This window comes from Melospiza georgiana, chromosome 28 (assembly GCF_028018845.1).
Source record: "Melospiza georgiana isolate bMelGeo1 chromosome 28, bMelGeo1.pri, whole genome shotgun sequence".
Lineage (NCBI taxonomy): Eukaryota > Metazoa > Chordata > Aves > Passeriformes > Passerellidae > Melospiza > Melospiza georgiana.
The window spans coordinates 4,284,476-4,396,383 of NC_080457.1; the positions used below are offsets into that span (position 1 = coordinate 4,284,476).

Genomic DNA, 111,908 nt, shown 5'->3' on the forward strand with positions numbered 1-111,908 from the left:
AGTACCCCCAGGGCCGGCAGGGGGGCCGGGGGGCTGCGCCCCTCTGCACCCCGACACTCCCGCCTCTGTTTGCAGCGGGGTCTTCTCGGACGGCCGAGCCACGTACCTGATCGAGCCCCAGGCGGGCGCCGAGCGCGGGCAGGTGAGCGCTGCCACCGCCCCAAGGTGGCTCTGCCTGTGGCCTGGGGACAGCCATCGCAGTCCCCTGTCGCACGCACGGCCGTGACACCTCTCCCCATTGCAGGGTCTTCGCCCGCACATCGTGCAGCGCATCCCCAGCTGTCCCCGACTGGGTGAGCGCTCTCACAAAGCTGTCCCCTGGCGGTCACCTCGGTGGCCCCGTGTCCTGCTGTGCCACCAGCTCTGTCCCTTCCCTGCAGGCTGCCTCTTCCCTGCGCTGAGCCAGCGTGTTCCCGGGGGGATCCCAAAGCTGCGGCGGCGGCGGCAGGTCAGTGGGGACAGCGGGGTGCGCAGGGGACACAGGACACGGGCAGGGGACAAGGGTGCTGGAGCCTGGTTGATCTCTGTGGGTGCAGCCGGGCTCCTCCACCACGTCCAAGAAAACGACCAGCCAGCGTGGCAGAGCTCGGAAAATGCAAAAGGCTTCAGTCCTTTAACTCAGAGGTCCAAATCCTCTCCCTAGCTTAACTCAAATCATCTCCCATGACTAACTATCCTCTCATAATCAACCTCATCATAGCACTCACAATCTTAATTGCAGTGGCCTTCCTCACGCTCCTCCGTGGGTGTTTGCAGAGTGCTGTTCCTGTCTGAAACACTGGTGGGGCCGCATCCCAACCATGGGATGGCTCTGCCCTCTCCCTGCACCCCAACCATCCCCGGGGGGCTCTGAGCTCCATCCCGGCTCAGCCGCGGGTTCCCCCTGCAGGTCCGCCGAGCCCAGCACACGGTGCACAGCGAGACCAAGTACATCGAGCTGGCCGTGGTGAACGACCACCAGCTGGTGAGAGGGGGCGTTCCGGGGCTGGCGGGGGCGGGCAGGGGTCGGTCTGGCCCCCTCCCCAATCCCACCCGGCCCTGCTGTGCCCGCAGTTCCTGCAGCTCCGCAAGTCCGTAGTTCTCACCAGCAACTTCGCCAAGTCCGTGGTCAACCTGGCTGACATGGTGAGGGGAGGAATTTGTCCTTGGGGGGGCTGTCCCTGGGAGGATAATCCCCCGGCATCTGAAGGGTTTGTCCCTTGGGGCTTCATTACCCTTCATTCCCATGGGATTTATCCCCATTCCTGGCTTTATCCCCCTGTCCCAGGGGTTTGTCCTTGAGGGGACTGTTCCCAGCAGCTGATGGATCTGTTCCCAGGGAGCTTGTCCCTAATTCCTGCTGGTTTATCCCGGGGTTTGGTCTCAGCACCTGCTGGGTTGGTCCCTTGAGAGTTTGTCCCCAGGGAATTTGTCCCACTCTTGTTTTTCCTTTGGCACCTGCTGGGTTTGTCCCTGGGGAATTGTCCCTGGTGAGGGATGCGTGTGCCCAGCTCCTAGAGCTGTCTGCAGGGATTTGTCCCTGGGAGGTTTCACGTCCCCAGCCCTGTCCCTTTGTCCCCACAGATCTACAAGGAGCAGCTCAACACCCGCATCGTGCTGGTGGCCATGGAGACGTGGGCGGCCGAGGACCGCATCCGGGTGGGACGCGACTCCCTGGAGACCCTGAACGAGTTTGTCAAGTACCGGCGGGAGGGGCTGGCAGAGCACAGCGACACCGTGCACCTCTTCTCGTGAGCGCCGCGCCCACGCGTCCCCTCCCGGGCCCGGGGACAGCGTCCCCCGTCCCCACCATCCTCTTCCTCGCAGGGGTCACACGTTCCAGAGCAGCCGCAGCGGCACCGCCTTTGTCGGGGGCATCTGCTCCGCTGCCCGCGCCTGCGGCGTCAACGAGGTGGGTGCGGGGGGATCCCCTCCAGGAGGGCTGGGGACACGCACGGGGGTCCCCGAGGTGACACCGCGTCCGTCCCGAGCAGTACGGCAACGTGGCGGCCATGGCGGTGACACTGGCACAGACCCTGGGGCAGAACGTGGGCATGATGTGGAACAAGCACCGCACGGCGGCAGGTACCGCGGGGACAGCGGGGACAGCGGGGACAGAGGGGACAGCGGGGACAGAGGGGACACGCCGCCGTGCCACCGGGCTGGCAGGGGGACATTCCGCAGCCTCAGGCCTCTCCTCTCCTCGCAGGGGACTGTCGCTGTCCGGACGTGTGGCTGGGCTGTATCATGGAGGACACAGGGTGGGTGCCCGCTCGGGGTGGCACTGCCACATCCTCTGTCACATCCTCTGCCATATCCCTGCCACACCTCATGTCACATCCCTGCCACATCCTCTGTCACATTCCTGCCACATCCCCTGCCATATCCCTGCCACATCCCTGCCACACCTTGTGTCACATCCCTGTCGCATCTCTGCCACATTCCTGCCACATCCCCTGCCACATCCCTTCCACATCCCTGCCACATCCCCTGCCACATCCTCTGTCACATCCCTTCCACATCCTCTGCCACATCCCTGCCACCACACCTCGTGTCACCGCTGCTGAGCTCCTGCCCGGGTTGTTGTGTCCGGCAGCGCCCCAGGCAGGGTGTGGCAGTGTGACAGGGACAGTGACAGTGACCCCACCCCACAGGTATTACCTCCCGCGGAAGTTCTCCCGCTGCAGCATCGATGAGTACAACCAGTTCCTGCAGGACGGCGGCGGCAGCTGCCTCTTCAACAAACCCCTGAAGGTAACACAGCCCCCCGGCCCTTTGGGGTGACACAGTGGGGACCGATGCTCCGGGGGTCCCTCGAGGTGTCCCCAGCCCCCGCTGAGCTCCCGGAGCGGGGGAACCTCATGGCACACTTTGGGGCTGCTGCCATCCCTGGGGATGTGATGCCCTTTCGGGGGGCTCACGGCTCGGGGTCCCCAGCAGCTCCCCGTGTGTGTCTGTGTGTCCCCTGTCCCCCCCGGTCCCCGCAGCTCCTGGATCCCCCGGAGTGCGGCAATGGCTTCGTGGAGGCGGGCGAGGAGTGCGACTGCGGCTCGCTGGCGGTGAGCGGGGCCGGGGATGCTGCCCCCGCTCTGGGGAGGCTGCAGGGATGCCCAGGGGATGATCCCGGCTGCTGTCCCGGCAGGAGTGCGCGAGGAGCGGCGGAAACTGCTGCAAGAAATGCACCCTGACCCACGACGCCATGTGCAGCGATGGGCTCTGCTGCAAGGGCTGCAAGGTGAGGGGTCTCTGTCCCTCGGGCAGTGGGGGGACACTCTCTGTGCCCCAAGGGTACTGAGGGCACCCAGGCTGGCCACCTTTGCAGCAGAACATTGGTAGAAGATAAAGGGATGACTCTTAGCAGGGGTCAATCCAAGGTTTTATTCCAGGAGTCCCAAAGGAGCCCCTACACTTCAGGAGGCTCCTGCTGAGAGCCCTGGAGATGTGCCAAGGTTCCATTTAAAGGGAGGTGGAAACCCAAAGTAGAGAACATTTACTGACCAATGAGTGACCCTTAGGGATGGGTACTGGGGGATGAACATTTAGGACAGCGTTAATTCTGCTATTTAAATATAGGTTAGCCTGTTAATGGGGAGAGTCATAAAGTTCTTATATTTTTGTAGGGTAGAGCTTTAACACACTCTGTAAGGCTTGGGGGGCTGAGCCCTGGCCTCTGGCTGATCACTCAACATCCTGGACTGAAGCTTCCAGATGGAGGGGATGGGATGCTGAGTGATGGACAGAGAGCCAGGGTGGGGGTTTGGGGGTGATCTCATCCAGGGATTACACAGGTAAAGGGAGGGGGGAACAATCTCAGATAAGCCATTCAGGAAAAATATGGGGATACAAAACAAAACTACTTCAAAGTATTACAAAGTATAAAAACGCACTACAGCAGTGAGGGGCTGGGGGCATCCAGGGGGCTCAGGGGGGGCAGGGACTGGATGTGGATCCAGTGGGGTCCTGTCCCCTTCCTGCTGAGTGGGGTTTGTGCCCCGGGCAGTACGAGCCACGTGGAGTGTCCTGCCGGGAGGCTGTGAACGAGTGTGACATCCCTGAGACCTGCACCGGGGACTCCAGCCAGGTCAGTGGGGCCAGGAGACACCGTGGGACACATTGTGGGGCCTTGTGGCATCACCCAAGCTCTTCTCCATGTCCCCACAGTGTCCCCCCAACCTGCACAAGCTGGATGGATACTTCTGTGAGAACGAGCAGGTGAGTTCAGCCCAGCCTCACATCCCCACAGGCTCCTGCATTGGGGCTTGTGCAGGTTAAAAGTGCATTTGGGACTGTCCAAGGCTGGGAGCAGCCTGGCCTGGTGGGAGCTGTCCCTGCCCATGGCAGGGGATGGAACTGGATGGGCTTTAAGGTCCCTTCCAACCCAAACCAGTTTTGTGACTTTTTGTCAGTCATCGCAGCCACAGCTGAGCCATGCACACACATCTGGGTGTGGGTTTGGGGGTTTTGGGGGTCCTGAGCCCCTGGATGTGGGTTTGGGGGTTTTGGGGGTCCTGAGCCCCTGGGTGTGGGTTCGGGGGTCCTGCTGTCCCCTGGCTGAGCACACATGTGGTTTCTGATGTGGTTTCTGATCCCTGCACTGCATGAGCCAGGGCAGTGCTTCTGGAACCAGCCATGGGGGGGATGTGTGGGGGGCTCATTGTCCCTGCAGCACCTCCCTGCAGGGCGTGTGGGTGAGCCCCTCTGCAGCCCCATCACCCCCCCCCAGTGCCCTGACCCCTGTGCAGCCCCTGGGCCTCCTCCATGACCCTTGACTGCTGTTCTGTCCCCTGAGCCCCCTCCAGGACCCCTGACCCCTCTCCAGCCCCTAAACCTCCCCCAGCCCTGACCCCTCTCCAGCCTCTGATCCCCGTCCAGGACCTCTGATTGCTCTCCTGTCCCCTTAGCCCTGTCCAGGACCCCTGACTCCTCTCTGGCCCCGACCCCTCCCCAGCCCCTGACCCTTCTCCAGCCCCTGAGCCCCATCCAGGACCCCTGACTGCTCTCCTGTCCCCTGAACCTCCTCCAGTCCCCTGATCCCTCTCCAACCCCTGAATCCCTTCCAGGACCCTTGATTGCTCTCCTGTCCCTCAAGCCCCCTCCCAGGACCCCTGACCCTTCTCCAGCCCCTGATCCTCCTCCAGGACCCTTGATTGCTGTCCTGTCCTCTGAGCCCCCTCCAGTCCCCCGATCCTCCTCCAGCCCTGACCCTTCTCCAGTCCCTGATCCTCCTGCAGGACCCCTGATGTCTGTCCTGTCCCCTGAGCCTCCTCCAGGAGCCCCGACCACTCTCCAGCCCCTAATCCTCCCCCAGCCCTGACTCCTCTCCAGCCCCTGACCCCTCTCCAGCCCCAGATCTCCCCCACCCTGACCCCATCCCCTCCCCGCAGGGCCGATGCTACGGCGGGCGCTGCAAGACCCGGGACCGTCAGTGCAACGCGCTCTGGGGCCGCAGTGAGTGCCGGCCTGGGGCGGGGAGGGTATTGGAAAAAGGCTCCCAATATTCCCAGTTAGATTGTGCCTGGGCCGGTCTGACCCTCGCTGCTGGGCCAAAGGCAGCAACTGCGGTGTATCACCCCAGAGATACCTTGGCTTGCTGGTGGTTGCAGCTGGGCACTGAACAAGTCCAGGCTTGTAAGGGACCCCGTTACCTCAGGAGGAATGGCTTCAGGCGATGGTGAAGAGAAAAAGGAGAGGATTCTGCTGGAGGGTTTAATGTCCAGAGGTTCATTCCATGGTTACAGAGGTCTGAACGTGAGCAACTGCTCCAACCGAACTACGGCCGCATGGTCTGATCACCTTTTTAAGCTCAGGGACAGGGGGAGGGGAGGTACAGGTGAGCACCAACCAGGTGAGAGGGGCAGGGTCTCAGGGGAAGATGACACCCAGACAGGCCAATGACCCCTGGGCACAGGGGCATCCTTTGAACTTGACCAACCACACGACGCCTTGCTGGAATGTTCAGCCTGATTGACAGGACTCACTCAGCATGGGGGCAAGGGGGAAGGGAGAGAGGTACAGGCACACCTGGGAAAGTGACCTGGAAGGCCAAAATGGGACAATACAGCACACCACAACAGGAGGGGATGCAGCAGGTGACAAGCGGGTGACACTCGCTGCTCTCTGCCAGGCTCGGCCGAGCGCTTCTGCTACGAGAAGCTGAACGTGGAGGGGACAGAGCGGGGGAACTGCGGCCGCGAGGGGCTGGGCTGGCTGCAGTGCAACAAGCAGTGAGTGTCCCCTGTCCCCATGCCACCACCCCTCCAGCGCCACCTGCCTGCCCTGGTTATTGGAATTAAATCCCAATATTGCTGGATGGGATGTGCCTGGGCTCATCTGGCCCTTGCTGCTTGACCAGAGGCAGCAGGTGTGGTGGTTTCACCTCAGAGACACCTTTAGCTGGCTGGATATTGCAGCAAAAGTGAGGATGCCACCTCAGGGGTCTCTTCCCTGACTGATCCATCCCCAGGATGGAGCTGCCGCACGTTGGGCGCCAGTATATTGGAATTAAATACCAATATATTGGAATTAAATCCCAATATTGCTGGATGGAATGTGCCTGGGCTCGTCTGGCCCTTGCTCCTTGACCAAGGGTGGCAGCTGTGGTGGTTTCACCTCAGAGACACCTTTGGCTGGCCGGATGCTGCAGCTGGCGCTTGGGACAAGTCCAGGCATGCAGGAGATCAGGTTTTACCTCTGGTGGAAAGGCTTTAGGCGGGGTGAAGGAAAAGGACACGGGTCCTGCCAGAGGGTTTGGATCCAGAGCTTTATTCCTGGCACACAGGCCTCTGAATCCAGCAACAGCTCCAACAGAACACCAAACTGCCTGGTTGCTGTGACATTGAAGCCCAGGGAGAGAGGGAGGGAAAGGGTAGGGAGCCACCAACCAGGTAAGGGAGAGGAAGTCACAGGGGACAAATGACACCTGGATGGCTCAATGTCCCCAGGGCTGAAAGGCATCTTTTAAACTCTGCCAATCACATGATGCCCTTGCTGGCATACCGAGATTGATGGACAGCACTCAGCAGGAGGCAATGAGAGGGGAAGGGAGAGGTGATTGGCACACCTGGGAAAAGAGCTGGGATAGCTGAAACAGGCTATGCCATCACACTGCAACACCTGGTGACACCACCGCTGTCCCCCCTTTGAAGGGACGTCCTCTGCGGCTTCCTCCTGTGCGCCAACATCTCGGGCTCGCCGCGGCTGGGGGAGCTCAGCGGGGAGATCGCCACCACCACCTTCTACCACCAGAACCGCTACGTGGACTGCAGGTACCGGCAGCGCCGGCACCGGCCGCGGCTCCTCGGGGTGCCGGTGTCACCCGGTGTCACCCGGTGTCACCTGGGGGGCTGTCCTGCCACAGGGGCGGCCACGTGCAGCTGGTGGACGGCTCGGACCTGAGCTACGTGGAGGACGGGACGCCCTGCGGGCCCGGAATGCTCTGTCTCGACCGCAAATGCCTTCCAGCCACCGCCTTTAACTTCAGCTCCTGCCCCGGCAGCTGGGACGGGAAGATCTGCTTCGATCACGGGGTGAGGGACTTGCTGGGGACAGGGGGACACCTTGGGGGTGTCACAATCCGTCCTTACAAACAGGGTTTGTGATGGCTCGTGCAGTGATCTCGGGGTGCAAAAAACCGACACGGTGCAAGGGGGTTTGCAGTGATAATCAAAACAAATTAACCTTTATTGAATGACCACAGCAAAATGCGATAGAGGGATTAAGGGAGAGGAAAAGATAGAGAAAGAGAGAGAAAAGAGAGAGAGGGATATAGCTACCAAACATAGCTATATCCCCCCACTCATATGGGGATAGTTTTTCTGAGCCAGGGGTTATTTGGGCGAGTGAAAAGTTTAGTGCAGTCAGGAAGATACTTAGGGTTAGTATGAGTAAGGTTATGTTTATTACTCTTCTCTGGATTTAAACCTGATTCTAAAGATTGGAAGTCAATTGTAATTAATATACTAGAAAAGTAAGATCCTCATCAGTAGATGGAAATGTAGAGGAATAGTCCTTTGGTCCAGTCCAGTCGAGGATCTGCCTGTTACGCTGGGGAGATCTCAAAATCTCCAGCTAACTCAGAGGTTTTTATTATGATAATTCTATTGAAAATTGTGAGCAGGGGGAAACAGATACAATAAGGAATAGATGTAACAGGTAGTCCATGTACTCAGCAGTAAATGAGAGCCATTGTCTTCTTGGTCCAGTGGTCACAACCTGCAGGCAAACATCTCGCTTTGGTCAGCTTTGGTCCCCCACACACCTGCCCCGGGCTGGGGGTGTCAGTCCCAGTCCTTGGAAGGAGCAGAGGGGCCTTTTCAGTCCTTGATGTAGAGGCTCCTTACATCTCAGTCTGCCTCTCACAGTGGTTGCAAATGAGTGAGGGTCTTCTGTGGGAGACCACCTGAACTCAGGAGAAGTCCAGCCAGGCCAAGAGGTGGGACAGCTTCCAAAGCTATTGTTGAAAAAAGGGCACGGTGCCCCCTTAGCATACAGCAAACACCCCCTGTGAAAACAATAACTCAGCAATGCTCTCAGATCTCAGGGCCTTGTTGGCGTGTGACTTTCTCCTTCAGAGCCAGAGATTTTAGACAGGGGGGCTTTTCTCTTCAGTGATCCCCAAATGAGGCAGATGAGGGAAAATTCAGATTCTCACAGGGGGTGATGCTGTCCCTTCACAGGTTTGCAGCAACGAGGGGAAGTGCATCTGCCGGGCCGAGTGGACGGGCAAGGACTGCAGCGTCTACGACCCCATCCCGGAGCCGAAGCCCACGGGGGAGACGGAGCGATACAAGGGTCCGTGTGCCCCGGGGACAAGGCTCCCTGCTGTCCCCAGGCCACGCAGGCTGGGCTGTCCCGCGCTGTCCCCAGCCAGAGTGTCCCCACCCCACCCTGGTGCCGCAGCTCAGCCGGGCAGGGCTGGGTTTGTCCCCTCTCCCAGGTCCCCACAGCTCTGGGGCTGTGTCCCTGTGTCCCCATGTCCCCATTGAGGTGGGTCCCCGTGCTGGGTTTGCCACCCTCCCGTGTCCCCACAGCGCTGGGGCTGTGTCCTGGTGTCCCCGTGTCCCTGCATCCTGTCCCCACTGAGGTGGGTCCTTGTGCTGGATTTGCCTCTTTCCCCACAGCGCTGGGGCTGTGTCCCTGTGTCCCCCTGTCCCCTTCCCAGTGACATATTCCCTGTGGCTGGGTTTGTCCCCTTCCCGACTCCCCATGGCCCTGGGGCATCCCTAGGGCTGTGTCCCCATTGTCCCCACGTCCCCTTGCCACTGAGTGTGACCCTGTCCCCTCCTCCCTGTCCCGTCTGTCACAGGTCCCAGTGGCACCAATATCATTATCGGCTCCATCGCGGGGGCCGTGCTGGTGGCTGCCATCGTCCTAGGGGGGACAGGCTGGGGATTTAAGTAAGCAGCCACCACCGCATGGCTCGTCCCCTCCGCTGCTGTCACCGGCCACGTCCCCTGCGCGCAGCGTCACCGCCGGGACACCGCCACCCCCGCGGTGTGGCCTCGGCTCCCTGTCCCTGCCTGGTCCCCTATCCCCGCCTGGTCCCTTGCGCCATCCCTGCCTGTCCCTAACCCTGCCTGCCCTGCCTGCATGTGCCATCGGGGTGTCACTGTCGCTGTCACCCGTGGCTGTGTCCCCAAGCATGAGATGCTGGGTTGGGGTCCCCCCGTGTGTGGCACTGCTGCTGCCTGTGGGGGGATCGGGGACACCGGGGAGGGGACAGCGGGGACGCGGGGGTGGCGGCGGTGGCACTAACGCTGCTCTCCTCTCCCCCTGCCACCCCCCCAAGGAACATCCGCCGAGGAAGGTACGACCCGGCGCAGCAGGGAGTGTAACCGTGTCCCCCCCATCGTCCCGTCACCGTCCCTGTCACCGTCACCGTCACCGTGCGGCGGCCCGACGGCGTGGGAGCCTGTCTGTCCGTGTGCTGTGTGTCCGGCCGTGCTGTCTCCATCTCTGTGCCCCCCCGGCTGAAGGGGAGCAGCGCTGGGGGGGGGTCTGACAGCATCCCCCCCCCTTGGTGCTGGCTCATTTCAGCTCAGTGTCCCCCCGTGTGTCCCCCCGTGTCACAGCCCCCCACTAAACGCTCCCCACTTTGTGTTGCAGGTCCGGGGGGGCCTGAGCGGGGCCGCTCCGCCCCACCCCCCCAGCGCCTCATTAACACCAATTAACGGGGGCGGCGCTGCCGAGGCTCCGGCCCACGAGGAGAGCGGGGAGGGGGGGACACCCGGGAGCGCCCCCCGGCCCCCCCAGCACGGCCACGAATGTCCGGGGACCCCCCGGCCCCCCCGGCAGGCACGGGAATGATGAATGTACCCGCGGGGCCAGGGGACCCCCGCCCACACCCCCACACCCCCACAGCCCCCCAGCAGCATCTTCCAGCCAGGCCCTGGCACCCAAAGGCAGGGCAGTGTCACCAGGACGAGGGCAGTGTCCCCAGGATGAGGTCATTGTCACCAGGACAATGCCAGTGTCCCAGAACAGGGCCAGTGTCCCCAGGATGGGGCCAGTGTCCCCAGGATGAGGCCATTGTCACCAGGGCAATGCCAGTGTCCCCAGAACAGGGCCAGTGTCCCCAGGATGAGGCCAGTGTCCCCAGGAGCAGGCCATTGTCACCAGGACAATGCCAGTGTCCCCAGAACAGGGCCAGTGTCCCCAGGATGGGGCCAGTGTCCCAGGATGAGGCCAGTGTCCCCAGGACCAGGCCATTGTCACCAGGACAATGCCAGTGTCCCCAGGAAAATGCCAGTGTCCCCAGGATGGGGCCACTGTCCCCAGTTCAGGGCCTGGAGTTGTGCCCCCCCTGCCCAGTGGCCAGACTGGGTCCCATGGGGTCCTGCACCCCAAATGTGCCTCCCCGCCCCCCAAAGCAGCTCAGCACCTCCATGTTGGGTTTGTCCCCTCAAACTGTCCCCCCATCCCCAAGCCATGGGACCCCGAAGTCCCCAGTGGTGGCACAGGGGTGTCCCCAAGGCTTCCCCCAGTTCCCCAGCTCAGGCAGGTGACCCCCAAACTGGTGGCACTGGGGTTGGGGGGGACAGAAGGGTACAGGGGACACAGGGCAGCTTGCTGGGTGACACTTGTCACCCCAGCCCCAGGGCAGGCTGGTGGCACCCCAGGCTGGCTGTCCCCCACATCACCCCCATTGTCCTTGTGGCATGTGGCACTTGTCACCCTGCACGGGGTGGCTCTGCAGGGCCACCCAAAGCACAGCACACAGAGCACTGGGGGCCACACGGGTCCCTGAAACCACTGGTGACACTCAGCATGGAGGGGACATCATTCCTGGTGGCACTTGGTGACACAACCCACTGTGGGGACACTCCTGGGGACACCCAGCACGGGGACAATGGGGGATGACACCCACTATCCACAGCAGTGTGGGGTGTCCCCTCTGTGTCCCCTCTTTGCCCCCCACCAGGTCCCTTTGCCATGGAGACAGAGAGTGACCAAAGGTGTCCCCAAGCCCAGCCAGGGCCATGGGGTGGCACCCAGCCTGGTGTGACACCCACGGGTGCTGTGGCTGTGGTGGCACCCCAGGGGACAGCATGGGAGGTGACAGCAGGATGGCGGTGGCTGCACATCCCCTGGCTGGGATCCTGTGGTGGCTTCTTGTTGGGCTGGGACACCTGGGGACCTGGGACCGGGGTGGGCATCAGGGCTCTGGGATCAACCCCAACACTGTCACTGTCACCCGAGTGGCCCCACAGCTGCCACAGCCACAGTGCCGGGCTGCTCCCGGTTCAGAGCAAGAAGCCACCGTTGTCACTGGGTTTGGGGACATCCATATATATATATTTATATATATATATATATATAAATATAAATACCGGGATTTTTCTTAATGATTTTAACGCTGTCAGGGCGGCGGGGGGAGGGCAGGGGGGGGCACCCGGTGCTTCCAGAGCCAAGAGAGCAAAACCCCCCGGCCCCCGCTGCTGCCTCGGGCCCGGCCCGGCCCCCCCGCCCCGAGCCCCGCTCCGTCCCCGGCCCCGAGCCCCGCTTTGCACGCGCTGGGAGCCGCCACCGGAGCCCCGGAGCCGCCCGGCCCTGGCTCCGGCCTCGGCCGACTCCTGCCATGTCGCAGAATTTATTTACAATAAAGATTTGGAAAAGGATGGGGCTGTGCCTGTCACCCGCGAGGGGAGAGGGGGACGGGGACAGGGGTTGGAAGGGTGCCCGGGTTTCATCAGTGGGGATGCTGCGGTCCTCGGAGCCCTAAAGCTCATCCCAGTGATGTTCCCAATGTCCCACACGTCCCTGGTCTGTCCCCCATGATTTCCACACTGAGTCAGGAGCGTGGAGTGTGTAAACTCGACTTAGCCATAGCAAATCTAGGGTTGGTAAATCCTGTGCCAGCCACCGCGGTCATACAGGAGACCCAAATTCACTTTATAACATGTAACAGGTAACATGTAACAGGTAACATGTAACAGGTAACATGTTGCCCAAGTATCCTCCCGGCATGGAGGTGATGGCACATGGTGAGTGTCACCAAGCTCCCTCCAAAATCGCTCCAGGATTTTGCCTGGCTGGGGACCCTGTCCCACCGTGGGGATGTGTGGCTGCTCCTCGTCCCAGCACAGGGATGCTCAGGACCTGTGCAAGGACACGGATCCATCTGTCCCAGCATGGGGACACTGCTACCCCTGTCCCCAGCATGGGGACACCAGTCCATCTGTCCCGTCACAGGGATGCTCAGGACCTGTGCAAGGACACGGATCCACCCTTGTCCCAGCATGGGGACACCTCTCCATCCCTGTCCCAGCATGGGGACACTGACACGGCTCCATCCCTGTCCCAGTAAGGGGACACTGACACAGCTCCATCCCTGTCCCAGTAAGGGGACATTTCTCCATCCCTGTCCCAACACAGGGACACTGCTCCACCCTTGTCCGAGCATGGGGACACTGCTCCATCTGTCCCAGCACAGAGACATTTCTCCAGCCCTGTCCCACCATGGGGACACTGCCACCCCTGTCCCAGCATGGGGACATTGCTCCACCCCTGTCCCAACACAGGGACACTTCTGCATCCCTGTCCCACTATGGGGACAATGCTACACCCCTGTCCAAGCACAGGGACACCGACATGGCTGCATACCCGTCCCAGTGTGGGGACACGGCTCCATCGCTGTCGCACCATGGGGACATTGCTCCACCCCTGTCCCAGCATGGGGACATTGCTGCACCTCTCCAACCATGGGGACACTGCTCCATCCCTGTCCCAGCACGAGGACACGGCTCCATCCCTGTCCGAGCACGGGGACACTTCTGCACCCTTGTTCCACTATGGGGACACTGCCACCCCTGTCCCAGCACGGTGACACTGCTCTAACCCAGGGACAGCACCCTCAGCTGAGCGAGCACCCTGCAGGTCCTGGCAGAAGGGAATAGGGGACAGGTGCTGGCAGGAGGGGATTGGGTGTTGTGGCGTGCTGTGATGTCCCATTTTGGCCTTCCAGGTCACTTCCCCAGGTGTGCCCGTACCTCTCTCCCTTCCCCCTTGCCCCCATGCTGAGTGAGTCCTGTCAATCAGGCTGAACATTCCAGCAAGGGGTCGTGTGGTTGGTCAAGTTCAAAGGATGCCCCTATGCCCAGGGGTCATTGGCCTGTCTGGGTGTCATCTTCCCCTGAGACCCTGCCCCTCTCACCTGGTTGGTGGCTCACCTGTACCTCCCCTCCCCCTGTCCCTGAGCTTACAAAGGCGATCAGACCATGCGGCCGGGATTCTGTCGGAGCAATAATTGGGGACAGACCCCAGCCCCCAGAGAGACCCCGGGGACGGAGCGCGGCACCAGCCCGGGGCAGAGCGGCACGGCCGGGATCCCGGCACACCGGGCTGATCTCCCCGGGCTGATCGCTCCCTTCACTCCGCTCTCCCCGCACTCCCACCAGGAGAGGGCTCTCCCAGCACGGCCCAGGAGCCGCTCCAGGTCCCCAGGAGCCATCCCCGTGTCCCCGCGGTGCCATCCCCGCACATCCCTGCGCTGCTCGGGGGGCACCACACGAGCGTGTGTCCCGCAGGGGGGACAAGGGGCAGCACTCAGGACAATCCTGCTGTGCCACCTCCCGCAGAGCCCCCGGAGTGGGGCTGGCGGTGCCTGGGGGGAGCCCGGTGTCCCCGGGGGTGGCAGGAGAACGCACCGGCCCCAGGTCCCGGCGGGGATGAGCTGAGCTCGACCCGGGCTGCTGGGGGTGCCTGAGCATCTCTGGGTGCTGGGGGTACCTGATCACCTTGGAGTGCTGGGAATGCCTGAGCCCCTCTGGGTGCTTTGGGGGTGCCTGAGTGCCTCGGGGTGCTGGGGATGCCTGAACATTTTGGGGTGCTGGGGATGCCTGAGCCCCTCTGGGTGCTTTGGGGGTGCCTGAGAGCCTCGGGGTGCTGAGGATGCCTGAGCATCTCTGGGTTGTGGGGATGTCTGAACATTTTGGGGTGCTTCGGGTGTCTGAGCCCCTCTGGGTGCTTTGGGGGTGTCTGAGCATCTTGGGCTGCTGCTCCCTCGGGAGAACACCCAGCCCCGGGCAGTGTCTCCCACCTCATTAAACCCAGCACCATCAGCCTCTTCCTCTGCCCCTATGACAGGGTGAGGGGTGGGGAAGGGGCTGGAGGGTCCTCTGGTGACAGTGCCCAGCGGGTGAGGGGGGTCTGCACCAGGACCTGCTGACCCCTGTGTCCCCCTGTGTCCCCCCAGGAGCAGCTCTGCACCCCATGAAGGGTTTGGTGCAGTGTTGCTCCATCCACAGCAGAGCTGTGCCACAGCACAGAGTTATTTTGGGCTGGTGTCGAGATACCAGCGCGATGAGTGAGTCAGAAACGTTCCAGATGCACCGGCTGCTCCTGAATCTTTGAGTTATTCCAAATCTTCGGGGTCAGGAGGGCAAAAAACAAGGAATCCAAGTGGCCCCAGCTGAGCTGCTGCCCTGCAGGGTCACACAACACCCACAGCTCTTGAGCAGGGCAGGGTTTGGGACACAGGGACACCACGACGTGTTGGATGTGCCTGGCACAAGGGAGATGGTGCTTGGCCACCTGCCCAGGGCCACAGGAGCTGCAGGAGGAGCAGGTCTGGTGTCCAGAGACACCCAACAGCCCAGGCTGCCCTTTCTCTGCATCACAAACCCTCCTTTCCAGCTCCTGCCCAGGCACTGTGCATTCCTGCCTGGCCTCAAGCTCCTTCTCCCTCTTAATTCATTGTTCTGTCAGGGATTGTCCCATGATCAGTTCTGATCTCACTCCTCACCCTCTGCTCTTGCTGCACCTCCCACAAGGAGCCCAGGGCAGAAGCCACAGCCTCGTGTTCCTGTGCTGAGATCAGAAAATCAGGGAATTTTTTAGCTGGAAATTCCCTCCAAGATCATTGAGTTCAACCATTGCCAGCACTGCCAGGGCCACCACTGACCCCTGTCCCCAAGTGCCACATCCAGATGGCTTTAAACACCCCAGGGACAGTGACACCCCACTGCCCTGTCACACCTTATATATTACATATTATATATTATATATTATATATTATATATTATATATTATATATTATATATTATATATTATATATTATATATTATATATTATATATTATATATTATATATTATATATTATATATTATATATTATATATTATATATTATATATTATATATTATGTTATATACTATATATTACATATTATATATTATATATCACATATTACATATTATATATTATATAATATATATTATATATTACATATTACATATTATATATTATATATTATATACTATATGTTAGATTATATATATTATATATTATATATTATATATTGTATATGATATATGATATGTTATATGTTATATGTTATATGTTATATGTTATATGTTATATATTATATATTATATATTATATATTATATATTATATATTATATATTATGTATATAATATTCTATATTCTATATTATATATTAGATGTGCCAATGCCTGACACCTTTCCAAAAAGCAATTTTCCCAAGATCCATCCTAAGCTTCCCCTTGAGCTCATTTCCCTTGTCCTGTCCCTGTTCCCTGGAGCACAGCCCGACCCCCGGGCTGTCCCCTTTGCTGTCCCCTCCTGTCAGGAGCTGTGCAGAGCCACAAGGTCCCCCCTGAGCCTCCTTTGCTCCTCAGCTTCTCCTCATCAGACTCCTGCTCAAACTTGAGAAACACAAAAATCCAAGCAAATCCCTCATTATTAGTAAACGCAAAGCAAGAAGGAGCCAACGCCTCCCCCACGCTGTGTCTGTGCCATTGCATAATGGGAAACCCTCAAAACTAAAATATCCCAGTGCTCCTCCGGTGCTTGGAGCTCATGATTGACCATCTGGCAGGAGGCAGGAGCTGCTTTTGGGGTGAGCATGAGGATAAAAGGCCTTGAGGAAGATGTGGGGGGCCAGACTAGGGGTGCTGAGGGGGCTCAGGTTGCTCCCCCAGCCCAGAATTGGGAGATTTGAGGCACATCAGGAGCATCAGATGGTTGGGAAACATCTCTGCAGTGTGATGGGGAAATGTGAGCAATGGGGGACATCCACGGATCCTTGGGTTGCAGCCCAAGGAGCACCCCAAAAAGATTTCACAGCCATGCAAATGAAAGGGAATTCTGAGCACAGAGCAGGACAGAGGGGTTGATTGCAGCTGAGGAACCCTCCCAGGGCTGGCACCTGCCTGGCACAGAGCTGGCACAGCACTCACACCTGGAGTAATGAGAGATTCCAGCTCCAGGAGTGATCCTGGAACACAGCAGGGCTTCATCCAGCTGTGCCAGATGTGCTCCAGGTGAAAAACAGGAGAGGAGAGGTCAGGACAGGACAGGACAGGACAGGACAGGACACTCTGGTTCTCAGTGTGCCCTGTGATGGAGCATCTCCACTGAGCCTCTCTCATTTCAGGCCTTTATCTGACACATGGGAAATTCAGGGGAATTCAGGGATGGGTTTGTCACCATGGAGAAGCTCAGCAGGAGGAGTTTGCACACCTCAGGTGGAAGCAGATCCCAGCTCTGCCTCGCCCACGGTGGGAATTTTGCTTTTTAGGCTCCAGATGGAAACAAGACACAAAGGCGGGCATGGGGAAGAGGCATTTGGGGAAAGGGCTGGGATTGCTCAGGGCACTCAGAAACAGCCATGGGGCAAGGACAGAGGCAGGACACAGCTGCCAAGGCTCTGCCAAGCACAGCACATCCCCAGGGCAGCTCCATCCTCCTGCAGGGATGGGGCAGCCACAGCTTCTCTGGACAAGCTGTGCTATGCCTCAGTCATTAAAATATTATTTTTATTATAATAATAATTATAATAAAATTATAATTTTACTATATATATTATTATAAACATACTCATATTTATTGTAATATAATAATTATTATATAATTATATCATTACATAATTATTATAATTATATTACTATTATAATATATAATTGTATATTATAATAATTCCATATAATATATAATATATAATATATAATATATAATATATAATATATAGTATATATATTATATATAGTTATGTGTTATATATAATATAATTAAAAATTTGTTACAATTATTATAAATCTGATTATTATGTTTATTATGATATTATAACTATAATAATTATAGTCATATATAATTATTATCACTATATCATAATCATTATATATAATATATAATAATATATAATATATAAAATATAGAAAATATATAAATATAATATTATTATAATAGTAAATAATATAGTAATAAAATATTCTGTCTTAAATTTAATCCAAATCCATCCATCTCCAATATAAGGAGGAGGATCCATTTAGATTAAATTTAAGAAAGAAGATTTTTATCTTCCTCATCTCCCCTCGTCCTGTCACAACAGGCACCACTGAAGACTTTGTCCCCATCCTCTTATCCCCTGAAATGCTGAAAATCCTGGGATAACGCACCCAGAGTTCCCCAGTGCTCAAGGAACGTGCAGGGGGATTATTCAGCTTTTAGGCAAAGATCCCTGAGCTGAAACCTTTGCTGACCCCTGACTCGATTTCTACCAGCAGAGGGGACCCCACAGCAGAGAATAAGGACAGGAGCAGAAAGTCGGGTTTCCCACAGAACAGACCCAGGTCCAATCCCAAATCCCTTGTAAGGATTTTTAGAGGCTTGAGGAGCTCAGGGGAGGGATCAGCCAGGGACATCGGGGATGGAGCATTCCCCTCCCAGAGCACTGAACATGGGGGAAAGGGAAAAGAAAGTGCAGGAATGAAGGGGGTAGGATGGTGGGGATGGATGGAGATGAGAGATCTCTGCAGCCAGGTTGTGGAACTTGGGGTTTATTGCAAAGGGCCTGGGGCAGGGCCCTGCTGGGAGCTGCCAAACACAGCTCAGAGCAGGCTGAGAGAAGAGAGGGGGAGAGAGGATGAGAGGGTGAGAGAGTAAAAGGAAAGAGCTAAGAGGTAAGAGCATAGAAAAGTGCTAAGTTCTTGTTACAATGCAATAAATCATCTTCTGTGTTGAGTATTCTGATTCTCACTAACCAACCTAGTGCAATATATAAATCTTACAGCATTTCCATACAGCCTATAAGAATCATTACATTGCCACACTGTGTTACATTTTAAACCCTAAAAACTCCTCTTTGGCCCCTTCTGCCAAGCTGTAGGGTCTGCTCTGACCCTTGGGCCTGTCTGCAAGCAGAGGGTGTTGTTCCATCAAAAGGGGATCACCTTCAGCTGGCCACACCATTGTTTTCCAGATGTTCAGCAACTGAGGGATCTCAAAGCTTGCTTTCATTTCAATCTCAGCTATAGTTTCCATATTCTCAAAATCTTTTGCCAGACAATCATATTGATAAGGCTTTCCTGTTTCATCTTCCCCAACAGTACAAGAGGAGCAGAGCCCGGGGGTGAGCTCAGGGACTGAGGAGCGGGAGCAGCCCCAGGGCACCGGGGATCCCATCGGGAATCCCACTGGACAATGGGGACGGAGCTCGGGGTCAAAGCTCAGTCACACCAGCGCTGCCGGAGCCCAGACGATCGGGGCAGGGGAGGATTCTCACCGGCCAATGGCCCGGAAACAGCACTGAAGGCTTTGGTGTCCTTTAACTTCGCCAGCTCCGGAGGGAGGGCGCAGAATTCCCGGGGAAAACGGGGGAAACCCAAATCCCCGGCTGGAGCGAGCAGCAGCATCTCCCCAATGCCCTTTAAGGAGCGCTGTGCTGCTGCCAGGCATCCCTCGGAGCTCTTTTCCAGCTCACAGCCCGTGTCAGCCCAGCTCGCCTTAACCCCTGCGCTGCCAGGATGAAAGTTTGACAAGGAAGTCTCACAGACGCTTAGCAGAAATATTTTTAAATATAGAATCTGAAGAAGGAATAGAAATTAAAGCAAATTTTGATATGGAAGAATAGAATTTCTGAGCCAGTCTTACTGGATAACCAAGGCAAAGGGTGTGTTGGTTAGAAGGGGATTTTATGAATTAGAGCAAAGGATAAACCCACCCCAAACAAGAAAATGTTTTTAGCAAGCAGAAAGATAGCACAGGCAAACAAGCAAGTAGTAAAAAGGTCTCAGAATTTTCCACTGCAAGAAAACTGAAAAACAACTTCTAGCTTAAACTGTAATGTACTGACTTTGAGTGATTGGAGAACAGTAACATGAATATGGTAATTACAGTAGCTATGATAGGCTATGGATAAAAGTTAAGGTATAGATTGGTTCTACTGTATGAAGATGCTAATCAAAGAAAAGTTTAGAATGCATTGGAACCTAAACTAAGGGTCACTGGAGCTGACAGCTGTAGGCACAGCTCTGTCACCCACCACCCTGGACTGCTATAAAGTCCAGGATGGAATAAACTGCATTTTGTATACAATAAACTGCATTTTGTATACAATAAACTGCATTTTGTACACAATAAACTGCATTTTAGATGTAATAAGCTGCATTTTGTACACAATAAACTGCATTTTGAAGAGCCACCTGCAGTCCCATATCTCTCATTCAGGCTCTTACAGCCAAGCATCCCTTGGAGCTCTTTCCCAGCTCCCAGCCCGTGCCATCCCAGCTTGCTTTAACCCAAAGGGAGGGTTTGTTTTCCCCATTTCCTGAGCTTTTCTTCCTGGTCTTTGGGAATTTAGAATGGGCAGTTTGTTCAGTCAGGTCTCCCAAGGTCCTGGCTCTCCTCTCTGGGATGTCGGTGGTGCCTCAGCCTCCAGGTCAGGGAATTTTATGTAACTCCCTCCTCGCCCTGCTCTGACTCTCCTTTCTTCACAGGGATCCTCCCCTTCCTTCCCTGGACAGCCAAACACCCCAAATGGCCGAATCTGAGCACTGCAGAGCATCCTAATGCGCTGCTTTGTTAAAAACCCAGCAGGCTCCTTGTGCTGCTCCATCCAGGAGGCAAGAGGGGAAAAGAAATCAGATTTCAGAGGCAACAATTAAACCAGGGTTTCATTCCACAGAATCACCGAGGCTGGAAAAGACCTCTGAGAGCATCAACCTTGGACACAGAGTCACACAGAGGGCCCCAGAGTGATTAAATCCCACCCTGCTGAGCCATGGGCTGTCCCCTCCTCTGTGCACAGGGGACAACACCAGGGACAGTGTGGCCTCTTGGAGAAACTGCCAAAGGAAACTCTGGGGCAATCCCAGGTTCTGGGTGAGCCAAGGGGTATCTCTCACCCCAAATCTCCATCTTTCAGGGTGAGGTTGTTGTTTTATTCCTGCAGAGCTGTTCCCAGCCTGCCCAGCAGCACCCACAAGCTCCTGGCAGCACCAGGATCTGCATCCCCTCATGGGCTCATCCTCTGCCTCCCTCTCTGTGCCTCTCTCTCTGCATTCCACTCAATAAATTCACTTTTTCTGAGATGCAGAGAATGCATCTGGGTTGGTTCTCAGCCCTGCCAGGCTCTCCTGACCCTGCCCAGCCCCACTCCCAATTTCCTCTGTTCTTGCCTGTCTGCAGCAGCAGCACCTCTGTCACCACAACTTTTCCTGGCACTGGGAGGGTCCCAAACTTCCCTTTAACTCTCTTTGAAGGCAGCAGCACCCGCAGGAGGGCTGGAGATTATTATATAATGTATATTATATAGATATCAGAGATATAAAACCATCAAAATCAGACTGGTTTGTGTTGAAAAGAACTTTTTAAGGAACATCCAGTGTCACCCCAGTTCAACTGTCACTGTCACATTTTCTGAAAAATCCTCTTTGCCCAGGATTTTTCTCCTGGGAAGCTGAGAAACCTCAGAGAAAAATGAAAACAATATTATCTCATTTGCTTCTCCTGTGTTTTGCTGCTTTGGAATGTGGTTTGAACATTGTTTCCCAACAAATGGCTGTTTTGTTGATTTCATGTGAATTGTTTTGACTCAATGACCAATCAGTGCCAAGCTGTGTCAGACTCTGGAGAGAGTCACAAGTCGTCATTATCATTTGCTGTAGCCTTTTGTCTGTATCCTTCCTCTATTCTTTGGTATAGTTTTATAGTATTTATATAAAATATATAATTATAGAATGCTATATATTATATACATAGTGTATATATTTTTATATTTATTATCATACTATTTTATTAATATTATTAATAATTATATTATAACATATTATATTTATATAGTAGATAATGCAATTAATAATTATTATTAAAATTAATATTAATAAATATTAAATACATTATATTTTATTTATATATTATATTATATTATATTATATTATATTATATTATATTATATTATATTATATTATATTATATATAAAATATATAATAAATTTTATATAAAGTTATATAAATATAATATATATAAATATATAAATATAAAATATAGAATAAATTCTATATAAAATATAGAATAAAATATATTATATTGTATTCTATATAAAATATAGAATATTATACATATAAAATATATATTATATATCTTTTTATATAGAAAATATTCTATATTTTATATAGAATATATAAAATTACATATTATATAGTATTCTATATATTCTACAGAATAAATAAAATTATGTATTATATAGTATTCTATAAATGTAATGTTATGATATGATATGATATGATATGATATAATATAATATAATATAATATAATATAATATAATATAAGCCTTCTAAGAACATGGAGTCAGATTCATCATTTCCTTCCAACGACAGGGACCCCAGAAAATACCACAACTGAATTCCTTGTGTCCTCTGCCCCAGAGTCACCAGAACATCCTGTGCAATAAAAACAACAGGGAGGAGGACAGCAAATCCTGGCCTGCACAGAAATGGCTCCCAAGTCCCCAAAAGCACCGATCAGATGTTTTTAAATCCTCCCTCCAAGGCATTTTGCCCGGCTATCAACATGGAATTTACACAACAGCCATAATGTCACGCTGCAGAAAACAAAATGTCATTTGCCCAGCAATGATGAGCTGGTATTTGGAACCTCCTCTGAAACACAGAAAATGAATGACAATTTCCCTGGGAGCAGAAGCCCTCAGGCTCCTTCCCCTGCTGCTTTGGAAGGTGGATTACAGCGAGTTTTGGATTAACAGAGCATCCTTTAACTCTGCCCTTCAGGAGCTGCTCCGCGTCCCATTCACAGGGATCAGGCTCTGAGCACACCTCAATGAACAGCTCCTTTGGATGGAGCCTCACAGCAGCAAATCGTGTTCCTGGGAGCAGGAATTCCTGAATTATTCACAAATCAAGCTCCAGGAATGGAACACACTTCCACACAAGCGTGGCTGAACTACAGGCAGGAACATTTAACGTTAACAATATTTAACAGCCAACCTATGCCTCCAAAGGGAAAATCACTCTGCAGAGAGGATTTTTACCCTCACCCTCCCTTCCCAGCAGAGGAAGAGCACGTGGAGCTGTCAGCAGGCACCACAAAGGCTCCTCTGGGGCCACGTCTAGACGTGTGGTGCTGGGAGAGCTCCTCAGGCACCCCAGGCATCCTCCCAGGGCTGGCAGATGTGACAGGGACCCCTGGGAGCTGCTTTGCTCCCTCCTGGAGCTGCAGCTGGAGGCCACACAAACACCCAGGGGCACCTCCAGCAGCTCTGCACATCTGCCCACATCTGCAGGGCTGGGTGTGATCCCAGCTTTGACCTCTGCTTCTCTTCCTGACACAGGATCAACCACAACCAACACAGGATGGGATTCTACCCTACCATTGCCCCAAAAATGTGTCACCAGGGCAGGGTGCTGGGGCTGTACCCACATTTTCAGCTGGGGTTAAAATAATTTCAGACCTTTTCTCACTATAAATTTGCTGTTCAACAGAGGCTTCTGACCCTAAACCAAAGAGGCTTCTGATCCTAAAACCAAGAGGTTTCTGACCCTAAAACCAAGAAGCTTCTGACCCAAAACCCAAGAGGATTCTGACCCTAAATCCAAGAGGCTTCTGACCATAAAACAAAGAGGCTTCTGACCCTAAAACAAAGAGGCTTCTGACCGTAAATCCAAGAGGCTTCTGTGGCTAAAACCAAGAGGCTTCTGCTCCTAAACCCAAGAGGATTCTGACCCTAAACCCAAGAGGCTTCTGACCCTAAAACCAAGAGGCTTTTGTACCTACAACCAAGAGGCTTCTGACCCTAAAACCAAGAGCCTTTTGTACCTAAAACCCCGAGACTTCTGACCCTAAATCTCACCAGGGCAAGGCTGAGCTGGAGTTTGTGGCTGCCTGCAGGGACTCACCCAGTGTGTAAAGGGGGGGTCTGGGAGCAGCAGAAGCCCAAATCCCAGTGGTCCCTGCATGGTCCAGCAGCAGCCCTGGCCCCAGTTATCCCTGTACTGGAACGATGCCTCAGGCTGGTGCTGCCCTTCCCAGGCATGGAACTGGTAAAGGCATTCCCTGACCATCTTGGTTTTAGGGTCAGAAGCCTCTTGTTTTTAGGGTCAGAAGCCTCTTGGTTTTAGGGTCAGAAACCTCTTGGATTTAGGTACAGAAGCCTCTCGGTTTTAGGTACAGAAGTCTCTTGGATTTAGATACAGGAACCTCTTTGTTTTAGGGTCAGAAGCCTCTTGGTTTTAGGTTCAGAAACTTCTGGGGTTTAGGGTCAGAAGCCTCTTGGTTTTAGGGTCAGAAGCCTCTTGGTTTTATGGTCAGAATCCTCTTGGTTTTAGGTACAGAAGCCTCTTGGTTTTAGGGTTAGAAGCCTCGTGGTTTTAGGTAGAGAAGCCTCTGTTGAACAGCGAATTCCCAGTGAGAAGGTCTGAAATGATTTTAACCCCAGCTGAAGATGTGGGTACAGCCCCAGCACCCCCTCTCCCAGGCTGTGCAATCTTCGGGCCGCCCTGGCAGTGGAGAAAAGAGAATTTGTCATTGCTGGAGCTGGCCTGGGTGGCCGCCACCCCTCCTGCCCCGCTGCCCTTTCCTCCCTCCGGACAAACAGCCCTTGTTCCAACCTCCGGAATCAAACCCAGCTCGGTGCCAGCTGCAGGCAGGACAAACAGCCCGTGCCTCCTTCCGCAGCCCGGGGTCAGGCTGGCAGCGAGGGGACAGCGGGGACACCGAGCGGAGCCACCCGGTGACAGCCACCAGCGGGGCAGCAAACCCTGCCCGCCTCTCATCCATATGCAGAAATGCAGATTTCCCTCTCTGCCACCTTCTCCCAGCTTGGTGGGTTTTCCCTTTTCTAATGTGGTTGTTCTCATCCTATTCTCATCTCATTCTGAGCTATTTGTTGACCTAAATAAGGTCGCATCTAAAAAATTTCCAAATTGTGGCTCTAAGACAAATTGTTAAATATCCCTCTTCCTCCCATTCCCCATATTCTATTGCTGGAAAAAAGAAGCCATCTCACTCAGACTGGAGTAATCCACTGGATTTAATACAATTTTTTAAAATGTCACCACAAATCCAAATTCCATCCGGCATTTTTTTTGTCCCAAAGTCTCTCCTGGATGTTTATTTCAATTAAGCCAAAGCAAGAGCATTTTAAAGCAAATTATTGGGTTTTTTTTTTCAAAAGGAAAAACAAAGTTTGATATTCCAAAACCAGCCACAGCCAGAACAGAGCTGGGACAGACCCCACAACCAGCAACACACGCTCAGCTCCAACCCAAATGTGCACTTTGTACACAATGGAAGTGAAAATAAAAAGCAGCAACAGAAACAACTCCATTAGTTGGGATTTTCAGAATGAATCCAGCACTGGGATTGGAATATTGTGGACACTCTGCTCATTAACAGGGATTCACTGGGTGGGCAGAAGCCCACAGGACTTCACACAAAATAATACAAAAGCAGGTGGGAGCCTGCTCTAAGTCCTTGACAGAATTTGCTATAGATTGGGAAGAGAGGAGTGAGAACTTTCCCTGCTCTCACTGGGGAAAGGCTGCTCCCAAAGCAGCACATGGGGTTAAATGTCACATTTTTGGGACACTGAAGGGAGCAGTGAGGATTTCCCCTGCTCTCAGTGGGGAAAGGCTGTTCCCAAAACACCACATGGGGTTAAATGTCACCTTTTTGGGACACTGAACAGAATTAGGGACACTGAACTGAGGAACTGGAGTGCTGGGGGTGATGAGTGCCCTGTGGCCACCAGCCCTGCTTCTCTCCAGGCTCCCATGCCTCTCCCTCCTATTTTCAGACCTGGTTTCCACCCAGCTCCCCAGCCACACTCAGAGCCCCTGCCCACCACTGAGACTTTCTCCAGGCCAGTTCAGAGGAACACAAAACACAGCAGCAGAGCTGCCCTGGACCACACAGCTCAGCGGGCCACCCCTGCCCACATCCACTTGCCACACACGTCCTGGGGCACTCTCACTTCCTTGGAGACACCAGCCTGGCTCTCCTCCAGCCCCGGAGCAGCCAGGGGGCAGTGCCAGAGGCCAGGGGGGCAATTCCCTTCTCAGGGTGCCCCCAGCTCCAGAGGGGCTCCCACAGGGGCTGTGCTGGCTCTGGGCACAGCGGGCTTGCTCAGGGATAGTCTGGATCCATGCCTGGCCTGCCTGCTGTCCCAGAGGGAAAACAGAGCAAAACAAGTCAGCACAACACCCATTTACAGGAGCTGTTCGGGCAGAGGGGACAGCAAGGACATGCTGATGTCCCCTTGGAGTGAATTTAATGTGGGGACTGCCCCTGGATGTTCTGTGGGACAGGAATAGGGCAGGGATTATCTGTGTCCTCATCCCTCACTGCTCCCAGGCTGCCCAGAGCAGCTGTGGCTGTTTCTGCATCCCTGGAAGTGTCCAAAGCCAGGCTGGACATTCTTGGAGCACCCTGGGATAATGGAAGGGCTCCTTGCCCATGGCAGGGGTGGAATGAGATGCTCTTTAAGGTCCCTTCCCACCCCAATCCTTCTGGGATCAATCCTGATCCAGATCTGAGGAGGGACAGAGGAAGCCTTGAAAGAGAACAATCCTGCTTGAAACAGGCCCCTAAAAGATATTAAAATGCATGGAAAGCTGAAAAAAGAAAGGGAGCAGAGCAAGGTCCTGAATCCCTTATAAATAGCAGCAGAAAGCAGAGACATTTATCAGTGCCTCTCCCAGCAGAGCCGGCTCCCTGCCAGAAAGACAGAGCCAAAGGCATCAGTCCCTCACTCCCCTTCTGCTAATTGTAAATTCAAGTTGAATGCCAAACCCACAGAATGCCAGGTCGGGCTGGTCTGTCAAGCAGAAAGCTAAATTATACATATTGCTGTGTCTGAACAGAACTTGGACAGAAGGGAAGGAAGAGGGGTCTGGAATAAGGCAGAATCATTGATATTCTGAGGGGGCTGAGACTCCCCAGGCAGCTCGTGTGTGCTGCTGCAGGAGAGGGAGGGGATTCCACCCTCAGAGCTACCAGGGCTCCATCTGACCCCATTAATGTGGAAAGCACAGGAATCCTCCCCAAAAGGTAGCACTGCCTGCCCTTGGGCACAGGGTGTTACACAACAGAAGGCCTCACAAATTTCTCTTCCCATCACTCTCACAGGAACACGCTGAGTTACTGAATCCAGACATTTCCATTCAGTTTTTTTCCTGGATGTTTTGCAGGAATTTTTATTCAGTTTTTTCCTGGATGTTTTGCAGGAATTTGAAGTGTCTCCTCCTTTCTGCTGTGTTTGAGGAACCCTGAGCCCTCTCTGCCCCACAATTGGCACTCCTGCTCCCTACACACACACATACTTTTCATATAATTCATTTTCCATAGAGGAAAGAGCCTGTAGGACACAGGAGCTTATGGGATGACACTTCCAGGTTGCAAGCAACACATTAATTTAGTAAAGAAGCACCACTGACAGAGGTTTCCCAAATCTTTCCCCACCCATGAGCAGCCCAGAGATTCCACTTCACATTCAAGGCACTTTGGAAACGCAGCATAGAAAAGTTTTATAAAAAGTTTTACTTGGAAAACAAGGAAGAACAATGACATAACTGCAGACAACAATAATAAAATTAACAAAATGCTAATGGCTATCCATTGCTTTGTCCTTGTTGATATAAAAAGTGTAACATCAGATCCAGTGTACAAATACAAAAAAAATTGTGCATAATAAATGTACTATAATACTGTACATACAGCATAAACCGTTCAATGAGAATGAATTAAATATACCTATTTGTCTCCTGACTTGGAAGACAAAAGAATAAAGTTCTAAAGTCCTAGAGTCAGTGTATAAACCCTTTCTGGGGCTGAATCACGAGCCAACGGTATCCCTGAAAATCAGCAGAGTCAAATATTCCCTTAATGGAAGCCATTATTCATGGGACTGCTGGTTATGATAAACTAGGGGGGGAAAAAAACCACAGCATATCAACTGAGCCAACATTAAATCCAGACCGAGTTCTTCCCATCTCCTGACTTGCTGCTGGCACTGCTTTTGTTGGAGCCAGCTTTGGATTTCTTCCCTCTGGAGCCGCTGGGGTTGTTTTGGTTGTTGTAAGCCTGGATGGCGAGGTCCAGGCGGTCCTGAGCCACTTTGATTTCCCTCTGCAGGATCTCCAGGTCGCTGGGGATGTTGCCCTCGTTGCTGCCATACTGCTGTTCCTGAGCTATGTTGGCTTTGTTCTGCCTGTAGGCCATCTTGGCGTTGGCCAGCTCCGTGCACTGCATCTGCTCCGGCTTCAGGGAGATGTTGTAGCCCGGGGGAGCCGAGGGTGTGTTCCAAGTGAAGGGGTAGTTAAAGGTCCCAGAGTCAACCATCTCCTTCTTCTTGGCGTTCAAGGTGTCCCGGATGGTGCCAAAGCCCAAGTGCAGCATCTCCCACACGTTCAGGAGCAGGCACATGCAGCTCACGCCGTACATTATCAGCAGGAAAATGGTTTTTTCCGTCGGCCTGGAAATGAAACAATCGACGTTGTGCGGGCAGGGCTTCCTGCTGCACACGAACACGGGGCTCACCTGGAAGCCGTAGAGGAAATACTGCCCCACCAGGAAGCCAACCTCAAACAGGGCCCTGGCCAGGAGCTGCAGGACATAAATCCTCATGAGCCCGTCCTCCCGGATCTGCCGCCGGCTGTCGTGCTTGGCTTTGGCCGGGCTCTGCTTCTCCTTGCTCTCCCTGACGCTCTCCACCTCGATCTCGGGGTACATCATGGGATCTTCCTCGTGGTCACCCTCAGCTTCCTCCAAGCCCCGGTGCTGTTTCCAGCGGATGGGCAAGCTCCTCCTCCTGGCTCTCCTGGTGGCCTCGCTGTGCTCCACCATCCTGGCGATTTTGTGGATGGCATAGCCTAGGTAGAGCACCGAGGGAGTGGCCACGAGGATGATCTGGAACACCCAGAACCTGACGTGGGAGAGAGGAGCGAAGGAGTCGTAGCAGACGTTCTCGCAGCCCGGCTGCTCCGTGTTGCACACAAACTTGCTCTGCTCGTCGTAATAAATGGATTCTCCTCCCACGGCGATCAGGACGATCCGAAACACAATCAACACTGTCAGCCAGATCTTGCCAACAAAGGTTGAGTGGTTCTGGATCTCCTCTAACAGGCGGGTCAGGAAACTCCAACTCATGGTGGTCAAATGAGTTTATCTAAAAAAAACAAAGAGCCCCCACATATTTATGAGTTTACCAGCTCGAGCTTAAATGGTTCAAACTCAACTTTTACACCCAACACCCCTCCATGTTCGTGACCACCACCTGCTATCGGGATCCAACTGCCAGAATTTGCTTGAAGATCCTACGTCTCCACCGCAGGCTTTTGAGGAATCTGCTGGAAGAAAAAGTAGCAGTTTAGAAAAATTTCATTTAAAAAGCGCTCCCAAAGCTACTTCCCAGCCCAAGACAGACACACAGCTGCTCTGAATGTCATAGGTTGATAGAAACATTTAAAGTGGAAGCTGAAGACTCCAAAGCACAGTGGATGGGAAGACAAGTGCTCATGATATTTCTGGGCGCTGTTGGCCACTGAGAAAAGGATTTATTTTAATTTGTTAAAGCCTGGGCTGGTGATCATGGTCTCAGCCACAACCCATGGGACACACTGCTGTCCTAATTCAGGAAGGGATGGCCCAGCCCACCTGTGATGCAAAGGCAGGACAACCTGGTGCCACCCTGAGCAGTGCCACCCTGCAGGGCCAGCCTAAGGACAGGGCTGGGCCAAGGAGCTCCTAACTATGCTCGAACCATCCTGTGGATGGATTTGGGTCCAGCCCCACTGGGAGGCTCAAAACCTTCCTCCAAGGCTCAGAAAAGATTTCAGCATGGATTTTGTAGCGAAAACCTGGTTGGAAAGAGTCACCTATCAAAACTTTCAGAGGAGCAGCGAGTGGAGGGGGCTGAGGGGAGAAGGGAGGGCGCTGGCAGGAGCTGAGTGAGCGCCGGAACTGCCGGGGCTGGCCGCGCTCCCGAGCGGGGCTGGCACAGCCTGCCAGGGGCTGCCCTGCCAAATTCCAGTGCCTGCAGAGCCCAGGTTGCCCAGAGAAGCTGGGGCTACCCCTGCATCCCTGGAAGTGTTCAAGTGTTTAAGGTTGGAGTGAGCTTGGAGCAAGCTGGGGCAGTGGAAGGTGTCCCTGCCATGGCAGGGGTGGCACTGGATGGGCTGCAAGGTCCCTTCCACCCCAAACCATTCCAGGACTAAATTTGCAATCCTAACAGTGAAAATCCCAGCCTTGGAAACTCCAGTCTGGCAAACCCAGCAACACTGCAGGCCCTCCTGGGGCTCCAAGGAGTGAAACTGATAAAACACTGCTGGACACTGTTAGAGCAACAGGGGATGAGGCATCTTTCAGACTTTTGATGATGTCAAAAATATATCAGTTTGACATAAAGATTATTAAAAGAAATTATTACATCAGAAAAACATTTGGTGACAGAACCTGAACCCAGAACTGGACAAATCTCTAGCACTCTGATCTTAACCTGAAGAAATTCTTATTATTAGAATAAAAATTAAGAATTCTTATTCTTAACAATTCTTACTCTTAACCAGAGGAAATTCCAGGAAACTGGAGGAAAACTAATTCTTGGAACTATTCAACTTCTTCCACGTAACTACAGGGTTGTTTATAAGCAAAATAATGAAATGTGAGGAGATGAAAGCAATGCAGAATTAAAGGATACAAATATGATCTCCCTCTGGTGGAATTCAGTATTTCACTGAAAAGCCACGAGCAGGGATATGGTGTGGATGGGTTGTGCAGGACATTTGATTTATCCCTTCATGACGGTGGGAGAAAAAAAAATAGCACAAAAGAGTATTAAAAAAAGCCATATTAAGTGATTAGAAGTAACAAAAGTCTTGACAAACGATTCCCATATTAGGTGCAAGATCAGCTCCATAATTCCAGCAGCTCTGAAAATCCCTGGCAGCCAGGCTGATCTTCCCAAGCTCAGCTGGGAAATGGGCCCATGGGACACAAGTTTGCAGGCTGAGAACTGGAGATGGGAGTTACCAGCAGAGGAAAACACAGATTGCTGGGGAGGCTGGAACAGCCTAAACTGCCTGAACCACACTCAGGGCAGCTCAGGAGCAGTTTTGTAACAGGGGGAGAGGTTGCTGTGGGTGCTCTGTTAACAGGGAAGGGAATGAGGCCCCTGAAGGAGCAGGGTCTCAGGGAGGGCTGTTGATAGAGTGCAGGGGATGGATGGAGCCCTGGCTGTGTCACCTGCAATCAGCAGCCAGGGCAGTGATCTTACCTCCTTGTCAGCGAGACAGCCCCGGGCGCCTGCGGCTGCATCCTTCAGCACTTGCTCCAGCATCAGAGAGTGGGGACAGGAGGCTCAAAACCAGCTGAGGGACAGGGAGGATGCCTAAAAGTGAGTGATTTACAAAGATCAATTTGTTTAGTTGGGAAACATGGGAGGAAAATGAAAGCGAATCCCAACAGCAATGAGTTAGGATGATGATGTGTCATTAAAATTACCAATTAGGACAAAAATCCCCAGCCCTCCCTCAGGTGGACAGGCCACCTGTACTCTGCCCTGAAGAACATGTTTGAGTCATTTGTGTTCCACAGATAACAGCTATCAGAGGTGCATGCAATCCTCCCAAGGCTTCCATCCAAGCTCTCCCTGCTGCCATCACTCCATACAGCACTGGCTGAAATCCCTGCTGCCATCATTCCATAGAGCACTGGCTGAAATAACACATTTTTAACAGGCAAAGGGAACAGAGGTTCCAGTCCCAGATCAGTCCCTTCCTACAGCAATGGCACCCCCATTTCAGAAAGGCACCCAAGAGCACTTGAATTTTGTGTTAGTGGGATGAGACAGTGCTTCACACACCCCACACTCAGCATTTCCCACTCACATTTGGGGTCCAGATGAGGGGAGTGAGTCTGGGGGTGAGAAGGGCAATGGGCAGCAAAGGCAGGTGAACCCCACATCTGGAACAGGAGGTTAACAGAGAGGAGGAACCCCAAAACCCCTGTGCCACCACATCTCATCATCCTGGGCACCAACAGGACAGACATCTCATCATCCTGGGCACCAACAGGACAGGCACATCCTCCCCCTCAAGATTCATCAACTAAAAACAAGACAAAACCCACGGGAGTTTAGGAGGCTAATTCTTATTCTCTGAAAATGTCAGGGCCACACTTTTCACTGAAAGTAAACTACTGAGTAAATTTGAAATTAATTAACCACTGTTGCCAATGTAAATTTGGAGTAACAGCAGGAACCAGCCTTTAAATTTTCATATTCTGTCACATTCCTCAGGAGTTAAGGACAGGGAAGTTTGAAATGAGTGCAGATTTCAGTGAGAGAATCTTTACTTTTAGACAAGCTGCTGCATCCCATCTGAGAAATTTCTTCAAGGTCCATGCCAGCTTTTCACAGTGCATTTTCTACCTGCAGACAGGTACCAAAAACACCACAGGAATCATTCCTGTGATTCCCAACCTGAATTCCAGCAGTTTTATCAATGCAGAGTGCCATGTACAGATACATACAGGGGCTGCCACAGCCCTGGGATGCAGGAAGATTTACCCAATTTAACAACCAATTAGTGGGTCCTGGCTGTGGAGCTCTGAAGCTGCCCAAGAGCTGATTGGCTTTGCCAAGAAAATGTCACTTTGTCCATTTAGTCCTAGCCCTGACTGCTGGGACAAACACAGGAGGACCCATGAGCAGGCAAAGAACTTCCTGAGCTTTAAGGAAATGTTTTGGTTCAAGCAAAATGACAGTCATTAAGTCTTGGAAAGGTTCAGCCCATCCAAATTCAATGCAGAACAAACTCAAGAACTTGCAAGTGGAATTGCTTCCGTTCTGTGGGATCAGCCAAGGTTAGAGGGGCTCATTCTGCCTGATCCTTCTGTATTTGGGATCAGCCAAGGTCAGAGGGGCTCATTCTGCCTCTCCTCTATCTGATCCTTCTGCCCTTGGGATCAGCCAAGGTTAGAGGGGCTCATTCTGCCTGATCCTCCTGCATTTGGGATCAGCCAAGGTTAGAGGGGCTCATTCTGCCTCTCCTCTGCCTGATCCTTCTGCCCTTGGGATCAGCCAAGGTTAGAGGGGCTCATTGTGCCTGATCCTTCTGTGTTTGGGATCAGCCAAGGTTAGAGGGGCTCATTCTGCAGCACCCAGCCACATCACAGTAACCTTCACCCAATGTACACCCCCGCTCCTGCAGCTGCTGTTTCTGGCAACATTTAACTCAATAATTTTCCAATGTTTGAAAGAAAAGTCTATGGACACTGACACGCATCTGAGGAAGGCAGAATGTCAGCAATTTCAGCTCATTTAAGTCATGCCAGAAAGTGCATTTGAGAGAGACTTTCATTTCTTGTATTTGTCATAAGTTCATTTCAGCACTTCCAGCTGAGGAGGCTCCTTGGAGCGGGCAGGATCCATGATGAAATATCAGGAGGTTTATCTGTGACAGTGGGCTGGCTCCTGAATTAAAGCTTTGCAGGCTCTGACATCCAGAGAAAATGAAGAAAAATTTGGAGCAGGTAGATGGGAAAAAAGAAATGAGCTTCAGGTGGAGAATTTCTGGAGTTAACACAGCTGGGAATGGCCCCTCAGGTGTGCCCTCTCCTCTACCCAGCCCATGGGGGGTTGGCCATGAATTTAAACATTTTAACATTCAAATTTTCACCTCCTTTCAGCTTTCTCCTCAAACAGAGATGACCTCCTACCACTCAGGATGGGAAGAACTGCAGTGTGGAGCAGCAGTTATTGTAAAATCCTCCAAATCCAGCCCTTGGATGGGACAGCTGAGGTGTGGCAGGGACAGCAGTGGGGCAGGAGGAAATTAAAATGTACCAGCAGTGTCCCCATTCCCCTGAGATGGAGAGGACCTGGAGGGCAGCACCATGTGGGTGCCAAGGCAGCTTCATTCAGGGCTGTGAAATCCCAAACACCTTTGGAGCCATCTCCTGGCCTTGTCCTGGCACAGACTGGGCCCAGCTCAGCACAAACTGGAGCCCCCTGACTCCATCCCAGTACAAACTGGATCCCCTTGAATCCATCCCAGCACAAACTGGAGCCCCTTGACCCCAGCCCAGCACAAACTGGAGCCCCTTGACTCCATCCCAGCACAAACTGGAGCCCCTTGACTCCATCCCAGCACAAACTGGAGCCCCCTGACTCCAGCCCAGCACAAACTGGATCCCCTTGAATCCATCCCAGTGCAAACTGGAGCCCCTTGACTCCATCCCAGCACAAACTGGAGCCCCCTGACTCCATCCCAGTACAAACTGGATCCCCTTGAATCCATCCCAGCACAAACTGGAGCCCCTTGACCCCAGCCCAGCACAAACTGGAGCCTCTTGACTCCATCCCAGCACAAACTGGAGCCCCTTGACTCCATCCCAGCACAAACTGGAGCCTCTTGACTCCATCCCAGCACAAACTGGAGCCCCTTGAATCCATCCCAGCACAAACTGGAGCCCCTTGAATCCATCCCAGCACAAATTGGAACCCCTTGGATCCATCCCAGCACAAACTGGAGCCCCTTGACTCCAGCCCAGTACAAACTGGAGCCCCTTGGATTGAGTCCAGTACAAACTGGAACCCCTTGACCCCAGCCCAGCACAAACTGGATCCCCTTGAATCCATCCCAGCACAAACTGGAGCCCCTTGAATCCATCCCAGTACAAACTGGAGCCCCTTGGATTGAGCCCAGTCCAAACTGGAGCCCCTTAGCCCCAGCCCAGTACAAACTGGAACCCTCTGACTCCATCCCAGCACAAACTGGAGCCCCCTGACTCCAGCCCAGCACAAACTGGATCCCCTTGAATCCATCCCAGCACAAACTGGAGCCCCTTGAATCCATCCCAGCACAAACTGGAGCCCCTTGGATTGAGCCCAGCACAAACTGGAGCCCCTTAGCCCCAGCCCAGTACAAACTGGTGGAAGGTGTCCCTGCCCTTTGATAGCAGGGAGTGGTGGAGGGTCCCTAAATTTTCATATTTCACCAGCAGCTCCTCAGACAAGGCTTCCCTGAAGGCTTCATAGCCTCAAGGAGAATGAATATATCTACAGAAGACTTTTTTTCCTCCCTAAATTATGTCTTCCCAGGTCATGCTACTGAAATTTGATTAATTTATTAATGATTTATTTGTTTTGTTTTGTTTTTAAGCAGTTCAAAAAGACATGTGCTGAGCAGGGAAAAAAAAGAAGAAATGCATGGCAATTCTGTTGTTAATCAAAAGAGGTTTCATGCTGCATGAAAGTGAAATTGAGCCTACAGGCTAATTAAAATAGTGTTTGAATTAGGATGAATGAATAATTAGCATTATTCATTCAGATCTCATTTACATTGAAAAGTAAGAAATTACATGATTTACAAGTACTTTTGAGGAAGCAGAGGGGTTCCTTTCCTGGAAAATGAGTAAGACTTTACTGCTCAAGAAAGCAGAGAGCTGTGGCCAGACCTGGCATGGGAATGGTGCCTGAATCCTGGTGACACCATTCTGAATCCTGAATCCTGGTAACAGAGGATTCAATGACCATTCTGAGTCCTGAATCCTGATCCTGGTGACAGAGAATTCAGGGACCATTCTGAGTCCTGGTGACACCATTCTGAATCCTGAATCCTGGTGACAGAGGATTCAATGACCATTCTGAGTCCTGAATCCTGGTGACAGAGGATTCAATGACCATTCTGAATCCTGAATCCTGGTGACAGAGGATTCAATGACCATTCTGAATCCTGAATCCTGGTGACAGAGGATTCAGGCACCATTCTGAATCCTGAATCCTGATCCTGGTGACAGAGAATTCAGGGACCATTCTGAATCCTGGTGACACCATTCTGAATCCTGAATCCTGATCCTGGTGACAGAGGACTCAGGGACCATTCTGAATCCTGAATCCTGAATCCTGAATCCTGAATCCTGGTGACAGAGGATTCAAGGACCATTCTGAATCCTGAATCCTGGTGACAGAGAATTCAGGGACCATTCTGAATCCTGAATCCTGAATCCTGGTGACAGAGGATTCAGGGACCATTCTGAATCCTGAATCCTGAATCCTGGTGACAGAGGATTCAGGCACCATTCTGAATCCTGAATCCTGGTGACAGAGGATTATTCAGGGACCATTCTGAATCCTGAATCCTGGTGACAGAGGATTCAGGGACCATTCTGAATCCTGGTGACAGAGGATTCAGGCACCATTCTGAATCCTGAATCCTGGTGATAGAGGATTCAGGGACCATTCTGAGTCCTGAATCCTGGTGACAGAGGATTCAGGCACCATTCTGAACCCTGAATCCTGAATCCTGGTGCCTGAATCCTGGTGACAGAGGACTCAGGCACCATTCTGAATCCTGAATCCTGGTGAGTGTTGTGCTGATGCCACCTGCATTCCCTGAGCAGGAATTCCATTGTCCTGAGTGAACCAGAGCAAGGATGTGAGGATAACACAACTCACAACTACCACTCTTCTCTCCTCTGTGAAGGAAATGGGTTCAAACCCCACCAATTTTACTCCTTTTTTCAGCAATAAAGATGAAAAGGAATAAGAAGAGTGCACTGAATTTTATTTTTAATCTTATAGAATATTTAGGAAGGAAAAAGCTGGGACTTTTTGGAGAGAACACAGTGCTCTTTCAAATAAATCCTCTGTCATCTGGCAGGGCTCACGTGGCAACAGCACAGAATGGTTTGGAAAAAGCCACAATGTCAATGTCAATTTGGAAACCATTTGTGAATGGTGCCTTCCAATCCCAGGCATGCTAACAAGGCTCTGCTGATTCCCAGACCAACCCACCCCACGCTGAATGATGAGACCACAGCTCCTGGGAGGGATATAAATAGAACAGGAAAATATGGGTAAGAGGTAGGGATATAATAAGATTCTTACGCTGTCAAAAAAAATCAAGATGTCAAGTGTGTATCTGTTTGAAAATCAACATATCCCCAGTGCAGCATGGAGCTCACAGATAAACTGGAATTAGCAGCTAAGACATAAAGCTCTGGTCGCCTCGGCGTGCCCTCCAGGTACTGCTGACATGAAGCCAAGTGACAATTTTAGCAACACTCCCCCGCAGTGACAACATTCAGATGAAATCACGACGTGTTTTGTGCTGGCCCAAAGCTGCTTTTGCTGCACCTCCAGCAAGAAGGGCTGCTGCAGGAGGCAGCGTGTGCAGGGCAGGGCAGAACCCAGGAAATCTCAAAAAAAAAAAATCTAGGAAATTCCTCTGGCTGCCCCTGCAGGACTCCAGAGCCTGATTAAGGGGATCACCTGTGCCTTCAATTTTAGCCCTTGGAAAAAATTACCAAGTAGCTCTCCATGGAAGACTCACAATTCTATAGCTCATTTTCCATGGAAAGCTCTCCATTCCTCTCCTCATTTTCCATGGAAAACTCTCCATTCCATAGCTCACTCTCCATGGAAAACTCATCATTCCACAGCTCACTCTCCATGGAAAACTCTTCATTCCATAGCTCATTCTCCATGGAAAATTCACAATTCTATGGCTCATTTTCCATGGAAAGCTCTCCATTCCATGGCTCATTTTCCATGGAAAACTCATCATTCCATAGTTCATTCTCCATGGAAAACTCACCATTCCTCTCCTCATTTTCCATGGAAAACTCTCCATTCCTCTCCTCATTATCCATGGAAAACTCTCCATTCCATAGCTCATTCTCCATGGAAAACTCACCATTCCTCTCCTCATTTTCCATGGAAAACTTTCCATTCCGTGATTCATTTTCCATGGAAAACTCTCCATTCCATAGCTCATTCTCCATGGAAAACTCACCATTCCTCTCCTCATTTTCCATGGAAAACTTTCCATTCCATGATTCATTTTCCATGGAAAACTCTCCATTCCTCTCCTCATTTTCCATGGAAAACTCTCCATTCCATAGTTCATTTTCCATGGAAAACTCTCCATTCCATGATTCATTTTCCATGGAAAACTCTCCATTCCTCTCCTCATTATCCATGGAAAACTCTCCATTCCATAGCTCATTCTCCATGGAAAACTCTCCATTCCTCTCCTCATTATCCATGGAAAGCTCTCCATTCCATAGCTCATTTTCCATGGAAAACTCTCCATTCCTCTCCTCATTATCCATGGAAAACTCTCCATTCCATAGCTCATTCTCCATGCAAAACTCTCCAAATAACAAGTAATGAAATCTTAAGTAGAGTGATAGTCAGTTTGTTACAAGATATAAAAGTAGGATTTTGAGTTTTTAGAAGCCAAGATGGAGGGATTTGGGTGTGTCCTTCTTCCTTCATCTTCTTGGCCTCCATATTCTGGGTGATGGTGACACTTTTGGATTGGTTTAGAGTAGAAGCTCCCTGTCTAACATAGGTGAATATTGGGAAATTATTGTAAATATTGTACATGCAGTTTTTATATAAAAGGTAACACCAGTGTGCCTCAACCCGACCAGCCAGACAGACCTTGGCAGGTCAGAGAAAGAATTTTATAGATAAGAAATAATAAACAACTTTGAGAATCAGAACAGCAGAATCCTGAGTCCTTCTTCAGCTGGGAAAAGAGACATTCTAACACATTTTGGGGTCATCCTGCCCACAGAGACCCCAGAGACTGGCAGGGACAGTGGGACCCTCCCAGCAGCACCAGGACAGGACAAACTGAATCTGACCAGAGTTCATCTGAGAGCAGGAGCCTGCAGTGCCAACAGACTCCAGGTGGCTCTCCAAAATGCAGTTTATTGTACTCAAAATGCAGTTTATTCCATCCAAGATGTTACAGCAGCCCAGGGTCGTGGGTGACAGAGCTGTGCCCACAGGTGTCAGCTCCAGAGACCCTTAGTTTAGGTTACAAATGCATTCTATACTTTGGTTTTGGTTACAATGCATTCTATACTTTTCTTTTGGTTACAAATGCATTCTATACTTTGGTTTTGGTTACAATGCATTCTATACTTTTCTTTTTGTTACAATGCATTCTATACTTTTCTTTGCTGAACATCTTCACACAGTAGAACCAATCTATACCTTAACTTTTATCTACAGCCAATCATAACTACTGTAATTACCATATTCATGTTACTGTTCTCCAACCACTCAAAGTCAGTACATTACAGTTTAAGCTGGAAATTGTATTTCAGTTTTCTTGCAGTGGAAAATTCTGAGACCTTCTTTCTATTAACTTGTTTGCCTATGCTATCTTTCTGCTTGGTAAAAACATTTTGTTTGAGATGGGTTTATCCTTTGCTGTAAGCCATAAAAACCCCTTCTAACTAACACACCCTTTGCCTCCTTGGTTATCCAGTAAGACTGGCTCAGCAATTCTTTTCTTTTATATCAAAACTTGCTTTTATTTCTATTCTTTCTTCAAATTCTATATTCAAGAATATTTCTGCTGAGCATCCATATCTGTGAGACTTTCTTGTCAAACTTTCATCCTTCCCAACACCATGGGAAATGGACACTGGGCTCTGTCACCTCAGGAGATTTTTGGAAGCCATTGTGGGGTTTGTGTCAGCCTGAATCCCTTCACACACACTCAGCAATCAGCAGCCCTTCCAAAGGATGGGAATGACCATCTCTCCTCCAGCCTCAAACATCTCACAGCTCTTCTCCAGCACAGTTTAACCCCATGAGCCCACATGGTTTGAGCAGCTCCTGTAGGAACTGGGCTCCTGCAGCCCTGGGTCATGCTGGAACTGACAGGTCCAGCCTGGAGAAGAGGAGACTCAGGGGTGCCCTCATCACTCTCACAGCCCCTGAAGGGTGCCTGTGCTCAGCTGGGGCTGGGCTCTTTCTCCAGGAACTGACACAACCAGAGGTCACAATCTCAAACTGCACCAAGGGAAATTTAGGTTGGATATTAGGAAAGAGTTGTTTATAGAAAGAGTGATAAAGTTCTGGAATGGAGGTGGTGGAGTCACCAAACCTCAGGCCACGACCCCAGGCCCTGCAGTGAGGCAAGGAGGAACAATTCTCTTTCCCCAGACAGAGTCACAAGGGTCCAAAGGGAAGAAAGAACAGAACACACAGAACTCTGAGGGTTGCACAGAGGGACAGGCTGCACATCCCTGTGCTTACCTGGATCCCTGCAGCAGGACTGGACCCTTTGGACAGGCTGCACATCCCTGTGCTTACCTGGATCCTGCAGCAGGACTGGACCCTTTGGACAGGCTGCACATCCCTGTGCTTACCTGGATCCTGCAGCTCCCTGGCAGTGAGGTCTGGGGAAGGCCAAACTCACTCCACACAGCTCCAGTCAGGCATCAAAGACCTCCCTGCCTTGAAACTTGGGGTGAGCAGAGCCTGGACAATGCAAACCCAGCACCTGAGCCCACCTCAGACCACAACCCTGAGTCTGCAACAAGGCAAGGAGGAACAATCTGCTTCCCCACAAGGGTCCAGAGGGAAGAAGGCATAGAACACACAGAACTCTGAGTGTTACACCCCTGGGAAGCACAGAGGGACAGGCTGCACATCCCTGTGCTCACCTGGATCCCTGCAGTAGGACTGGACCCTTTGGACAGGCTGCACATCCCTGTGCTTACCTGGATCCTGCAGCTCTCTGGCACTGAGGTCTGGGGAAGGCCAAACTCACTCCACACAGCTCCATTCAGGCATCAGAGAGCCCTCCCTGGCTGGATGTGATCAGAGACTCAAATAACCACAACACCCCTTTAACTGCACCCGATTCCATCACAGCCAACAGCTCCACAGCGTTTCCCCAGGGCTCCTCCTCTGTGCTCACAGGGATGAGTGGCAAAAGAAAATGACACACTGGAGGCAGCTGACCCAAATATCACTCTCATGGCCATCTCAGGGAAGGAGAGAGAAGCCAAAAGAGAGCAATTCTGTCAGCTCCTGTACATCAAAATCAAAGGTTCTCACTTGGCTGAGCGGGATGGGGATGAACACCTCACGCTCCCACCACCATCTCATGGCAGTCAAGAGAAACCACGGCAGTGTTTGCTTCATAGATAAGCCTCAAAAGCTCCCATGAACAGCTTGGAAATGAAACAGACACCACAGAGCCCGACACAGTCTGCCACAACCTCCCCAGTCACCCATCCTGCAACATGGCAGCTGCTTCTCTGTGACCTACATTCAAAAAAATAAAAAAAGAGTTTTATTCCCCAGCTCTGTCTGGTCTAGTGGGAGCCACTGCCTCAGCCTGCAACTCCACCAAATCCACAGCACATTTTCTACAAGAGCAGCTCTGCACACAGGCAGAGGAGGAAACTGCAAAGCAAACATCACCACTGCAAACCCTCCCTGCCATGCTGGGGATTTCAGGACACCCAGCACTCAGAACTCTGCTAAACTTGGCCTGGATTGTTCCCATGTTGGGACACAGAGGAGCAGAAAGCCTTGGAGCCCTTTGGCACTTCACCAAACAGGAGGGTAATACATTAAAGGGAAATCTTTGGTATCAGGTGTTTTGGTGAGTCTGAACCTCTCAAGTACCTCAGCCAATGGGGAAAGAGAGAAGGGAAATTGGGATAAAAAGGGAGGCTGAGTCCTCCAAAAATTTGAGAGATGCCCCACGGCCTCTCCCTTTATTGGAATAAAGTCAAAGGACTCCTCTGCCTCCTTTTTGGACATAAACCTCTGGTGTTTGTGGATTAATTTTCCTAACAATGGTGTTGGGACACACAGCCAAGGACAGCACCTTACCACAGAACCACAAGCCAGCATTTCACTCATTTTACTGCTGCTTCAACTTCTCCCAAGTTGCTGCTCAACCACAGAAACAGCTGAAGAGTTTTGTTTCAATAAAGTTGGTTTTACACACAGTTTATTCTGAGACAAGGAGCAGAGTAAGGCAGCAGATTGCCATATTGGCATTAAAATGTTACTCCAGCTTGAGTTCAACAGGAGTCTTAACAGCTTTATTTTGCCAAAGATAAAATTTAGAATATAAATATGCATAGATTCGCTAAGTGACTTATTTGTTGAAAAAAAAAATAATTCCCTGTAATGAAATAAGAAACATAAAACTGTCCATTTCTGAAAGACTTGAATACTTTGAGACTCCCTTGGGAAGAGACCTGAAGCACTGATGAACTCCCTGTGCTCCATCACTCCAGCTGGGAAACACACACACACCAACTGGGGCTTTTCCCCCTGAGAACAGCTGGAAATAACTCCTGTTTGATGAAAGGAGGCCAGGAGCCTTTTCCCAGTGCCAGGCACTCTGCACCAAGCACACAGTGGCAGACGGGTCAGTTTTTCCACCTGACTGCTCTCCCTTGGCCGAGGATTTCATCTGACTTGTTAGGGACACAAATTGGGACAATTAGCAGCAAAGTGAAGGCAGATCAACCTCCCCAGTGCTGAGTCAGGTGTGAGATTTGACAGGGGAACAGCAAAGGGACATGGGGATGGTGTGTGCTGAGTTATGGGGCTGCTGGAGGCAGGAAAATCCCACTGAGACTCTGCAGCCACAGCTATGGTCAGGGCAGCAGTGCCAAGATTCCCTCAGGTTCTCATTTCCAAGATTTTAGGGGCTGGTGACATTTTGTTAAGGAGCCAGCAGATCACCTCTACTGGGTGACTTCCTAACAGAGCCCAGCAGGTCTGCCACAAAAAAACCTAAAAACAAAGGGTAACTGAGCATCTGCCGTGTCACAGTCAGAGCAGCAGTGCCAAGATTCCCCCAGGTTCTTATTTATAAGATTTTAGGAAGCTGGTGACTTTTTGTTAAGGAGCAGATCACCTCTGTTGGGTGACTTCCTAACAGAGCCCAGCAGGTCTGCTCACAAAAAAATCCTAAAAACAAAGAGTAATTGAGCATCTGCTGTGTCACAGTCAGGACAACAGCTCCAAGCTTCTCCCAGCTTCTCATTTCCAAGATTTTAGGGGCTGGTGACATTCTGTTAAGGAGCCAGCAGATCACCTCTACTGGGTGACTTCCTAACAGAGCCCAGCAGGTCTACCACAAAAAAATCCTAAAAACAAAGAGTAATTGAGGATCTGCCATGTCACAGTCAGGGCAGCAGTGCCAAACTTCTCCCAGCTTCTCATTTCCAAGATTTTAGGAAGCTGGTGACATTTTGTTAAGGAGCCAGCAGATCACCTCTACTGGGTGACTTCCTAACCCAGAGCTCAGCAGGTCTGCCACCAAAAAATCCTAAAAACAAAGAGTAATTGAGCATCTGCCGTGTTCACAGTCAGGGCAGCAGTGCCAAGATTCCCCCAGGTTCTTATTTCCAAGATTTTAGGGGCTGGTGACATTTTGTTAAGGAGCCAGCAGATCACCTCTGTTGGGTGACTTCCTAACAGAGCCCAGCAGGTCTGCCACAAAAAAACCCTAAAAACAAAGGGTAATTGAGTATCTGCCAGCAGATCACCTCTACTGGGTGACTTCCTAACAGAGCCCAGCAGGTCTGCCACAAAAAAACCCTAAAAACAAAGGGTAATTGAGCGTCTGCCACAAAAAAACCCTAAAAACAAAGGGTAATTGAGCATCTGCCGTGTTCACAGTCAGGACAGCAGTGCCAAACTTCTCCCAGCTTCTCATTTCCAAGATTTTAGGGGCTGGTGACATTTTGTTAAGGAGCCAGCAGATCACCTCTGTTGGGTGACTTCCTAACAGAGCCCAGCAGGTCTGCCGCAAAAACATCCTAAAAACAAAGGGTAATTGAGCTGCCGTTTCACAGCTCGCTCACTCTCTCAAAGGGGAATTAGCTGCAGATAAGATCGCTCCCGATAAGGAACCGCTGGCTGTTTGGTGGGCTGTCACACAATCACAGCCTGGTTTGGGTTGGAAGGGACTTTAAAGCTCTTGTTCCTCCCCCTGCCATGGCAGGGACACCTTCCACTGTCCCAGGGTTCTCTAACCTCTGTCCTTGGGCACTGCCAAGGATGCAAGGGCAGCCACAGCTTCACCGGGCACCCTGTGCCAGGGCCTGACCACACTCATGGTGGAACACCTCATTTTAATGTCCCCTGTTCCAGGGTGCTCCAAATCCTGCCCAACCCGGCCTTGGGCACTGCCAGGGATCCAGGGCAGCCCCAGCTGCTCTGGGCACCCTGTGCCAGGGCTTTACCACACTCACGGTGAAATATTTCATTTTAATGTCCCATCTAACCTCATCCTCTCTCAGTTTGTGTTGTCTCTTGTCCTGTCACTACAGGACACAGTAGAAAATCCCCATTTTTATTCTAAAGCCACTTTATAAGCTGGAAGGCCACTAAGGTGTCCTCAAAGCCTTCTCTTCTCCAGCTGAACACCTCCAGAACTGTTCCAGCCCTCAGACCACTCCCAATTCAGATTCTCACCTGCACCTCGACAGAAAGCCACCATCAGGAAAGCCACTTTCCCTGCAGAAAGCCACCATCAGGAACAGCTTTATTGTCACTAAAAGAGATGACAAAGAGATGACATTTTCCCATGCAGGGAAAATGATGTGATTCCTTTCCACACAAGTCACAGTTCCAGGCTCTCTGCCAGCCCTTTCCCCTGGGATTCACTGGGAAATTGGTTCCCACTGCTGAAGGGACTGGGGAGAGGTTACAGAGCAAAGAGGAGTCACTGCAGGAAGGGCTGGGTGGATCCACCAAGGGGTTAATGGAGAATGGAGCACAGCCATTCCTGAAATTGTCTTGGGACAGGGAAGCAACTGCAGGTCAACTCTGCAAGAGAGGGGCTTTGAAGAAAATCCTGGCAAAATGAAGTTCTCCAAACCTAACATTCACACAGAGCACAATTAGTGGGCATTGATTCTCTGTATAAATACAATAAACCAGGGGAAAAGTCAGCGTGGCACCTCCAGCCCCACAGAGAGCTCCAGAACTTCTGGGTTTTAACCTCCCTCATCTGAGGATTCCTGCAGGGACCCCAAAAAGCCACTGGAGGGACTGGAGGGGAGGTTACAGAGCAAAGAGGAGTCACTGCAGGAAGGACTGGACAGATCCACCAAGGGGTCAATGGAGAATGCAGTACAGCCACAGCTAAAATTATCTTGGGACAGGGAAGCAACTGCAAGAGAGGGGCTTTGAAGAAAATCCTGACAAAATGAAGTTCTCCAAACCCAACATTCACACAGAGCACAATTAGTGGGCATTGATTCCCTGTATAAATAAAATAAACCAGGGGGAAAATCAGCGTGGCACCTCCAGCCCCACAGAGAGCTCCAGATCTTCTGCATTTTATCCTCCCTCATCTGAGGCTTCCTGCAGGGACTGGAGGGGAGGTTACAGAGCAAAGAGGAGTCACAGCAGGAAGGACTGGACAGATCCACCAAGGGGTTAAAATTATCTTGGGACAGGAAAGCAACTGCAAGAGAGGGGTTGTGAAGAAAATCCTGGCAAAATTAAGTTCTCAAAACCCAACATTCACACAGAGCACAATTAGTGAGCATTATTTCCCTGTATAAATACAACAAACCAGAGGAAAAGTCAGTGTGGACTGCCTTCTGGAAAGGTACCTCCAGCCCCACAGAGAGCTCCAGATCTTCTGGATTTTATCCTCCCTCATCTGAGGCTTCCTGCAGGGACTGGAGGGGAGGTTACAGAGCAAAGAGGAGTCACAGCAGGAAGGACTGGACAGATCCACCAAGGGGTCAATGGAGAATGGAGTACAGTCATAGCTAAAATTGTCTTGGGACAGAGAAGCAACTGCAAGAGAGGGGTTGTGAAGAAAATCCTGGCAAAATGAAGTTCTCCAAACCCAACATTCACACAGAGCACAATTAGTGGGCATTGATTCTCTGTATAAATACAATAAACCAGGGGAAAAGTCAGTGTGGCACCTCCAGCCCCACAGAGAGCTCCAGAACTTCTGGGTTTTAACCTCCCTCATCTGAGGCTTCCTGTAGGGACCCCAAAAAGCCACGGGAGGGACTGGAGGGGAGGTTACAGAGCAAAGAGGAGTCACTGCAGGAAGGACTGGACAGATCCACCAAGGGGTTAAAATTATCTTGGGACAGGGAAGCAACTGCAAGAGAGGGGTTGTGAAGAAAATCCTGGCAAAATGAAGTTCTCCAAACCCAACATTCACACAGAGCACAATTAGTGAGCATTATTTCCCTGTATAAATACAACAAACCAGAGGAAAAGTCAGTGTGGACTGCCTTCTGGAAAGGTACCTCCAGCCCCACAGAGAGCTCCAGATCTTCTGGATTTTATCCTCCCTCATCTGAGGCTTCCTGCAGGGACTGGAGGGGAGGTTACAGAGCAAAGAGGAGTCACAGCAGGAAGGACTGGACAGATCCACCAAGGGGTCAATGGAGAATGGAGTACAGCCATAGCTAAAATTGTCTTGGGACAGAGAAGCAACTGCAAGAGAGGGGTTGTGAAGAAAATCCTGGCAAAATGAAGTTCTCCAAACCCAACATTCACACAGAGCACAATTAGTGGGCATTGATTCTCTGTATAAATACAATAAACCAGGGGAAAATCAGCGTGGCACCTCCAGCCCCACAGAGAGCTCCAGATCTTCTGGGTTTTAACCTCCCTCATCTGAGGCTTCCTGCAGGGACCCCAAAAAGCCACTGGAAAAGGGATTGTCCCTGTATGGAGACAGCTGGGTGGGAGGGAAGGGAATAGGAGTAAACAATGATTTCCTGCAAGGGTCACAGGGAGAGGCTGGCTGTGCCACACCAGGACACTGCCTGGATGTGACCCAGCATCCTGAAGGAAATATTCAAGGGGGGAAGGTGGATAAGCAGCCATGAAAAGCAGCACAGGGACCATATGAGTCGATGCAACCTGGAAATAAATAAAATGGCAGATGGAATTCCACATGGATAAAGTGATGGATGCATACATCGAATAAGAATAATAAATCTCAATTTCACCTAAAAATAGATATGTGCCCTGAGATGGCCTCAGCAAGCAGGAGGTCTTGGGGCTGTCAGGCTGCTCTGTGAATGCTCTGGCACAGCTCAGCACGGCCCCAAAGCAGTGTCAGAGGACAAGCACAGCCAGCTCTGACACTGTGCCACCCTGTGCCTGTGACATGCAACCATGGCATGTGGCTCTGGTCACTTTGTCATGCCCTCCTGAGTGCCCACAGCTCACCCATGGTGTGGCTCTGGTCACTCTGTCATGTCCCCAAGTGCCCACAGCTCACCCATGGTGTGGCTCTGGTCACTCTGCCATGTCCCCAAGTGCCCACAGCTCACCCATGGTGTGGCTCTGGTCACTCTGCTGTGTCCCCAACTACCCATGGCTCAGTCATGGTGTGTGGCTCTGGTCACTCTGTCATGTCCCCAAGTGCCCACAGCTCACCCATGGTGTGTGGCTCTGGTCACTGCTGTGTCCCTCTGAATGGGTGAGTGGCTCTGGTCACTTTGTCACATCCTCCTGAGTGTCCATGGCTCAGTCATGGTGTGTGGCTCTGGTCACTCTGCCATGTCCCCAAGTGCCCACAACTCACCCATGGTGTGGCTCTGGTCACTGCTGTGTCCCCCTGAATGGGTGAGTGGCTCTGGTCACTCTGCTGTGTCCCCAAGTGTCCAGGCTCTGATCACTCTGCCATGTCCCCAAGAGCTCATGGCTCACCCATGGTGTGGCTCTGGTCAGTGTGCCATGTCCCCCTGAGTGCCCACAGCTCACCCAGAGTGTGGCTCTGGTCACTCTGCCACCTCCTATCACGGGAACAGAGAACAGAAGGAACTTGGAGAACAGCTATGGAGAGGCTGGTGGGGGAAGGACAGTGGAAAAAAACCACAAGGATGAGGGGGGGAAACAGAGCTGTGACACCTGGAGCAGCTGGAGAAGGAAAACCCCTCAAAACCAGCCAGAGCAGCGCCTCAGACAAGGGTAAATCACTGATTTGTGTAGGCACAAAGCAGGGAGAGAGTCCAGAGCTCCTCCCCTGCTCTGCTGCAGCCCCACACGGGGCAGGTGAGGAACAGGACCCTGGAGCAGGAAGATTCCACCTGATCCATGTGGTTGCTCCAAAGCAGCCAGGAAGGAGTGAGCAGCTCCAGGTGCTGGGGAAAAGCCCCTCCATGAAGCAGCACACACCAGAGAGAACAGAACTGGTTCAGGGGCTGATAATCACTGCTCAATTCCAGTCCCCTGGAACTCTGCATGTGCAGTGGGAACACCTGAAGGGCAGCCATGGTTTATTTGTGCCCAGCACAGCCCTCCAGGGAATCGGATTCCACCCAGATCGATGGGGTTTGGCCACAGATTGCAAAGAGAGCAAGAGCAGGTGAGGAATACAAACCAAGCTGGGACAGCACTGAGGAGGAGGAGGCTCCAAGGCAGCTCCAGAAGGAGCAAAGACTTCACACAAAGCAGGGAATAAAGATAATTTCCATATGGCTCTGTGGAAGATGGCCATGTGCTTCCTCCCAAACACTTCAGTTTTATTTTGCTTTATAACATCTCAGCAATCACAGTTTCCACCCTGAAAATTCTTCTCATTTCAAAATAGTTGAACTCCATATCTGAGCACAAGCTGAGTAACTGCTGCAAGTAAAATTCAGTCATTTCTCAGCTACTTCAATGTTTACCCTGAGAATCAGGAGATTTTTCGATTTTTAGGAGGACATGCTGCATGCAGGGCAGCACAGCTGCAACACACATTAGGAACTTCAACCATTTTTAATTTTAGGCCATTAAAAAATGCACTGACACCAAGGGCAGCCCCATGTGGGCTACACCCACTCCCTTTCCTGCCTATAAACAGGATTAACCTCAGGATTACACAGTGCTGGGTGTCATTTTTGTCCCTGAATCCACAGCAGAGCCAGGCTTCCAGGAGTTAACAAGGAGCCAAAACTCCCCCTGAAGGGAACATGGGCACACACAAGACACACAATCACCCTTCCAGGCTCTTGACTATTTTAAGCATGAGAGAGAGAGAGAGATACAGAACTTCACAGGCAATGGATTGCTCCCAGTCTGGCAGGGCTGCACCACTCATGCCAGGATGTCACCTCGGGCAGGAGCTTCAGCCCCTGCTGCCACCAGCATCATCCTCATCCTGCAGGAGCTGCACTCCACAGCCAGACCCACAAGTCATTTATCTACATTATTTCATCAGAAAAGCAAAGTGGACAGTATCCCCAGGATGTGGCACTTTTCAGGAAGATTTTGGGGATGTTCAGAGGAGAGGAAATGCTGTGCACAGGCAAACCCTGCTGCCACCAGCATCACCCCTCATCCTGCAGGAGCTGCATTCCCCAGGCACACTGCAGCCAGACCCATGTTTAGACCCACAAGTCATTTTTCTACATTATTTCATCAAAATAATCAAAAACAAAGTAGACAGAAGCATTCTCAAGATGTAGCACTTTTGGGGAAGATTTTGGGGATTTTCAGAGGAGAGGAAATGCTGTGCACAGCCACCTACAGGGCAAACCCTGCTGCCACCAGCATCACCCTCATCCTGCAGGAGCTGCATTCCCCAGCCAGATCCATGTTCAGACCCACAAGTCATTTATCTAAATTATTTCATCAGAAAAACAAAGTGAACATCATTCCCAGGATGTGGCACTTTTGGGGAAGATTTTGAGGAAGATTTTGAGGGTGCTCAGAGGAGAGGAAATGCTGTGCACAGCCACAAACCCTGCTGCCACCAGCATCATCCCTCATCCTGCGGCATTCCCCAGGCACACACCACAGCCAGACCCACAAGTCATTTTTCTTCATTCCTTCATCAGAAAAGCAAAGTGGACAGTATCCCCAAGATGTGGCACTTTTCAGGAAGATTTTGGGGATGTTCAGAGGAGAGGAAATGCTGTGCACAGCCACAAACCCTGCTGCCACCAGCAGCACCCTCATCCTGCAGGAGCTACATTCCCTGAGCACACACCACATCCAGACCCATGTTCAGACCCACAAGTCATTTTTCTACATTCCTTCATCAGAAAAACAAAGTGGACAGCATTCCCAAAATGTGGCACTTTTGGGAATGTTCAGAGGAGAGGAAATGCTGTGCACAGCCACAAACCCTGCTGCCACCAGCATCACTCCTCATTCTGTAGGAGCTGCATTCCCCAGCCAGACCCATGTTCAGACTCACAAGTCATTTATCTACATTATGTCATCAGAAAAGCAAAGTGAACAGCATTCCCAAGATGTGGCAATTTTCAGGAAGATTTTGGGGATGTTTAGAAGAGAGGAAATGCTATGCACAGCCACAAACCCTGCTGCCACCAGCATCATCCCTCATCCTGCAGGAGCTGCATTCCCCAGGCACACAACAGCCAGACCCATGTTCAGACCCACAAGTATTTATCTACATTATTTCATCAGAAAAGCAAAGTGGACAGAAGCATCCCCAAGATGTGGCAGTTTTGGGGAAGATTTTGGGAATGTTTAGATGAGAGGGAATGCTGTGCACAGCCACAATCCCTGCTCCCCAGCACAGCAGATGAAGGGCTGAGAGGGACACCAGGGCAGGGACTGGATGGGAAATAACCCAGTGCAGCTGTCAGCCTCCCCCAGCGCCACCGACTGTGAACTCGACATTGGAACTGCAAAGGACACAATCTGCTGGTCATCCATATGGATGTGCCCTCCCTCCCTCCTTCCCTCCCTCCTTCATCCTCCTCAGTATCTCAATCGAGGTCAGGCACGCACACTCAGGCTTGTTTCCTGACAAATTTGTAACTAAAAAGCTGGAACTAATAACTGCAAGAGCCCAAAGCTGGTTTCATGGATTTGTTTAGGCAAAAAAAAAAAAAAAAAGCTGAATGACTCCACCAATTTCCATCTAGGCAAGGTAATAGAGAAGAAATCCTTCATTCCTGTGTAAAAATGTAAATCCCAGCTCAGTGAGTCATTTAAACACATGCTTAATGCAAAGCTTGAAACAAATCCTGCTAATAATCTGGGCTGCTCACTTATTTACAGCTAAGCATGGCTTAAATGCTTATTTACAGCTAAGCATGGCTTAAGTACCTGGATGATCTGAGGTGCTGATTTAAAACCAGGCATTGTTTAATTACCTGGATGATCTGGGGTGCTAATTTACAGCTAGGCATGGTTTGAGTACCTGGATGATTTCAGGTGCTAATTTACAGCTAGGCAGGGCTTAAGTACCTGGATGATTTGGGGTGATATTTAAAACCAGGCATGGTTTAATTACCTGGATGATTTGGGGTGCTTACTTAAAACCAGGCATGGTTTAAGTACCTGGATTATTTGGGTTGATATTTAAATATTTAAAACCAGGCATGGTTTAAGTACCTGGATGATCTGGGGTGCTGATTTAAAGCTAAGCATGGCTTAAGTACTTGGATGATTTGGGGGGATATTTAAAACCTGGCATGGTTTAAGTACCTGGATTATTTGGGGTGATATTTAAATATTTAAAACCAGGCATGGTTTAAGTACCTGGATGATTTGGGGTGCTAATTTAAAACCAGGCATGGTTTAAGTACCTGGATAATTTGGGGTGCTTATTTAAAACCGGGCATGGTTTAAGTACCTGGATGATTTGGGGTGCTTATTTAAAACCGGGCATGGTTTAAGTACCTGGATTATTTGGGGTGATATTTAAATATTTAAAACCAGGCATGGTTTAAGTATCTGGATGATTTGGGGTGATATTTAAAGCCAGGCATGGTTTATGTACCTGGATGATTTGGGGTGCTTATTTAAAACCGGGCATGGTTTGAGTACCTGGATAATTTGGGGTGCTGACTTAAAGCCAGGCATGGTTTAAGTACCTGGATGATTTGGGGTGCTGATTTACAGCTAGGCATGGTTTGAGTACCTGGATGATTTGGGGTGCTTATTTAAAACCAGGCATGGTTTAATTACCTGGATGATTTGGGGTGATATTTAAAACCAATCTTGGTTTAAGTACCTGGATGATTTGGGGTGATATTTAAAACCAGGCATGGTTTAAATACCTGAATGATTTGGGGTGCTAATTTACAGCCAGGCATGGTTTGAGTATCTGGATGATTTGGGGTGATATTTAAAACCAGGCATGGTTTAAGTACCTGGATGATTTGGGGTGCTTACTTAAAACCAGGCATGGTTTAAGTACCTGGATGATGTGGAAATACCCCTGAAAAGAGCCTAAATCAGGCTGGTCTGGGAATTAATCACAGTGGTATGAGCAGAAGTGCTAATCTGAACTGGGGGAGGTCTGTGTGTGTGTGTGCTGAAGCATCTGTTCAAGTTTAGGCATATAAAACATTTTTCAGCCCAATGACTCCAGAGGGGAATGCTTCATACATCAGCTCATCTGACTCAATTTTTCCATCACATTTCCTTTAATACAGTTTTGTCCATAAATACACTATTTGTTTTTTCCAAATATAGATTTTTTTTATTTATAGCTAGAAAACGTTGTAACTTGTGTTATTGCTTGGGTTCTTCTATGAAACAGAATCACATTCTTCCTTAAAACAGAATCACTGAGGAATTACTGGCCAGCACTGAGGTATGAAACCAAGCTCTCTATGTTTGCAGAAAGAAAAGGGATTTCTTTTTGCCATTCTCAGAATTTCCTTCAGTAAGATCACAACTTCCCAGCCACACATTGAGTATATCAATTATCCCACATCACACGCAGGAACTTTCACCCGAAATCTTAATTTTATGCCAAAATTAATTCAAGTTTTTAAAAATCCCAGCCAGATCTTCCAGACAGTCCTGAATTTGGGAAGAACTGTGTGTCACTACCCAAGCAGCAATAACAATTCATATTTATGGTATGAGGAGGTCAGAGAAGGAAATGCTAACATTGCCCTTTCCCCTCCAAGAAGCATTTTGGAGATAAAATCCCTTTTTTTAGCTTTTAATGGAAAGCTAAACGAGCTTCCCAAAACCAGGACCAAGAATGGAAAATTCGGTGATATTGATATTTTAAAAACACGGGTTTATTTCAAGGGTGGAATTTCCATACTGAGCAATACTGCACACAGCAAGTGCAATGTGATTTCATCATTTTGACCATTATTAATTATAATTTCAGTCAATAAAAATCACAGCCATGGCAGAAGCACGGGGCAGTGGAATTGCACTCCTGCTGCTTGGAGGAAGTGCTGAGAGCAGCTGCAAACACTGATAAATAAATGCCAATGCAATAAATGCAATAAAACCTTCACAGCCTCCCTGCTGGCTGGGCAGGGATGTGCTTCCACGTGCACCCTAAAAATCAGGGAATTGGAATGGAACTTTTAAAATGGCAATCATTTCCTTCCTGTTAAGCAGATTTAAAAATCCATAAATCTGGAGCACAGGTCAGCTTTGTGGAGTGGCAGCACAGAAACAAAGTGTGGAAAACAGGATGGGAGCAAAAAAATCACCTTCCCCCTAATGAGGCAGCAGTGCCCATCCCCCGGGAGCGACAACAAAGGGCTCCATTATCCAGCAGGGCTTCACTCCCAGGGTTTAATGATCACCACCCTTGTCCCAATTCCTGCTGGGATGCAGGGAATCCTGTCCCAGCAGGAAGGGAGAGGCACAAGAGAGGTGCATTGTACAGGGAAACGTTCCTTGTGGTTTCTACCTTTGAAAAAGGGGCTGAAAATGTGAAATGGTTGAAGGAAAAAAACCCCAAGATCAGCCCACTGTGATGGTGAGGCACAAGAGAGGTGCACTGTACAAGGAAATGCTCCTTGTGGGTTTTACCTTTAAAAAAGGGGCTGAAAATGTGAAATGGTTGAAGGAAAAAAACCCCAAGATCAGCCCCCTGTGATGGTGAGGCACAAGAGAGATCCCTTGTACAAGGAAATGTTCATTGTGGGTTCCACCTTTAAAAAACATGTTGAAAATGTGAAATGGTGTAAGGGAAGTGTCCCAAGATCAGCCCCCTGTGATGGTGAGGCACAAGAGAGGTCCTTTGTATGAGGAATCGTTCTTTGTGGTTTCTACCTTTAAAAAAGGGGCTGAAAATGTGAAATGGTTGAAGGAAAAAAACCCCAAGATCAGCCCCCTGTGATGGTGAGGCACAAGAGAGATCCCTTGTACAAGGAAATGCTCCTTGTGGGTTCCACCTTTAAAAAACATGTTGAAAATGTGGAGTGCTGTAAGGAAAGAGCCCCAAGATCAGCCCCCTGCTATGGTGAGGCACAAGAGAGGTCCTTTGTATGAGGAATCGTTCTTTGTGGTTTCTACCTTTTAAAAAGGGGCTGAAAATGTGAAATGGTGTAAGGGAAGTGTCCCAAGATCAGCTCCCTGTGATGGTGAGGCACAAGAGAGGTGCATTGTACAAGGAAATGTTCATTGTGGGTTCCACCTTTAAAAAACATGTTGAAAATGTGAAGTGCTGTAAGGAAAGAGCCCCAAGATCAGCCCCCTGTGATGGTGAGGTACAAGAGAGATCCCTTGTACAAGGAAATGTTCATTGTGGGTTCTACCTTTAAAAAAGGGGCTGAAAATGTGAAATGGTGTAAGGAGAGAGCCCCAAGATCAGCTCCCTGTGATGGTGAGGCACAAGAGAGGTCCTTTGTACAAGGAAATGTTCATTGTGGGTTCCACCTTTAAAAAACATGTTGAAAATGTGAAGTGCTGTAAGGAAAGAGCCCCAAGATCAGCCCCCTGCTATGGTGAGGCACAAGAGAGGTCCTTTGTACAAGGAAATGTTCATTGTGGTTCCATCTTTAAAAAAGGTGCTGAAAATGTGAAATGGTGTAAGGAAAGTGCCCCAAGATCAGCTCCCTGTGATGGTGAGGCTGCAGCCCGATTTCTGACAATCACAAAATATCCTGAGCTGGACAAAAACCCACAAAGATCATCCAACTCCTGGTTCTATCACTTCTTCACTCAACCAGCAGCTCCTTGCAGGTGCCAATGACCACAAATCCCCAAAATTCACCTCAGTGAGCAGGGTCTGCCCAGGCTCCATGGAAAACTCACCATTCTATAAGGACTGGTCACTCTCCATGGAAAACTCTCCATTCCACAGCTCACTCTCCATGGAAAACTCACAATTCCATAGCTCACTCTCCATGGAAATGGAAAGCTCACCATTCCATAGCTCATTTTCCATGGAAAACTCTCCATTCCTCTCCTCATTTTCCATGGAAAACTCTCCATTCCATGATTCATTTTCCATGGAAAACTCTCCATTCCATGATTCATTTTCCATGGAAAACTCTCCATTCCACTCCTCATTTTCCATGGAAAACTCTCCATTCCATAGCTCATTCTCCATGGAAAACTCTCCATTCCACAGCTCATTCTCCATGGAAAACTCTCCATTCCTCTCCTCATTTTCCATGGAAAGCTCTCAATTCCACACCTCATTTTCCATGGAAAACTCACAATTCCACAGCTCATTCTCCATGGAAAGCTCACCATTCCATAGCTCATTTTCCATCGAAAACTCTCCATTCCTCTCCTCATTTTCCATGGAAAACTCTCCATTCCACAGCTCACTCTCCATGGAAAACTCTCCATTCCACAGCTCATTTTCCATGGAAAACTCACAATTCCACAGCTCATTTTCCATGGAAAACTCACAATTCCACAGCTCATTTTCCATGGAAAACTCTCCATTCCACAGCTCATTCTCCACGGAAAACTCTCCATTCCACAGCTCACTCTCCATGGAAAACTCTCCATTCCTCTCCTCACTCTCCATGGAAAACTCTCAATTCCACAGCTCATTTTCCATGGAAACCTCTCCATTCCTCTCATTCTCCATGGAAAGCTCACCATTCCATAGCTCATTTTCCATGGAAAACTCTCCATTCCTCTCCTCATTTTCCATGGAAAACTCTCCATTCCACAGCTCACTCTCCATGGAAAACTCTCCATTCCACAGCTCATTTTCCATGGAAAACTCACAATTCCATAGCTCATTTTCCATGGAAACCTCTCCATTCCTCTCCTCACTCTCCATGGAAAACTCTCCATTCCTCTCCTCACTCTCCATGGAAAGCTCTCAATTCCACACCTCATTTTCCATGGAAAGCTCTCAATTCCACAGCTCATTTTCCATGGAAAACTCTCAATTCCACAGCTCATTTTCCAGCCTCACAGCTGGGTCAGCAATGAAGCATCAGCATCACCACCAAGCCCTTGTAGCTCTGGATTCTCCAGCCCCCCAAATCCCAGGATTTTCAGCGACCCAATCCCAAGGAAGGCATTTTTTTGATTATCCAGCTCCTAACTGGGTGTTCCTAAGTTTCTCTGGTGATCCTCTGGATTAACCCCAAGCACTGGATCTCATCCTTTCCTTGCCAAAAGTGGCGGGTGAGCAAAGTTTGGGGATTTTTTTTTTGACTCACAGAAGTTGCTGGCAGTCAGCAAATTATTAAATCAACAAATTTAGGTGTTAAAATTCATCCCAAACTCTCCATCAGTGATTAAATTTCACAGCTGATAAGAAATTTATTCTTGTAAACTCCAGGACTATCCAAACCCAGGAAAGACTTTTTAAAATAAAGTTTCACCTAAGCACATTAATTTCCACACTAAATACCTTTAGAACCACAGAATTCTTTAGAAAAACTGTGCCTATAATTAAAAATCTCCAGGCCGTACCAAAATATTTCCTAAATTCTTAAAATTTATCACAATTTCCCCAACATCTGGGTTTTAATTCTGCCCCTACCAAGGGCTGGGACCCCAGGAATTCCTCACATTCCCAACCCCCTCTCTGCCTTGTTCAAAGCAAGCTCTGTGCTCTCAGTCCTTGACCCAAATTTTCCAGTTATTTCCCAGTATTTGCATCACTTGCAAGTTATCTGTCATGAGCTGGGTGTTTGCTTTGAAGTGAGGGGCAAAAAAATCCATTAATGAAGGGCTGGGGATGGTACAGATCTAAAAAAAGAGATATTTCATGACAATTCTTCGTCTAGAATCCTGCATTCAGACTTGTGAGTTGTTTTAAAAAACCCAAAAAATTGGTAATTTTGTTCTAAAAACTAAGAAAACATTTAGATTTGTACATGGAAATGTTTTCATGAGCAATATCTCAATAATCTCCTCCATCAATGGAAGGACAAATTTACAGACTCCAGTCTGAAAGCACTAAAGGCAGTCAGACCCTTTGGTAAGGGAACTAAATAAAATGTTTTTAGTAATTTTTCATCACTCCAACTGATCTAAACTTTGATAAATCCATTTCAAAAAAGAGAAGAAGTGCTGGGTGACAAACTCCAAGGAGCAGCTGTGTTTCCAACACAGCCCAAAAAACAGAGACACTCCTGTAAAAAACCCCAAAAACAGTAATTTTGTTGCTTTAAAAAAAACCAAAAAATTGTAATTTTGTTCTAAAACTTAGATTTGTAAATGGAAATGTTTTCATTAGCAATAACTCAATAATCTCCTCCATCAATGGAAGGATAAACTTACAGACTCTAATATGAAAGCACTAAAGGCAGTCAGACCCTTTGGTAAGGAAATTAAGCCTGTCAAAAAAAAAAAAAATTTAATAACTTTTCATCACTCCAAACTGATCTAAACCTTGATAAACCCATTTCAAAAAAGACAAGAGGTGCTGGGTGACAAACTCCAAGGGGCAGCTGTGTTTCCAAAAACCAGAGACACTCCTGTAAAACAAGTTGCTTTAAAAACCTCAAAAAATTGTAATATTGTTCTGTAAGAACAATAAAAAAACCCACAAAATTTGTTTTTAAAACCCCAAAAATTTGTGATTTTGTTCTATAAATTAAGAAAACATTTAGATTTGTGCATGGAAATGCTTCTACTAGCAATAACTCAATAGTCTCCTCCATCAATAAAAGGAAAAACAAACTCTAGTCTGAAAATACTAAAAGCAGTCAGATTTTTTGGTAAGGGAACTAAGCAAAACATTTTTAGTAATTTTTCATCACTCCAACTGATCTAAACCTTGATAAAAAAGACAAGAGGTACTGGGCAACAAACTCCAAGGAGCAGTTGTGTTTCCAACACAGCCCAAAAATCACAGACACTCCTGCAAAAAACCCCAAAAATTGTAATTTTGTTGCTTTAAAAAAGCCAAAAAATTGTAATTTTGTTCTAAAACTTAGATTTGTAAATGGAAATGTTTTCATTAGCAATAACTCAATAATCTCCTCCATCAATGGAAGGACAAACTTACAGACTCGAGTCTGAAAGCACCAAAGTAAGGGAAGTAAGCAAAACGTTTTTAGTAATTTTTCATCACTCAAATTGATCTAAACCTTGATAAAAAAAGACAAGAGGTGCTGCAGCTGGGTTTCCAACACAGCCAAAAACCAGAGCCACTCCTGTAAAACAGCTCCATGTGATGTGACACCTCCTAAGGGACCTCTCCCCGAGCTCCTGCTGGCATTTCCATTTGGAAATTGAAATTAAATTAAATTTTGATTTGGAAACATCAGACAAACTCCTGATTCTGAAGAAACACCCTGCAAAGGCTCTTTTCAGCAGGGAAATGCTCAGAGACCCCACATCCAGCCCCTCAGCTCTTACCTGGTGCTTGCAGACATACTCAGAGCCCCGGCCCTGACATTTCCATTTGGAAATTGAAATTGAATTAAATTTCAATTTGGAAACATCAGACAAGCTCTGGATTGTGAAGAAACACCTTGCAAAGGCTCTTTTCAGCAGGGAAAGGCTCTTTTCAGCAGGGAAAGGCTCAGAGATCCCACATCCAGCCCCTCAGCTGTAACCTGGTGCCTGCTCAGAGCCCCGGCCCTGACATTTCCACTTGGAAACTGAAATTGAATTAAATTTCAATTTGGAAATGTCAGACAAGTTCCTGATTCTGAAGAAACACCCTGCAAAGGCTCTTTTCAGCAGGGAAATGCTCAGAGACCCCTCAGCTCTTACCTGGTGCCTGCAGCCATGCTCAGAGCTCCTGAAGCAGCCACGGGGACAGCCAGCGCGCCACTGCTGCCACCTCAGTGTCACCCAGGGCCAGCCCTCGCTCTCGGAGCTCTGCATTCACCAGTGACAGCTCAGCCCACCCCCAGGAGCCACCAGTGACCACAGAGCTCCAATGCAGGGCTTTCCCTCCCAGTCAAACAGCACAAAAAGGCTCAAATCCCCTCCTAAAACTCCTTACCCATCCTGCTCTCCAGTGAGATGATGTGTTCCCTCAGAAAGCACAAGCAGAACTTTGGAAAGTACCAAAAAAATACAGAGAAAGGCACCTTGAGTTTTGCCAAACACGAGTCTTGACAGAAAGCAACATTTTCCCTTAAATGACCTGAAGAACGGAGGGTTTGGTAACTGCACTGACAGCTGGCTCATTGAACATCCCCAGGACACAGATTTCTAACAGGAAGGGACAGTTTGGGGTTTTTTTTAACCAATTATCCTGACTTAGAGCAGGCAGGAGACATGGAAATAATAACAGCAATCAGCGGTCTGTCAGAGAGAAGGGTTTTGTTCTCCCTCTCATTTCCAAACACCAATCAAACACCCAGTGAAAAATCAGAACCTGGTGGTACCAACTGTTGCTCCAGAATCCATATGGCACATCCATGCCCTAATTAATCCCTATGAACTATCTCCTATTTGTAATTAATTTGACTGTGGAACCAAATCAGCAATTCACTGGGAAGCAAGGTCACACTGACCAGAGAAGTGTCAGGACTAATTCCTACCAACAGAAATGAGAATTGCCTTTAAAAGGCCAGTAAAAATAGCTGCACAAATGTCACTCCTGTGAAATTTTATGACGCTGGGTGAAAGTTGGGCCCAACAGAGGCAAAAACATCTGACACCAGAGCAGGATTCTTCTCATGGCGCTCAGAGAATCACAGAATGTCCTCGGTGAGAAGGGACACACAAGGACATCGAGCCACAGGACACCCCCAACAATCCCCACACGTGTCTCAGAGCTCGGTGCAAACACTCCTGGAGCTGCAGAAGCATTTCCTCAAGCAATGCCAAACCGCAGGGCTGGGGAGGGAATGGGGAGCAGGAGCTGGGGAGGTTTAACCGGGCAGGGAATGGGAGCAGGAGCTGGGGAGGTTTAACCGGGCAGGGAATGGGGAGATTTAACCGGGCAGGGAATGGGAACAGGAGCTGGGGAGGTTTAACTGGGCAGGAGCTGGGGAGGTTTAACCGGGCAGGGAATGGGAACAGGAGCTGCTGCTGCTTCAGGGACTGTGCTGGGGATCCACTGGAGCCCTGAGCTGCCTGGAGCTGGGAGGGGGACAGGGTGACACTGGACGGGAGGTGGGCACGGGGGTGACAATGGAGAGGTGGGCACGGGGTGCCACCGGTGGAGCGGTGGGCACAGGGTGACACTGGAGAGACGGGCACAAGGTGACAGGGGAGCAGATGGACACGGGGGTGACACCGGAGGAGCGGGAGGCACAGGGTGACAATGGAGGTGGGCACAGGGTGACAATGGAGGTGGACACGGCGTGACACGGAAGGTTGGCACAGAGGGTGACACAGGTGGCGTCTCCCGGTGCGCTCGCTCCGTTCCCGCGCTCCATTCATCACCGAGGGGCTCCACACGTGCAGCCGCGGGCGGGCACCGGCCGCTCCGCCCGGGAAAGCCCTTCGGGCATCGCTTCCCCCGGCATAAACACCCCGGGAGGCCCGTCCGGAGCGGGGAAGGACGCGGGGACCCGGGGGGGGACACCGGCCCCTCGCGGCGGCACCGGCGGCGGAGCGCGCCCGGCTCATCCCGGCGTGCTCGGGGATCCCCCGGAGCGCCCGGCTCGGTCCCTCCGAGATCAAGGACCGGGGGCAGCGCCCGGCTCGGACCCTCCGGGCTCCCGCCTCCCTCAGCCCGCCGCGGCTCCGTCCCCTCGGGGCCCGCGGCTGCGCTCCCGCCTCCCGGTGCCCCCCGGAACGGCCGCTCGGTGCCCGGAGCCCCCCTGAGTCCCCCCCGTGGTTCTGGCCCCTCGGGGGGCGCCGCTCGCAGCCCTCAGGTCCCCGGGCGGCCCGGCCCGGTCCCGCCCGCCCTCAGCCCGCACTCACCGGGTCCGGCCCGTGGCGGCGCCGGGGCCCCTCGGCCGCCGAGCCCGGGCGGGGGGCGCGGGGCGCATGCGCGGAGCCCCCTCAGAGCGCGCGGGCCGGGGCGGGCGGGGACGGGGAAGCGGGACGGGGACAGGGACAGACACAGGGACACAGGGACAGGGACAGGGACAGAGACAGACACAGGGACAGGGACAGGAACGGGGGAGCTGGACGGGGACAGAGGGACAGGGACAGACACAGGGACAGACACAGGGATAGGGACACAGGGACAGAGACAGGGACAGGGATGCGGGAGCGGGACAGGGACACAGGGACAGGGACGGGGACAGAGACAGACACAGGGACAGGGATAGGGACACAGGGATAGGGACACAGGGACAGGGATAGGGACAGAGACAGACACAGGGACGGGGGAGCGAGACGGGGACAGGGACAGACACAGGGATAGGGGGATAGGGACACAGGGACAGGGACGGGGGAGCGGGACGGGGACAGGGACAGAGGGACTGGGAAAGGGGTAGGGACAGGGAGAGGGACAGAGACAGGGGGACGGGATAGGGACAGAAGGACAGAGGGACGGGGATAGGGACAGGGCTGGGATAGGGACACAGGGATAGGGACAGGGAAAGGGATAGGGATACAGTGGGGACAGACAGGGACACGGGACAGGGACACACGGGGGACAGGGCTGGGACAGAGGACAGGGACAGAATGGGGACAGGGACAAGGACACGGGACTGGGGTCAGCAGGGCATATAGGGACAAGGACATGGGAAAGGGACACGGCAGAAAACAAGGACAAGGACATGCGACGGGTCAGGAGGTGGTACAGGGACAAGGACACAGGACAGGGACACAGCAGGGGACAGGGACAATGACACGGGCTTAGGGTCAGGAGTGGGGTGTAGGGACAAGGACACGGGACTTGGGTCACCAGGGCGACACAGCAGGGGACAGGAACAAGGACACAAGACTGGGGTCAAGATCAGGTATAGGGACAGTGACACGGGACTGAGGTCAGGATGGGGCACAGGGACAAGGACACAAAGCGGGGTCAGGATGGGGACACAGCAGAGGAACAGGGACAAGGACACAGAGCAGGACAGAACATGGGCAGCAGGACAGGAATAGGGAGGAACACTGGAACAGGGCTGTGGACAAGGACACCATAAAAAAAGGTGGGGACAGGGACATTGGGAGCAGGATAGGGACAGGAGCAGAGTGGAATGGGGACACTGAGAGCAAGGTGGGGATGGGGGAAGCAAGAATAGGATGAGGACAGGGACAGGGGCAGGGTGGGGATATGGAGACCAAAACAGGGTGGGATGGGGACATCGGGAGCAGGACAGTGATGGGGACAGGAGCAGGATGGAGGCAGTGGAAGCAAGAAGGGGACAAAGATGCTGGGATGGGGACATAGCGAGTGGGACCAGTATGGAGGCACTGGCAGCAAAATGGGTGATGGGGACACTGGGAGCAAGATGGGGAGAGCAGCAGGATGAGGACAGGGATGGGACATCAGGAGCAGAAGGGGAATGGGGACACAGGAAGCAGGAATGGGACAGAGACATGGAGAGCAGGACAAGAATGGGGACACTGGGAGCAGGGCTGGGGACAGGGACAGCAGGAGAGGATGGGGACACTGGGACAGGTGTGGGGATGGGGGCATCTGGAGCAGAATGGGAATGAGGGCATCAGGAACAGCATGGGGACAGGGACACAGCACAGGAAAGGGACAGGATGGGGACAAGGGACACCAGAGCAGGGTGAGGTTTGGGACAGGGACCAGGACACTGGGAACAGGGACATGGGCAGCAGGATGGGGACATGGGGCACAGGAAAGGGACAGGATGGGGACAAGGGACACCAAGAGCAGGGTGGAGGTTTGGGACAGGAACCAAGGCACTGGGAGCAGGATGGGAACAGGGCAGGCACACCAGGAGCAGGATGGGGATGGGGACATCAGGAGCAGTGACAAAACCAAGGACGTTGGGAGCAGTAAAGGGACAGGAGAAGGGAGGGATTGGGAAATCAGAAGCAGGACAGGGACACAGGCACTGCAAGCAGGATGAGGTCAAAGACACAGGGAGCAGGACAATGATGGGGACAGTGTAAACAGGATGAACAACAGGGGCAGGATGGGGGCAATGGGATCAAGAAAGGGACAAGGACACTGGGACATGGGGAGTAGGAAAATTATGGAGGCACTGGGAGCAAAATGGGTGATGGGAGCAAGAAATGGAGAGAGCAGGAGCAGGGTGGGGACAGGGACTGGGGCAGGATGGAGACAGGAGCACCAAAGCAGAGTGGGAATCAGGAGCAGGACAAGGACACAGGGAGGAGGGGAGGGGACACAGGGAGGCTGTGGACAGGGACACCAGGACCAGGGTGGAGGCACTGGGGCCAGTGGAAGCAGGACTGCAGCCAGGGTCCCCAGGAGCAGAATGGAGACAGGGACACAGCACAGGGTGGGGTTCATCCCACGAGGCTGCTCAAGGCTCCAGATCCTGTAGGACCTCCCAAATCCCTGGGGATGGGGACAAATGGAACAATTGGGGGGTCAGCACAGGGTCACTCAGTGCTGATGGCCCTGATGAGAGTGGGGGGCACATCCCCGGGGCATGTCCCAAAGCTGAGCCCAACTCGTGTCACAGATGGAGTCCCGGGGCGTGATTCCACATGCCTCAGTTTACCTGCACCACGCCAGGGCAGGCACATCCCAAGCACATCCCTTGGATCATCACAGATCCTTTGTGTGGGGAAATTGCAGCCACAGGGCAGGAGCTGGGCACAGGGCAGAGCATTTTCCATGGAAAATCCCCAGCTCCCATGCTCAGGGCCAGGCTGGGGCTGGCAGCACTCCCGAGGCAGAGCCACCCCCAAGCCTCGGTGCTGGGGAAGATGAAACAGGAAAGCCTTATCAATATGATTGTCTGGCAAAAGATTTTGAGAATATGGAAACTGTAAGTGAGATTGAAATGAAAGCAAGCTTTGAGATCCCTCAGTTACTGAACAACTGGAAAACAATGGTGTGGCCAGCTGAAGGTGATCCCCTTTTGATGGAACAACACCCTCTGCTTGCAGACAGGCCCAAGGGTCAGAGCAGACCCTACAGCTTGCAGAAGGGGCCAAAGAGGAGTTTTTAGGGTTTAAAATGTAACACAGTGTGGCAATGTAATGATTCTTATAGGCTGTATGGAAATGCTGTAGGATTTATATCTTGTACTAGATTGGTTAGTGAGAATCAGAATATTCAACACAGAAGATGATTATTGTATTGGAATAGGAACTTTGCTTGCTTACCCCTTTTACTCTCTCACCCTCTCATCCTCTCTCCCCCTCTCTCCTCTCAGCCTGCTCTGAGCTGTGTTTGGCAGCTCCCAGCAGGGCCCTGCACCCAGGCCCTCTGCAATAAACCCCAAATTCCAAACCTGGCTGCAGAGATCTCTCATCTCCATCCTACCCCTGACACTCCAACACCCCGGGACCAGAGCTCCAGAGGCAGGGCCACCCCCAAGCCCTGGGATGGGCAGGGCAGCACCACCAAGCCCCAGAGGCTGATCCTGCTTCAGCATCCCAGGGTTTGCTCTTGAGGTGCCTGGCCTGGTCTCTGCGGGCCCAGTTTGGTGCTGGGCTGTACTGGGAGGTGACAAGCACCCCCAGCGTGGCCATGTGTCACAGACACCTTTTATGAAAAATCCTTTCCTTAGGATTTTTCTTCCTGAGAAGCTGAGAGGCCTCAGGAACAAAATGCAAACAATGGTTATCTGCTGCTGTGGAATGCAACAGGTGCATCTGGGATTGGCCTCATGTGGTTGTTTCTAATTAATGGGCAATCACAGTCAGCTGGCTCAGACTCTGCCTGAGACACAAACCTTTGTTATCATTCTTTCTTTCTTTTTCTATTCTTAGCCAGCCTTCTGATTAAATCCTTTCTTCTATTCTTTTAGTACAGTTTTAATATAATATATATCATAAAATAATAAATCAGCCTTCTGAAACATGGAGTCAGATCCTCATCTCTTCCCTCATCCTCAGACCCCTGTGAACAGTCACAGCCATGGGGATGCCAGGGTTGAATTCTGCTTGCACCAAGTCAAGATTGAGCCCCACTTTCCCCCAGGACAGAGGTGGGACATGCCATTGGTGAGACCACGGTGCCAGGGCAGATGTGGGAGGTGAGGGGCACTGAGAGCAGGAAAGGCTGAGCCTGGTGACAGGGCTGGAGAAGCAGGATTGCATCCCTGGAACAGCAGGATTGCATCCCTGGAACAGCTGAGCCTGCTGATAAGGCCAGAGCCCTCCTGCTGGCCATGGGGTGGGGCAGCAGCACGGCCTGGGGGGTGATGCTGATGTGGCTGACAGGAAATCCCTCCCCTCCCTGCTTTTGATGCTCCTCTGGCCTGAGTTATCCCCCAAAACATGCATTTTCCAGAAAGCCAGCACCTGCTGGGAGGGCTGGATGTGCTGGCCCGTGGATGTTTCCTATCCCGTGCTTGTGTCAGCCCAGTGCCTCCCAGTCTCCACCAGCAGCTGGCAGATTTTGGGAGGAGGGAGGAGCTTGTCCTCAGGTTGTCCTGCTGTCCCAGGGCCATCTCAAGCCCCTCTGAGCACAGGGATGCTCTGGGACACGTTCCCAGGGGTGCTGCTGTGATGAACGAGGCTGCCAGGGCCAAATTTAGCACAGCAGCACCAGGGCAGGGCCAGGCCAGCCCAAGCTGGGGGCAGCAGGGGACAGGGAGGGCAGGAATGTCCCCAGCAGACATTCATCCCCATAAATCAGCCCTGCTTTCACAGCACACACTTGGGACAGAACTGGGGCAGAGTTCAGAGAGAGAGAGAGCAGGGAAGTGGAGAGGGAGCAGCAAAAACCTCTCAGAGGATGAGCAGCTGAAAAATCCCTGAAAACTCAGCAAGATTGTGGGAGAAAGGGAAAAAATAGGGGTGGCTGGTCCATTCACTGGCACAGGCAGGAGTGGGAGAGCTGGGAGTCCTTGGGAGTGGTACAGTGCTGAGGGTGGGAGAAATCCTGGAAGCACTGGGAAAGCAGAGCCTCCCCCAGCACTGCCATGTCAGGGCACAATCACACCAAGTCCAGCCTGGAAATTTGTACTAAACATTTTAAAGGGTTCCAAAAAAAAGGGTACAGAAAGGTCAAAGCCACATTTCTCCCCCAGCATCCCCCCCTTTTTCTCAGCTGCCTGAAATGCTTGACACAGCTGAGGCCCAGTCCTCAGGAATCCACACTGACACTGCTCAGCTCTGTGAGCTGCAGGAGCACATCCAAAAGGAAAAAAAACCTCCCTGGAGGCAACTGGAGACCAAGAATACAAAATGCTCTGGGCTGCTCCCTGTATGGAAATGCCCACAATTGGTCCATGGAGACTCCTCCAGCCATGAGGAGCAGCTCCCTGCCTGCCCTGAGCCTCCAGGAGCCAGGCTGGGCAAGCAGGGATGGGGAGGGACCAGCAGGTGCCAGCCAGGCCTCGGGTCAGCCCCCATGCCAGGGCAGCAGGGTTACATGGGGTAGTTGAGAACGACGTCCTGCTTGGCCAGCTCCAGCAACATGGGGTCATCAAAGAACTTGCTGATGCTCACATCCTCACTGAGGCCCTGCAGGTAACACAAATCCAGGGTTATTCCCCACACAGCCACTGCCCAGACCTCATAAAATAAAATTTTCAGGCTCCAAAAAAGGCATGAGGTGCAGCTTGAAGGCATCTAACACTCCTCAGGAACCTACAAACATGGTTTCTGCTGCTGAGCACATCTAGCAGCTCACTGCTCCCCACAGGAGAGCTTGATTCCCTCTGCAGCCCCTCAGTCCAGCTAAACCAGTACAGAAACCATCTCACTAAACCAGTACAGAAACCAGCTCACTAAACCAGTACAGAGACCAGCTCACTAAACCAGTACAGAAACCAGCTCACTAAACCAGTACAGAGACCAGCTCACTAAACCAGTACAGAAACCAGTTCTGCTGGACAAGGGGGCTGCACCAGAGCACTGAGGGCTCCCCAGTCAGGCCCTGCAGATGACACAAACCAGGGTTATTCCCCACACAGCCCACTGAAGAGACCTTGCAAGAGAAATTTTCAGGCTCCAAAAAAGGCATGAGGTGTTTGTCTGCAGCTTGAAAGCATCTAACACTCCTCAGGAACCTACAAATGTGGTTTCTGCTGCTGAGCCAGCACCCTGCTCCCCACAGGAGAGCCTGATTCCCTCTGCAGCCCCTCAGTCCAGCTAAAGCAGCAGAGAAAGCAGCTCTGCTGTTTCTGCTGGACAAGGGGGCTACACTGAGGGCTCAGAGGGGCTGGGGAGGGAGCAGGGCTCAGCAGAGACCACAGGATCCTGTTTTGGACTGGAGTCACTGGTTTTGGACTGGCAGGTTCTGATGGGCAGCACAGGGAAGGTCCTGGGGCCATTCTGGGAACACAGAGGGGATGTGGCACAGCCAAGGGACAGCACAGCAACAGCTCAGCTGCTGGGACAGAGGCAAGCACAGGGATTTGTTCTCTGCTAGGACAGAGGCAAGCACAGGGATTTGTTCCCTGCTAGGACAGAGGCAGAGCACAGGGATTTGTTCTCTGCTAGGACAGAGGCAGACACAGGGATTTGTTCCCTGCTGGGACAGAGGCAGAGCACAGGGATTTGTTCCCTGCTGGGACAGAGGCAGAGCACAGGGATTTGTTCTCTGCTGGGACAGAGGCAGAGCACAGGGATTTGGCCCAGACACACCTTCCTACGCCTGGTCTTGATCATGAACTCCCTGGCCAGGTGTGGGGCTGGCTGTGGCTCCAGTGGTCTGATAACGATGCTCTTGTCCAAGGGGTCCCCAGGCACGATCTGAAACACAGGGCCAGGGTGTGAGAGTGATGCTGGGGCTGCTTCAGCCTCCTGGAGAAACATCCCTGGGTCCCACAGACACCCCAGCACCCCACCTGGCACACAAACCCAAGTCACTGCTGAGAAGTGAGAAGTCATAACACAGTGCTGAGAACTCAAGCCAAGGACATGTCTCTCCCCTTGCAGGACCTCACAACACCTCCTAACAGAGCAATCCATGCAAGTCCTGCTCAGCACAACCTCCTCAACAAACCAGGCATGTTTGTTGTTTCAGAGCTGAGCCTTGGGCTTTGACACACCAACCTTTAGGCCAGGGCTCAGCCTGCAGCTGCTGCTCTCGTGGGGCTGCACCCCAAAGCACTGTGCACCTCCCAGGACCTGATCTGCCCCAGACACAGAAGTGGCCAGAGAACAGCATTTTGTCCCAAACTTTGTTTCCTACAGGTTTAAAACACCATCTCTGTGAGACACAAAGTGTGGCACAAATCAAACTTTCTATGGCAGGTCAGTGAGTCTGAGCCTCACTCCAAGATTTCTGCTGCATGAAGTGGACCCAAACATGTTCCCTCCTCCCAAGGGGTTTGTCCTCTCCCCAGGCACTGCAGAATCCCAACACTCAGCCAGCAGCAGCTTCCAGGGCTCCCTCACTGTGACTGGGAGTGATGGGACTTGGAACAAAGCCTGGCAGACATGGAACAGCTGGTGCACAAACCTCCCCAAGATCCTCTGAGGATGCTCTCCAGAGCTTTCCTGCTCTGTTGGAGCCTGATCCTGTCTGTCCCTCTCCCCCACCTCCCCAGGGCATGGACTCACCTGCCAGTGGTGGAAGACAGAGAGGGAGAAGGCTTGGCCCTGTGTGTGGGTCCTCAAGTCTGTCTCAAAGCCAAAGGAATCAATGGCTGGGATGAAGGCTTTGATGGTGTACAGGGGAGAGCCTGGGATTGGAGCATCCTGGGTGACATGGCCTCTGCAAAAGTGTCAAAGGATCAGCATTCCTGTGTCACAGAGTCATGGAAGGGACCTCAAACCCCACACAGCTCCACCCCCTCTATCATAGGCAGGGACACCTTCCACTGTCCCAGGTGGCTCCAAGCCCTGTCCAACCTTGGGTACTTCCAGGGATGGGGCAGCCACAGCTGCTCTGAGCAACCTCTCCATGCTCACAGCCAAGAATTTCTTCCCAATATCCCACCTAACCCTGTTGTTTGGCACTGGGAAGCCATTCCCCCTTGTCCTGGTGTGGCAGCAGAGAAAAACAGAGAAGTTCCCCAGGCATCATTCTGGGAAAAGCTTGAGAAGATCAGAGAAAAGAATCAGAAACAATTCTTAACTTGCTGCACCTGCTACTGTGAATGTGTGGAATGTGTTATGGAGATGTGTTTACCAAAGGGTGGTTTCTTAATTAGCCAATGGTGATGGTGTTTTAAGTACAGGACCAATTTATATTTTTTAAACCTGGCTATAAGAAACTCATTGCTTTTTTACATCCAGGTTCACCTGTAGTGAATTAAGGTATAAAAAAGCAATGGGTTCCTTAATAAAGAAAATGATCAGGCTTTATGGAGTCTGTGTCAATCATTACCCAGCTGGGGACTCACTGTGCTGACACCCTGGCACTCCAGGCCTTTTCCAGCTCTCTTGGAGCTCCTTTAGGCATTAAAAGGGGCTCTAAGGTTTCCCCTGCAGCTTTTTCTTCTCCAGGTTGAACCACCCTAAAATTCCCAACCCGTTTTTAGTTGCTCCAGCCCCCTGAGCATCTTGTTTGGAGCCACTGAAGGAGGTCCAAGTCCTTCCTGTGCCCCAGGGCTGAGCACAGAGCTGTGCACATTCTCCTGACACTCAGCAAGAACCAGGCACAACCCAAAGGCTGTGTGTGATCCTCAACATGCCTCCCCACACTGCTCAGGGCCAGGATCAGTCAGGAAGCTTCCAAATGTCGCATCACAGAGATTTCACCCTCTGCAGCAGTGGCAGGAATTCTCCAAGAGCCCAAATCCCAACAGCTTCACCCTCTGCACCAGCATTAAGGCTGCCAAACATGGTGAGATTTGTCTCAGAATAAAGGAATTCTCCAGCAGCTGCAGGAATTCTCCAAGAGCCCAGATCCCAAAAGCTTCACCCTCTGCACCAATGGCAGGAATTCTCCAGCAGCCCAGATCCCAAAAGCTTCACCCTCTGCACCAGTGCAGGAATTCTCCAGCAGCCCAGATCCCAAAAGCTTCACCCTCTGCAGCAGTGGCAGGAATTTTCCAAGAACCCAGAACCCAACAGCTTCACCCTCTACACCAGTGCAGGAATTCTCCAACAGCCCAGATCCCAATAGCTTCACCCTCTGCACACTTCACCCTTTGCACCAATGGCAGGAATTTTCCAAGAGCCCAGATCCCAAAAGCTTCACCCTCTGCAGCAGTGGCAGGAACTCTGCAACAGCCCAGATCCCAACAGCTTCACCCCGTGCACCAGTGCAGGAATTCTCCAACAGCCCAGATCCCAACAGCTTCACCCCCTGCACACTTCACCCTCTGAAGCAGAGGCAGGAATTCTCCAGCAGCCCAGATCCCAGCTCTGCTGCTCTCAAGCCCCCAGTGCTGGCAGCAGGAGCAGCTCACCTGCGCCGGGCCAGCACGGTGTACACAGCAGACACACAGTCAGCAGGGGCCTGCACCTCCACAAAGTAGTAGGGCTCCATCAGACGAGGGGTGGCCTGTGAGAGGACAAGGACATGAGCCACTGAGTCTCTCACAGCTCAACAGCACAGTCAAACTCAGTGCTTGGTGAGGTTACAGGGGTCCTGCTGCCCCATGGCTGCCCAAAGCAACAGCACAAACACTGCAAGGACCTTTTCTCCCTCTGGCCACGAGTCACACGCCTCCCTCTCCCCCTGCCCACCCTTCCCAGCAAGCCCAGCAGGAGCAGCAAGGGGAGAGTGAGCAGATGCACACCAGGCTGCAATGCAGGCCTGCAGGACTCTGCTGTAAACATTGATGGTGAGTGACTCAGAGTGCACCCAGAGCCCCAGGCAGGGCTGTGGGGATCAGCCCAGCCCAGGCAGGCCCTCACCATGAGGAAGGCAGAGTACACCACCCTGCGGGCCGTGGGGATGATCTGCCCTCCACCCCTGTGCAAGGGCTCCTGAGCAATCACTGCATCCAGGATCTTGAACTTCACGTTGCGGATCACTGCAGAGGGAGAAATGACAGCCAGTGACCTCAGGGGACATCCTCTGCCAGCACCAACCACATCCCCACATGCCCAAACACCCAGCAATTCTCCTAAATTTAATTCCAGCACCACCACATCATAACCCTGCATATCACAGAATCATGGAGTGGAGCCTTAAAGCTGACCCAGCCCAACTCCTTGCCATGGGCAGGGACACCTTCCACCAAAGCCTGCTCAGCCTAGAGCACCTGAATGCTTAAAAAGGGAAGAATTTAACCAATTTCTCATTGTTTCAGTTTCCACACAGGTCTCACTTACATTCATCACAGAGAGGCCCTTCCCTGGTCCCCCACTGGAAGCCCTGCACGATGCTGTCCTTCACTGAACCCAGCAGAGACTTGTCCACCTAGAGACACACAGACAGACAGATGGACAGACAGCTTCAGAGACCACACCTCATCACAGCCACTAACACAGCCAGTTCCCAAACCAGCAGCAATGTTCCCCTGTGTTCCCATGTCCACCTACTCCCTCTCACAGCCCAAGAGCATCAGCACAATGTAATTTCTAGAGCACTAGAAATTAAGAGCTCACATTTTAGGGGATTCTGAAAGGCAAGGTAAAAAAATTAAAAGGGTTTTTTTTGCCTTTTGGCTCAAACAGCAACACCTGAAAAAAACAAGTGACCTGGTAGGATCATTGTGGGGAAAGTGCAGCAGGTCTGAGGCAAACAATGATAACCCCAAAAGCACCAGGGCCTTGCTGAAAGTTCTGAGAGCACTGAGCACCTCCTGGCACCATGGACAAAGGTTTCACTCCTCACCTCTGAGGGCAGTGTGTCATCCACCAGGATGTTTGGGCCAGTGGCATCAGGCCCAAAGGCCCAGATGGAACGGGCAGCCAGCAAATCCCAGTCGTATTTGGTCTGGAAGAATTCACCCAGCTTCTTTCTGATAAAGAGAAAGGGAAGAAGCTTTAGGAAACAAGAATCTGACCTGCACTCATGATGTATTTACAACCTTGTTCCCTTCAGGCACAAAAGTCTCAGCCAGAGATGCTCACAGAGTGGCTGGCAGGAAAACCAAGCCAGGATCTCTGCCTGATCCTGTGCACCTGCAGGTTCCAGCATTCCCTTTTCCCAGTTATTTACTTCCAGCTGCATTCCTGCCCTCCCAGATTGCTCATACCTGTTCCATGTTATCTGCACCACTTCATTCTCAATGTCCTCTGCCAGTCCCTTCTCCAGGGGCTCAGCAATCATTGTGATCTTGTTCCTGAGGAGAGACCACAGTGATGGAAATGGGGCTAACTGGAAGGACTGGCAGCCCTAGAGGGGCTGGGATGTGTCCAGAGAAGGGAACAGAGCTGGGGAAATCAGCCTGGATGGAGAAGATGAGGCTCAGGGGGCACCTTCTGGCTCCCCACAATCCCCTGATAGGAGAGGCAGCCAGGGGTGGGGGTCAGACTCTGCTCCCAGGGAACAAAGGATAGAGTGAGAGGAAGAAGCCTCAAGCTGAGCCAGAGGAGGTTTAGGTGAGATATCAGGGAAAATTTTACACAGAAAAGGTTGTAAAGGCCTGGCACAGCTGCCCAGGGCAGTGATGGAGTCATCATCCCTGGAACTGTGCAAAAAACACATGGATGTGGCACTTGCAGATATGGTTTAGTGGTGAACATGATGGAGGTGCTGTGTTGACAGCTGGACTTCATTTAGGGTCTTTTCCAACCTTAGTAACTCCACAATTCTGTGATTCTCTCACTGCACCCAGCTTGGATGCAGCTGGGCTGATGAAGCCACCTGCATCCTCTGTGTCCCTGTGAACACAGCCCAGGGACAGCTGAGGGACAGAGTGGCTCCAGCCCTCCTGTCCCACACCCAGGGCTGCAGGAGGGAGCCCTTGGGCTGGGGAAGGTGTCTCTGGGAGCTGCATCTGACACACCAAATGCTGCCTCAATGCCTGAAACCTGCCTCCAGCAAAGAAGGTCAAAGCCTGACCTAAGACTGGAACAACCTGGTCTGGTGGAAGCTGTCCCTGTCCACAGGAGGGTTTGGAACTGGATGGTTTTTAAGGTTGTTTCCAAGTCAAACCATCCTGTGATTCTGTGAGGACTGGAACACCTCTGTTCCCAGAATTAAGGCTGCCAAACATGGTGAGATTTATGTCAGAATAAAGGAAGGCAAGAAGAACCAGAAACCACAGGGGAACACAGGAGAGTCCACTTCATCAGATCATGATTCCTCTGAAAATTCAGGTATGGGAACATCCTGGTGCACACAGATCTCCCTTTTCCAATCTCATGCACTGTGAGGGGCTGGAGGAGGGAGATGAGAGCAGCTGCAAGGCTCCAGGGCATCACCAGGAGAACAAATCCAAGATTACATATGGATAAGAGAACACACAGCTCTTCCTCATGAAACTCTTGGGGGAATTACTGAAGGCAGCACTTTGGCACCTGCTCCAGGATCCCAGAACTGCTGAGAAGGTGTGACACTTAGGGAAAAAGGAGGATGTGGATTTGGCTTTGTTCCCTTCATTCTCAGAGCTCCTACACAGCACAGGAACATCCCTGGGACTCTGGTGTGTCCCTGAGGAGCTCATTGCTCACTCAGGAATGCCATTTGCTGGACAACAGCCTTACTTCTTGTTGGGTGTCTCAGCAAAGCACTTCAGGGAGGATGTTTCCACCACTGTCTCACAGAATGTCACCACTGGATCAGCCACCTAAAAGAAGAAAAAGTTTGTCAAGTTTTCAGCACTCTTTTGTTTGTAAAAAAGACTGTCTGAAACCTCTGAACACCTACAAGACAATGTTTTAATCAGGGTCATATATGAAGCACTGAGGCTTTCAAATGAGACAGGAAAATTTAAATACAATTCCAGGTATGAAAAAAATCCTGCTCAATTTATTTATTTGATGCTAGCCAGGCAATAAATAAATTGAGCAGGCAATGCTCTAGGCACAGGGAAGGTTGGAATATGGAAAATTCTTCTCCAAGCCAATGTGCCACTCTCAGTCCCACTGGTGACAGTCAGGCTGGAAGAGGCCCTTTTACACCCTAACAGTTTTATTTTTTTTTTAATTTTACAGGAATGTAACAAAATCCATGTTGTATGTTCAGGCAGGTTCTGAGAGAGGGGATCAAAACCCTGTCCAGTGTTTCCAGTGGGAAAATCCCTCTCTGATTGCCTCACCTTGATGTCAATCTCAGAGTACATCTTCCTCAGGTCGTGCATCACACAGTCCAGGTACAGCTCTCCTGTTCCCAGGATCACATGCTCCCCAGATTCTTCCACCTGGAAGAGAAAAGAGGGATTCAGCTGGCAGCTCACAGCTCCTTCCTGCTCAAGCCTGAGGAAGGATCAGCCTTAAATAGACTTTGTTAGAGTCAGAACACCCCAAGGAAAGCTCTCAGAGCCTTTTCCAGCAGGAAGTGCTGCTGGGCTCTTCCCTGGCACAGCAGGATGCTTTTACATTTTTCTGCTGGATTTACATTTTTCTGTTATTTCTACATAATTGATGAGATCAACTGAAACAGCATGAAAAGACCCACAACAAATATAACAACCTGTGGTAAAAAACCTGATTATTTTGAAGATCAGCCCAGAGGCTGCCCCCAGCACTGGCTGGAAACAGCCACACAAACACACAGAGAAATCACAGAATAGAATGGCTGGAAGGAACCTCTGGAAATGCTCTGGTCCAGGTGCCCCCAGCAGTACCTTGGTTGTAAGTGAGGGGTAGCTCTTGTTGACTTTACGAAGACCATCCAACATTTTGGGCAGCTCTGAGGGGTTCACTGGCTCCACAGCTATTTTGATCACAGATGTGGTGTTGAACTTCAAGGGACGAAAGATCTGAGCCTGAAACCAGAGAGGACAAAGAGCTGAAACTGCATCCCTGCATGTCCTCAGGGTCATACACAGCATGTGAAGCTCTTTTCTTTCCCTCAGTGTGTCACAGACATCTTTTATGAAAAATCTTTTCATAAAATTCTCAGGATTTTTTCTCCCGAGAAGCTGACCAGTGTCACAGACATCTTTTATGAAAAATCCTTTCTTTAGGATTTTTCCTCCTGAGAAGCTGAGAGGCTTCAAGAACAAAATGTAAACAATGGTTATCTGCTGCTGTGGAATGCAACAATTACATCTTTGGTTAGTCTATGTTATTTGTTTGTAATTAATAGCCAATCACAGCCCAGCTGGCTCAGACAGGGAGTCCAAGATGAAGTTTTTGTTATTCTTTCTTTCCTTTTCTGTTCTTAGCCAGCCTTCTGATGAAATCCTTTCTTCTATTATTTTAGTATCGTTTTAATGTAATATATATCATAAAATAATAAATCAAGCCTTCTGAAACATGGAGTCAGATCCTCATCTCTTCCCTCATCCAAAAACCCCTGTGAACACCGTCACAGACCAGAGTTTGTAACTTTATCAGATGATTAAGTACATTTCTCTATTTTGTTTAGCAAATTTCTATAAAATGGTGTTGATTTGCGTCAGTTTTGTTCATATGATTTCCCAGTGAATTTATCCTTTGGATAAATTATTTTTTATTATTTTGCCTAAGATTAGCAAGAGCATGGAGCTCTATAATTACTGAGATCATACTGCTTACCATCCTCAACCATTAGCAGAAACTGCTAGCAGTCTTACTGAATTTCTCTGGTGCTCCAAAATGTATTGAAAATCAGCATCACTGAAATGATCCTCTCACAAACATTTTTAAGAAGGCCTCAGAAACAAAATGTAAACAATGGTTACCTGCTGCTGTGGAATGCAACAGGTGCATCTAGGATTGGTCTCATGTGGTTGTTGCTAATTAATGACAAATCATAGTCAGCTGTCTCAGAATCTCTGGTCAGTCACAAGATTTTATTATCACTCCTTTCAAGCCTTCTGATGAAATCCTTTCTTCTATTCTTTTAGTATAGTTTTAATATAATATATATCATGAAATAATAAATCAGCCTTCTGAAACGTGGAGTCAGATCCTCATCTCTTCCCTCACCCTGGGACCCCAGTGAACACCACCACACTCAGTGGCTCTTGTGCCCTGGCACCACATCACACAGGGATTCTTTAACCCCTGTAGAGGAGTTTTTGGGCTGTACCCCATCACCCTGCAAAGCTGAGCAGTGCCAGCCATGCCTGGTACCTCCTCATTGCCCCGAGGCTCTGTCACAGTTGCTGTCTTCACTATGGGCTGGTCCACGCCCTCAATCAGCACCCAGTTGCCAGCAGGAACTCTGTTCACCTCAATGTGATACCTGAAAGGCAGGAGAGCATCACTGCAGCCTCACACCTTCCAGAACCTTCCTCCTCCCTCCCAGTCCCTCACCAGGTGACTCCTCTCCCAATAAACACATTGCCAGAGCTTTGTGTACCTTGCAACTGAGATCCAGAGGCGTCCAACGGTGCAAATCTGGGAATCCTCCTCATCCTCCAGGGTGTAGTTCTCCCCAAGGACCTTCACAGGCTGCCCAGCATGGATGGTGCCACTGAGCACCCTGCCAAAGGCGTGGAACTGCACACCATCATCAGTGCTGTACATCTTGGTGGTGTGACACATCAAGGGACCCTTCCCGTGACACAGAGAGACAGAAATCAGCTTCTTGCAAAACAGAGCAAAGAAACAGACACAGATCTGGCAGGACTGGACTTTGATGATCCTTGTGAATCTCTTTTAACTCAGAATAGTCTGATTTGTGGACAAAAAATTGGAATTTAGCCAAGTCCTTCAGCTCCTGCCACTGGAAGCCCTGCATTTCCTTGCCCTGCATGGAAAGCTCTGGAATGACCATGGTGGACTTTTCTGGAGCTCCTGTAGAGCAGCAAATGGTGGCTGGGACAAAGCCATGAGGAAAAATGTCACCTGCTCAAGGCAGAGCACCTGAGCTCCCCAAGATCACAGCTCCCAGTGCCACAAGGTCACTCCACACCGGTGATGTGGTGACAGTCACCACTGTGGAGTTTTATGTGGATAATCACAACTCATTAAAATAAATTTCTCTGCAGACATCAGAGCAAAAGTCACAGGCAAATTTCTCACTCAGCTGCCAGCGTTGGTGGCTCCAGACAACTCCAAATGACAGCTCAGTGCAAGCTGTTGGAGGAGGAAGGGTTTGCGGGGCTGGGAGAGGAAAGGTGCTGACTAACTAACACAGGGTTATTTTTATCAGCACCATGCAGTTTTTTAGAGTTTAGAGAGAGAATTAAACTTCAAGGAAAAGAGACAAAAAGACTGCAAAAGGACACAAAACTACCCTGCAGCTCCCACATGCTCTGGAGTCCTGACCTAGTCCTGTTCTTCTCTGAACACAGTGAAACAATTCCCTCTCTCCAGGGCTGCCCTGGCAGGCAGCTGAAGCTCCTTGGAGTGAAGAGATTTGTTCCAGTGTCGGGTGAGAGGTTTCAGAGTGCTGCAAGTCAAATCTGTGCAGGGAGGCAGCAGCCCTGGCAGGGCAGGGGGAGCAGAGCCTGCTGGAATTGGTTCTGCACACTCAGAGCAAACACAGGAGTTTCCTTACATCAGGGTCACACTCGCTCATGGCCTCGCCCAGGTCGGAGTCAACGCCGCCGGTGTAGGTGTGCTCAATTTTGGTCTTGGCTCCCACTTTTGGGGAGGGAATGTGCTGCACACACATGTCCACAAAACCTACAACAGGAACACTTGGTGAGGACAGGGTTAAGCAGTGTGGAGGAAAAAACTGGACTCCATAAACACAAGGCAAAGCCACGGTGACTGCAGCACCCACAGCAGCAGGGAGAGGTGAGCAGTGCCTCAAGCTGTCCTGTGGTGTCACAACTTAGATTTGGGAAACTGAGCAGGATCTGTGCAAGTCAGCACTCCTTGGCCAAAATATAACCCTCAGCTCTTGGTGTGAGGTGAAAATTGTGGAGGGGAAGACAAAGAGCTTGTTTGTACCTGTGAACTCCCCAAAGAACTTCTTGCAGACGAGCCGCAGGAGGGGCCGGATGTTCAGTTTCAGCTCCTCCTTGGTCAGGTGGATGCCAAGCTCATCCAGAGTCCTGGGCAGGGTTGTGTCCACATCCCCCACCACCTGCAAGACCACAAGTCCCACTCTCAGGTTCACTGTGGGGGTCCCAGTCAGTAACTCCCCAATGCAGCATCACAAACCAGCCACAACCTGCAGGGCTCTGGAGCTGCACTGGGTTATGGCTCACAAAAGAGCCAGATGGGTCAAATCCATGAATCATGGAATTAAGGCTGGAAAAGCTCTCTAAGATAATTTCCCCAGCACTGTCAAGGTCACCACTAAATCATCTTAGTCCCCAAGTGCATTTACATGGCTTTTAAATCCATCCAGGCATGGTGACTCCATCACTGTCCTGGGCAGCTGTGCCAGGACTGGACAACCCTTTGGGGGAAGAAATTTTTCCTAATCTCCAATCTAAAGCTCCCCCTGCACAACCTGAGGCCATTTCCTCTCCTCCTGTCCCTGTTCCCTGGGAGCAGAGCCTGACCTCCCCCATCTGCCCCATCCTGTCAGGAGTTGTAGAAAGCAAAAATTTCTCCCCTGAGCCTCCTTTTCTCCCCACAACTCCTCCTCATCCAAGTTGTGCTCCAAGTCTTTTCTCCAAGTCCAAGCACTGTCACTTGGCTGCTATCAGAGCACACAAGGAAGAGCAAGGACTGTTCTAGACACTGCAAATACAGCACTGCACTTGCAAGAAATAATGATTACTGTGCACCCCCCTGTGCAGATCCCACTGCAGAACAAGACAGGACCAGACCCAGTGCCCAGCCCCAGCTGCTCCTGCCTGGAGCTGTGGGAAGATGAATGATCCATGACAGACCTGAGCCAAGATCTTGTGCAGGGGCTCCAGAATGAACTCCACAAAGCTGGGAGTTCAGCCCAGCCCAGTGCCCAGCCCCAGCTGCTCCTGCCTGGAGCTGTGGGAAGATGAATGACCCACGACAGACCTGAGCCAAGATCTTGTACAGGGGCTCCAGAATGAACTCCACGAAGCTGCGCTGGGAGCTGCTCGTCGGGGCCTTCTTGGTGAATTTGCGCCTGTTGGAGACCAGAGAGGTGAGCAGCAAGAACTGCAGCCTGCCAGAACCCCTGCACAGCCTCTGCTCCTCCCTCCCATCCCCTGGAAAGCTGTCAGGGACACACGGGCCAGGTTTACTCCAAATGAAGGCCAGAAGAGCCTCTCTGCTGCTGCTTGTGGTGTGAATCCAAATGGATTCGCGTTAGGCAGGAGGGCTGACTCAACCCTTCCCAGATACTACTCTACTGTCACAGACACCTTTTATGAAAAATCCTTTCCTTAGGATTTTTTCCTCCTGAGAAGCTGAGAGGCCTCAGGAACAAAATGTGAACAATGGTTATCTGCTGCTGTGGAATGCAACAGGTGCATCTGGGATTGGTCTCATGTGGTTGTTGCTAATTAATGGACAATCACAGAGAGTCTGAGCCACAAACCTTTGTTATCATTCCTTCTTTTTCTATTCTTAGCTAGCCTTCTGATTAAATCCTTTCCTCTATTCTTTTAGTATAGTTTTAATATAATATATATCATAAAATAATAAATCAGCCTTCTGAAACATGGAGTCAGATCCTCTTCTCTTACCTCATCCTCAGACCCCTGTGAACAGTCACACTCCACCACAGGATCACAGGATCAGGAGTGACCTTGGGTCCTCATTTAACAGGGAAAGAAGGGAAAAACCCAGGAATAAAGTAAAATTAAAACACTTCAACAGGGTTCTTACGTTTTTGGGTTGAAGTAGATGTCGCCCCAAAGCCTCTTGGCAAACTCTTGGTAATTGATGTCTCCTGAAGGAAAAAGCAAATGAAAAAGCCTCTCAGATATCACTGCTTTTTTCTTAGTTTAGAAATCTTTATATTTTGGTTTTTAAAACAAGCCTGAGGATTCAATTTAATGAACTGATGCTGATGAGTGAAAGCCTCGTCCCAGTTCTGAGTGAAAGATTAAGAACTGTCCTGGGGAGGGCAGGCAGAGATGAGCAGAGTGGGGATGTGCCCAGCAGCCCAGGGACACTGCAGCTCACAGAGTGACTGCCCAGGAACATTCCAGCTCTCTACCCACAGGGTCAGAGCTGAGAGCACTGCAGGAGCCCAACCTCATGTGCTGCACTTCCAAACAGGAATGCTGTGACTGCTGCTGCAGTGCCAAGGTGCTGGCATGGCCTCCACCAGCACCAGCATCTTCTGCCCTGCTGAACATCTCCAGGCTCCTTCCTCTTCCTCAGGGAGCACAGAGCCAAACACCCAGCACTGAAGGTGCTGTCATGGTGAATTTACAAATCCCAGGATGGAATGAGAACCTACAGCAGGTTCCAAACAAGCTTTTGCTGTGGGCAGGTGTGTGAACACAAGGAATTGCCTGGTGGCTGCAGTCTGGACACTGATGCTGCTCTAACCCCTGTCAGTGACATGTGGTGGCTGCACACACAATTCCTGGGGACCAGAATTCACTACTCCCAACTCTAAGCTCCTGCCTTCCCCACCTGGTTGGCATCTCCTGCCAACTGTGCTGTCTTCAGCCCCCCAAGGCTCTGAGTTAATGCTGTGACACTTCAGGGAGCTCATTTATTGCTCCAAACTCTCAGGACACGTGACAGTCCTGGCACCATCACTCCCTGACCTCAACAACTTCATCCTCCCTCAGGCCAAGTTCTCTGCAAGAGCTGCCCCAGCTGCTTTACAACCTCCTTCTTTCCCCTGCTCTCAGCTCCTCCAGATCCCCAAATTCCCCAGTGGGGCACTTCAAAAACCTGGGCTGTGCAGCTGCTCATGCCAGCACAGAGCCCACTGCTACATGCAGCAGATTGCCTTGAGTGGGCACCTGGGGAGCAGAAAATTAAATCCAGGCCAGAAAAAGACAGTTTCTTAAAAAAGAAAGAGGGCAAGAGTGCAAAACCTTGTGGGCAAAGCTTGTGCCCAGCTGCAGCTGAGTCTTGGACTTTTGGGAAAAGGCAGGAAGAGCTTAACTGCTTCACTCCTGAGCTGCTGACAGGGAGGCAAAGCACAACACACACACACCTGCCTTCAACTGCTTGTTATTTCTGCTCAGGGTATGAAAAAAATCTTGGCTTCTGATTCAAGAAACATTTATCAGGAGAAAATATCTTTGCTCAAACTGTGTTTTGTGCTTTTTAACCCCCGAGGCTCAGCTCTGCAGCACCACTCAGCTCTCAGCAATTCCAGAACACAAACACTGGCCATGTGCAGGGGAAGCTGAATGGCTCAGCAAACCCCCACAAGAAAGGTTGGGGAATGAGATGTTGAAGTGCACCAGGTTTCTGGCTAATCCTCACCATATGTGTCTGCATAAATCTTTGCAAAAGACCCCAGTGTGAAGCAGATGCTGTACTGAGAGCTGGAGAAGCACACATTCCCCAGAAGGGGAGACAGCACGAGGTTCTCATCGGTGGAATACATGCTGGGAGGAGAAAAATAAAATCAAATCAATGTTATGAACCAAAGAAGACACTTCAGCCCACTTCCCACACCCTACAGCAGTGACAGGCAAGGAGCCTGCATTGCCAAAAAAATTTAAACAGGCTGCAGCTTGCTTGCCATCAGAATCTCAGGGTCAGGAACATTTTCTGCCTATAAATTTCAAGCATTAATGCAAAGATTTAAAGATCCTAGAACTAAAAAGTCACCAGCACGAATGCTTCAGATTTTTTTATCTGGGATAACTTTTCTTCTTCTAAAAAAGCAGCCAAGTTGGTCAACCAAGTAAGGGAAAAGAAAATACAGGGATATAATTTAATCCAAACAGGTTTAATGAGCTCACAGCCATGCTAGGAAGGATGAATTATTCTGCTCTCAGCACACACTGAACAAAAACATGCCAGGGAGCTTGTGTGCAAACACACACACACACTTGAAGGGCAGAATGCTGTTAAAAAATCCCTGGGTGCAGAAGAACCCACAGAAATGTCTAAGATGTCCCTGGCAAGGAGATTGGACTGTGTCACTATCAAAATCCTTGTCCAGGAGTCGAGACAGCAAATCCTCTTTTAGTTTTGTGGCAAGTATTTAGGAGCTTTGAGATATCTCAACCTCCAATTTGGGATACAACCCAATAATTTCAGTGTATTTGAGACATCTGGGAGCACAAATTCCCGCTCTGGTCATATGTCCACTTTCTTTACTTTTTAATAGAGGAAAAATGAAATGGGGCAGGGGAAATGAAATCTCTGGAGTTTGCCAAGAAGAGCCAATCTTCCTTAATTCAATGTATCAGCAGAGATGAACTCCCAGGGGTTCTTCCTGGCCCATTTTCTATGACTCAACACACCAAGAGACAAACTGAGGAGTTTTCTGTGAGCCATGGGACAGGGACAGCAGCACAACAATGCAGCCTCACCTGATCAGACCATTAACTTCATCCACAATGTGTCTGAGTTTGTAGTAAGCATCTGTGGGGGGCAGTTTGAGCTCCAGGATGAGTCTGTCAATCTTGTTGATGCACACAGTCACTGCCAGCCTCTCCTGCACTGCATGCTTGATCAGCCTCTCTGTGTTCAGCATCACCTGCAGGGAGCAGAGAGCTCAGAGCCCCAAGAAAGCCCCCACAAAATGTTATTTAGGGCATGAGGGACAACCAGTGACCCTTATTCTGCTGCCAGGCTGCAAAAAAAGCCCAAGCTCAGCAAGCAGCTAATCCTGAAATTCACAAATAGGTGCTAACCCAACCAAATTCCTTGAATCCAAGCCTGTGGACATCTCTGATATAAATAAGCTGCTCAGTTTTAGGTACTATGGGCATGGAGATGCACACAAGTCACACAACCAGCCTGCAGGCCACAGCATCACATCAGCGTGGACACAGCAGCCACAGGCTTGGCTGCTTGTTCAGCTGGAAAACACCCTCAAACTGCCCTCCAAAAAGCCTTCACCCCAGAAAGCTGAACCCAGCCCAGGCCTTCATGCTGAGGCAGGAGCACAGAGTGCAGGGTGAGAGATGGAACCCCAGGAGGAGGAGGAGGAGGAGGCACTCACCCCCTCGGCCGCGTCGATGAAGAGCACGACGCCATCTGAGATGCGAAGGCCAGCTGTCACCTCATCTGAGAAGTTCACATGACCTTCAAAACCACAACAAAGGGGACAATGAGAGGCACAGAGAGCCCTGGTGCAGCAGCAGCAGCACACAGGGTGGGAAGCTATGGGATTCTGCAGATTGCTCTGGTTGCTGGTACCCAGAGAGGCAGAACAGAGATGGTTCCTCCTCAGACAGGGACATGGGAGCAGCTGCCAGAGCTCCCCATGAGGGTTTAGCCTCAGCTCTAATGCTATTTTTTAAAAATACACACAAGTTGTTTAACAGACACTCTTCCTCACATTTGTGACTGTTTTTCTCACAGCTCTGTGCAAGGACTTTGAGAAGAAATCTTCCTTCTTTTCCCAAAGACAACAGATGTCTCTCCCCCCAGCCTCCTCCTGCGCTCTAACCTCCCTCATCCTGAGCTGTAGCTCAGCAGATGTGTCCCAAGACCCTCTTCCCTAAAGTTTCTTACAAATTCATCTGTGATTATTTTCCCTCCACAGAAGCCTGAGGAACTTGCTGAGTCTCACTGTGGGGCAACAGCATTTGAGCAAAGCAGGGTCAATACTGCACATGGCAATAGCTGGGAAAATAAATTCTCCCTGTGTTGCTTGAGAAACACCTCTGCAGCCTCATCAGCTCTTAATTAGGCCAGCTAATCACAGACATGAGCCTGACTTGTCCCTGCCCATGGCAGGGGGTTGGAATTAGATGGACTTTAAGGTCCCTTCACCCCAAAGCACCCTGGGTGATTATGGGTCAGTGCTGCTGGAAGTGACTCCAGAGGAATGAACTCAGCTGAAGGCTCAGGACTAGGCTGGAGTCAGCCATAAAAAGTACAAAACAAAGCTAAGTGCTTCCCACAGCAGGATTTTCAGAAGGGCACAATCACCTGGAGTGTCAATGATGTTGAAGAGGAAAGATTTTCCTTTGGTGTCTGGCAGAACAATTGTCACTGGGGTGCTCTTGATCCCCACCCCTCTCTGAAACACAAGAAATCAGGATAACAGGTTAAAAAAAATAAATAAAAGGATCACCCTGTACAGAAACACAAGGATCATCTCTAAAAGAACATCAAGGAAAAATCAGAAAGATGGAAAGAAGTAAATATTCATCCTGGAAGAGAGTAATAACCTCAGATCACCCAGCCCAGCTCTCCCATCTGTACTGGTCAGACTGGTGAGCCACCACTGCCCCCTCCACAGCTGATTTCAGCTGAGGAGGTACCACAGGCAACACCTGAGACAGAATGTGGGTGTTTGTTTGTGCTTTCACCCTCTGCTGCCACCAAGTTATGCCTCAAAGCACAAGATTTGATCACACAGAGTATAAAATATAAACATTGAGAGGAGAAAAAAAAAATGCTTCAAAGGATTGTTCTGGTCATGACACAAAATAACATTCCCACTCACGCCCAACACAGAGTCAGAGAAGGAGAAATGTATTTATTTTGAAATAATTTTTTTCCTCTTCTACCATTGGTGCAAATCCCTTCCTCCTTTTTCTCTCAAAGAAAGTAAGAATTAGCCCCAGACTGGGGTGACTCTGCTGCAGATTTAACATTACACAAGTTATAAAATCATACATGGAGATGAGGGAAGGAAGTTGGATCAGGAATCTTCCTGAGGCAAACAAGAGAAGCAGATTTTCTTTGTCAATAAAAAGTACAGAAAGGCATTAAAATGGACAAGGAAACTGCCTACAACTGTGAGTAAAGCATGAGACAACTGGATAAAATCACTACAAGACCACTCACCTCCTGCTCTGTGAACAATATATCAGTGTAGCAGAGCTGCAAAGGCAAAACAAAAATCAGAGTGTCACATTTTGGTACCAGATACTCAGTTTGAAGCAGGACACAACAACTCTGGCACATCACTAAGGGGACAAGGGACAGAAGCAGGAACATTTTTGTATAATTCATATATTAATTCACATAATGCATAATGTGTATATTATGTACATTTCACATATTTATATACATTTTCATATAATTAAGATTCATTTTAATATAATTCATATATTCATTTAAATATAATTCATATACTCATTTTCATATAATTCATCGATTCATTTTCATATAATTCATATAATGCATTATGTGTGTATTATATGCATTTCACATATTTATATGCATTTTCATATAATCAATAGATTTATTTTCATATAATCAATAGATTCATTTTAATATAATTCATATATTCATTAATATAATGCATTATGTGTATATTATACACATTTCACATATTTATATACATTTTCATATAATTAATATATTCATTTTCATATAATTAATATATTCATTCATATAAAGCATTATGTGTATATCATATACATTTCACATATTTACATACATTTTCAGATAATTCATCTATTCATTTTCATATAATTAATATATTCATTTTCATATAATTAATACATTCATACATATAATGCATTATGTGTATATTATATGCATTTCACACATTTATATACATTTTCATATAATTCATCTATTCATTTTCATATAATTAATATATTCATTCATATAATGCAGAATGTGTATATATATACATTTCACATATTTATATATATTTCCATATAATTCTTATATTCATTTTCATCTAATTCATATACTCCTACATATAAGGCATTATGTGTATATTATATACATTTCACATATTGTTATACCTTTTCATATAATTTAAATATTAATTTTCATATAATTCATATCATGCATAATGTGTATATTATATACTTCCTTAGGGTGTACATAATATAAAATCCAGAGCTAAAACTGAGCTCTGCCTTCCCAATCCTACATTCCAGCCACTGAACCACCCTGTCCCCAGGCAGTGTCCCCTCCCTTAGGGTGTACATAACACACAATGCAGAGCTAGGACTGAGCTCTGGCTACCCAATTTTACATTCCAGCCACTGAAGCACCCTGTCCCCATGCAGTGTCCCCTCCCTGAGGGTGTAAAAGCCACCCCAGGGTGTCCCCAGGGTGGGAATTCCCCAGCAGCTCACTCACATCCTGATCGTCGCGTTTCCGGATCTCGGGGTGCGTCTGCTCTATCAGGCAGTCAACAAAACACGTCTGGAAAAGAGCACAGAGAGGAGCTGCCTCTCTCCAGACAGACACAAACACAGCCCCATCCCTCCAGCAGCAGCACAGAAAACCTGCTAATTCAAACTACAAAAATATCTGCACGTTTCACAGGGAAACCCAGTTCCAGGACAAGGGGGAATGGACTTAAGCTGGAGGAGGGCAGGGTTGGGGGGTATTGGGAAGGAATTGTTCTCTGGGAGGGTGGGCAGGCCCTGGCACAGGGTGCCCAGAGCAGCTGTGGGTGTCCCTGAACCCCTGGAAGTGTCCAAGGCCAGGTTGGATGGGGCTTGGAGCACCCTGGGACAGTGGAAGGTGTCCCTGTGCCACTGGATGAGCTGTAAGGCCCCTTCCAACCCAATCCATGTTTGAATTCTGTAAATAAATGCATGAGCAGGAGAAGCAGAAGGTGCTGCTGCAGAGAACCAAGGGCCAGGAGGGCTGGCAAAGCAGCAGGTCACCCTCACTACCCCTGATTTTGGATTCTTCTGGCCATTGACAGCACCTTGCCGTGGTGCAGGTGCCCACACAGAGTCACATTCCGGATCAGCTCCGAGTTGTCCATCAGATCTGCCAGGAAACTGCAGGAACAAAAACACAAAAGGCTGTTGGAGGGTTTCTGCTGTGCCTAAGAAAAGTAGGTGCTGCTTTTCAGCTCCACTTTCTATGCAAGGTGCCCCCTGAATCTTTGCCAAACTTTTATCCTGGCAGTGCCCTGCGGAGGAAGAATCCCACTTTCCAGATGGGGAGGACAAGAGAGTTGGAGTCCCAGACAGATGGCAGTGGGTGGGAGGATACAGAGCTGGTAAAGCTGCCAGCAATTGAATATTATTGAATATTTTTCTTCTCTTCTAGTCAGTACTGGAGGAAAAATCACATCCATGTACTCAGATGATGAAGCACTTGCACTCAAAGCAAGGCAGGCAGGCAGGTAAATGGTGGTGGTGGATAACAAGCACCCCATGGAGCTCTGAAAGCAACCACAGACCATTAATTCTGATTTTCAAGCCTTAAAACAGTGACATTCCAGGCACTTAAGGAATTAAGTCTTTTTCAAATTAGCAGCAGAGCTGGGTAATGATGAGCTGGTCACTTCTGGATGGATGCTGGCCAAAAGATAATTGAGATCCTAAATTACCACCCCTAAATAATAATGGGAAGCTATAAAACATGCAGCCACTGCCAGAGGCCTGCAGAGTTAAATAAGTGCTGTCAAATAATTTCCTTTTTAAACAGATTAAATTTTCACTGATACAACAGACTTCTTAATGTAAAACATTTTGATTAAGAGCTAAAAAATACAGCAATCAATATTAACCCTGATTAGAACCTTCCTAATTGGTCTGAAAATAAGGCTAAATGGGAAATCAATAGCAAGCTTGCAGGTTCCTGGCTACATCCCACAAGGAATTTCTTGTGGCCCATCCTAACCAATTCTATCAACAAACAGGAGAAAAATGAATTAATTACAAATGGAATGAGCAGAGCACACAGGGATCAGGGAAGTGGTGGATAATGCAGAGCCCAGGTCAGGACTGAGGAAAATCAGCCCCAGCAGCTCCTGGGCTCTGCTCCAGCTCTGATGAATTCCCCCTGGGCAGCTGAGGGACCCCTGAGGAAACACCAGCTCCAGGAACATCTCCAAATGTTAAAAAAAAATAAAAATTTTTAATGCATTTGGATTTTTTCCAGGTTTTCTCCCAGCTCTGGTGCCCACAAAGCTGCTTTGGGACACAAGGAATGGACCCAGCGTCCTGCTGACTGCACAGCACTCTGCACTCACCCAGCAGCAGACAAATTCCCAGTGGAAACTGGAATGGATGGGATCTAATCTGGGATCAACCCAAAATGTGCCAATATGATGTGTGCTACACTCTGAGCATGGGGATATTTAACAGGGTGCTCAGAGAAGCTGTGGCTGCTCCATCCCTTGGACAGGGTTTGGAGCAGCCTGGGACAGTGGGAGGTGTCCCTGCCATGGCAGGGGTGGGACTGGATGGGCTTTAAAGTCCCCAAACCATTCCAAGAAGGTTTCCTGAGCCACAAGCTGTTGCTATGGGCTTGATCTCAGCCCCTGAGGTGAGATTCCTTTTGTGTCCATCCCTACCCTGGGCTCATTTTCCATGGGGAGGGAAAGTGAAATAGTTTGTCCTGCACTTGTCTTGTTTTGGGTTCAGAAGCTGGGAATTGGCTGCTCTCAGGTCAATGAGACCCCCAGATCTGCTCCCCCTCAGCCCCACACTCACTCCATCTCGTAGACAGTGACTGGCAGTGTCTGCTCCATCAGGGAGAACTTCTTGGTTTTCACAGGTTTGATGATGGGCTCTGAAACAAGAGACAGAACAACAAATTGTTCCCAGAGCCCCTGAGCCAGCAGGGTCAGGAATGGCCCCCAGGAATGGGGAATTTAGCTGAAAACCCCTCAGTTTTCTGGCTGACAGATTCTCTCAGCTGTTTGTCACAGCTGCAGGAGAAGGGCACTGCAGGGCCCTTCCAGCATGCAGGAATCAAAGGAGATCATTTAAATGTATTTATTCTCCCTTAAATCACTTCCCAATCTCTGCTGATTCCTGTTCTTCCAAAGACACCTTTGCTTGTGGTTTTTGCAAACCCAAGTGCCCAAATTTGCACACAGCAGGCAGAGATCTGAGGCTATGAGTGGGCTCCAAAGGGGCAGGACAGAAGGATTATATTATATTATATTATATTATATTATATTATATTATATTATATTATATTATATTATATTATATTATATTATATTATATATGAAGATAATATATAATATAAGCTATAAAGAGAATACATAATATATTATATTGTAGTATAGGATATTATATTATTATATTATATATATTATATTATATAATATATATTATATATTATATATTATATATTATATGATATGATTATATTATTATATTATTATAATATATTATATTAATTATACCATATATAAAATATAATTAATATCAAAATACATTTATTTAAATATATTATGCAAATATAATATATTTATTATAATACATACTATAATAATATATTATATTATTATCTATAAAGATAATATATAATGTGGTAAATATAAATATAATATCGTTAATATAATGTAATATAATATAATATATATTATATTATATTATATTATATTATATTATATTATATTATATTATATATAACATAACATAATTTGTTTATATTATACTATATAATATATTACATCATATCAAATAATATAATATCATATCAAATAATATAATATTATAAATATACAATAATTATATATTGCTATTAAACAATATTCTTTTTATTTTCCCCTTTCCAAGGATCCCTTGAGAGCCCTCTCCCCTCTCACCCGTGAGTGGCTGTGTGTCCTCCTCCTGCACGATGGTCTCCACCTCAGGCCCATAGACCTCCTCAGCTGTGGGGTAGTACTTCTTGTCCTCATGCAGCACCACCTCCATGCCAGGGTGCTCCTCATCATGTTCTCCCATGTCATCATCATCATCATCATCCTCCAGCTGCAACCAGAGCTCGCCCTGAGCTGCTGTGGAGCCCCCCAGGGGGACAGGCCTGGGGTGACCCCCAAGCCAGGGACCCCCAGAGCAGCCCCAGCACCCACAGGGGTGCCCTGGGAGCAGCTCCTGGGTCAGGAACAGCCCTGGGCTGGCAGGGACACCACAGAGGCCAAGAATCACACCTGGTAACACAACCCCCACACACAGAGCAGCAGGACACCAATCCCCAAAACCAATCCAGGGCACAAACCCCAAAAATCAGCCCCAAATCCAAGGCACAAATCCCAAAAATCAGCCCAAAATCCAAGGCACAAATCCCAAAAATCAGACACAAATCCAAGGCACCGATTCCAAAAATCAGCCCAAAATCCAAGGCACAAACCCCAAAAATCAGCCCAAAATCCAAGGCACCAATCCCAAAAATCGGCGCCAAATCCAAGGCACCAATCCCAAAAAATCAGCCCAAAATCCAAGGCACTAATCCCAAAAATCAGCCCAAAATCCAAGGCACCAATCCCAAAAATCAGCTCAAAATCCAAGGCACCGATTCAAAAAAATCAGCCCCAAATCCAAGGCACCGATTCCAAAAATCAGCCCCAAATCCACAGCAAAAATCCCAAAAATCAGCCCCAAATCCAAGGCACCAATCCCAAAAATCAGCGCCAAATCCAGGGCACAAACCCCAAAAATCAGACACAAATCCAAGGCACCAATCCCAAAAATCAGCCCAAAATCCAAGGCACAAATCCCAAAAAAACAGCCCCAAATCCAAGGCACCGATTCCAAAAATCAGCCCCAAATCCAAGGCACCAATCCCAAAAATTAGTCCCAAATGGGAAGGGGCTCCCTCAATTCCCCCATGGGGCAGCCCCTCTGCTCCCCCCGTGTCTGTGGGCTCTTGCTCTGCCTCCCCCTATGAAAATCAGGCTCCCTGCAGAAACCTCAGCTCCCTCCCGAGGGGCTCCCAATGGGACCTGACACCAAATGCAGCCCAACCCGACCCAGCCAACCCCAACCCAGCCCAAGCACAGGAGCTCCCATTCACCATTCCAGCAAGATCTGGGCGTTCCTCTTCACCACAGGCACAGATTTTGTAAATTCTTCAAACACCAGCCCCACTCGGACCCTCAGCATTCGGACCCCACCTCCGAGCAGCCCCCTCAGACCCGCACAGAGCGGGAGCAGCCGCCGGCCCGGCCCCGCTCTGGTCCCGGGGCTCGCTGTCCCCGCCCCGGGTGTCGCTGTCCCCGTTCCGGTCCCGGGGCTCGCTGTCCCTCTCACCTCGTCCAGGTCTTTGGCCTCCCGGCCCAGCTCATCGTCGTCATCGTCCGAGTCCAACTCGGGCCCGATGTAATTCCCAAACTCGTCGTACAGGTCGGTGTCCATGCTGGGGGGTGGGAAAAGGGTCGGTGGGGGCACAGAGACCGGGGCCGTCACAGAACCCCCCGGGGGCCGTGGTACCGGGGGCCCAGCCCTGCCTGAAGCCCCGGTCCCGCTCCCCCTCTCCGGCCCCGGCCCCGCTCTCCTTCACCAGCTCTAGCCCCAAGCCCTGGTCCCGCTCCCGCTCTCCCTCCCCGGTCCCGGTCCTGGTCCCGGACCCGATCTCGCTCTCTCTCTCTGGCCCCGGTCCCGGCTCACCCTCCTCGGTCCCGGTCCCGGTTCCGCTCTCTCTCTCCCTCTCCAGCCCCGGCCCCGCTCTCTCTCTCCCTCCCCGGTTCCGTCCCCGCTCCCCCTCCTCGGCCCCAAGCCCCACTCTCCCTCTCACCCTCTCCGGTCCCGGTCCTGCTCACCCTCCCCAGTCCCGCTCTCTCACCCTGCCCGGTCCCGGCCCCGCTCTCTCTCCCCGGTCCCAGCCCCGCGTTCTCTCCCGGTCCTGCTCCCCCTCTCCGGTGCCGGTCCCGGCCCCGCTCCCCATCCCCTGCTCTGGTCCCGTCCCCGCTCTCCCTCCCCGGCCCCAAGCCCCGCTCTCTCTCCCCGCTCCCGGTCCCGCTCCCCATCTCCTGCTCTGATCCCGTCCCCGCTCTGCCTCCCCGCTCCCGCTCTCCCCCACCAGCCCCAGCCCTGCTCTCTCTCTCTCCCCGTCCCCGGTCCCGGTCCCGCTCTCCCCCACCGGCCCCAGCCCTGCTCTCTCTCTCTCCCCGGTTCCGGTCTCTCTCTCTCTCCGTCCCCGGTCCCGGTCCCGCTCCCCCTCACCGGTCCCGGTCTCTCTCTCTCCCTCACCTGCCCCGGCTCCGCTCCCGCCGCTGCTCTCGCCTGCGCCGCCGCTGCCGAAGGCCCCCGGGCTGCCCTCTCCGCCTGCCGCGATAGAGAGTCCCGCGCCCGCCGCCAGCGCCGCGCCCGCTGCAGAACTGCCGGGTGCGTCCGGGACCGGGTCGAGACCGGCTCCGGAGCGTCCCGGGGCCCGCAGGGCGAGCGGGGCAGCGCGGGGCGGCGGGGCCGGTTCCGCCGGGCGCGGCCGGGCAGCCGCGGGGGCCTTGCGCGGTGCCGGCGCCCCGGCTGCGGGGCGGGGCTATCGCGATAGAGCGCGCGGCCCCGGGGCCCGGCTGCTCATCACCGGGCGGGACTATCGCGATAGAGAGCGCGGCGGTGTGTCAGGGGGGTTCGGACAGGGGAGAGGTTCCCAATTGCCACCCACGTGCGCGGCCTTGCGCTGTCACCGTGCGGGGCACAAGGCGGAACCGTCACGATAATATCGGGCCCGCCTGGCAGCGCTGTTGTGACAGAAATCTGTCCTGGAAGCCACCTCAGACTGGGCTGTCCCTGTGCCCCCGCGGCCCGGGCACGGAACCGGGGACGGAGCCGGGCATGGATCCGGCCGGGGCGTTCCCGGTGCTGGAGCGGGAGCTGCGGGCGGCGCTGGCCGAGGACGAGCGGCGGCAGCGGGAGGGCGAGGCCAAGCTGCGGGCGCTGCGCCAGGGCGTGCCCGACTACGGCCAGTTCAGGTCCAGGGAGCGGCCCGAGGGGGCTCCGGGGCCCGGAACAGCCCCGAGGGCAGAGCCCGCTCAGATTTGTCCCAAAACTCCTCAGGTGGCTCCGTGTGCGCTGAGATCTGTGTCCCTGCTCCTGGGGTGGCCTGGCTGTGGCCAGCAATGGAGTGGCACTGTCAGGGCTCTGTCCCCTCCCCGGGACACTGTCCCCTCCTCCCATTCCCACCCCAGCCCCCGTTCCGCCCCCAGGCCATGCTGGGAGTGCAGAGCAGAGGGTGGCTGTCCCCTCTGTCCCCTCTGTCCCTGTGTCCTTCCCAGCCTGTCCCTGCTGTGCCCAGGGGGTGTGGGCAGGCTGGGATGGCAGAGCTGCCCCACAGGGGTATTCCCAGTGCCCTCCAAACTCCAGGATTCTCCAGGGATCCATCTGAGGGCTCCCTGTGCTTTGACATCCAGGTAGATCCAGGGCTTTGCCACATTCTGGGACCTGCTCAAATTCCATCCATGGAGTCACCTCTGTCTCATTCCCCCTTGCCACTGATCCCTGAGGGGCAGGAAAACACCTTCAAGTGGCTTCTCCCCAAATATCTTGATGGGGTTCCAGAGGGATTTCAGGTCAGGGCCTTCTCCTCCAGCCTGTCCAGCCCCTCTGGGTGCTCACACAGCCTAAAATCAGAAATTAGCTCAGAGCAGCAGCGTGGAGCCTCAAAGTGTCCCTCCTGTCCCCGTTCCCTTCAGGGAGATTGTGCTGGCTTCTCACCTGAAGCCTCTGGAGAAGAAGGACAGGCTGGGACAGAGGAGGAATGTGCTGTGGAATCCCTGTGCAGCCCCAGCTCAGACAGCACCTGCCCACGCTGTGGACATCCCACAGGTGAGGGAGAGGCCCCAGCAGCTGGGAATTCCTCAGGAATCACCTGGGTGTTAATTGGAATGAGGGATTTACTCAGGATTCACTCTGGGTGTGAGCCAGCCCTCCTGGCCCTTGGAATATCAGGGTTTGGATCAGGCTGCAGAGATTCCCTGAGCACAGGGAATTTATTTAACATTTTAATAGGATGAGTTAATTAATCCTGCCCAATCCTGATGAGCTCACTGGGTCCCTCAGTGTTGGGGACAGGGACAGGACATTTTCTGTCCCTCCATTCATGGCTGGAGTCACCTCAGTCCTGTCCCTGCTGGGGTGTCCTGGTCATTGGGTGCTTCCCATGATAAGGAAATTTCATGGATTGCCTTACAAACATTCTCAGGGGTTGTTTATGATGCTGGGGTTTCACTGAGCTCTGTTTATTGGATCTTTTGCAACTCTCCTGCCTGGGGCTGGGGTCACTCCACAGCCATCTGTGTTCACACTGGGTGTCACAGCTCATCCACACTTCCCTTTCCCCCTGGATTTTCCTGGTTTCTCAGGATTAAATGCACTTGGCTTTTCCTTGTCTTCCCTTTTCCTCCTGATTTCTCAGAGTTAAAGGCACCTGGCATTCCCTTTCCCCCCCTGGTTTCTCAGGGTTAAAAGCACCTGGCATTTCCTTGTATTCCCCTTTTCCCCCTGAATTTTCCTGGTTTCTCAAGGTTAGAGGCACCTGGCATTTCCTTTTCCCCCTGAATTTTCCTGGTTTCTCAGGGTTAAAGACACCCGGCATTCCCCTTTCCCTCTGGATTTTCCTGGTTTCTCAGGATTAAAAGCGCCTGACATTTCCTTGTCTTCCCCCTTTCCCTCTGGTTTCTCAGGGTTAAAGGCACCTTGCATTCCCCTTTCCCGCTGGATTTTTCCTGTTTTTTCAGGGCTAAAGGCACTTTTCATTTCCTTGTGAAATGCCAAAAAGGCAGCTCCTTTTCCCTCTGAATTTCCCCCCTGGTTTCTCAGGGTTAAAGGCACCTGGCATTCCCTTGTATTCCCCTTTACCCCCTGAATTTTCCCCTGGTTTCTCAGGGTTACAGTAACCTGGCATTTCCTTTCCCCCCTGGATTTTCCTGGTTTCTCAGATTTAAAGACACCTGACATTCCCTTTTCCCTCTGGAATTCCCAGGTTTCTCAGGGTTAAAAGCACCTGGCATTTCCTTGTATTCCCCTTTTCCCCCTGAATTTTCCTGGTTTCTCAAGGTTAGAGGCACCAGGCATTTCCTTTTCCCCCTGAATTTTCCTGGTTTCTCAGAGTTAAAAGCGCCTGGCATTTCCTTGTCTTCCCCTTTTTCCCCCTGGTTTCACAGGGTTAAAGGCACCTGGCATTCCCCTTTCCCTCTGGATTTTCCTGTTTTTTCAGGGCTAAAGGCACTTTTCATTTGCTTGTGAAATGCCAAAAACCAGCTGCTTTTCCCCCTGGTTTCTCAGGGTTAAAGGCACCTGGCATTCCCTTGTATTCCCCTTTACCCCCTGAATTTTCCCCTGGTTTCTCAGGGTTACAGTAACCTGGCATTTCCTTTCCCCCCTGGATTTTCCTGGTTTCTCAGAGTTAAAGACACCTGACATTTCCTTGTCTTTCCTTTTCCTCCTGTTTCTCAGGGTTAAAGGCACCTGGCATTCCCTTTCCCCACCCTGGATTTTCCTGGTTTCTCAGGGTTAAATGCACCTGGCTTTTCCTTGTGTTCCCCTTTTTTCCCCCTGAATTTCCCCCAGGTTTCTCAGGGTTAAAGGCACCTGGCATTTCATTGTCTTCCCCTTTTCTCCCTGGATTTTGCCAAATCCCCCAGTAAAATCATCCCAGCTATCCATGGGCTGATTGGGGTGAGGGAATCAAAGTCTTCAAACCAAAGAGAAGGAGCTGAGTGTCCCTTTCTCCTCCAGGAGCTGATCCAGCTGCCCGGCACCGCTGCGGAATTTCACTGCGATTGGCGCCGATGCCTGAAAAGTGGGACAGACAAATACCAGTTTTTGCTGGAGCTTGGAGGGGAGGCCTTGGGCAGGATTTTCCAGGCTGATGTGGGCTTTGGCCTCCTGGGGGAGTTCCTGACAGTGCTGGCAGAGAACATCCATCCTGGGGACAGAGCTGCCATCCTTCAGATCCTGCAGAGCCTGGCGGGCACCGGGCGCTTCGGGCTCAACGTGGCTCTGCTGAGCCAGGCAGAGAAGGAGAGCAGCCAGGATTTGTTCAGGAAGCTGCAGAGCAGGGATGGGCAGGCTGCTGGCCAGGGGGAAGCCCATCCCATGGAGAACCACCTGGAAAAGGAAACTGAGGAGGAGAGGACAGTGGTGGAGCTGATGAAGCGGTACCAGGTCAGCTGAGGAGCACCAGGATTGAGCAGAAACCTCAAAGCTTGACTTTGGCATCACTTGTTGTTGTTCACAATAAAGTTTAGCTCCCAGGCTGTGGTGCTGTGATCTCTGAGCAGGGTGTCCTCACAGATGGGTATGGGTAAGGAGAAAACCAAGGGAAAGAAAACAGGGTGGTAGTTTTGAAGGAGAAACCCAAACCCAGATTGTGACGGTGTTCACAGGGGTTTTTGGTTGAGGGAAGAGATGAGGATCTGACTCCATGTTTCAGAAGGCTTGATTTATTATTTTACTATATATATTACATTAAAACTATACTAAAATAATAGAAGAAAGGATTTCATCAGAAGGCTGGCTAAGAATAGAATAGCAAAGAATGATAAAAAGGTTTGTGGTTCCGCTCTCTGTCTGAGCCAGCTGGGCTTTGATTGGCCATTAATTACAAACATCCAACATGTGCCAATCCCAGATGCACCCGTTGCATTCCACAGCAGCAGATAACCATTGTTTACATTTTGTTCTTGAGGCCTCCCAGCTTCTCAGGAGGAAAAATCCCAAGGAAAGGATTTTTATAAAAACGTCTGTGACATCAGATAGTCCCTTTCCTCCTCCACCCTTGCTCACAGTTACTGAGGGGTTTTAGGAGATGTAATCAATGACAGTGACAACCAGCAAATGGCAGTTACCCCAGCAGACTGGAAGCATGGCAGGTCCAGGTTCATCCCCGAGGCCTGGAATGGGAATATTGGCCTTTGTGGCAGCACTTGGGGGGACACGTGTGTCCCTGCAGTCTGCTGTGGTGTCATTCCTCCTCCCTTTGCACATCTGATGGCAGCTGAGCACTGGAGACTTCAGCAAAAAAAGATCCCGGAGTTACCCAAGATTGGGAGATTGTCTTGGTTTGGAAAGAGAGGAGTCTGCTAAGGAAGGCAGGAGCCTCCCCTGAAAGGGAAAATAAACCCTCCCCACCTCTCTGAATTGCTATAAATTTTAAATTAAGGGGCTCTCAGGCAAAAATATGGGAGCAGGAAATAACAGTTCTTTAATAGGGAAACAGAAAAAAAAAATAAAGGATAAAATAAACAATGCAGTGCACCAGAACAACACTGACAGAGTCAGAACCCAACCTGACACCCCGTGGGTCAGGGTGTTGGTGGCAGTGCCATTGGAATTGTGGCTCAGCCCTCCTGCAGTGTCAGGGGTGGTTCTGTTGGAGCAGGGGGATCTGCAGAGAAGGATGTATTCTGCCTCTGAAGATCCAGGGGAAGGAGAGGCAGCTGCTGTTCCTCTGGGGAATCCAGTGCAGAAAGCCGTGCTGGTGTCTCAAAACCTCTGGATTATATCTGGGTAGCAATGCTTGGCTCCTCCCTCTGGGCTCACATCTCCCAATGGGATGTTACAGTTCTTATCAGCCATGCAGTGACATTCAATAGCTGTTATCAGCAATGTCCCCTCCCGAGGGAGGTGTGAATGTGGTCACTCAAAGAGAGAGATAAGGCAAACTGCCCACTTGACAAAGGTGATCTGCCACACAGAAACGGGGCTGGAAACAAAACCTGCACACTTGGGCCAGGACCGACACCCCAGGGCTGTCCCCCTCAGCCCTGAGCTGGGGATGTGTGGATGCCATGGGACAGAGAGAGAGAAACAGCAAGCGCTTCTCACAGCGGCTTGTGAGGAGTTCTAGGGAGCTGGAAAGATGTGATAACTTGTTGAGTATAAACAATTTGCAGGTGGTGTTTTTCTACTTTATTTTTCTGTTCCTCTGAAGGGCAGTGCGTGAAAAAGATGTTTCTGTTACTTAGACAATAGAATAGTGTTGGGGAAGATGAAACAGGATGATTATAACTATGATTGTCTGGCAAAAGATTTTGAGAATATGGAAACTATAAGCGAGATTGAAATGAAAGCAAGCTTTGAGATCCCTCAGTTGCTGAACAACTGGAAAACAATGGTGTGGCCAGCTGAAGGTGATCCCCTTTTGATGGAACAACACCCTCTGCTTGCAGACAGGCCCAAGGGTCAGAGCAGACCCTACAGCTTAGCAGAAGGGGCCCAAAGAGGAGTTTTTAGGGTTTAAAATGTAACACAGTGTGGTAATGTAATGATTATTATAGGCTGTATGGAAATGCTATAGGATTTGTATCTTGTACTAGATTGATTAGTGAGAATCAGAATATTCAACACAGAAGATTTATGGTATTGGAACAGGAACTTCACTCCCTTATGCTTTTGCTCTCTCACTCTTTTACTCTCTCACCCTCTGATCCTCTCTCCCCCTCTCTTCTCTCAGCCTGCTCTGAGCTGTGTTTGGCAGCTCCCAGCAGGGCCCTGCACCCAGGCCCTTTGCAATAAACCCCAAGTTCCACACCCTGGCTGCAGAGATCTCTCATCTCCATCTGTCCCCACCATCCTACCCCCCTGACACTTCCACAGACAGAATCTATTGTGCCACTCTATAAAAACCGCGCGGTTCTTTTGAATAAAACCTTCTTTGCCGTTTCTACCATCCTGCCTCTCGCCTGTTCCTGCCTCAATCTTGGCACAAGAATGACAGGGATGTTGCCCCCCCAGGGGCTCTGTTCATGTGCTCTCTGCTGCCTGGCTGCAAAGCTGCCCCTGGATTTTCCAGCCAGGTTCTTTCCCAATTCCTGTCACAGACGGAGCTTCTGGCTGTCACTTCAGCCCGTGCTGCTGCCAGGGGAGCAGCCCAGGTGGCTGCAGGCTTTTCCAGCCAGCTCCCAGCTGGGCTCCGTGGTGGCTCCTGGATTCCTGCCTGCACAAATCCCTGAGCTGTGCTGGAATTCTGCCCTTCCTGCTGCCAGCTCTGCCTCCCAACAAGCAAAACCACAGCTGCAGAGGACACAGGAACAGCCCTCAGCTCCCAGCACTGCAGGGGTTAATCCCTGCAGGATTACAGAGCAGTGGAGGAAGCACTTTGGGTTCTACTGGGAGATTTTTAGGGATTCAGAGGGCGAGGCTGCCAGGTGAGTCTTGGTGGCTGTGTTCCCCCTGGCCTGCACACACAACCCTGGCTGGTGCCACCCTGGGGACACTGTCGGGCTCTGTCTGGGGCTGAGTTTGGTGGCAAAGTCTCCAGGCCTGGAGCTGCCTCTCTGTGTGTGAGCCCTCCCAGCTCATGCTGGGGCTTTGTTGCCCTTCAAGGACCCAACCAGCTGCATCCTGCTCCATCCCTGAGTGTGGGAGATGCAGATTGTTTTCCATAGCTCTGTCCCTCCCTGATTTTTGCTTCTCCTGTCATCACCAGGTGTTTGGTTCACCATCATCAACACGGTTCAAGCGCCAGAGCATCGCTGGGACCCACAGTGCCCTCCCAGACAGCAGGATTTCCCTTGGGAATGCTGACATCCTCAAGTCCCATCCTCAAACAAAGGAGATGAGCCTGGAGGGGGGCACATCCTGCTCCCTGCTGAAACCCTGCAGAGATGCCACCACCTTTGGGGGACGTGTAAGATAACTCTGTAGGGCACAAACATTGACTCCCAATTCTGTGCTGAGTCAAAAACACCTCAAAAGCAGAGACAGTTCTGAAGAAAATTGCCAGATTATTTGAAAAAAAAAACCCAACAACTTTCCATTCAAAAAGTCAAAACCAAACATTGAAAAAATGTTGAAACTAAAATAGGCTAAAATGGCCCTCACATTGGAAATTCCTTGCGTGAGGGTGATCCAAGCTGTCCAAGTGGTGGAGCTGCTACAACTTGGCCAGTTTCCTGAACACCTCAGCCCTGCAGTGGGACAGGTGGATGAGGAAGAAGATGCCGACAATGACGGCGAAGCTGATGCCCACAGCCCTCATGACGAAGATGGACTCGGGGTCGCTGGGGCTGCGCTGGCGCCGGGGCTCGAAGGTGACAGTGAGCTGGAAGCCGGCCACCAGCTCGCCCTCCCGCCAGCAGAAGTAGGTGGCTTTGTCCCTCCTGCGCAGCCGCTGCAGGTGCAGGTGGTTCCCGTGGTCGATGAAGAGCCTCATGTGCTTCCTGACCCCCACCAGGTAGTGGGCACGGTAGAGCCGCACGGATCCCTTGTCCCAGGCCACGGCGTGCTCCGGCCGCGCCCCCGGGCACGAAATCACCAGGTCAGTTTTGGGGGGCTGGTTGTGGTACTGGATGGGGACACGGGGCAGCTCTGGTTTCTCACCCAGCTTGTAAACCACGTTGGAGATGGACTGCACGCCCTCCTCGGGGGCTTCCTTCTGCTGGCAAGGGGCCAGGCAGCTCCTGACGGCCACCTCGGGGCTGCGGAGGCGGATGAGGCGCCCGAAGGGTTTGGGGACGGCCCTGGAGCCGCAGGAGCTGACGTTGGGCAGCGCCGTGCGGTAGCGGGGTTTCAGCTGGGGGCTCTGCACGTAGCACAGCCCGATGCGCCGCTGCTCGCCCCGCACCCCGCAGCGGTCACAGCGCGTCCAGTCCCAGAAGGTGGTGAACAGCGTGAACTCCTTCTCCTTGTGGTCCTCTTGGACGTGCTGGTCTTTATCCAGGAAAGCCACGGTGATCTTCTTGGTGGGCTGCACGTCCACGTCGTAGCCGTAGAAGAAAAGCCCTTCCTTGGTGCCGCACAGGTAATGGCCAGAGTCCCTCACCTGGGCTCGGAACACGATCAGGCTGAACAGGCGGATGCTGAAGCGCTTCAGGAGGTCGCTGCCCGCGCGCACCTGCTTGGAATCCACGATCACGGTGCCGTTGAAGTCCGTCAGCACCGTGGTTTCGTGGCTGTGCAGGTTCTTCTGGAAGTACCAGACCACAGAGGAGGCCTCCTCGGGTTTGCACTTGCAGGGCAGCTCGAAGGTCATGTCCGCCAGGTAGGCGACGTTCTCGAACACCAGGAAGGCGGGACATGCCGTCTTCTTGAACACATCCCCTTTCTTCTCAATGGCAAAGGCCTGGAGAACATCCAGCAGGGACAGGAGAATGGTGGCTCCCAGCAGCCTCGTCCCCATCACTGCAGGTGCTCCCTGGCCCAGCAGAACTCACAGAGCCCAGGCAGGGATCTGCTGGGAGCATCCTGCCCTGGAACAGCCCAGCCTCTGTCACCCTCTCTGAAAGCAGCTCTGGAGCGTTGTCGCCCGCGTGCCTGGCAACAATGGAGCTGTGCTGGGACCAGCGGAACCCCCAACGCCTCATCATGGTTTGAGCTGGGTGGGAACTTAGAGAGGATCTCTAGTGCAGATCAACATCTCCATGGCTGTGCCATTGGGAAGATAGTGGCTTTTGAGACAGAGAAGTTTTAGGTTGTGCTTTAATTATTAGGTCAAAGAGAACCTTTGACCATGGGCTGGCCAGTCTGATGAGAGGGAAGGCTTGGGGGGTGAGTTCCAAATGTTTGTGCCATTGTTTCCTCCTGGGGAGGAGACCGGGCCAGCCTGATGTTCCTTGGCTCAAGATGAGAATCATGGGGCAAACCCCATCAGTGCTGTGTTTGGCTGTGGTGGAACCTCTCACACCCCACACGGTTTTATGATCCCCTCTCTGAAGTGCCTGGACACAAAGAGTCACAGCATGGGGAACAAATAAGAACTGGAAATGTGAGTGTGCAGTGGCAGAGCTGTGATCCCACTGGGATGACAGTGGGACAGCTCACCTGACTGGGATACTGTCATGGATGGCCATGGCCATGTGTCTCCACATCCCTCACCTGCACTCTGGGACACTCAGCAGAGGCACCCACAGCCCTGGGATGATGGAGAAGGAGGACAGAACCCAACCCCAGAGCCAGAACCATTTCCAGGCTCCCCACACGAGGGTGAGGCAGGAGAGAACAGCCACGTGTTGACCCTTGGATTTGGGACAGAACAATTTATTAAAAACACAACAACCTATTTCCTAAACCCACTCATAACCTGCAAACACACATACAGCACTGTGCCAACAGAGGGGGCACAGAGGTGGGCACTGGGCTGGAGCCACGGCCAGAAGGGTGGTATGGGGCAGGAGGAGTTGCTCGAGGAGCTGCCAGAGGAGCTGGAGGCCTTTGGGGTTTGGGCACTGGGAGGGGAGCTCGGGAGGGGGCTCGGGGGGGCTTCCTGGAGCTCTGGCTGCTGCTGCTGCTGCTCAGGGCTCGGGGGAAGCAGCTCTGGAGCCGGCCCGGGCAGGGGGCTGGGGGTCCGTGCTGGTGCCGCGGTGCCAGGGCTCTGGGTGCCCGGCCGAGGGGAGGGCTGGCAGCTGGCGCTGCTGGCACTGCGGGGCTTCAGGGGCACGGGGGAGCTCTGCCCTGCCCCAGGAGTGCTTGCTGCCTTCCAGGCCCGCCGGCGCTTCCTCCGTGTTCGGGAGCCACGGGAGTTTTCTGATTGGGAATCGCTGCTCGACTCGAGCATCCTCATCACAGGCCACACAGAGATGGGGCTGGAGCATGGAGAGAGCTCCTGGCAGCACAGCGGGGCCGTGATGGGCACAGGGGAGTCTGGCATGGTCACAGGAGCCTCGGCTGAAAGAGTAGAGAAGCAACAGAATCACCTCCGTGTCTGCAGCTCGGGAGCATCCCCAACCCCCGGGGCACCCCCACTGTCCCCATCCCAAATCCTCACCTGCAGAGCTCAGCTGCATTCCTGGGGCTGGGGCAGCCTCGCTGAGCTCTTCAAGGCAACAGGGAAGTGCAGCTTCCTCCAGCCCTGGGGACTCCTCCAGATATTTGGGCTCCTCCAGCCCTGGGGACTCCTCCAGACCTGGGGACTCCTCCAGATCTTTGGGCTCCTCCAGCCCTGAGGACTCCTCCAGATCTTCGGGCTCCTCCAGCCCTGAGGACTCCTCTAGCCCTGAGGACTCCTCCAGATCTCTGGGCTCCTCCAGCCCTGAGGACTCCTCCAGATATTTGGGCTCCTCCAGATCTTTGGGCTCCTCCATCCCTGAGGACTCCTCCAGCCCTGGGGACTCCTCCAGATCTTTGGACTCCTCCAGCTCTTTGGGCTCCTCCAGCTTTGTGGTCTCCTCCAGCCTTATGGACTCTTCCAGCCCTGTGGGCTCCTCCATCCCGGTAAGTTCCTTCAGCCCTGTGAGCTCCTCCATCCCTGCAAGCTCCTCCAGCCCTGTGGGTTCCTCCATCTCTGGGAGCTCCTCCAGCCCTGTGGGTTCCTCCATCCCTGGGAGCTCCTCAATCCCTGGGAGCTCCTCCAGCCCTGTGGGTTCCTCCATCCCTGGGAGCTCCTCCATCCCTGCGAGCTCCTCCAGCCCTGTGGGTTCCTCCATCCCTGGGAGCTCCTCCAGCCCTGGGAGCTCCTCCAGCCCTGTGGGTTCCTCCATCTCTGGGAGCTCCTCCAGCCCTGTGGGTTCCTCCATCCCTGGGAGCTCCTCCAGCCCTGGGAGCTCCTCCAGCCCTGTGGGTTCCTCCATCCCTGGGAGCTCCTCCAGCCCTGCGAGCTCCTCCATCCCTGCGAGATCCTCCATCCCTGGGAGCTCCTCCAGCCCTGTGGGTTCCTCCATCTCTGGGAGCTCCTCAATCCCTGGGAGCTCCTCCAGCCCTGTGGGTTCCTCCATCTCTGGGAGCTCCTCAATCCCTGGGAGCTCCTCCAGCCCTGTGGGTTCCTCCATCTCTGGGAGCTCCTCCATCCCTGCGAGCTCCTCCATCCCTGCAAGATCCTCCATCCCTGGGAGCTCCTCCAGCCCTGTGGGTTCCTCCATCCCTGTGGGCTCCTCAAGCCCTGTGGGCTCCTCCACTTCCTTTGTCTTCTCAGTAATTTCATCAGGGCAGGGTCTGTGAGTAGAGATTTGGGGAAAGAGTGTCAGACTTGGAATGTGGGATATTCCCTAGCTGTAAATGCCCTCCTGGAGGGCCTGAGCTGTGAGGTGTGTGTGCACCTGTGGGTGACAAGGCACCCAGGGACAGGCCAGCATCTCCAAGCTCAGCCCTGGTCCCCACATCCATCCAACCATGGACAGCCCAGTCTGCCCAGGCTGAGAGGAGACAGCAGGACATGGGGAGGACTCATGGGCACTCACTTCTGCTTCTGGTCCTGCTGAAGGGGACTTGGTGTCTTGGTCTGGAATTGCAGATCGGACGGGGAGGCTGTTCTGGAGCTGCAGGGAGACGCCCCAGTGTCCTGCAGGGACTGGGGTCAGGCAGTGGTTAAAACACAACAGTGCAGCATGAACCCATCTCCAGGGCTGCTCCTCAGCCTCCTCCAGGCTCCAAGGGGTTGGTGGCACACCTACCCCTTCCCTCCCCCTTTCCCCGGGCTTAAAAAGACACGGGACCATGTGGTTGCTGTTCTGTTGGAGCTGTTACCAGATCAGAGATCTGTGACCCTGGAATAAAACTCTGGATCAAACCCTCTGGCAGAATCCGTCTCCTTTTCCTCTTCACCATCACCTAAAGCCTTTCCTCCAGAGGTAAAACCTGAGCTCCTGATTGCCCGGACTTGTCCCCCGTGCCAGCTGCAGCATCTGGCCAGCCAAAGGTGTCTGTGAGGTGAAACCACCACAGCTGCCGCCTTTGGTCAAGCAGCAAGGGCCAGATGAGCCCAGGCATGTCCCATCCAACTATATTGGTATTTAATTCCAATATGTTGGTATTTAATTCCAATATGTTGGCGCTCAACGTGGGGCAGCTCCAACCTGGGGATGGATCAGTCAGGGAAGAGACCCCTGAGGTGGCACCCTCACTTTTGCTGCAATATCCAGCCAGCTAAAGGTGTCTGTGAGGTGAAACCACCACAGCTGCCACCCTTGGTCAAGCAGCAAGGGCCAGACGAGCCCAGGCACGTTCCACCCGGCAATATCGGGATCACATTCCAATGCACCCCACCACAGACCCCCCAGCAGCTCCCGAGCCCGTGGGGCCGTCCCGGTGCTCACCGGCAGCATGATGTGCCGGGCGCGGCTGGCGAAGCGCAGCGTGCTGTAGGTGTCGGGGCCGGCGGGCGCCGCGGGGCTCACGGCGGCGATCACGGTGCTGCGGAAGCTGCCCACCAGCGAGTCCTTCAGCAGCAGCGTCAGTTTGCTGTCCCGGAACGGCACGTGGCTCTGCCCACCCTGTCCCGAGATATCGCTCAGCTCTGGGCCGTGGGGACACCATCCCGGAGCAGCCCCGGGGAGCCACACTCACCTTGGCTCCGGCCAGAGCACGGACCACGCTTTTGAAGGCCAGCAGGGAGCGGTTGATGCTGGTGCCCTCCCACATCCCCTCTCCCCGGCCCGGCGTTTCCCAGGCTCGCTCCGAGCCCGCCAGGTCGATGAAGCTCAGCTTGGCCACACGCGGGTCCCTGGTGGGGCCTCCAGTGATGTCCCAGTGCTTCACCTGGATCTGGGGACAGAGAGGGCTGAGATGGCTCCACACAGGTGCTCTGGGCTCTGTGCTTTCAGGGAACCTTTTCAAGAGCCAGGGAATCCAGAGGGAGGAGAGGAACGTGGCATGTTGAAAGGATGAGCCAAACCGCCCCGTGATGACACAAGGAGCAGAGCCAGGGAAGGGATGTGGCAGGGAGGGACAGCTATGGGAACAATCAGCATCTCCCAGACTCAGTGATAGGGAGGGGTATGGCTGGGCAGGTCCTCAGAGGGACTGGAAAAGCATGAAGCCACCTGCCAGCAGCAAGGGGCAAGGCAGCAGGCTCAGGCTGAAGTGACAGCCCTGGAATTGGGCAAGGACCTGGCTGGAACTGAAATCCAGGGGCAGCAGAGAACACATGAACAGAGCCCCTGGGGAGCAACATCCCAGGGGTGCCCAGGTGTGCAGGTTTTGTTTCCAGCCCTGTTTGCAGCAGCCCTCACCTGGAAGATGGCGTGGGAGCGGGAGGAGGCGGCGTTGGCCTTGGTGGAGCGCTGGGCCCGGTTTTTGTTGCCTTTGGCCAACAAGGCCAGGAGATGCTCTGGAGTTGTGGGCTGGGGGAGAAGGGGCAGGGGGCGGATCAGCACCTGGGCACCCTGAGGCCGAGCAGCCCTGGGCAGTGCCAGCTCTGCAGGGCCCTGGCAGCTCGGGGCCACCTTTGCTGCCAGCCAGGAGCCAGGAGCACCTGGGACCTCCCCAGCCCGTGTCCCCAGGGCTCCCAGCACGGTGCAGATGAGTCTGTCCCAGCCCTTGTGCTCAGACCTGGTGCAAGGAGAGGCCCTGTGCCACGACTCCTTTCCCGGGCTGCTCCCAGACGTTCAGAGCGCCCTGGGGCTTCAGCAGGTCATAGACACGTTCCTTGTACACCTGGAGCAGGACATCGAGGTCAGGCTGAGCTTGAATTCTCTGGGAGGGAGCTGGGTACCCCTGCAGGATCTGGCACAGCCAGGGCTTCCCCCTGACCCCACCTCTGGCACCTCATTCCACCAGGAGCAGCTGATGGGGCTCAAAAGGCAGGGCCAGCTCCCAGAGCTTTGCTGGGCAGTTCCCTCAACCCTGCTCCTCTCCAGCCCTTCCAGGAGGCCCTCACTGCTCCGTGGAGCACAGCAAGGGAGAGGAAAGCCCTGCTCTAGCAGAGAGGGAGGAACAGCAGCAGCTGGATGATTCTGCCAACCCCAGGGGACACTGCAGGTACCCCGAGTGTGGCTCTGGATCAACCCCAAATCTCCTCCCTGGGGACCCTGAGGCAGGAGGGGACACGCTGAGCCACAGCAAACCTGCTGGTAGGAGACCAGGACCTCCCAGCTCCTGTCCTTCATGGCCTCGAGCCTCTTGTAGAGCTCCACCGTGGCCAGGTGCACAATGCCAGGAGTCCTCTTGGTGCCCATCATGGTGTGGGTCTTCCCAACCCCTGAGGCTCCGTAGGCAAACACTGCAGGGAAAAGAGGTGGGAGGTGAAATGATCTAAGAGCAGGAGAGGAGGAGGAGGAGGAGGAGGAGGAGGAGGAGGAGAAGGAGAAGGAGAAGGAGAAGGAGAAGGAGAAGGAGAAGGAGAAGGAGAAGGAGAAGGAGAAGGAGAAGGAGAAGGAGAAGGAGAAGGAGAAGGAGAAGGAGAAGGAGAAGGAGAAGGAGGAGAAAGAAGGAGAAAGAAGGAGAAAGAAGGAGAAAGAAGCTTATCTGCTTCCCACACAGATAAGACACAAGGTAACTCTCATAACCTTCCCCACTGCTCCTCAGGGCCGTTTTTCTCCCTGGTTTCAGCCTCTCTAGTGCAGCAGGGACAGAAGGAGCCTCCAGGTGAGTGCTGCTCCCATGCTCAGCTCACCTCTGACCCTCTCCCCACGAGGCATTTCTGCTTCCTCTCTTTCACCCCCATGTTCCAGCACCTCCTCTGAGGCCTCCCCATCGGGGTGGGATGCCCTGATCTGGAGCCTCAGCCCTCTCCTGACTCAGTGCTGGGGCCTGGGGACAGGGACAGCCCTTCAGTGGCTCTGAGGAACCACCAGGAGCTGGATCAGCATCCCCTGGTGTGAGCTCCTGGTGCAGGGAGAGCCTGGGCTGCTCCTGGGAATGCTCCTGTGCCATGCAATGCTGGGAACAGCTCTGGGGCTGTGGGAGCTGTCCAGGACCTGTCAGACCTGGATTTCCAGAGCCCATTCCAGCCTGGAAAGGCATGGCAGAGCCAAAAAGGCTCTTTCTCCAAGCATCCACCACACTTCTACCCATCCTTCCTGACCCAGAATAGACAAGAGCAAGTAATCCTTGTTCCTCTAAATGCCTGGCCAGAGACCCTTGGGGAAGCTGTGGGAGGGGGCTGTGTCTCAAAGGGATTTAGGGTCTTTGGGAAGTCTCTGGGGGTCCAGGGGAGCTGTAGGAGCATGAAGAGGTTTGTGGGCTCGTTTGGAACCCAAAGAGACCCAAAGAGAGGCCAGGGTTTTGGGAGAGGCTGTGGGAGCCTGAAGAGGGTTCAGGCTCATGGGGAGCTCCAAAGGGGCACAGGATTGGCACAGGGAGGGGTGGGCACAGACCCTGGTGAGGGATCTCTCTGTCCCAACACCCACATCCACCCTCTGCACCCCATCCCCACGGTGCTGAGCACTGCTGGAACCAACACGCTGTGTGCTTTTGGGCTGCTGCTGGGTCACCCCATTCCCAAAGATGCACGGGGGCTTCCAAATGAAATCCTGAGCCCTGGGAGGGGACGGGGCAGGAGTTCCTACAAGGATCAGGGCTGTGTGAAGGACTCACCGGAGCAGTTGTAGCCAGCGAGGAGCGTGTCCAGCAGAGGCAGCGTGGTGTGCTCGAACACCTCCTCCTGCGTGGCCCTCTCGCCAAAAACGTGGTCGAACTCGAACTCGAGGCTCCTGCGGCGGCGGCCGGGGCCGGGGCTGGTGCCGGGGCCGGTGCCGGTGCCGCCGGGCTCCTCGGAGGTGAAGAGCACGGCGCGCTGGCTCAGGACGTGCAGGATGGGGGGCGCAGCTCGCTCCCGGGGGTTGGGGGGTCTCACACGCAGCACCACGGCCACGGAGCCCTCCTGGGGAGGGGCCTCTGCCCCCCAACAGGCACCTGGGGCTGGGGCATCGGGCTGCTCCGGGCTCCCCACCCACTGATCCTGGTCCTCCTGTGGTCTGGGGGGGGGATAGGGTCAGCTGGAGGGTGCGTGGGGGAGAGAGATCCCCAGGCTGGGTGAGCTCTCAGAGCTTTCCCCCTTCACCGGGGTCTGTGCCCACCCCTGCCTGTGCCAACCCTGGTGCCCCTTTGGAGCTCCCCATGAGCCTGAACCCCTTCAGGCTCTCACAATCTCTCCCAAAACCTTCACCCCTCTTCGGGTCTCTTTGGATTCCAAACAACCCTACAACACTTTCATGCTCCTACTGCTCCTCTGGAGCCCACAGAGACTCTCCAAAGACCCTAAACCCCTTTGAGACACAACCCCCTCCCACAGCCCAACATCCCCCTTTCAGCCCACTCAGCCTAACCCTCTTTTGGCCCCAACAGCCCTTCTCACAACAGAATCACAGAACCCCAGAATTCCAGAACCACAGAAACACAGAATCCCAGAATCTCAGAATAATGAGGTTGGAAGAGATCTCTAAGATCATCAAATCCAAGCTATGCCCCAATGTCGCAGACAACTTTTATAAAAAATCCTTTCTTTAGGATTTTTTCTCCTGAGAAGCTGGGAGGCCTCAGGAACAAAATGTAAACAATGGTTATCTGCTGCTGTGGAATTCAGCAGGTGCATCTGGGATTGGTCTCCTGTGGTTGTTTCTGATTAATGGCCAATCACAGCCCAGCTGACTCAGACTCTGTCTGAGACACAAACCTTTGTTATTCACTTTTTTCTATTCTTAGCTTAGCCAGCCTTCTGATGAAACCTTTTCTTCTATTCTTTTAGTACAGTTTTACTGTAATATATATAATAAAATAATAAATCAGCCTTCTGAAACATGGAGTCAGATCCTCATATCTTCCCTCATTCTGGGACCCCTGTGAACACCATCACACCCTAACACCTCAACTCCCCACATTTTGGCCCCCACAGCCCCTCTCACGACAGAATCCCAGAATAATGAGGTTGGAAGAGACCTCTAAGATCAAGTCCAACCCATGCCCTAACACCTCACCTAGAGCACAGCATGTCCAGTCTTTTTACAAACACACCCAGAGACGGTGACCGCGCCACCTCCCTGGGAAGAGCATTTATTCCTCTTTCCACCCCGCTATCGCTCCTCAGAGCCCCCTCCCACAGCCCTGCAGCCCCCCAGGACTGACCCAGCCACCGCATTCCCCGCGGGGACAGCAGCACCCACGCCTGAGGTCGGCATGGCCGGGCAAGGGACGAGGCAGAGCCCCGGTCACCGGGAACGCCGAGAGCGGAGCGGCCACCGGAGCGCGGCTGAGCGGGGACAGCGCGGCCGTTGTCACCGGGGACCCGCCGGTGCCTGGCAGCCCTGGAACGTTGGCACCTGTGGCCATGGAGCCGGGCCGGGAACAACGGAGCCCCCGAGGATGCATTGCCGTGGAATGACGGCGTCACTGAGGGGTTCGGGCCGGAGCCGGAGCGGGGATCTCGCCCTCCTCTGGCCGGGATGCGTTCGGTGTTCGGTGTTTGGTGTTTGGCTCGGGTGCAGCTTTTCCTCCACCAGAACCCCTCAGTCCTTATCTGCAGACTCTCAGCTCTTCTCCCACTTTGTGCTGTCCCTGTGCAGGTGCAGCCCCTTCCCTTGGCATTATTGAATTTCACTGTGTCAAGACTCTCAGCTCCTCTCCCACTCTGTGCTGGTGCTGCGACTGTCCCTGTGCTGGTGCAGCCCCTTCCCTTGGCACTATTGAACTTCACTGTGTCCTTCTCTGCAGGACTCTCAGCTCCTCTCCCACTCTGTGCTGGTGCAGCCCCTTCCCTCAGCTTTACTGAACTTCCCTGTGTCCTCTTGGTGCCGCTTCTCCAGCTTGTCCTGGGTGTCACCAGCACTGCAGCTTTGTGTCACCTTTGTGAACCTTGGGACACTGTCAGTGAGGAAGGGACTGCAAACACCCAGAGCCCTCAGGGACACATTTGTCACCATCCAGCCAGTTCCTGACCCCCCCTCTCACAGCCGTGTCCCCCCAGCTCGGGGGTGAGGATGGATTTTGGAAGGGGATGAAGGCAGCTCCAGGCAGAGGGTGCAGCTGTGGATTGGGGTGTCTGGGGATGGGGATTATAAGGATGTCTGTGGTTTGGGGATGGGGACTAGGGGTCTCTGGGGATGGGGATTGGGGTGTCTGTGGATTGGGGTGCCTGGGGATGTAGATTAGGGTGTCTGGGTATTGGAGTGTCTGGGGATGGGGATTGGGGTGTCTGTGGATTGGGGTGTCTTTGGATGGGGATTGGAGTTTCTAGGGATGGGGATTGGGGTGTTGGGGATGCAGGTGTCTGGAGATGGGGATTGGGGTCTCTGGGAATGGGGATTGGGGTATCTGGGGATGGGGGTCTCTGGGAATGGGGATTGGGGTATCTGGGGATGCTGCTCTGTCACAGTTTGGGGTGTGCAATGAGGTCCCTCGTGCTGAGGAGCACATTTAGGGCACAAAGCTGCTGGGGCAGCTGTCTTGGGAGTGCAGGGGAAATGGGCAGAGCCCCCAGCGGGTGGGCAGGAGCTGGCACTGACCCCAAAGGGCCCTGCAGTGGCAGGGAGGTGACAGGGACACAGCAGGAGAGGATGGCTCAGCTGGAACACCCCACTGCCAGGAGGGGATGGAGCCTGGGAGGTTCTTTGTTGGCTCCATCTCGAGCTGTTACTGAGCTGCTGCAGCAGGATTAAATTCCTTAAAGGAACCGGAGTCTGGCACTGCTCTCTGGGAGCCCTGGGGCTGAGCTGGGGGGGAAACCAGGAGCAAATGTGGGATGGGCTGTGCGGGAGCCAACAGGGCCCCAGTGCCAGTCTAGGTGGGAATGCAGCTGCCAGAGCAGCTCCAGGATGGGTCACAGGGAAGTTTCCTGAACAGTTTCTGACCCAGATGGGACCCCAGGTCACCTTCCTTCTCCAAACATCCAGCACCAGGTGACCGACCCAGTATGACAATATGTAGGGAAGGATCAACCTTTTTTTTTTGTTGTGCTTTTATATTGATAATCCCCTCCCTTAATTTTGTTGTTTGGTACCTGCAATAATAATGTGTGTAGGGCAGTGTTAAATCCCTTGAAACTTTTGCTTTTTAGTATATTAGCAGGAATGCCATGTTAAGATCAAGGGAGGAATTCCTGGTGAGGAATTTCTGGAGCTGCTGCTGTGAAGGGGCTTCAGTGCCAGTCTGGAGGGGCAGGAATGGGATGGATGGATGGATGGATGGATGGATGGATGGATGGATGGATGGATGGATGGATGGATGGATGGATGGATGGATGGCCAGAAAGGTTCCTGAATTGCTGACCCATGTGGGACCCCAGCCCACCTTCCTTCCCCAAACACCCAACTGCTGCTGCTGGAGGAGTTCACCTGGCATCCTTGCAGCAGGGAGGGAACAAAGGGAGAGTGTTAAAATTTCCTGAGCATATTCCACATCAATTCTAAGAGCGGGTCTGACTCTCTCCATTGTGCAGCATTTTGGTGCAGTTCCTGCAGTGGATGGAGCACAGGGCTGGGCTGTGAGTCCAAAGGAGCTGGGCTGGAGCGAGCCCAGAGTCCTGTAACCATTTTAAAGGATGCAGTATGAAATGTTTACAATCCTGGGCTGTACCGTGTGCTGGACACTGTGTTTGGTGCACGGTGATTCCTTCCTGAGGCACTTCCATGGCAGAGCTCCCAGGCTGCCCGTGCTGTGTGGCCGGGCCGGGCACAGACCCCGGGGAAAGGAGCCGCTCCCTTGGGATGTGCCCAGGGAGCCTCCTGGGGAAGGGGATCCAGGCCAGGGAGAGGCACCTCGGCTCCAAGCCGCTCCTGCAGCTATTCAGGCCAGGGCGGTGACAGAGTCCCCTCAGGGCCCGCTCAGCCCCTCACGACCTGCCGCCCTCTTCAGCCACGGCCTCCTCACTGTGCCTGCGCCTCCTTTGGGGCCTCAAAACACCTCGCACAGAGCACTGCATTTCGCACCCTCACGGCCCCGGCCCCGGCCCCGGCCCCGGCCCCGGCCCCGGCCCCGGCCCCGGCCCCGGCCCCGGCCCCGGCCCCGGCCCCGGCCCCGGCCCCTCTGCTCTAAGCAGGTTCCTACCCTCACGCCGCTTTTAAATTGCCCGCGAGGCCCCGCCCTACTCTCTGACTGGCCCTGCTCCGCCTTTCCAACTCCCATTGGCTGCGCCCCGCGTGATGCATCATGGGGGTTGTAGTTCCGAGCCCCGCGCGAGGCGCTGTGGGGGCTG

The 111,908-nt window shown here is 51.7% G+C and overlaps 6 protein-coding genes across 9 annotated transcripts in view; 2 read left to right on the forward strand and 4 right to left on the reverse strand.

The window, feature by feature from the left end:
• Positions 1 to 10,071, forward strand: part of ADAM11 (ADAM metallopeptidase domain 11) — a 13,574-nt gene extending 3,503 nt beyond the window's left edge. Inside the window, exons 6-26 of the mRNA XM_058041624.1 lie at positions 76 to 142; positions 245 to 293; positions 381 to 448; positions 890 to 964; positions 1,054 to 1,125; positions 1,564 to 1,730; positions 1,807 to 1,891; positions 1,974 to 2,064; positions 2,189 to 2,240; positions 2,634 to 2,733; positions 2,967 to 3,038; positions 3,122 to 3,214; positions 3,980 to 4,060; positions 4,141 to 4,191; positions 5,364 to 5,427; positions 6,104 to 6,203; positions 7,125 to 7,244; positions 7,337 to 7,505; positions 8,655 to 8,769; positions 9,284 to 9,374; positions 9,767 to 10,071. Coding sequence (XP_057897607.1) covers positions 76 to 142; positions 245 to 293; positions 381 to 448; positions 890 to 964; positions 1,054 to 1,125; positions 1,564 to 1,730; positions 1,807 to 1,891; positions 1,974 to 2,064; positions 2,189 to 2,240; positions 2,634 to 2,733; positions 2,967 to 3,038; positions 3,122 to 3,214; positions 3,980 to 4,060; positions 4,141 to 4,191; positions 5,364 to 5,427; positions 6,104 to 6,203; positions 7,125 to 7,244; positions 7,337 to 7,505; positions 8,655 to 8,769; positions 9,284 to 9,374; positions 9,767 to 9,812 — 1,828 coding nt within the window. The 3' untranslated portion in view covers positions 9,813 to 10,071. The remainder of the gene's footprint in view (positions 1 to 75; positions 143 to 244; positions 294 to 380; positions 449 to 889; positions 965 to 1,053; positions 1,126 to 1,563; positions 1,731 to 1,806; positions 1,892 to 1,973; positions 2,065 to 2,188; positions 2,241 to 2,633; positions 2,734 to 2,966; positions 3,039 to 3,121; positions 3,215 to 3,979; positions 4,061 to 4,140; positions 4,192 to 5,363; positions 5,428 to 6,103; positions 6,204 to 7,124; positions 7,245 to 7,336; positions 7,506 to 8,654; positions 8,770 to 9,283; positions 9,375 to 9,766) is intronic.
• Positions 10,072 to 27,253: 17,182 nt separating this feature from the next.
• On the reverse strand, positions 27,254 to 60,544 carry GJC1 (gap junction protein gamma 1). Of its 3 annotated transcripts, none has more exons than XM_058041824.1 (4): positions 60,495 to 60,544; positions 31,008 to 31,121; positions 29,010 to 29,079; positions 27,254 to 28,901 (listed from the first exon to the last, which is right to left on the reverse strand). In XM_058041824.1, exon 4 carries the CDS (start codon positions 28,880 to 28,882, stop codon positions 27,701 to 27,703), a length of 1,182 nt encoding a protein of 393 aa, XP_057897807.1. In that variant the 5' UTR covers positions 28,883 to 28,901; positions 29,010 to 29,079; positions 31,008 to 31,121; positions 60,495 to 60,544; the 3' UTR covers positions 27,254 to 27,700. The 3 variants fall into 3 exon arrangements, with proteins under 3 accessions (XP_057897807.1, XP_057897809.1, XP_057897808.1); XM_058041826.1 differs by having other exon boundaries at positions 29,010 to 29,082; XM_058041825.1 differs by lacking the exon at positions 60,495 to 60,544 and adding an exon at positions 58,383 to 58,470.
• A 3,977-nt stretch (positions 60,545 to 64,521) lies between these two features.
• Positions 64,522 to 91,455, reverse strand: EFTUD2 (elongation factor Tu GTP binding domain containing 2). 2 transcript variants are annotated; one of them, XM_058041644.1, is made up of 28 exons: positions 91,379 to 91,455; positions 90,440 to 90,545; positions 88,996 to 89,161; positions 87,887 to 87,965; positions 86,146 to 86,221; positions 85,566 to 85,631; positions 84,309 to 84,344; positions 83,445 to 83,535; positions 82,510 to 82,592; positions 81,875 to 82,041; positions 80,814 to 80,938; positions 79,245 to 79,308; positions 78,450 to 78,540; positions 77,430 to 77,565; positions 77,032 to 77,159; positions 75,889 to 76,082; positions 75,660 to 75,771; positions 74,225 to 74,365; positions 73,697 to 73,798; positions 73,143 to 73,225; positions 71,690 to 71,776; positions 71,326 to 71,452; positions 70,821 to 70,908; positions 70,401 to 70,519; positions 69,950 to 70,044; positions 68,154 to 68,307; positions 67,233 to 67,340; positions 64,522 to 66,107 (listed from the first exon to the last, which is right to left on the reverse strand). In XM_058041644.1, exons 2-28 carry the CDS (start codon positions 90,542 to 90,544, stop codon positions 66,012 to 66,014), a joined length of 2,919 nt encoding a protein of 972 aa, XP_057897627.1. In that variant the 5' UTR covers position 90,545; positions 91,379 to 91,455; the 3' UTR covers positions 64,522 to 66,011. The 2 variants fall into 2 exon arrangements, with proteins under 2 accessions (XP_057897627.1, XP_057897628.1); XM_058041645.1 differs by having other exon boundaries at positions 91,352 to 91,395.
• A 263-nt stretch (positions 91,456 to 91,718) lies between these two features.
• Positions 91,719 to 95,323, forward strand: CCDC103 (coiled-coil domain containing 103). Its single transcript, XM_058041663.1, has 3 exons — positions 91,719 to 92,100; positions 92,821 to 92,953; positions 94,865 to 95,323. The coding sequence occupies exons 1-3, from the start codon at positions 91,964 to 91,966 to the stop codon at positions 95,300 to 95,302; spliced, it is 708 nt and encodes a 235-aa protein (XP_057897646.1). The 5' UTR covers positions 91,719 to 91,963; the 3' UTR covers positions 95,303 to 95,323.
• A 3,682-nt stretch (positions 95,324 to 99,005) lies between these two features.
• On the reverse strand, positions 99,006 to 100,250 carry FAM187A (family with sequence similarity 187 member A). Its single transcript, XM_058041496.1, has one exon. It carries the CDS (start codon positions 100,248 to 100,250, stop codon positions 99,006 to 99,008), a length of 1,245 nt encoding a protein of 414 aa, XP_057897479.1.
• Positions 100,251 to 101,126: 876 nt separating this feature from the next.
• Positions 101,127 to 109,087, reverse strand: KIF18B (kinesin family member 18B). The gene is given in 12 exon segments (XM_058041497.1): positions 101,127 to 101,734; positions 101,835 to 102,108; positions 102,961 to 102,997; positions 103,243 to 103,352; positions 104,098 to 104,274; positions 104,348 to 104,545; positions 105,013 to 105,123; positions 105,332 to 105,436; positions 105,847 to 106,001; positions 107,318 to 107,611; positions 107,614 to 107,697; positions 108,883 to 109,087. Coding segments are annotated over 12 exon segments (2,358 nt in total).
• Positions 109,088 to 111,908: the final 2,821 nt, after the last annotated feature.

Bases quoted from the DNA above. Each gene is read 5' to 3' on its own strand.
- CCDC103 (XM_058041663.1), top strand. From the start codon at position 91,964: ATGGATCCGGCCGGGGCGTTCCCGGTGCTGGAGCGGGAGCTGCGGGCG. The intron at 92,101-92,820 runs GTCCAGGGAGCG...CGTTCCCTTCAG, and splicing joins CCCGACTACGGCCAGTTCAG to GGAGATTGTGCTGGCTTCTC. The intron at 92,954-94,864 runs GTGAGGGAGAGG...TTTCTCCTCCAG, and splicing joins ACGCTGTGGACATCCCACAG to GAGCTGATCCAGCTGCCCGG.
- GJC1 (XM_058041824.1), bottom strand. From the start codon at position 28,882: ATGAGTTGGAGTTTCCTGACCCGCCTGTTAGAGGAGATCCAGAACCAC.
- FAM187A (XM_058041496.1), bottom strand. From the start codon at position 100,250: ATGGGGACGAGGCTGCTGGGAGCCACCATTCTCCTGTCCCTGCTGGAT.
- EFTUD2 (XM_058041644.1), bottom strand. From the start codon at position 90,544: ATGGACACCGACCTGTACGACGAGTTTGGGAATTACATCGGGCCCGAG. The intron at 84,345-85,565 runs GTGAGTGAGCTG...TTGCCTTTGCAG, and splicing joins GGAAACGCGACGATCAGGAT to CTCTGCTACACTGATATATT. The intron at 67,341-68,153 runs GTGAGTCCATGC...CCTGTGTTTCAG, and splicing joins CTGTCTTCCACCACTGGCAG to ATCGTGCCTGGGGACCCCTT.